Genomic DNA, 140663 nt, shown 5'->3' with positions numbered 1-140663 from the left:
CGTATATTTAACTATTTATCTAATTTTCAACTCAAATGTTTTTCTAATCATCCTTTTGGGTTTTCAATTTGAGTCTTTCTTTTTTATTTTTTATATTTTTCATATATTTTTTTTACTTCATTTATAATTGAAATATCGCATACACCAATCTTTCAAACATGATAATATAGCAGGAGTTTATTGCTCCATTACAAGCATACCTTAGCTCAATATATAATCAACCAATTTAAGCATTCATATTTAATCAAAATAGACTTTTAAAAGTTGTAATGTAGGCTATGGTAAGGGATCATGAAAAAAAAAGGATAAAATAGGCTCAAAACATATGTTTAAAAGGTTCAAAACTAAAGAATCATTCCTTACCATGTGATGCAACTTGGCACTTTGCCCCATTTCACATCATTTCACTACTTTTTTTTTCTTTTTTCATTCATCTTATTCTTCACAAAAGAATTCTCATTACTTTGTCTTTAATCATTTGTGTAGACATTATATTTTATTCGAAAATATTTTTTTAGAATTAGGCTTTAACCGTAATTGAGAGATTTTTTATATTTAATTCTAGAATCAATTGGCATTAAAAATAATGTGAAGAGATTATCATAATTTAATTCCTTAATCAATTCTCATTAAAATAGAAATCAAACAAAATCATAGATTTAAGGGGAATTGATTGAGCATGAATTCCTATATAAATCTGTAAGAGGTTTTAGGTTCTGTGTTTGATTTGTTTAGATTTTCTAGAATTGGGATTCAGTGTTTTTGAGTTTGAATTTTTATAGGGTTTTGCATTCTAGGGATTTTTGGGTTTAGCTTTCTAGATAATTTATTGGGTCTCTAAAAATTGTCTATCAACTTTTGAAATTTATTCGTTAATTTTTAGAAATCAGTTAGAGAGAAGATAAAAGAATAAACATTTTAGAAAGAGAGGCATACTCACACACTTCTAAAGAAAAGCCTGAAATTTGAGGCATCTAAATTTGTGTATTTTACCATGACTCGATCGCAAGTATTATATTTCTATTTTTCACTTTATTTTTTGTTTTGACTTTATTTTTTTTTATTTTATTTATGTTGTTTTGTTTATTTTTATTTACTCTTATTATTTCTTATTTTAAATTAAAAAACATACATTACTTATTATTGTGATTTTTTTCTTTGTGAGTTTTATTTTACTTATTTACAAAAAAATAAAAAAAAATTTTTTTTTTCAAATAAACTCATGAATCTTACTAAACTATTGAAAAATTTTCATGGATTTAAAATTTTATTGAATCCACCAAACTATTGAAAATTTTCATTAAATCAGTTTTCAAAAAAAATAAAAAAAATATTTTCATCCTCTAAATGATTGGAAGATTGCTTTCTAAATTAAGTCTTACCAAACTATTATGAATTGGGAGACTTAATGAGATTTTTAAAATTTTTGCAAATCTTTTTATAATAAAATCTCATTAAACTATTAAGAGATTTCCCTCAAAGTAAGTCTTACCAAATTATTGAGAGACTTTATTAATTTTTTTGAATAAAAATACATTAATAAATCTGACGATGAAGCCTTTTCAAAGTGAAACATTAATCTCCATAAATACTCTTGAAGTGAGAGAATTATCTTAAATTGCTATCAAACTATTGGGATAATTTTAAGATATATTTTTAATATTAAATTATCTGATAAATCACAAATATGATCAAGGCTTGGATAATCTAAAATTCAACTGGTACCATCCTTTTGATAGGCGCTGTAAGGGTGCAATAACTTTTCTCACGAGTAACTGTATTCTTAAACTTAAACTTTGATTTCGTAGATCAGAATCTACTATTTAAAGATATCTAAATCAATCTCGAGACTATTTTTTAAATAGGACAGATTCAATCAGGTGATCAATCACACTTAAACAAAAAAGATTGATGGTGATTCTTTTTCATCCGTCTCTAGCAGTAGGTCCACGGATCTATACGTTATGATAATTTGTGACATTCATTTTTTTCTCTTTTTGTTTGTTTGTAAAAACGGTTCTTTTTTTTTTACTCTTTATCTTTGAGATCTTTTGTAATCTTTTATCTTTTTCCTTTTTTAACTAGGTCTTTTTCAAAATTTACCCTTTAATATATAGGATGATTTTTTTTGTTGAGGTTCTTTAGAAAAAAAAATTGTAATAGGCACAAGGGGTAGCAATGGATGGTTTTATGAATGGTAAAAAAAAGATAATCATTTTTCATCTTAAATGTGAATGCTTTTTTTTAAGACTATTTATTGAACAAAGATAAACTTATAGATTATTATAAAAGATTGCATGCTTTTAAAACATATCTATATCATAATTGCTAGTAGATTGTTTCTTTTGTTTAAATAGTCTTTACATATCAATATGAATGAGTTTTCAAAATTAAATCCTAGAATTATTGTTATCATTATTTAAACATTCATCATTTGTAATTTGACAATGAAAAAAAAGATACAGAAAATAACAAAACATAGAATAGTGGTTTGGATGAAAGGAAAAATGTAATGAAATGCATCATACTTGCCCTTTATTAAAATGACAAAAAATAAAATTTTATTACATAAAAGAAATCCTAACATTACTCTAAAAGAAATTCTAAAATGATAAACAACTTCTAACTAGCCTTAATATCCTTGCCCTTATCAAAATTATGCCTTCGTGTGATCAAGGGAAGAGTTTTTATTAACATATGACCCTTTAATTCATCGAAGCTTACTAAGCCTTTTCAAATCAAACTTTACACCTTGTGCTTGAAAGCGGAACAAGTTTCTATAAAATGACTCACGTTTTTATTATGATAATCGCATGTGACATTAGTATCATACCATTTAAGATAGGATGACTTCAATGGTTCTAAAATAACTAGAGACACCAAATCATTTTTGACCAATTATGGGAATAACTTAGTATAAATCATGGGAATAAGATCAATACGAGCTTTTTTTTAGTTATTTTGAGATTTTTTCAAACTACTCTCTTGCTCATTAAGCCTTGAAGCTAAAGTAGCGATATGAGTAAACTCATATACAGGTATTTGAAAGGTTAATTGATTGGTTAATACGTAAATTGATTATGGAATAGGTTGGTAAGGGGCTCATATAATACCATTAATTATGAGGTAGTAAGCAGGATGAACAAGTGGTGGATATGAAATATAGCTTTTCAATTATTGCCTATCAAAATTCACAACTTAGGCTTCAGTTTCTTTCTTTTTAAATAACCCTCATTTCTTAGTGGTTTTTTTTTTCGAAGCTTGTCATTCTTAATAGCATTTTTAATCATTTCTCTTGAGATCACTATATCAGTGAAGTTCTTCATTGCATTTCCCACAATCTTCTCATAGTAGGTGCTTTCAAGGTACTAATGAATAATATAATACTATTTTTTTAGAGGTGGTTAAACTTGGGTAGTTACGTCTCTTCACCTTTGGGTATATTTCTTGAATGATTCGGTGACCTTCTTTTTTATGCTCTGTAAAGTGAGGTAGTCTAAAGCTAAGTCAATGATGTGTCGATGTTAGGGGATGAACACCTTTGTTAATTCCTTTCATGAAGTAATGTGAGTTCTATCTAATTAGACATACTGTATAATAGAAAAACTAGTAAAGTTATTTTTGATAAATGGGATCAACTACATCCTGTGATGGATGATCTTATGGGTTGGCATCTTCTTCTATGGCTTTTTTTTTGTTCAACTTGTTTAGGGCTTTTAAAATTTTACTCAACTCTCTATTAAGTTGTTCTTATGCCTTATCTATTTTTTTTCAAATGATTTACATTTTTTTGTTCTATTTGCCTAGCTCGAACTCTAGTGTTGTATTGATGGTAGATCATTTAAACAGGATTTTTAGATGATTAAGCTATTTTTAAACCTTATGTACCATAATTAACATACTTATATTACTAAATATGTATGCGAAGAAGCTTAACCTAACTTTTTTAAAAATCCTATATGCATGAATGAATGAATACATTGAATACTTGACATAACAAACTATGATTCATAAACATATGAATGTATGCACAATAATGTATGAATACATATATTGATGTTTACCATATTATGATACGTGGATGAATACATATATTGATGTTTATCATATTATGATACGTGGATGAATACATATGTTAGTCATGTTGGATTAGAATACAACATACAACATACAATAACTTAACAATAAATAAGGATCAAATAAAATTTGTCATGAAGTTGATATAAATGAAACTCAAAAGGTTCACTCATATATCCTAACTAGGGTTACATTTTAATTATGGGTAACTAGGGCTCTAACCTAATGTTGGCTTTTTATGTTTTATTATATGTGGTTTGGGTTAAATCTAAAGGTTTTTAAAGGGTTTTCACATCAGTGTTCATTATTAATTAGTAAGACACTCAAATCTTCATTTATCAAAGGCTAACTTTTTGAATCAGGCTTATAATTCCTTCTCAAATAGGTTTAGACTCATAAGGCCTCATTTTGGGGTGAAGCATTTATTTGGGCCTTAGCATTAGTTCAAATTTAGCCTAAATTTTTTTTCTTCTACATATTCGTTGAATATGAAACCTAAATGTTTTTTTGATTACTTCTATCTTTTTTCATAATAGTCAATTTCACTATATTTTCTCTACATAGGCTAAATATTGGTAAGAAACCTCAAGGGTTTTTAGATTCTAGTGCTAGCACCACTATCTATCACCACTCGGAGGTTGTTAACCATAGTGTAAAAGCTTATTTCGATACTCTTTAATCTTTTCATCCTCTTATGTGTCGATCACCACACTATCTTACCTTTTTAAAACTTAAGCTGTCAACCATACCATCGTTTGCTTGCACTGTTTAGCTTATAAGCACCTCTGCCTTCCACCTTAAATCACTTTTTTTTCTTTTGTTTGGTGGTTTTTCTTCGTTTTATTAACCAACCAAGATTAGAAAATCCATCGCCTAGACCTTTTTTTTGCTATCGCCAATCGTTGCTACCTTTTGGCCATCGGTGTTTGTCAAACAAAAAAAAAGTCTAAAGAAAACCTATCTTAATGAGTTGTTTGTGAGCCTTCTGTGTATGAATTTTTTTTTTCTTACTTGATTGCTTTTTGTTCTTAATTATTGATTGAAGCTTTTTGGCCTTGTGCTTCTGGGTCCTAGAGTTGCTTTGTCTTGTAGGACTGTGTAAAGTTATTAATTTTTTATTTTCTGTTGTGTTGTAACAAAGACAGTGGTGAGGTTTTAAAAGGCTTCGATTGCTCAAATGGCTTATTGGCCTCCTCTTTATGTCTTTGCTTTGGGTGTTATTGGTCAATGGTAGTTCGTGTGATGGTTTCTAAAAAGTGTTGCTTGTGTGTATGGTATCTATGTATGTGTTTGTGGTGGTAAAATAAAGGTTTGGTTTAGGTAGTAGATGGCAGTGGGTTGTTTTGGTGATAATGCAATGACTTGGAAATAAGGATGGTGATGGAACTTTGGTGGTGATGGCAACGACAGAAGAAATCAACTTAAGTCCTCTTATTTTCTGGTGATTGCTATGTGTTTCTCTATTATTTTCTCAATAATTTTGCCCTCTAATCATCGTTTGTCTCTGCCCTTTTCACTCATTCAACTACAAGTCCATTTATAAGAAAATTTAACAAGAGTCCCAATCTAATTAGGATTGGATTTGTTTCAACCAAATCTAAAATTATCTCTAAAGTAAATCTCAAATTATTTTGATGAGGATAATCATCAATATCACCTAAGGATAGCCTTACCCAGATTTTAAACTTCAAGTTTCTTAGATTATTTTCTTCTTTTTTTTGTTTTTGGTTTTTTTAGAAATAATAAGATAATATGAAAATTTAACCAAAGATAAAAAATAGAAAGGATAAACAAGATGAGAAAATAAAAATTAAATAAAAATGAATAAAATAAAATAAAATAGGATAACTAAAATAAAAATATTCATGCAATACCAATAAAAGTAAAAAACAAAATTCATGAATTTGGCTCGAATCAAGTTCAAGTCCAACTGGTTCAAGCTTTGGACTAAATGAGGTGTCTATAAAAGTAAAAATTAAGTTTAATAAAAAATAAAAAATTTTTATTTTTAATTTATATATATGTCAATTAATTTATACAATATATATAAATAAATAATTTATATATATTTGAATTCGGGTTGGGTTGGATTTAAGCTTTAAATATTTTGTCCAAGATCCAACTCGAAATTTAAATGGATTTAAGAATTATGTCCAAACTCTTTTAATGAATTTTAAATTTTTGTCCGAACCCTATCAAAATTTAGATGTTTTTCGGTTTTGGATAGATAACCTAGTTCTTGACCAAATTTAGTTGTAGTATATGTAATATTGATTAATGAAACTAAGACGAAGGCTTAAAAGGGATAATAAAGCAAAGAAAAATCCCTTGAGCTAATATAATGACTGGGATAATCCAAGGGAATAGATAAAGGAAGATGGAAGTTATTGAGTTATAAACATTAATTGCATTCACATACCTAAATAATCCGTCTCCTTTTGGAGGCCCTGAATGATTGAATACATTGCCATATCACATAAAAGTTGCAACTTTTGGCAGTGAGGCTTACCCACCATGAAATTCTTTTTTTTAGGGGAGAAATGTTTTTTTTTTATTTTTTATAGAAGATTAGTTTTTTTAAATCCCCAAACTACCAATTACCCTATTGATTAGAACTTGAAAATCCTAATAATTTGGCTAAAACCACCAAATATTAGGGTCTTTGGTATGAAAAAACCAATTACCTTCTATTGTTCTACAGAAAATATATATATATGTTTTTATATGTAAAAAAAAAAAAAGAAATAAGAAGGGTTGTTTCATTTGTGAATGCATCTATATATATATATATATATGTATGTATAATGATTAAGACTATATGCAAAAAAATTTAAGATTCCCCAAAGATCAATAATAGAGGAGGATCTAAATTAAATGAACCTCTCTTTCAGGAAAAAGGTGGGTTCCATTCTACAAGTACTAGGGTTGTTAGCATAATAGCTAGATCACAGTTAAAACTTTGTCGCAGATGGAATTCAACGTAAAGCCACCTATCCAACAGCTCAGCAGCAATTGCCAACAATCAACAATAAACCAAATTCAGGAATGTTAAAGAACCAAATAAGTTAATGATTACCAAAGTGCTTTCATAATTCATATCACTACTGTTCAAAAATAGGATATTCAAACAGTCTCAAGTCTCAACACATAAGTACAAATAAGTATTATGTGTTTTACTTGGCAGTTGTTTTTCCTAGTTAATATATAGTATCAATGTGGATAATCATCTGTTGACAATATTGTTGTAAATTGTAATCTAAATTCATAATTTAGAAGTTTAAATGGTTCGAAGATTAACAAGCTTAATGAAGTCTGAAAAGTCGTTTAAACCTAATTTTTTTCATTTAAGTTTGACAGAAGTCTAAAGTAATATCTTTTTGGATCAAATAGCCATTGTCCTTAAAATCCAACAATGGTTGAAACTTGAAAGTTCAAATATCAATATATCCAACTCTGAAGTATAGAGTTTTGTAATCATTTATAACTATATCAAATAATATTGTCTATCTATGGATTTGAGGCAGTGCTTGTAAAGCTTGGTTAGGGGCGAAGGTATGGCAGAAATGAGTGTGAAATCATGTGATAAAGAAAAGCATGGGAAGGGAAAAGCAAAAGGAAAGCATTGGGAAAGGGGTTGAATCCAATGATGGGGGTCCATGCATGTGTAGTTAATCAGAAAAAGGCATGCATAAAATTAAGGACCCAAAAGCATAAACAAAACGCTGCAACTGCAAAATTTCTATCATAATATATAGGCATGCAAATGCATTCTTTTTGAGGGTCACCACACACATGCAAATCTCTCAAAAAAAAAACAGAAACTCGCTCTTGCAGCTGATAACCCTATCTTCTTTCTTATTTCTTTCTCCCAAAATCTTCTTTCTCTTTCTCATTGGGAACATCCCTGCTAGCAATCTCTTCTCCATGGAATTCCCACCTGTTCCATCCGTTTTCTACCACAAAAACAAAATGACTTTAATATATATATATATAGATATATATATATATATATAGGACAAAGCATTATTTAATTTATATGATTATATCAATATTCATGCGCTACTCAATAACTTCACGCCAATGGTAGGTTCCTATAGGTAGTCGATCCATTGCTAATCTTCTTGAAAAAGCCTAAACTTTGTCTGGAGGCCCATAGTGACTTATTTTATTGATCCAGCAATTTTTTAATCTTTGAAGGAAACATTTGGTTTTTAAATTTAAAATTATCTAAATTATTCGATTTAGCTTCTGAGGCGCATGAAAGATGCATGTATTTCTTACTTAAAAGGTTGAATTGAATTCTTTTTTACCAAATAAAGAAAAGTTCAACTTGAATTAATAGTTACTTATGTAGTTGATAGTTGATTCGAAATCAAAAGAGGAAGAAAATGGTTGAGATGTGAAAGGAAAAAGAAGGAAAAGGTTATATTAGCATGGCTATCTCCTTTTTTTTTTTTTTGTGTGTGTGTGTAGATAATCATAGTACATAGTAAGTTGAGTTTAGGTGCAGAAGAGTGGGGTCAAAAGATGCCAAAAAAGATTTACGTAAAGTTTTATAAGTTCATGAAAATATTTACTAAAAATAATTAAATTAAAATTAAAATTAAAATTAAAAATTAAAATTAATAAACTAAAAGATTTTATTACATAAATTAAATATGTAAAGTTTAAAAAAATTTTAATAAATTTTGATATATATTTTTAGATAGACATCTTTAGTAAAAATGTTAATAGGATTTTTATCATTTAATAAGTTTTGGTCAAATTTAAATTATAAGCAATAATTTTAATAATTTTTATATTAAAATTTATTAGTTAATTAATTTGAATTTCTTATTTAAAATTTTATTAGATTATTTTTAAAATAAAACTTTATAACTTTTATTTTAAAATTTTCATTATAAATTTCATATAAGTTTTATTCAAAGACGTGAGGTTGTCGACCCCATTGGGCTTCTCCCCCACCAATGCACCCTCGTGCTAGTCGTCCCAATACACCCATCAAACCATGCGTGCTGATGGAGGCCCCCCTCCCCCAAAACCCCAGTTTTCCCTTCCCAATGTGTTCATGAAAATTAGGCTCATCCTCTTCCCACCCGTGAGAGACATAAGACAGACACATGCCTAATTCCTTTTCTTTTGTTTCTCCGCAAATGGGGGGACAATGAATTATAACCTTCTACACCTTATAATAAGAGTTTGTGATTGAAAAAGTTCACTCCTAAAGCCAATGCCAAATTCAACAACTAAAGCACATGCCCTAAATTGTTCACATGTACCACATTCTTTACATTTTTCTTTCTTTGTGATAAAGCTTTGTCCAATGGGGCAACTATCCTAGTGTAAATCCTAGGCTTTAAATCAAATGATTTTAATTGGATCTTAGATTGACGTAACATTAATATATATTTTAAAAAATTTATATTTGATATATTATCAGTATATATATCGTCAGTGAATTATATAATGATATATTATAAAAAATTAATTTTAAAATTTTAAATTCTAAAAAGAAAATACACTTAATCCTATAAACATATTTAAAATTAATTTTTTTTATAAAATATCATTTTATGTTTTACTAATAATATATAATTTCAATATATTGATAATACATCAAATATAAATCTTACTTTAATTTCTTGTTTATTTCTTATTAGGGAGGATAATTAGAAAGACACCAATATTGAAATCCCACGCACAGTTTTTTTGTTTGGTGCTAAAAGGTTCACAAAACCTTAATCAAGAACAAGAATGTAGGACCGTAGTTCAACTTGGTGGTGGGGGATGGTTGTTAAAGAGGCTTACCGAACAATGTGGTAGGGTTTTTAGACGCCAGACGCGTGAACCAGTATAAGCAAGATCTAGTCAAAAGTATGCCCTTTATGCAATGGTATTGATGACGCTTTGCTAGATCTATTTATAAGACCTAAAAAGGAAGATTAGGTCGGTTTAGAAAAAACATAACAATTTTCTCAAGGAAAATATCAAGAACTTCAATATTTTATTAAGACATGAATAAGATAAAAAAAAAATTTTTTTACTGTAAACAAGATAAATTTGTTAGTATATAATAAGAGTTGGCATTTGATATAGTATTAATCTAATTTTTTAATTCCACAAGCAAAATTAAAAAGTTAAAATATGTTTTTTTAACTATTTTTTTTTTAAAAAATTATTTGATACACTAATAGTAAAATTTTTTAATTTCATAAATGAAATTAAAATGATAACACATGTCTTATTTTTTAATTAATTTTTTTATTTTTAAATATATTTTAAAGAACATATATCACTATCATAATCTTAGAATTAAGAAATTTTACTATTAGTATATTTAATAATTTTTTTTAAATATATTCTACAAAATATATCTATCAGCCTTAATAACTTGTGAAATCTAAAAACACGAATGAAATAATTTATCTAATGATGATCCAAATATATAATCCCGAATTTTTAAACTTTATTAATCTATTAGAAAAGTCACATGCACCCCATATGTATTTCAAGTAAGATTAGGAATAACCTCTTTAGGCTCTAGTTACCTCTACTTGGTCTCTTATTGGCATCCAACAAATGCACGTGCAACCTGCAAACAATCAGCCCACCAATCAAGGAACGGATCCTTCTTTCATTGGGCCTTTTCAATTTTTGTTTGGACTGAGGATTAATTGTTCGACCCAATTTTCAGGATTCCCAGACAAATGCATGTTTTTGCGGTGTACATTAAATTGGAATAGTTCAACCTTTGTCTGTGGCTCCATCTTAACAGGAAAAATTATATATATATATGTTTAATTCTTAATCTATCCTTAATTTCTAAATTTTTATCTATTTAAATCATCTGACGAGGATATTATACATTTGAATCCTATCAAATCCGCAATCTTTTAGTACAATAAAAAAATTATATCTTAATTATACACTAATAAATTAATCTATCACATAGATTGATTCTTGTCATCTTAGGAACCCTATTGCTTGGACCGAACCTCACTATATTTACATGCATCGTTATGTGGACAGTTAAACCACCATTAGCCGTTGGACACGTGATTCGAATAATTGACTCGATACATTGATCTCAATCTCGAGCCATTGTCATGCCTAAGATAAGGTTTAATCAAAACTAGAAAAATAATTACAGATGACAGAAGAAGATGTGATGAGACTGATAAACTTCAATAGCACCAATGAGGATTTTGTATGTATAGAAAATAATAGGTTTGAAGTTTTGTGCTTGTGGGGGCTTGGCTTAATTATGATTGATTTATCAAGTCCAAAGCTTGCCATGTGAAAGAACATTCTTTTCTTTTAAGATAGTGTCACTCCACCCCTAACAAAAACCCCTGCCCAGCTATTTCCTTACTCCCACAACTTGCATTTGTCATGATTCATCTTTCTCTTTGTTTCTCCAAAAAGGAGGACCAATTTCCAAATGACAGCTAAGGCTTGCAATATTGAACAATCTCATTCCCTTTGGATTTTATTGAGATTATACGGGAACACGTTTGATGGGAGTTGGGGACATGTTGAGCTTATGGTTTTGACAGAAGGAAATTTAATGATAAATTTTCTGAGCATGTGTCACCGCAGGTATGCCCGTGAGCAAACAAATTGCAGTGAGGCACAAGTCAGAGTGGTTTCTTACCTCTAATTGTTCGGTTGGGAGAGAGGGAGTCCACTGCCTAATTATTCCTGTCTTTTTAAGAGGATATACTTATGTTATTTTTTCTAGTCAGATGGTTTGTCAATTGAAAACAAGCTTCCTACTTTAAGAAACCTAAAGAAGGGAAAGGGAAATCAATGCCTTGAAAATCAAGGGGGAGGATGTCCCACGATAATAAGATTTGAGATTGTGTTGTAGGGTAAGGTCTTCGTCTCAGACAGGATTTTAGGGTGTCTGTCTCCTTGGGTTTATGCACAGGCTTTTGTTTAAGAAGTGAAACCCAATTTTACTAAGGCTTCATTAGAGAGGAAAGGTCCAAGGATTTCAAGGAAGGCTTTGGTCCAACTCCAACTTATAAACGTATCTCTCTATGTACCAACTTTTAACCCATTTTTAAGACCAAACCATTAGCCAGCCACTCCTTCAAGTTCTGCCATTTTAACTTCCAGTGTTGTATATGTCGTAACGTCTAGATCCGGGGATCTATCGCTAGACATTGACTTTCAGGGAGTCGCCACCAATCTTTTTTATCTAGGTGCGATTGGCCACCTAAAGAATCTGTCATTTCAGGGAACACCTAAGCTTAAGGGTCCCTAAAAGAATAGGTTCAGGTCTACTAACCAGAACAGGGTTCGGGATTCGGTTACGTGTGAGGAAGGTTATAGCACCCTCACAACGCCCATCAAAAGATGGTACCAGCTTGAATTTGTGTTATCCAAAAGCCTTAAAATTTTACCAAGTAGTTAGTTGTTGAAAATTATTCTCAATTGACTCTAATACTTTTAGCAGAAAATTGAGAAAATTCCCTCACCTCAAGAGTATGCAAGAAAAACTACTGTTTCACTTGCAGAGGCTCCGTCGTCGGATTATTTAAAGAAAAAAAAATCAAAATTAACCAATTAATTACTTATCGAAAATTATTCTCAATTGACTCTAATACTTTTAGCAGAAAATTGAGAAAATTCCCTCACCTCAGGAGTATGCAAGAAAAACTACTGTTTTTACTTGTAGAGGCTCCGTCGTCGGATTAATTAAAGAATAAAGAAAAAAAAATCAAGATCAAAATCAAAGTCAAATAAAAAAAAATTCAAAAAAAAACAAAAAAAACAAAAAAAAAAAAAAAAAAAACCTGGAGCGGCTCGGATCGCGGCTCGGCTTGGTGCGGCTCGGCTCGGCTCGGAGGGGCTGAAACGCGCGGGTCAGAAAGCGGGTCGACGCTTCGGGTCGGGTCGGGTTCGGCAAAACGCGCGGATCCTCTTATTAACTTAAAGCCAAAACGACGTCGTTTTGGGAGGGTATAAAAGGCACCTTCCTCCGTTTTTCAGCAGACCGTTCCTCCCCTCTCTCTCTCTTCTTCCCTTCTTCTCTGCCTTCTCTCTAGAATTTGAAGAACGCCGGTGCCGGATTCTGGAAAATTCGCCGGAATCTGGGAATTTCGTCGGAAATTGGCCGGATGGTCGCCGGTTTCTGGGATTCTCCGCCAGAAATTGGGTCTGTCGCCGGAAACTTCAAAGTTCGCCGGAATTGTCGCCGGAAAATTCAAAAGTCGCCGGAATTTTCGCCGGAATCTGGAAATTTCCCAAAAATTTCCAGAAAATTTTTTCGCCAAATTTTTCTAAAAAATTTTTCTCACTGCCAGAACACTCCTAAACTTTTTCTAACTTCCTATACGCCTCCTTTTCTCTCAAATCAGTAGCTTTGCTTACTGTTTTTCTGTGTGTTCTTGAACTGTTCCATGAGGTGCTTTATATAGGGATTGATCAGGAGTTTCTGATCAATCCCAATTCCTCCTTGGACGGGAATTCAGTCTTTGAATCCAATTGGACTCTCTTGATTGAATTCCCATTCCCGGTAGGATTCTTCAGCTTCAATCTTAGCCCTCCAAAATCAAAAATAAAAAAAATACTAGATAATAATCAGATAAATCAAAAGATATTTAAAAAAATATATATATATCTGATAATCAGGAAAAATCAGAACAGATAATTAAAAATAATAATAATAATAATAATAATAATAATAATAATAAAATAAGATGAACCCAAGTATATATTACAAAAAAAAATAATAATAATAATAATAATAAATATATAACTATATACATATAAATCTAATCTAATAAAAAACTAAATAAATATATACATAATAATAATAATAATAAAATACATAAAATACAAAAGAAGAAAAAGAAAAAAATATATAGGATTGAATTGGGCCTTACCCGTTTGGGCCAGGCCCAATTGATCTGGGCCCGGACCCAATTGGGTGTCTACAGCTGCCCCTCTTTGGACATTTTCTGTGAAACAGAAATTGTGCAAAGACGTAGACACCCAATCAAAATTCAACTCAACATTTTTATTTTTTGATTTTTTTTTTTTTTTGAAATTTTCGTTTTTTTTTGTTTTTTGTTTTTGTTTTTTTTTTTGTTTTTTTGTTTTTGTTTTTTTTGTTTTTTGTTTTTGTTTTTTTTTTGTTTTTTTTGTTTTGTTTTGTTTTGTTTTTTTTTTTTTTTTTTTTTTTTTTTTTTTTTTGCCGAAGCTCCTCTAAACAGAGACTCAACGACTTTTGAAAGTAAATTGCTCCTCTAAACAGAGGCAACGGACTTTGGAAAGTAAATTGCTCCTCTCAACAGAGGCACCACGACTTTGAAAAAGTAAATTGCTCCTCTCAACAGAGGCACCACGACTTTGAAAAGTAAATTGCTCCTCTCAACAGAGGCACCACGACTTTGAAAAGTAAATTGCTCCTCTAAACAGAGGCACCACGACTTTGGAAAAATAAATTGCTCCTCTAAACAGAGGCACCACGACTTTGAAAAATAAATTGCTCCTCTAAACAGAGGCACCACGACTTTGGAAAAATAAATTGCTCCTCTCAACAGAGGTACCACGACTTTGGAAAAGTAAATTGCTCCTCTAAACAGAGGCAACGAATTTTGAAAAATAAATTGCTCCTCTAAACAGAGGCACCACGACTTTTGAAAAGTAAATTGCTCCTCTAAACAGAGGCAACGGAACTTTGAAAAATAAATTGCTCCTCTAAACAGAGGCAACGAAACTTTGAAAAGTAAATTGCTCCTCTAAACAGAGGCACCACGACTTTTGAAAAGTAAATTGCTCCTCTAAACAGAGGCAACGAACTTGGAAAAGTAAATACTCCTAGACAATCATGTCCGAAGGAGTTGAAAGTTGTGTTTGAAGGGATTTCAGGAGATTATGCCCAAAGGTCTTATAAATCAACCCTGATACCAAGAGACATCCTATTTCGAGGATTAGGAACTTACCTGACAAGTTTCTTCTCAAACTTGCAAAGTCTTTTCATATCTGTCTTTTTCATGTGGGATGTTGGAACACCCTTGCTTCTTGAATTTGTACACTATACTTTCCTGAAAGTAGTGTATGATATGCAATGTGCATGATTTTCAATGCATGCTATGCAAATGTTGGCCAATTAATTCCTGTTCAATGTATGGTACTCAAGTTTCTCAAGCTCTTTTTTTTCTTGGGTGTCAAGCCCTTTGATTCCTCAAGGATCCAATTGCACTGCTCTTCTAAGATCGAACCAGTGTAGCTCTTAATTGTCTCTTCCACTCAGATTCTTCCTTGTTCTGTTTTTCAATACTTTGTGTAGACACCCAATCAGGTCCGGGCCCGAATCAATTGGGCCTGACCCGGATCAATTGGGCCTGGCCCAAATGGGTAAGGCCCAATTCAATCATGTATTATTATTATTTTTTTTTTTTTCCTTTTTTTTTTTTTTCTCTTTTCTTTTGTATTTTTATATTTATTATTATTAATATATGTATATCTGTATTTATTTATTTAGATTAGATTTATATGTATATTATTTATGTAGTTATATATTTATTATTATTATTATTATTATTATTATTTTTGTAAGATATTTTTGGGTTTATCTTATTTTATTATTATTTTTTAAATTATCTGTTCTGATTTTTTTCTGATTATCAGATATTTTTTTTTTTTTTTTTATAATATCTTTTTATTTATCTGTTCTAATTATCTATTATTTTTTTTATATTTATTTGATTTTTTTGGAAGGTTGAGATTGAAGCTGAAGAATCCTACTGGGAGTGGGGATTCAATCTAAAGAGTCCAATTGGATTCAAAGACTGAATCCCCGTCCAAGGAGGAGTTGGGATTGATCAGAAACTCCTGATCAATCCCTATATAAAGCACCTCCTGGAACAGTTCAAGAACACAGAAAAAAAACAGTGAGCAAAGCTACTGAATTTGAGAGAAAAAAAGTGTTTAAAAGAGTTTTCGAAGGCTAAAGAAGGTCGAGAAGTGTTAGGATAGCTGTAGGGATCTGAAAAAAATTTTTTTAGAAATTTTTTTGCGAAAATTTTTTCTGGAAATTTCTGGGAAATTTCCAGATTCCGGCGAAAATTCCGGCGACATTTGAATTTTCCGGCACAAATTCCGGCGAAACTTGAAGATTCCGGTGACCAACCCAGTTTCCGTCGAGATTCCCAGAAACCGGCGAAGATTCCGGCCATATTCCGGCAAAAATTCCAGATTCCGGCGACATTTCCAGAATCCGGCACCGGTGTTCTTCGGTTTTCTAGAGAGAAGGGAGAGAAAAGGGAAGGAAGAGAGAGAGAGGGGAGGAGCGTTCTGCCGAAAAACAGAGGAGAGTGCCTTAAATACCCTCCAAAAACGACGTCGTTTTGGCCTTAAGTAACCAGAGGATCCGCGCGTTTTGCCGTGACCCGACCCGACCCGAGCGTCGACCCGCCTCTGACCCGCGCGTGCCAGCCTCCCTCCGAGCCAAGCCGAGCCGAGCCGAGCTTCCAAGCCGCTCCTCCGAGCCGTTTTTTTCTTCCTTGAGCCGAGCCGAGCCGAGCCGATAGCCGAGCCGCTCCAGGTTTTTTTTTTTTTTTTTTTTTTTTTTTTTTCTTCGAATTTTTTTTTTTTTTTTTTTTTTGAATTTTTTTTTATTTGACTTTGATTTTGATCTTGATTTTTTTTTTCTTTTTTCTTTAATTAATCCGACGACGGAGCCTCTACAAGTAAAAACAGTAGTTTTTCTTGCATACTCCTGAGGTGAGGGAATTTTCTCAATTTTCTGCTAAAAGTATTAGAGTCAATTGAGAATAATTTCCGATAATTAATTACTTGGCTGATTTTGATTTTTTTTTCTTTAATTAATCCGACGACGGAGCCTCTGCAAGTGAAACAGTAGTTTTTCTTGCATACTCCTGAGGTGAGGGAATTTTCTCAATTTTCTGCTAAAAGTATTAGAGTCAATTGAGAATAATTTTCGATAATTAATTAATTGGTTGATCTTGATTTTTCTTTAAATAATCCGACGACGGAGCCTCTGCAAGTGAAACAGTAGTTTTTCTTGCATACTCTTGAGGTGAGGGAATTTTCTCAATTTTCTGCTAAAAGTATTAGAGTCAATTGAGAATAATTTTCAACAACTAACTACTTGGTAAAATTTTAAGGCTTTTGGATAACACAAATTCAAGCTGGTACCATCTTTTGATGGGCGTTGTGAGGGTGCTATAACCTTCCTCACACGTAACCGAACTCCCGAACTCTGTTCTGGTTAAGCAGACCCGAACCTATTCTTTTAGGGACCCTTAAGCTTAGGTGTTCCCTAAAAGGGCAGATTCCTTAGGTGGCCAATCACACCTGGATAAAAAAAAGATTGGTGGCGACTCCCTAAAGTCAATGTCTGGCGATAGATCCCCGGATCTAGACGTTATGACAGCTTGGCGACTCCACTGGGGACCCTGAGAGTCAGGCCAGCAAATAATTTGTGTTATCCAAAAGCCTAATAAAATTGAACCTTTTTGTATATATGTATTATTATTCATTCATGTCTGTTAATTATGTCATTCATATGCATGTGCATAACATGAGCTCTACACCCGAGCTCCGTCCCTTTAGGAGGGAGTAAAGTACCTATTGCTTTCGTGAGGTCTAATGCCTCCGCAGTGGCTAGCGAAATACTCCCACTCAAATTGAACCTTTTCCGCTTGTAGCCTGTAATGGGTGAGGATTAGGGTGCCTTACTAGTCTGTGATGGACAAGGATGTAAGGAACAATTTGAGGACCTTTAGACTTTGACCCTAAAACCGCATATAGTGAACTTTAAGAGTGCCTAACCCATAGATAGAGCCATCACCCTTCCTGTTAGAATTGACCAAAAGCATAGGATTCATCCTTTTTACTTTGTGTGATGTTTAAATTTATTTAGTTATTTATTCTTTTTCTGGGTATACTAACCTTTTTTTTTTTTTTTTTTCTTTTGCATTGGTTCATGTGCACATCATAAAGTTGCATAAAGAACATTTGCCTGAAAAACGGTCTTCAACAAATTTTTTTCATGGACACCAATGAACGCCTAGTTTGTTCTTCATCAGTATTAGCACCCTGTGGGACACCTAATGAGGTAAGGGCCTTGTCAGAAAAGACCCAACTGAAGATGGGAGATTGCTTGCCAATTGGGTATGAGTCTACTCTGTCTCAAGAAACATCTATCCTCCTCAAACAGAATAATTTAGAAGATTTGGTTGACATCTGGAAGAAGATGAGTCCGTCAAGACAAGAGCAGTTTTGTCAGAAACATGGGCATATAGCACACCTTCTAGCAGTGGCTGTTGATGACCAACTAATTAGAGCTGCAACACAATTCTGGGATCCTACATACAGGTGTTTCATCTTTAATGAAGTTGATATGACTCCCACCATAGAAGAATATTCGGTCTTGTTGGGTTTGTATCTCAAGACTCCTGACAAGATATATGTCAAAAAGCATAAGTCAGGATTTCGTAAAAGTCTGGCTCAACTCATGGGGATAAACAAGGAAGTTGTGGATTCTCATACAAAGAAGAAACAGGAACAGGTCTGCCTACCTTGGAAGTTCTTTCATGAGTTTCTGATGCAACATGCCAATGAAGAACGGGGGTTGGACATATTTGCCTTGGCTATATACGGACTGGTAATCTTTCCAAAGGTTTTGGGACATATTGAGATAGAGGTAGTTGATTTCTTCGAGAGTGTGATCAATGGCTGTAATCCCTCAACGGTGATATTAGCAGAGACTATCAGATCCTTGAGTTATTGTCGTCGGAATGGAGGGCGCTTCATAGGATGCATACAGTTATTGTATGTGTGGATGAAAAGCCATTTCGAACATGGAAATGGTGCTTTCTCGAAGATTTATATCCGTAATCGCTTTCCGATCAAAGAGTTCTGTGAAAGTGGGTGGTCAAAGCAGAAGTCTAAACAAGAATGGATAACTTTCTTGCAAAAGTTGGAAGGTGCCAGAGTGAGATGGTTAGTCCCATGGATGAATCGAGAGCCTATGTTATACCAATGTGAAGATAGTACAGTGGTTCCACTTCTGGGTTTATGGGGAGTGACGAATTATGCACCGCTCTTAGTGAGGAGACAATTAGGGGGAGAACAGTTTATTCCTATGACTTATGGGCTTCATCAGTTAGATTTCTCTTATAGTGAGCCTAAAGCATTTCAGAGGATGAATGGGATGATCAAAGCATGGAAAAATCCCCAAAGAGTGAGTCCTGGACCATTCACTGAAAAAGTCACTCCAGGTTACTTGGTTTGGAGAACAAAGAGAAGACAGGAAATGGTATTCACTTATGAAGTCTCTCAACCACCGACAGAAGAAAAGCTTGAAGAGATACCATCAGAGTTAGAGCTGGCAACAAAAGAGTTTGAATTTGAAAAGATCAAGTTAAAGAAAGAGATTCAAGAACTTCAAGAAGAAAAAGCCCAGTGGAAAGGTAGAGCTGAAAATTATGAAGTTAAAGTTCATAAGATTGCTAGAGAACGTGATGCAGCTACTGAAGATCTAGCAAGGTTACACCAGGAGCATAAGAGGCTATGTGTGAGAGAAAGGGCCAAAGGGATAACCATTGTCGAGCTGACTGAGGAAAACACAAGACTGAAGCAAGAGTATGCCGAATTAGAAGAAGAAAGTACTGAAGCACAGGCAGAAATTAACATGCTAAACAGTTATTTGAGCGGGCTAAGTCAAAGGTTGGATGAACAAGGAGACCACATTGCTGCATTGGTTAAAGAACATAGAGAATTATCATACCAAGTCTGGTGTGGTAAAAGAGAGAACCTAGGGAGGCAGAAATACATTGAGCACTTAACAACCCAGATCCATAAAGGGGTATGTAAGGCAAAAGAGATGGTGGAAGAGGCAGAAGCATTAAGACAAGTGGTGGCCCCAGTAGGAGAACATGGACAGCGTCTGTTGAACTTCATAGAAGAAGCCAAAGCCCAATATGAACAGATCAAACAATTTTATGGCTATAATTCTAGAGGGATAAACTCAATGTAGATCAAAGTTTTTTGGAATAAATGAAATTTTTTTAGTTGAATACCGTTTTAAGGCAAATGTTCTCTGCATACATGCATTTTTCATTCATTACATTCTCATTCATTACACTTTAACCATGTGATAATCATGCAAAGTTACTAATTCTGAGGTATGGTACTCAAGGTTCCAAGGATAGCTCCATCTAGCGAAAACCCTGCCCATCGTTTCAACACAAGATCCAGAGCAAGGCAAATGGAGCAGGAAAATTCTCATAGATTCGAAAAGCTAGAAAAAGCTCAGGAGAAGATTGAAAGTGAGCTAAGCAAGATTCTGGAGGCTCTAAATAACATGAACAAAGGAAAAGGAGTTGAAGGAAGTACAAGCCAGCAAGAAGTGGCTGACCCTTTGTACCCTCCAGGTTTTGGCCCGCCTCAAGCTCCGTCTGCCCAAGAGGTCCCACCACAACATTTCGCATATCCAACATATCCTGGAATGCCATCAACTTTCAACCCAGGGCAGTATAACAGTTATATAAATCCTGTCTTCACTGAAAAGGCAGTAGAACCAATTCCTGATCTAGATGATTTAAAAGAGAAGGAGAAAGAAAAGATGAGAGTGGAAGCTGAGGAGAGTTCCAAGATTAGCATGCTAGAGCAAAGGCTAAGGGCCGTGGAAGGATTTAGCTTCTATGGGTCAGTTGATGCTGCGGGGCTCTGCCTAGTTCCTGATGTGGTTATCCCCCATAAGTTCAAGGTACCAAAATTTGAAAAATATGATGGTACAAAGTGCCCCAAAACCCATATCACCATGTATTGCAGGAAGATGGCAGCTCATGCACAGGATGAGAAACTCTTGATGCATGTTTTTCAAGACAGTCTTACTGGTTCTGCGGCCAGATGGTATGTTCAACTGGACAGGACTCGCATTCGCTCTTGGAGCGATATGGCGCATGACTTTATCAGTCAATACCGACATATCATCGATTTGGCTCCAGATCGTTTGTCTTTACAGAATCTGGAGAAAAAGACAAACGAATCTTTTAAAGAGTATGCCCAGAGGTGGAGAGATATTGCTTCTCAGGTACAGCCTCCTCTGACCGAGAAAGAAACTACAGTGCTATTTGTTAGCACTTTAAAACCTCCCTATTATGAAAAGATGATAGGGAATGCAACAAAGAATTTTGCCGATATGGTAATTTCAGGAGAAATCATTGAAAGTGCCATCAAGAATGGCAAGCTAGAAGGGAATGAAGCATCTAGCAAAAGAATCCCAAAGAAAAAAGAAACTGAAGCTCAGGCTGTGAGCTTTGATAGACAGCAACTTAGGGGTTATTCGCCCTACCCCCCACCAGAATATCTGCCCTATCACCCCACTGTAAATAACACTTCTTTTCACCCATACCAACCATCATACCCCCAAACCTATCAAACCTCTCATAGACCCCAAAACACCATGTACAGTTCTAACATTCAACCCACCCCAAAACCACAAATTCGCCCAACTAACCCTGCTGGTGGCTCGCGGGAGCAACGAACCACTCGCGAAAGACCTATTTTTGACCCTATTCCCATGACCTATACGGAATTATACAAGGAGCTCTACAACAATCATTTGATTGCTCCAAGTAAATTGGAACCCCTCAAGCCACCTTACCCTAAGTGGTATGATCCCACTGCCCACTGTGACTACCATTATGGGATTGCTGGTCACTCCACCGAAAATTGCACTACCCTGAAATATAAAGTGCAACGATTGATTAAGGATGGAATGATTTGCTTTGATACTGGAGGGATGACTGCACCAAATGTTAGTGGCAATCCTTTGCCAAATCATAATGTGAATGCTATAGGTAAAGAGCATGAGCGCCATGTGAAGAAAGAAGTGGTAGATATTAAGACACCTCTCGATCAGTTGTTTGATGTCTTACGAAAAGCAGACATGATGCAACTGGTAAGTCCACACAGCTATCATGGAGCATATATAGCTGGTACTAGTTGTAAGTATCATAGTGGGGCAAGAGGCCACTCCATTGAGACCTGTAAACAATTTCACCGAGAGGTGCAAAAACTCCTGAATTCACATCAGATAGAGGTCTACGAAGAAAAAGGAAGCTTGAAAAATGCTGAGGTGTGCATGAACGATAGGCCTGAAAAGCTGTTTCCCAAACCAGTGACAATTCGGTGTGGAAACAAACCAAAATCAGTCATAGACAAGCTCCTCCCTAGGCCGGTAACTTTTAAAGTCCCAACTCCTTTCCCATACAAAGATGATAAAGCTGTACCCTGGAGATATGGATGTGACGCTGTAGTGCAGGGGCAAAAAGAAGAGGTCTCCAAAGCCGATGCTTCTAACATTACTGGTGTAGGAGGCATTACTCGAAGTGGGAGATGTTACACCCCAGAAATGCTAGAGAAGGCTAGAAGAGAGAAGGCTAAAGAAGGAGAAAGACGAAATAATCCAGAGATAGAGCCTGAAGAAGATCAGCCAAAGCCAGTATCAGAAAGGGAGGTTTGTGAATTCCTGAAGCTGGTAAAACATAGTGAATATTCAGTTGTGGAACAGTTGAATAAAATGCCAGCTCGAATCTCATTGTTATCACTGTTGCTGAATTCAGAGCCACATCGAAATGCCTTGCTGAAAGTGTTGAATCAGGCATACGTGGCACATAACGTGTCTGTCGAATATGTGAATCACTTGGCTGGAAACTTAGTCATGCCAAATCACATTTCATTCAGTGATGATGAGATTTCTTTGGAGGGAAAGAGAAATGCTAAGGCCTTGCATATCACAGTAAAGTGCCAGAGCCATATCATAGCTAAAGTCCTTATCGATAATGGTTCTGCCATCAATGTCATGCCTATGTCAACTTTGGCAAGGCTACCCATCGATTATTCTCATATGCGAGATAGTCAGATGATTGTGAGAGCCTTTGATGGAACCAGAAAAGAAGTCCTGGGGGATATTGAGATGCCCTTACAAATTGGGCCGTGCACCTTCAATATAACATTTCAAGTGATGGATATCTCTCCATCCTACAGCTGTCTGTTAGGAAGGCCATGGATTCACATGGCAGGAGCTGTACCCTCTACTTTGCATCAAAAGATCAAATTCAATGTGAAAGGTCAATTAGTAGTGGTAGTTGGGGAGGAAGACATGCTAGTGACCCAACCATTGAACACTCCATATGTAGAGGCTACCGAAGAAGCATTGGAGTGCTCCTATCGATCTTTTGAATTGGTCAATACTGTAGGTGAAGGATTTCAAAGTCAGCCTTTTTCAAAGATAGTGGTGAGCCAAGTCATCAACAAAGGCTGGTGTCCAGGACTTGGGCTAGGCAAAAATTTGCAGGGAATTAAAGAACCTCCGACAATAGCAGACAATAGCGACAGGACAGGCTTAGGATATGAGATGGCAGAGTGGGAAGTCAAAAGAAGGCCATCAAGAAAGACAGCAAGACTGATGTTTATCCCACACTTGTACGAAACCTTCAGACCTGGAGGATTTATGAACCCAGGTGCAAAGAAAAGTGTGGAAGAGGACTTTGCCCAGTTAGCCATTAATGCTGTTGAAGATGAAGTGGAGTTCAATAAAGAAGAATGGGTTCGCCTTTGTCCACAAGACTATGAGCTGAACAATTGGAGTGCCATTGAAATGCCTCTGACTTTTGATTTTGATTCAATGTAATTGTAACATCTCAATAGCTTTTGCCCAAGGCTATGGGGTGATCCTTTCTGTTTGGGCCATTCATCATTTATTATTTTTAATAAAAAATAGGGAGGATGCATTTACATTTATTTCTTCTCATGCCTTCATTATTTTCACCTTTCAAACACATCTTGCCAACATATCCCATTTCATTCAATTTCAGGTCTTTAAATGAACAAGAAGATAATCATGATAACCATCAAGAGGTTAACTTTGAGAATTCAATTAATACTGATGAACTTGACAATGAAGAGAATTTTGAAGAATATGTTATGTCTCCGGACCTAATGAGGATCATTGAACAAGAGAATAAGCCAATTGAGCCTTATCAGGAGGTAGTGGACTTAGTGAATCTGGGAGATGAAGAAAATAAGAAAGAGGTTAGAATGGGCACTTCACTTCCATCTGGAGATAGGCGACGGTTGGCAGACCTACTTCAAGAATTTATAGATATATTCGCTTGGTCTTACCAGGATATGCCAGGACTGAGCACAGAGATAGTGGAGCACAGATTGCCCCTAAAGTCAGAATGTAAGCCCGTTCAGCAGAAACTGAGACGGATGAAGCCCGAAATGCTGCTAAAGATTAAAGAGGAGGTGAAGAAACAATTTGATGCAGGTTTTCTGCAAGTGGCCAAGTATCCAGAATGGGTAGCCAATATAGTCCCAGTTCCTAAGAAAGATGGAAAAGTACGAATGTGTGTAGACTATCGGGATTTGAATAAGGCTAGCCCAAAGGATAACTTTCCTTTACCTCATATCGACACACTGGTAGATAACACAGCTAAGCATTCGATTTTCTCCTTTATGGATGGTTTCTCGGGGTATAATCAGATAAAAATGGCTGCAGATGATATGGAAAAGACTACTTTTGTGACCATGTGGGGAACTTTCTGCTACAAAGTCATGCCTTTTGGGTTAAAGAATGCTGGGGCAACATATCAAAGGGCTATGGTAACACTCTTTCATGACATGATGCATAAAGAGATTGAGGTGTATGTAGACGATATGATTGCAAAGTCTTGTGAGGGTGAAGATCATGTTACTAGCCTCAGAAAGTTATTTGAGAGGTTAAGGAAATTTCAGCTCAAATTAAACCCAGCCAAGTGCACCTTTGGGGTAAAGTCAGGGAAGTTGCTAGGCTTTGTGGTCAGTGAAAGAGGAATTGAAGTTGATCCCGATAAGATACAGGCCATCCAAAATTTGTCACCTCCCAGCACGCCAAGAGAAGTTCGAGGTTTTCTGGGGAGATTGAACTACATCTCTCGGTTTATCTCTCAGCTTACTTACAAATGTGATCCCATATTTAAGCTTCTCCGTAAGAATAATCCTGGGAAATGGAACGAAGAATGTCAAGAGGCATTTGATAAAATTAAGCAGTATTTATCGAACCCTCCAATATTGGTGCCACCTGTTCCAGGAAGACCTTTAATTCTGTACCTAACTGTAAATGAAAATTCAATGGGATGTGTGCTGGGGCAGCAAGATGAAGCTAGCCGAAAGGAGAGAGCTACTTACTATCTGAGTAAAAAGTTCACGGAATATGAATCCAAGTATTCTTCATTGGAGAAAATGTGTTGTGCATTAGCGTGGACTGCCAAAAGACTCAGACAGTATATGCTTTATCACACTACGTGGCTCATAGCAAAATTGGATCCAATTAAGTATATCTTCGAGAAGCCTTCTTTGTCAGGAAGAATCGCTAGATGGCAAGTAATGCTCTCAGAATATGACATTATATATGTGAGCCAAAAAGCAATAAAAGGAGGCGCTATAGCAGAATTTCTTGCAGATCGTGCTACTGAAGAGTATGAGCCGATGAAGCTGGAATTCCCTGACGAAGACTTAATGACTATTTCCCGACTGGAGGAAAGGGAGCATATGGAAAGATGTTGGAGAATGTACTTTGATGGAGCTGCTAACGCCTTGGGGCATGGAATTGGGGCAATTTTGATTTCTCCAGAAGAACAATACTATCCTGTAACAGCGAGGTTAAATTTTAATTGCACAAATAACATCGCTGAGTATGAGGCATGTGTCATGGGCCTGCAAGCTGCTATAGAAAGAAGAGTGAAAATACTGAAAGTATTTGGAGACTCAGCTCTAGTCATATACCAGTTGAAAGGAGAATGGGAGACGAGAGATTCAAAACTCGTTCCGTATCATAAGTATATTCTAGAGCTGACAAAACAATTTGAAGATGTCCAGTTCGATCACTTACCCCGGGAAGAGAATGTGATTGCTGATGCATTGGCTACTCTGGCCGCGATGATTCGAATTAATCATAATACGGACATTCAGCCCATCAAGTTAGATGTTAAGGATATACCAGCGTATTGTTCTAATGTAGAGGGGGAAAGAGATGGAAAACCCTGGTATTATGACATCTTACAGTATGTCAAGGATCAGCAGTATCCAGTTCATGCAACAGAAAATGATAAAAGGGTCATCCGAAGATTGGCTATGAGCTTTTTCCTGGATGGGGATGTCCTGTACAAAAGAAGTAAAGATAAAGTATTATTGAGGTGTGTAGATGAGACTGAAGCGAAGAAAATCATTAAAGAGGTGCATGAGGGAATATGTGGGGCACATGCTAGTGGACATATGATGGCAAGACAGATCATGAGAGCGGGATATTACTGGTTGACGATGGAGAATGATTGCATCGACTATGCTCGTAAATGTCATAAATGCCAGATATATGCTGATAAGATCCTTGCTCCACCATCTGCTTTACATGTTATGGCACCATCATGGCCATTTTCAATGTGGGGCATGGATGTCATTGGTCCAATCACTCCAAAAGCTTCTAACCGGCACAGATTCATTTTTGTGATGATAGATTACTTCACAAAGTGGGTGGAAGCAGCATCATATGCAAATGTGACACGCTCCGTGGTTTGCAAGTTCATAAAGAAAGAGATCATTTGTAGATATGGACTTCCAGAGAGAATTATTTCAGACAATGCCAAGAATCTAAATAGTAAGATGATGCAAGAAATATGTGCTCAATACAAGATCAAGCATCATAACTCGGCACCTTATCGTCCGAAAATGAATGGAGCAGTTGAGGCAGCCAATAAGAACATAAAGAGGATTCTGGAGAAGATGACCGAGACTTACAAAGATTGGCATGAGAAGTTGCCATTTGCCTTGCTTGCATATCGAACGTCAGTTCGCACCTCTACTGGGGCAACCCCATTTTCTTTGGTTTATGGGATGGAAGCTGTACTACCAGTGGAAGTAGAGATCCCCTCTTTGAGAGTCTTAAAAGAAGTTGAGTTGGAAGAGGCTGAATGGATTCGAGAACGTTATGAGCAGTTAAATTTCATAGAAGAAAAGAGATTGACTGCACTGTGCCATGGTCAGTTATACCAAAGAAGAATGATGAGGGCTCATGATAAGAAGACTCGGCCTCGTTGCTTTCGAGAAGGAGAGTTGGTTTTGAAAAGAATTCTCCCAATCCAGCACGATAGTAGAGGAAAATGGACTCCGAATTGGGAAGGGCCGTATGTGGTGAAACGGGCTTTTTCGGGTGGAGCATTGATACTGACTGAGATGGATGGAAACGATGTACCCCATCCTGTAAATTCTGATGCTGTGAAGAAATACTATGCTTGAAAAAAATACAAAAAAATAAAAAAATAAAAAAAATGAAAAAATGGAAAAAATGAAAAATGATGAAAAATGAAAAAAAATGGAAAAAATGGAAAAAAAGAAAAAGTGAATGAAAAAGGAGGACTCAAGGCGAAAACCCAAAAAGGGCGGTTTGAGTCATAGGGGGTTGTCTAAGTTGAAAACCTGAAAAGGCAGCTTAGATAAGGAGGATACGGCATCGAATTTAAAAGTCTGCTGATATAGGGGCTAGCAAGTTCGGAAGAGTTCCAAGTTGTTAAATACATCAGAGGGTTGAGTTTTCATAAAAGACTTTGAGATGTGTTATCATGATTATCTGATTGTTCATTTTGGGCTTTGTCCCCATACCTATCATTGTAATTCTTTCTTGACCAAAGTTTGCCAACATTTTGCTAATAAGAGACATTCTATTCCATTCTTTGTGTCTTTTCTCTTATGACTGTTTCTCAACATTCAGAATCTTTTCTTCTTAATACCCCACCATTGAAGAAATGTGCAAATGCATTCTTACTTTTTGAATTTGAAATAATGATTGATGAATGAATAACCACAGGAAAGATTTTTACATTACATTGAATGAGTCAAGAGTGAGAAAGGCAGAATCGACATGTTCAGTTCCTAATTAGGAAATTGAATCTAGGAAGAGATTTCTTACAAGAAGAATGTGAGTGGAAGAGACAATTGAGAGCTACACTGGTTCGATCTTAGAAGAGCAGTGCAATTGGATCCTTGAGGAATCAAAGGGCTTGACACCCAAGAAAAAAAGAGCTTGAGAAACTTGAGTACCATACATTGAACAGGAATTAATTGACCAACATTTGCATAGCATGCATTGAAATTTATATGCATTTGCATAGCATACACTACTTTCAAGAAAGTATAGTGTACAAATTCAAGAAGCAGGGGTGTTCCAACATCCCACATGAAAAAGACAGATATGAAAAGACTTTGCAAGTTTGAGAAGAAACTTGTCAGGTAAGTTCCTAATCCTCGAAATAGGATGTCTCTTGGTATCAGGGTTGATTTATAAGACCTTTGGGCATAATCTCCTGAAATCCCTTCAAACACAACTTTCAACTCCTTCGGACATGATTGTCTAGGAGTATTTATTTTCCAAAGTCGTGGTGCCTCTGTTTAGAGGAGCAATTTACTTTTCAAAGTTCGTTGCCTCTGTTTAGAGGAGCAATTTACTTTCCAAAGTCGTGGTGCCTCTGTTTAGAGGAGCAATTTACTTTTCAAAGTTCGTTGCCTCTGTTTAGAGGAGCAATTTATTTTTCAAAGTTCCGTTGCCTCTGTTTAGAGGAGCAATTTACTTTTCAAAAGTCGTGGTGCCTCTGTTTAGAGGAGCAATTTATTTTTCAAAGTTTCGTTGCCTCTGTTTAGAGGAGCAATTTACTTTTCAAAAGTCGTGGTGCCTCTGTTTAGAGGAGCAATTTATTTTTCAAAGTTCCGTTGCCTCTGTTTAGAGGAGCAATTTATTTTTCCAAAGTCGTGTTGCCTCTGTTTAGAGGAGCAATTTACTTTCCAAAGTCCGTTGCCTCTGTTTAGAGGAGCAATTTACTTTCAAAAGTCGTTGAGTCTCTGTTTATAGGAGCTTCGGCCAAAAAAAAAAACAAAAAAAAAACAAAAAAAAACAAAAAAAACAAAAAAACAAAAACAAAAAAATCAAAAAAAAAATCAAAAAAAATAAAAACAAAAAAAAAACAAAAAAAAATCAAAAATAAAAATGTTGAGTTGAGTCTTGATTGGGTGTCTACGTCTTTGCGCAATTTCTGTTTCACAGAAAATGTGCAAAGAGGGGCAGCTGTAGACACCCAATCAGGTCCGGGCCCGAATCAATTGGGCCTGACCCGGATCAATTGGGCCTGGCCCAAATGGGTAAGGCCCAATTCAATCATGTATTATTATTATTATTTTTTTTTTCCTTTTTTTTTTTTTTCTCTTTTCTTTTGTATTTTTATATTTATTATTATTAATATATGTATATCTGTATTTATTTATTTAGATTAGATTTATATGTATATTATTTATGTAGTTATATATTTATTATTATTATTATTATTATTATTATTTTTGTAAGATATTTTTGGGTTTATCTTATTTTATTATTATTTTTTAAATTATCTGTTCTGATTTTTTTCTGATTATCAGATATTTTTTTTTTTTTTTTTTATAATATCTTTTTATTTATCTGTTCTAATTATCTATTATTTTTTTTATATTTATTTGATTTTTTTGGAAGGTTGAGATTGAAGCTGAAGAATCCTACTGGGAGTGGGGATTCAATCTAAAGAGTCCAATTGGATTCAAAGACTGAATCCCCGTCCAAGGAGGAGTTGGGATTGATCAGAAACTCCTGATCAATCCCTATATAAAGCACCTCCTGGAACAGTTCAAGAACACAGAAAAAAAACAGTGAGCAAAGCTACTGAATTTGAGAGAAAAAAAGTGTTTAAAAGAGTTTTCGAAGGCTAAAGAAGGTCGAGAAGTGTTAGGATAGCTGTAGGGATCTGAAAAAAATTTTTTTAGAAATTTTTTTGCGAAAATTTTTTCTGGAAATTTCTGGGAAATTTCCAGATTCCGGCGAAAATTCCGGCGACATTTGAATTTTCCGGCACAAATTCCGGCGAAACTTGAAGATTCCGGTGACCAACCCAGTTTCCGTCGAGATTCCCAGAAACCGGCGAAGATTCCGGCCATATTCCGGCAAAAATTCCAGATTCCGGCGACATTTCCAGAATCCGGCACCGGTGTTCTTCGGTTTTCTAGAGAGAAGGGAGAGAAAAGGGAAGGAAGAGAGAGAGAGGGGAGGAGCGTTCTGCCGAAAAACAGAGGAGAGTGCCTTAAATACCCTCCAAAAACGACGTCGTTTTGGCCTTAAGTAACCAGAGGATCCGCGCGTTTTGCCGTGACCCGACCCGACCCGAGCGTCGACCCGCCTCTGACCCGCGCGTGCCAGCCTCCCTCCGAGCCAAGCCGAGCCGAGCCGAGCTTCCAAGCCGCTCCTCCGAGCCGTTTTTTTCTTCCTTGAGCCGAGCCGAGCCGAGCCGATAGCCGAGCCGCTCCAGGTTTTTTTTTTTTTTTTTTTTTTTTTTCTTCGAATTTTTTTTTTTTTTTTTTTTTTTTGAATTTTTTTTTATTTGACTTTGATTTTGATCTTGATTTTTTTTTTCTTTTTTCTTTAATTAATCCGACGACGGAGCCTCTACAAGTAAAAACAGTAGTTTTTCTTGCATACTCCTGAGGTGAGGGAATTTTCTCAATTTTCTGCTAAAAGTATTAGAGTCAATTGAGAATAATTTCCGATAATTAATTACTTGGCTGATTTTGATTTTTTTTTCTTTAATTAATCCGACGACGGAGCCTCTGCAAGTGAAACAGTAGTTTTTCTTGCATACTCCTGAGGTGAGGGAATTTTCTCAATTTTCTGCTAAAAGTATTAGAGTCAATTGAGAATAATTTTCGATAATTAATTAATTGGTTGATCTTGATTTTTCTTTAAATAATCCGACGACGGAGCCTCTGCAAGTGAAACAGTAGTTTTTCTTGCATACTCTTGAGGTGAGGGAATTTTCTCAATTTTCTGCTAAAAGTATTAGAGTCAATTGAGAATAATTTTCAACAACTAACTACTTGGTAAAATTTTAAGGCTTTTGGATAACACAAATTCAAGCTGGTACCATCTTTTGATGGGCGTTGTGAGGGTGCTATAACCTTCCTCACACGTAACCGAACTCCCGAACTCTGTTCTGGTTAAGCAGACCCGAACCTATTCTTTTAGGGACCCTTAAGCTTAGGTGTTCCCTAAAAGGGCAGATTCCTTAGGTGGCCAATCACACCTGGATAAAAAAAAGATTGGTGGCGACTCCCTAAAGTCAATGTCTGGCGATAGATCCCCGGATCTAGACGTTATGACACTTTGGAATAAGTTTCATCAATCGATCATCACTTGACCATCATTCAATGAATTTCTCAGCAATAGCAAATTTTCAAAACAAGTTTCATCCACCATCATTGGGTCATTACTCTGTCTCAGCATTAACCATTCAAAAACAAACTCTGTCCACTGATTGTCTTCATCATTCAATCATAACTTGCAAGTCATATCGATCAATTCATCACTTTTCCAGATTTGCCCCATCATCTCTTTTAGGTTTCTACCATTTCTTCATCATCTTAGATTTCTTTTCAAATGAATGTAAGATTCTTTTAAGTACATGTTCATTCATTCATTATCATTTCAAATTTTGACAAATACAATGCAATCAAGCATTTTCTCAATTCATTCTAAGGGTGTAACAATAAGAGGACAGAAAGTGAATTATGGTAAAGATAATCAATGGAGATCTATTTTGGTAGAAAATAAATGGGAAAGGAAATAAATTGGATGTCATTGAGGTAAATGGTATGTCCAAATGATGAATATTTAGACAATTTTCAACATTAATCTAGGATTCTTTTTCAAAAGCTCATTCATTTACTGTTGAAGTCATCTTGGGCTTGGCGAACTCTGCCCCAGTCTTTAAGGGATCTTCAGATGTCTTTGATCTTTCATTCATGTGAGCCATTTGACCTGAATCTTTTTTTTTTTTTTTTTTTGGGTACCAAAATCACCCTTTCAGGTTTTCAATTCGGATCTCTTTTTTCATTTTTTCATTTTTTCATTTTTTCATTTTCTCATTTTTTCTTCTTTCTTTCTTTTTTTTTTTTTCATCATCTTTTTTTTTTCATTCTTCACCTATTATTGACATCCTTCATACATCAAACTTTTAAGGTAATGTAGCATGATTCCATTGCTTCATCATGAGCATGCCTTCGCTCAACATATGATCATTCAAGTTGGATATTCACACTTGATCCAAATGGACTTTCCAAGGTTGTAATGTAGGCTAAGGTGAAGGGTCATAAAAAAAATGGATATAATAGGCTCAAAACATGTATTAAAAAGGTTCAAGACCGAAGGATCATTTGATGCAGCTTGGCATTTTGCCCCACATCGTTTCACTATTTTTTCTTTCCTCACACAAAAGATTCTCATTACTTTGCCCCAAGTCATGTGTGGCATTTATTTTTTTCTTTTGCTTTTCTTTCTCTTTTCATCTTTGAGACCTTTTGTGGTTTTTTTTTTTTTTTTTTTTTTTTTTCAAAAATTACCCTCCAGTGTAGAGGGTGATCCTTGGTTGGGGTTCTTAAAAAAAAAATGATAAGCTCAAGGGGGTAACAATAAATGGTTTTTCAAATGGTAAAAGAAAAGATGGCCATTTTTCATCTCAATTGTGAATACCTTTCTTGAACATCATCTATTGAACAGAGCTCATGAACTTGTATAAAATATTGCACACCTTCAAGATATATCTCTTTCATCTCTGGTGATGGCTTACCCTCTTTATTTTCGCTCAAATCATCTCCTCTGTGAATGAGTTCTCAAAATTAAATTCCAGAATTATTGTTATCATTGTCTAAATATTCATCATCTGAAATTTAAGAATGGGAGTGTGAAGTTATGGAAGGTAACAAGGCATGGAATAATGGTAAAGTGAAAGAGAAAAATGTAATGAAATGCATTGACTTGCCTTTATTAAAATGATAACAAGTGAAGTCATATTAAAAAAAAATCTAACATTTTTGAAAAGAAATCCCAAAATGACAGAAGAAACCTTCAACCAGCCTTATCTCCATTGACATCTTGCCCCTTAATTCATTGTGAATCTCCGGATCCTTTCTGTTCTTGACTTTCGCTCAGTACACTAACATTAGGTGCTGTTGCTTTTCCTTGATCAAAACTTACCATTCCATCATTGATCAACCGTTGCACCTTATACTTTAAAGCAGTGCAATTTTCAGTAGAATGGCCAGTAATTCCATAATGATAGTCACAACAGGCTGTAGGATCATACCACTTTGGATAGGGTGGTTTAAGTGGTTCCACATGGCTGGGGGCAATCAAATGGCTATTATAAAGCTCTCGATATAACTCTGTATAAGTCATAGGGATTGGGTCAAATACAGGTTTTTCTCGAGTAGTCCGTTGTTCTCGCGAGCCACTGGCTGGGTTAGTAGGGCGGATTTGGGTTCTTACAGGAGCTTGAATGTTAAGGCGATAAGTGGATGAATAAGATGGTTGGGGAGCTAGCTGGTATGGGTGGGATGAGGCATTATTCACAGCGGGATAGTATGGAGAGTAACCTTGAGATGGATAGGGTTGATAACCCCCGAATTGTTGTCTATCAGAGCTCACAGCTTGAGCTTCAGCTTCTTTCTTTTCTGATGTCTTCTTGGTTTCTCCTCCTCTCAACTTGCCATTTTTTATGGCACTTTCAATAATTTCTCCAGAGATTACCATGTCAGCAAAATTCTTTGTTGCATTCCCTATCATCTTTTCATAATAGGGAGGTTTTAAAGTGCTAACAAACAGCACTGTAGTCTCTTTCTCTGTCAGTGGAGGTTGTACCTGTGAAGCTATATCTCTCCATCTTTGGGCGTACTCTTTAAAAGACTCGTTTGACTTTTTCTCCAGATTCTGCAAAGACAAACGATCAGGAGCCAAATCGATAATGTGTCGATATTGACTGATGAAGTCATGTGCCATATCACTCCAAGAGCGAATACGAGTCCTATCCAACTGAACATACCATCTGGCGGCAGAGCCAGTAAGACTGTCCTGAAAAACATGCATCAAGAGTTTTTCATCATGTGCATGAGCTGCCATCTTTTTGCAATACATGGTGATGTGGGTTTTGGGACACTTTATACCGTCATATTTTTCAAACTTCGGTACTTTGAACTTATAGGGGATAACCACATCAGGGGATAACCACATCAGGGACTAGGCAGAGCCCAGCAGCATCTACTGACCCATAACAGCTAAATCCTTCCACAGCCCTTAGCCTCTGCTCTAGCATGCTAATCTTGGAACTTTCTTCAGCCTCTACTCTCATCTTTTCCTTCTCCTTCTCTTTTAAATCATCTAGATCAGGAATTGGTTCTGCTGCCTTTTCAGTGAAGACAGGATTTATATAGCTGTTATACTGTCCTGGGTTGAAAGCTGATGGCATTCCAGGATAGGCGAAATGTTGTGGCGGGACCTCTTGGGCAGACTGGGCTTGAGGTGGGCCAAAACCTGGAGGGTACAATGGGTCAGCCACTTCTTGCTGGCTTGTACTTCCTTCAACTCCTTTTCCTTTATTCATATTATTGAGAGCCTCCAGAATTTTGCTAAGTTCATTTTCAATCTTCTCCTGAGCTTTTTCTATCTTTTCAAATCTCTGAGAATTTTCCTGCTCCATTTGCCTTGCTTTGGATCTTGTGTTAAATCGATGGGCAAGATTTTCGCTAGATGGAGCTATCCTGGAGCCTTGAGTACCATACTCATGATTAGAAATGTTATGCTGTGCCTTATGTATGATGCTTTGATACACAAATGAAATGTACATTTTTTTGAATGAAATCTAGCATGAAATGAATGCAAATGATTGTGTTGAAACATGATACAGATACATACAATCAGACAAACAACATAGTTAGTTTCATGAATGAAATGAAAGTAATGCTGATGCATAACATTACAAAAAATAATACACAAAGTTAAGCAATCAAAATGATTAGATAAACACCTTTTTTGTGTCCTAATTTCAGGGTATATCTATAATTGGGTAGAAAGGACTCTATCCTAGGGTTAGGCACTCTTAAGGTTCACTACATGTGGTTTTAAAGTCAGAGTCTAAAGGTCCTCAAATTGTTCCTTACATCCTTGTCCATCACAGACTAGTAAGGCACCCTAATCCTCACCCATTACAGGCTACAAGCGGAAAATGTTCAATTTGAGTGGGAGTATTTCGCTAGCCACTGCGGAGGTATTAGACCTCACGAAAGCAATAGGTACTTTACTCCCTCCTAGAGGGACGGAGCTCGGGTATAGAGCTCATGTTATGCACATGCATATGAATGACATAATCAACAAAGTGAATAAACATGAATGAATAATAACACATATATACAAAAAGGGTTCAATTTTATTAGGCTTTTGGATAACACAAATTATTTGCTGGCCTGACTCTCAAATTCCCCAGTGGAGTCGCCAAGCTGTCGTAACGTCTAGATCCGGAAATCTATCGCTAGACATTGACTTTCAGGGAGTCGCCACCAATCTTTTTTATCTAGGTGCGATTGGCCACCTAAAGAATCTGTCCTTTCAGGGAACACCTAAGCTTAAGGGTCCCTAAAAGAATAGGTTCAGGTCTACTAACCAGAACAGGGTTCGGGATTCGGTTACGTGTGAGGAAGGTTATAGCACCCTCACAACGCCCATCAAAAGATGGTACCAGCTTGAATTTGTGTTATCCAAAAGCCTTAAAATTTTACCAAGTAGTTAGTTGTTGAAAATTATTCTCAATTGACTCTAATACTTTTAGCAGAAAATTGAGAAAATTCCCTCACCTCAAGAGTATGCAAGAAAAACTACTGTTTCACTTGCAGAGGCTCCGTCGTCGGATTATTTAAAGAAAAAAAAATCAAAATTAACCAATTAATTACTTATCGAAAATTATTCTCAATTGACTCTAATACTTTTAGCAGAAAATTGAGAAAATTCCCTCACCTCAGGAGTATGCAAGAAAAACAACTGTTTTTACTTGTAGAGGCTCCGTCGTCGGATTAATTAAAGAATAAAGAAAAAAAAAATCAAGATCAAAATCAAAGTCAAATAAAAAAAAATTCAAAAAAAAACAAAAAAAAAAATTCAAAAAATTCAAAAAAAAAAAAAAAAAAATCTGGAGCGGCTCGGATCGCGGCTCGGCTTGGTGCGGCTCGGCTCGGCTCGGCTCGGCTCGGAGGGGCTGAAACGCGCGGGTCAGAAAGCGGGTCGACGCTTCGGGTCGGGTCGGGTTCGGCAAAACGCGCGGATCCTCTTATTAACTTAAAGCCAAAACGACGTCGTTTTGGGAGGGTATAAAAGGCACCTTCCTCCGTTTTTCAGCAGACCGTTCCTCCCCTCTCTCTCTCTTCTTCCCTTCTTCTCTGCCTTCTCTCTAGAATTTGAAGAACGCCGGTGCCGGATTCTGGAAAATTCGTCGGAATCTGGGAATTTCGCCGGAAATTGGCCGGATGGTCGCCGGTTTCTGGGATTCTCCGCCGGAAATTGGGTCTGTCGCCGGAAACTTCAAAGTTCGCCGGAATTGTCGCCGGAAAATTCAAAAGTCGCCGGAATTTTCGCCGGAATCTGGAAATTTCCCAAAAATTTCCAGAAAATTTTTTCGCCAAATTTTTCTAAAAAATTTTTCTCACTGCCAGAACACTCCTAAACTTTTTCTAACTTCCTATACGCCTCCTTTTCTCTCAAATCAGTAGCTTTGCTTACTGTTTTTCTGTGTGTTCTTGAACTGTTCCATGAGGTGCTTTATATAGGGATTGATCAGGAGTTTCTGATCAATCCCAATTCCTCCTTGGACGGGAATTCAGTCTTTGAATCCAATTGGACTCTCTTGATTGAATTCTCATTCCCGGTAGGATTCTTCAGCTTCAATCTTAGCCCTCCAAAATCAAAAATAAAAAAAATACTAGATAATAATCAGATAAATCAAAAGATATTTAAAAATATATATATATATATCTGATAATCAGGAAAAATCAGAACAGATAATTAAAAATAATAATAATAATAATAATAATAATAATAATAATAAAATAAGATGAACCCAAGTATATATTACAAAAAAAAAAATAATAATAATAATAATAAATATATAACTATATACATATAAATCTAATCTAATAAAAAACTAAATAAATATATACATAATAATAATAATAATAAAATACATAAAATACAAAAGAAGAAAAAGAAAAAAAAAATACAGGATTAAATTGGGCCTTACCCGTTTGGGCCAGGCCCAATTGATCTGGGCTCGGACCCAATTGGGTGTCTACAGTATAAAAAACATTGTAAAAGTAAAACCCTCGTACTACAAGTTCTATTGCCTCCAAATTTTCACTTGTTCATTTACATCCTCCAAAATAATAATAAAAAAAATGTTTTACTCTAGGCTATTAATTTTGAACTATAAGTGAAAATTTCATTTTTCTTTCATTTGTCAGGAGATTTATTGTAATTTCATCAGTTGTTTCTGGTTATAAGCCTATCATCTTTTGGGAAAGGTGTGATTCAAATCCAAATTTAACACAAATCAATTAGCCGACAAAGTTTAAAGGTTAGAAACTGTAATTGATCTGATACAAACTTTAGGTATTAGAGGTTATCCTACTTTTAGCATACAAATGCAATAGCATAGTCAAGAATGCGACAGATGTGTGCCTGTCAAGTATGCGCACATTGGTTTGTTTAGTTTCTTCTGGCAAAATCATTTTGAAAGTAAACTTCGGCAACTTTTTGTCATTTCTCATTATGGCGATGCCAACTAACCCTCTTCTTAGCTTCTTCTTAGGATCATCTGGATGACATTGATTAGGATGATATTGAAAATAATTGTAAAGAGATTAAATATTATAATCATGAAATTAAAATCAGTATTAAAAATATGTATTGTGATGCAAATTTAATGGTGACGGTGAGATTAAATATGATAATTGTTGAGAATAATTTTGAGTCTAGAAAGTAAATTGGTCTTTTGTCTCGTTAGAGGTTATCAACAAATAATCAAGTGTATTTTTAATTTTTAGGTCGACTTGATATGTATAATAACACGTTAATTTGGTTATATTATTATTTTACTTCACAAATCTCTTACTTTCCATTTAAAAATAAATTTATTTAGATATTGTCAATCAAATTTAATTTTTTTTATATTCTTAGTTTTTTCACTCTTTTCGATTTTTTTCATTCTAATTTTTTATTTGAATGTCAAAATATAAGTATATGAAACATCTCCTATCTTTACTTTTATCATTTTCCCTTTCTTTTTTGTTATGTGATTTCAGAGTTTTGACCTTCTGTTCGAAACTTTATCAAAATTAGTCTAACACCCCTACAAAAACAGTCGAATGTCATAATTCAAAAATATATTTTATTTCAATTTTACGTAAGATTATGTTCAATGAACCTTCAAGTGGAGGAACAGTGCACTTGAAACCCTCAACTACATCACTTGAGTGCTATCCAAATGCATCCCATGATGCAATTGGATTAAAAGAATCCGGTGCTATGTAATCCAAAATGAGCCTTTAATCTCCTGACAACTGACATTTTGTTTTGTTATTTTATACCATTGGCAATTGCTGAATGTTTCTGTCTGCGCAATTGAGCCCGTGATCACTAACCGGACTTTATTTATTTCACTTAGCTAGTAATTTTTGACTTAATTATATAGGATTGTTTATCTGTAGCCTCAACCTTTGTTGAAAATTAGCTCAAGGCGGCACAAAATCGTCTAACTTTGCGGCAAATTAGTATCTGCTAAAGTAAACCACCTTTTTACTTTTTAATTCCCATAAATTCAAACCAATTTGATTTTTTTTTCCCTCTAGCTTCCTAGCTTCCATTGGTTTTCCTGTTTTCTTTGCCTTTTTTAAGGCAAAATAATCGCAGGAAAAAGTTATGAATTTTCTAACAGCTTTTTGGATTTTGAGAGTAGAGTATCTCTGGGCTTATGGCACACTTGAAAAGAAAATAAATAAATATTTAGGCAGGCGATAATAAAATATTGATCAATAAAATAAACAGAAAGCAAAACCAAGTAAAATCCCTATGTAGATTAGATACTAATATGTAGTATCTATCACTTACAAATTTGTGTGTAAACTAATATGAACATTCCCTAAATAATTTTTTTTTTTTTTATAAACTTCTTAAAGTGGGTCATTAAGCCTGACTAACAAGCCGCCGAAGATGGCCTTGATTGCAGGGTTGATGTCCCAACTTTAGATGACAATGGGGCGGCAGTGGTGGTGGCGGCTGTCATTTTGGTGGGACCCTTGTCATGGGCAGTGTTGGTGACACACTCGCATCGAGGGCACATTATAAGGGTTGATGCTGGTAGACGCTCACAGCTATGAGGCGAAATCACGGTTGGTGGCCCTACTTTCATGGCCCTAAGCTCCTCCACCTCCCTCTGAAGCCTCCGGTTCTGTTCAGTCAATGATCCAAAACATCTCTTCAGGTACGCACACTCCATCTCTGTCTGCTTCAACTTGCTCCTATATATTTAGTTTGTGATCATTAACATATTGCTACTAATATCAGCAAGATCAGGAAAGGCTTGTTTATAACATTTTCCCTTTTTTTTATCTTTCCCTTTTTGAAGTGATTGGTTGATTTCAAAGGATTACTCAAAGAAATATCATGCTGACAGATATATATATATATATATATATATATATATATGATAACAATGACGTGCAAGGTCTTTGCACTTTCATGGTGCCGTGACCAACCAAGCTAGCTGCTTAAAAACTTAAGAACACATATTGCATTTAAGTATCGAACTCATAAAGCTCTTAAACAAGTAAAAACATTTTGTGATTATCTTTTCATTCATTTGCCCATTTTTTCCTTTAACTGGTGAATGTAGAGTAGTAATAAATTCAAACTTGGATTTTTATTCATATCTATTATATAAGAACATTTATTATCTTATTAAATGCTAACCATTACATACAGCCAAATAATCGATAAACTCAAAAACAATAATTTTTATTAAAGTCATAATTCTGCGATCTGTTCTCAGTTCCTCATGCATTGATAAAAGAAAAAAAACATGATTAGAATAACAAATTAGCTTGGAGGTGGGGGTGTTTTCTTTTCCCTTTTATTGAATTTCATCCAATAATTTAATGTATATGCACGTATGTAATAATTCATTAATGCATGGCTAAGTCCAAAAAATGATGGTTCAAAGCAGCACTTTATTAGAGGGGGAGATGATGATCTGAATAGCACACGAGGCCAGAAACAGACATGCAATGTTCTGCTCGATATCTGCTATCATTGTTAAATGTTGATATTTTCAGACAAACCATTATTATTTTGATCCCACAAAGCTCTTCCGCTCATGCAATCAAACACCATCATTAATTCTTCATAAATCCTTTCAGCTACTTGTCGGCCATGTGTTGTTTTTTCTATTACCTGTTACAGGTTTTGTTTATGGATCGTGATTGTTTTTGTCTATGAAATATTAAGAAAAGGATACTGAAAAGTGTTCTATATCTCTCTAACCCTTTAGTGCTCTTTCTAAATTATTATATATTCATCTAAGTTTCATGCTAAGTTCTGTAATGATAAAATTCTTTTGAGGAAAATAATGAACTTTCAGTTGTGTTCCTTGTGTTCTTAAGGTTGTTTGAAGGCTCTGAACAACAGATTGAGGGTGTCTCAGGATTCCATGGCACTATGCTGTGGAATTCAATTTTTTTGGGCTAATAGCATCGTGAGATGCACTTGGATAGCATTCTTTGATATAATTATTTACTGAAATTTATGACAACCGACTACTTAATGTAATATAAAAATAAATAAATTTTATATATTTTCATCATTAATTTTAATTTTAATCTCACCAACTATCAATTATTTCATCCATCCAAATGAATTAAAGTGCAATGTTCTAAGTTCTAACTTGCTCTTAATAACTCTAAAATATAGACTTATTACTTAGGAATGATGTGATATATCAACGTCCAAAACAACCGTTTAGTCAGGGAAATGACAAGAGAACCCCTTAAAAATGAAACTAGTTATGATAGCTTCATAAAATATGATTATATCCCTAAGAACTAAAACTTTGAAAAAAAAAAATCTATTGTTTCGCTTTCCACTTTACATTATTAGTGTACGAAAAATATACGGGAAGAATCTGATTCAGATTATATACTTCGTGATATTCTGTCAACATTTTGATGATATCCACCCTAAGCTACTTTTTAATCCCACCCACCAACAGAAAAATAAGGACCCAGAAAAAAAAAAAAAAAGAATTCATTTAAATGAAGTAATATATATTTATTCGTATTTTTATGTATGTGTATGGTATGGGTTAGAGCAAGTGGTACCTGGCCCTACGGTTCTGAAACCAAACTTCAACCTGTCTTGGCCTAAGCTTCAGCTGCAAAGCCAATGTTTCTTTCTGCTTCTGCAAACACAAAACTCCAAAAGGCATTAAATAAAGAGATGATCTGATGAATTTATTAGATATTTTATGTGAAAAAAGAAATGTTGGTGTTTGGTGTTAGTTAATTAATAAGCAAATGGGTACTAGTTTGTCAATTACATACAGGGTTTAGGGTATGATTTTGTCTGAAACTTTCTTCAAGAAGACGAGACTGTTCTTTTGTAAGACGAAGTTTTTTGCGAGGAGGGGCTCCATTGCAGCTTTCTTCTTCATCTTCCATGCTTGCTGTGATCCATTCATCTTCTGCTCCTCCTGATGGTACTTGGTTTATGTCCAAATCTCTCACTGTAGAAGCCCCTTGATCACCTTTAGTGTAATATTTTCATCCACCAAAAAAAAAAAAAAAGAAAAGGAAATATATCAAATTTAAAGAAAAATCAATCAATATATAAACTTGAGGACGATCATATTAAAAGAAAAAACAAAGACCCAATCTTTTTGAACCATGCATGGAATCCGGGCATAGAAGATCAAAAGCTGAAACTTCATAAAACATGGGATTTTAAAAAGAGAAAAAAAAAGGCTTGATATATATCTTATCAATATTAAGAAGCAATAAGCAAAAAAAGGGTGGGAAAAGAAAGTGAAGGGAAAGAGAAGAAAAGTGATGTTTCCTTGTGCTTACCAGAAGAAGGAATAGAAGATGAAGAAGAGAAGCGAGGAACAGATATTGTCAACTCCAAGCTGGTGGGTAAAACCGCCATGAAAGTTGCAGAAGAAGAAAGAAGAGGAAGATAGCGATAGATTTTATGAAGAGAAAAAGGTAAAGTTTTTAAAAAGATGCATAAAAAATGGAAACAAAAGGACACAAATGAGAGACACAGAAGAAAATGAAATGAAAGGAAGGAGAAAAAACGGGAGGGGTTCTGATATAAAGGTCAAAGTAATAAATAGATATAACAAATAAATAAATACATTTTAATAAGGAAAAAAAAGAAGCAAAATAAGAATTGAAGATGTTGAGAGAGAAGTGCTAAATAGCTAGGGTTTTTGACTGTGGTCATCAAGTCAAAGGGTGTGACCCATCTGATCTGAGACACGTATCAGAGATTGAAAAATCTTCGTGGTGTAGGAGAATAACCGGCAGGTTTTCTGTTTATAAATGGTGAGTCTGATTGTCGGTTGAAAGGTCAGTTGATTAAATGATTGGGAGCTTGGGTTTGGGGGGTACCTTTGGTTTGGGGCAGGGCAGGGCAGGGCGGGCACAGGACCCCCTTCTCCCATTCATACATACACCTGCTGTACTAATAGCCGCGTGTCATTTTTTTTTTTTTTCTTCTTTAATGCTGAGTGCTGACATGTGTTCGAGCTGTTTGAAGTTGTGCATCAAGACTTTAATGTATTTATGCTCTTTGCAAATCTTATCATAGAATTTTGTACTCACCTCATCCCCATTGCATTTTCATGGCGTTTGGGGCATCTGGGTCATTCACTTTTCTGACTTTTTGATAGAGAAATTGGTGATTGGTTGGGTTGAGTTGGGTTGGGATACCGAAGAATTTAATGCTGTTTTACCAATCGACGGGTACAGTGGAATTGCAACACCCTATTTCAACATCAATGCAAAGGAAAAGTCTCATAATTTAGAGACGTGGAGCAGGGACATTTATGGAGGAAGAATGCTATTCCTGTCTGCATCCATTTTTGCTTTTGTTTTTGGGATCTGACGACCATGTTTAATAGTACAATTATTATTCATTTCTCTCAAGACTTTCAATTTGTTTGATAAGTATGATACATATTAATTATTATTCAAAAAGTCCACATAAACATGTTAATATGCTAGTATTATTGGTTTTAAAAAAATATGCAAGAAGATTTCTTTTTAAGATTTTTTTTTTATAAAAAGTATTATAATCTGAAATAAAAAAATTATAAATATTAAAAATTAAATTTCAAACTTATCATATATTATCTCTAAAAATAATTATATAAATCTTTTGAATTAAATCAAAGTATGTTATTGGTGTGAAGGATGCTGTCTTAATCATTTCAATTAAGACAAGTAAATAGATTTTTTAGTGATCAACTAAAATTAATCTTATGATTTGACTTACTAATAAAGATTAAAAGAAAATTTGGTCTACAAAGAAATGAGGATCAACCTTGGTGAGGCCAAATTTGACCCGAATATCCCACCGCCAATAAAAAATCGGGATTAAGTCAATTGCAGACTCGAGGGGTTGGTTTTAGGTAGCAACAAAAATCTGATCAGCAACTTGGATTTGAAGTTGGGACCTTGACTCAGACTTCCCAAGTTTTGTATCCTTATTGCTAGTAGTTTCCTTCAGTTTTCACCCAACTCATTATTATTAGTTTTAATCCCACACCCTGAAAAACAAGCCTTGTTTAAATGAAGGCTCTAAAAAAGACGAAACCTTAGACTTATAACCTACACTTTCTTTTTTTCTTATACAATAAATTCATCCAATAAATGTCACATAACTTGTCTTAAAATCTTAATGTTTTTCATTTTCAATTTATAGATTCCAATACAAGGTAAAGTGGTAAGAATATGGGTCGGAGAAATTTTGTCTTAATTAGCCATACATTTAATCATTTGTAGGAACATTCATTTCTGATTAAACTACTTTATTCATGTTGACTTTTTTATCATTTCAATTCTTGAGATGTAAAATGTAGTTCTTTCTTACGTTACATTATGTTTGGATTGAGGAAAGGAAAAGGAAAGGAAAATAAAATAAAAGAAAGTAATGAAAACAAAAAAATCATTCATTTGTTTGGATAAATTTTTATTTTTAATAAAAGAAAAAAAGTGAAAAGCCTAATAATCTTTGATTTTTTTTTAATATCTCAATTTGAGAGAAAAGTTAAAGAAAAAAAAGTTAAAAAAAATTATTTTTATGAAACGACTATTATATCCATATTTTTATTATGACATTAGATTTAATTATATAATTAACATATTCTACAAAAATAATTTTTTTAAAGTATTTTATATAATATCACAATTTATAAATATTTTATGATTTTTTAAGTCTTAACAACAAAACAAGCTAAATTATTGTCAAAATAAATTAAAAAGCTGAATTAAACATAAAATTAAGAGTAAATCACTAACTAAGTAATATATTTTACCATATTAAACATGTTCAATTTTGTTCAAAAAAGATTTATTTATACAAATTAGGTAGTATAAAGATATATTTGTATAGTATAAGTTACTTTATAAAGAAAAGTTATAATTGAAAAAAAAATTATAATGAATTATTTTTTTTCTTTTTCACTATTTATTCAAACAATGATTATTAAAATTCCTTTCATTTCATTTCTTTTATTAATTTTAACTATCTAAATAAAGGATACATATACTCTTTCCTTACCTTTAAAAAACTTTCTTTTCCTTTTATTTCCTTTCCTTTATTAATATCTATTCTAATATAGAGTTAGGGTTTATCAAAATCTTTCTTCTTTGATAGGGATTTTTTAGGGTAGTTGTATCAATGCCATGTCATTGTTTACATGGCCCTAATTTATGTTAGAATATTTTACTGTTAGCATTTTGAATTTCTGATTTACACAATCATGTTCTAATTATTTTTCTTTATTATCTAATTAGACTTGTTCAATGGTGGGGTTACCTACTTAAATCTAAAGATTCATTCAAGTTTTGAGAGGGTTTAGATAAAAAATTAAAATTTATTAAATTGATTTGGATATAATTTTTATGCCCATTAAATTTCAGGTTACACTTTAAATAAAATATTTAAAGTTCGAACTCAACTCAATCCAAATTCACCTATATATAATTTTTTATTTTTATATGAGAAATTATTTGATACACTAACAATTGAATTTTTAACTTTACAAGTGAGGTTTAGATGATAACACATGTCCCACTTTTAGTTTAAATTAATATTTTTAAACATATAAGGGACATGAGTTACCATTTTAATCTTACTTATAGAGTTAAAAAACTTTACTGTAAGTGTATTTGATAATTTCTCTTTATATATATATATTATATATATAAATTAATTCACATATATATATATAAATTAAGAATAAACATTATATATTTTATTAAACTTAATTTTTATTTTTAATTTATATATATATGAATTAATTACAATCACATTAAACTCAATTTAATCATTTTTTTATTTTTTTTAATTTTTTATTATATAAATTAAGTTGAATGAGTAGGTTGTATTTTTTTTTTTAATTTGAGCTCGATTTGAAAAAATTTTGAGATTCCAAATTTTAAACTAAATTTGAACTAGCATATAAGTTATTAATATCAAGCATGTGCCTAACTCGAAAGCCAACTTGATCCGACCATGACCACTTCTAATCCTCCCTTCCTCTTTCTCTCTCATATTTAAAAAAAACCCAAAATTATTATTTTTTTTGCCAAAAACTATTTTCAAAAAGAGAGAACTAACTACTACTCATTTGGAGCTTTTTTTTTTTTTTTTTTTTTTCTAAAATGAAGTTACCATTTTAGCACACACAAATTTTTTAGGAAGTGTGGGTTAGTATTTAGTACTTAAATCCATAAAAAAAAATAAAGATTTCAGTACTGAAAAAATCAAATCATGCTAAGAAACTCTATGAAGAAGGAAAAATGGAGGTGGACTCTTCAATGGTTTTTACTGACAAATTTGGACGGTAATAGAAAGAATGAAATGCCTATAGCCATTCACCTGATCTCACCAAAAAAGTTTTTAAGATCTCTCCTCTAACAAATTTAGGTTTTGATTGTAGATGCGGTTTTCATAACAGGTTTTATGATCTATTGCTAAAAGTAAATCATTCAATAAATTTAAACTCGTACTAAATAATTAATAAATCTAAGAATGGATTAACAAAACCAACTTAATTTTGGAATATTTTAAATCTTATAAAATTTCAGATCTAAATTTGGAGTTACAATCTAGTCTTGATCCTATAAAAAGGATAAAAAGCTAGATAACTAATTAAATCTGTTCATCCAAAATCTTGCCGTTTTACCTTTCACCTAAGCAACAAAATGCATATGGTAAGATGTTTGAATGTAGAAATATAGTCAACTGTGGTATTTTGAGAACAAGCAAAAATCAGTTGGAATAAAAAGATAAAAGACTAATTTTCATTTTGAAGAGTAATCCTCGAGGTAAAAAAGATTAATTTTCCGTTTTAGTTCATCGATCTTGATTTTAAGAAAGCAATTAAAGAAAGCTTAGTTACCTTTTTTCATCAAAAACAATTTGTAGTCCTAAAGATTCATATGAATTGGATTATTGCTATGATCAAAACGGGGGAACTACTTTCATTTTTGGGTAAAATGTTGGTAGTTTTAGAATATGATATGTCTCACATCAGATAAAAAAATTTAATTATTGATGAATAAAATTAATTTTTATATTAATTTTATTTATATTTTAAATAATTATCATATAATAAATAGTTATAACTATTTAAATAAAAATTTATGCTTATTCATTTAATATTAGTTTTATAAAAAAAATAATTACTCAAATTACTTAAATATTAATTTTATAATGAAGTGACCAAAATAAAAAAATCATTCAAAATTAAATGACAATCATTACCTTTTAAAATTTTCCTTCTTATTTTTTACTATTGTTTTCTTAAAAACTTGTTATAAAATATAAAATAATACACCAACTAACAAAAGATAAAAAAATAATAAAGTCACAAATTAAAAGTATCCATGAGTTGAACTTAAACTTGTAAAGTCAAGTCAAACTCCCAATCATTTACACAACATTTTTATTTATAAAATATTTAAAAATAATTTTGAAATAAAATAAAATATTTATTTATAATATAATATTTTAAAAAATGTCAATCTATGCCTAATAATCAACTTTCTGGACTAGAATCTTGAAACTCAATATATATCAATATTAAAGAAATTTAAATGATTTCCTTATGACAAATCTCATTTCATCATTCATCAAAGACGAACATGAAACATTCAAGATGGAAACGCAAGTTGTAATCACTGAAATGTTATCTTAATTAATTAGGAACAACAAGTTAAGCTTTATAAATAATGTATGTAACCATTCAAATTTATAAAAAAAAAAAAGTCTTAAAAAATAATTTCTGAAAGAAATCATTTGGTTTGGGCACACGGTTCATGCAAGGTATCATTTAGTATCTTTCTTCGTATTTCTGTTTTTTAATAAAATGTTATAAATAAATTCATTAATTTATATATTTATATAATATTTTCTTTATTCTAAATATAATATAAAATATAAAAATTATTATAAATTTAAGTTAAAATATCAAATATAAAAATATATTTTATTATTTTATTAAATTTATATAATTTTTATTAAAATTTTAAAAAATATATTTTTATAAAATATCGTACCATAACATATCATCTTACCGATAAAATGGCATTAACGGGCGGACGCAACTTTCCAAGGGGTGGATGGCCGGATGGGAGATGGGAGATGGGAGATGGGAGATGGGATTATATGGCAAAAGCTTGGGTGTTGGGTGGGGCTGACGTTGATGATGATTAGGTTAGAGACAACACGCATGGAACACGGAAACCCTTGTGGATCCCCGCTTTTTGATGATTGGGGAGGGAGCCATATGTGGGCCCCCACTTGTCTGCTTGTCCTCAGCTCCGGTGATCCCTCATTGGTTCTTCTTCATTATCCCCATGTTTTGTGATCTCAGTGGAACACATGTGGGACCCTCCCTTCATCACAGTACCTCAAATAATCCTTTTTTTTTTAATTTCATTTTTTTCTTCTACTGCAAAATATGCAAATCACACGTGTGCAAGGATTTTGTCATTACCGTAAAAAAACAGTCTGTGTTTTACTAATAATGCTTAGATTAAGCATAATTGTTCTACGCAAAGCTCATGAATTAAGGTTTATTGTTTGTCTACCAAATCCCAGATATCGTGTATTATAAGAATTAAAGATAGATATTGTTGAATTTTTTGTTATTTTATACATCATTTTCGGTAAATTATTAAATTTCATGAGTAAAATTGAAATATATATATTTTTTAGCATATCAATTTTTTATTTTTGTTTGTAAAGTTTAAAATATAATTGATAGTAATGTATTAGATAATAATTATTATTGCTAATGAAACTTTAACTTAATAGCAAAAAAAAAATCATAAAACTCTAAAGTCCTAGATTTAAAATTTATTGTGTGAAATTAATTATTTAATTATATTATAATTTATTAATTAATTATTCAATAATTATAATTTAATTATGATTTAATAATTAATTATTTAATTTATATATAAATATCATACTTAATTAATTATAAATGTAACTACAAAATGATAATAATCGTCATTTCAATGAATAATTGACATATACTTATTTCAACTGGAGAAAACAAAAAAGAAAAAACAGTGTGAATAGATGTTTCAATGTTTGGTAGATGTCAATTCAAAAACAATGAAACAAAAGCTAAATAAAATACTGCACAACGTTTAAAGATTTATCGCCTTCTGCAAGATGGATATTGTTTGATTGGAAGCTAGAAAAAGTAATGAATAAAATTAAGAACAATAGAAAAGTCAAAGAAAGAAATCCTTCTTTCTCCTTTTTTAATTAACAGTTCTAAACACAGAGTAAAAATTTTCAATTTCCTTGGCCCGGAAGGAACAAAAATGAGCAGAATATATAATATAAAATAAAATAAAATAAAAATCACACTTGTACATAGTGAAGAGATTAAAAAAAACCTACACAATTTGACCAGGTCATCTTAATTTTCCCATTTCCTACTCTACTTTTTCCCTTTAAACAAGCATGACTAAAGTATTAGTCCCTCTGATAAAAAAATATTTGTTATATATTAATTTTTATTAATTTTTTAAAAAAATTTAAAATTTTTTTATAAAATTAAAATTTTATGATTTTTATTATCAAAAGGTAAAAAAAAAAAAAAAAAAAAACATAAAAGATAATTTTAAAATATAACAAAATACGAGTTTTAAATGTTAAGAAAAAATATGATATAATTTTGGGATATTTCAAAAAAGAAAGATGAAAAAGAAAATGGGACAGAGGAAGTAGTATTTTTTTTCTCTTCTTTTAACATTCTCTAGCACTATGCTGTTCAACACCAGAAACAAAGCAAGCTCTCCCACATAGCACAAAACAACTAAAATTTTGCTAGGATGGCAAATTGACAATCGAATGCAAAACTACCTTGCAATCTACTTGAATACTTGAAAGCAAAAGAATTGATCCAATGAAACAGCCCTGCAATTTTGAAGAATTCCTGGATGCAACTTTCACTAGAAACTGGCTAGATGCAGTAATTAACATGCCCCGCTACTCTGAACTCGTAAAATAGTAATTCATCCTTTTTCTTTAGTTAACCGCAGCCCCTGTTCAATATTAAATTATGATACGACTTGACCATGCCCTAGCTCAATCACCCAGAAGACAGAGTGGTTGTCACAAGCTAAGTTCTGCTTTGAGTGCTGGAAACTGCTCCAAGTCATGAGAATCACTCAAGATTTAAAAACCAAAATTAACAGTGGAACTCATTCTGAGAGGTCAATTAATGCGGTACGTTATAGCTTATAGCCTACCATTGGGACTTGGAAACAAAGACATGGCATTGTCAGTAGTTGTGAACCAGATCTACAGCACTATAGGTGTTTGTGTGACATAATTATTTCTGTGGATTAACGTCTCATGTTATATGTGTTTTCTTTATGACATTCAGTGTTTGTGCGAAATAATTATTTAAACATCCACTCCTAGCAGAAAAATCCCTGCACATGCAATGTTACAATTGTTTAGAGAAAACTAGTATCTCAATCAGGAATGTGGACACACATATTCCCAGTGATGGATAACTATTAACAAGGAAAACTATATGCTATGGGACGACATGCCTGAGTCAAAAGAAATTTTAAAAGAAAGCATTTAAGTAACAAGGGCAAGAGGGATAACATTTACCAATGCAGCAACATTTGCCTGTTGCAAAATATTCCCATCCATTTCCAGTCTGGCAATAGGAAATTCAGGAAGGTTCCTGAATGTTTTTTGCCAAGCAAAAATAACCAGGTCCTCGTAGAAGAAGATCCACACTAGCTAAGAGGAAGCAATCTGATGATTTCTCAAGCAGTAGATGCTACTAATATATAATTATAGACTTTCTTTCCCCACGACCAACTCGCCATCTAAGTTGGTGTAACTAAGGTATTCCAGATCTCTCAGCATTCATAACAACCATCATAGATGCATCTGGAACATCAACACCAATCTCAATTACTGAGCGGAAAGCAAAAAATCTGTTTCTCCAGACCTAAACCTTCTCAATGCTTCTTCCTTTTCATCACCCTTCATTCTTCCATGTAAAAAGCCAGAGTTATAAGCCCAAAACTGATTTGATATGGTCTCAAGATCTGCAGAAGCAGCCCGAAGCTGAGGTAATTGCTCGACTGGATATACAAGATACACTGTTCCTCCTGCTTCTAAATCCTCTAGCATCATCTGTAACAAAAGAAAAAAGTTCAAATCAGTTTATTGGATTCTGCAACCATTGAACAAGATAGGCAAACTCAAATTCATGCACAACATAACAATCAGCATTTTGTTGAAGGAATGTTAATATATAGTTCTTTTTCTTGCCCCTCTCCTTTTGTTGCTCTGAGAACTATAAATAAATAATTTAATAATTACACACAACTTATTAAACCTGAGATTAATTGAAGGCAACTCAATGTAAAGCACTCCTCAATAATCGTGCTTTAAGCAACCAGAAAACTGAATGTAGTACATTACCTCATTTTCTACCTAAAGCATTCTATATCCGCTCTGTTTCAAAGACTACAGCACTTCTCAAACCTTGCCTGCTAAAACACTGAAAGAGGAGGAGGAAATTTTAAAAAAATATGCGAGAAAAGTTCAGTATCACTATCCTAATTTGATGTATGAGATGCTAAAATAAGCCATAAAAAGGCGAAGAGGCATATATAAAATTTCTATAATGGAATAAATGGAACTTGCAAAGTTTTCACAAGTGCACCTAAGGACCTGGTTAGCATGCTTGGTTGGGTAAGTAAAACAGCTATTAAATAAGTTAGAGCAAAAAAAGGGGCCTCAGAAAGATAAAGGCAAGCACCTTGACATTGGCAGAAAATAGCATAAGAGAAGAACCAATTTATGGCAATGAAATGTGCTACAAGTTTGTGTGTGTGTGTGTGTGTGTGTGCAGAGAAACAAAATTTCTAATTTGGTCCATCAGAAACAAATGGTTGTTAACAGGTTGAAAATTAAGGAAAACATGGTATTGATGACCTCAAGAAAGTTTAAAATATACCCAAATTTGCACTGATTTACAGAACTTCTGAGAAAAGAAATGAAAGGAAATGCAGATACAGTAGATAGAAAGACAAGGAAAAAAACTTTCTGCTACACCAAGGCATTGTACGGGGAGGAAAAAATAACTTAAAGGGAAACCGGGCAAGCGAGGAAGCTTAGAAAATTCAAATACATCATAATCAGTAGAAACCAACTAATGTACCCTACAAAACAGCCAATTGAGTATTATAATGATCTCATTTTCCTTTATTGTCCAACAAGAATAACAGATTTTGATAATCTTCTAGGGCCTCATTGGCATCCCTTTTGCAGCTGCTAGGGAGATCATTTCAATGAACCATAAAACAATTGTTTATGGTCAACTTCAAACCACTCCATTATGTCATAGCTTCTAAGTTCAAAATATAATCTCACATTGCAACCAGATCTATAAATACAATTCACACAGTGAATAAAGAAGACTTAATAGTCCAATATTTCTCTGTTCTTCACTGACCAGTCTCACTAAAGCTTCAAATACCATCCTATATTTATGATCGCTAGGATCACTACACTTGGAAGCAGTTAAGATTATCATGTTAAGAAAATATGGTCGAATTTGAATCACATAATTCACTTTCAAAGCAAAAGAATTCAGAATTAGAACTCAGCAGTTACCTTTCAACATATGAGTTTAACCAGACAATCTACAACTAAACAAATGGATTTGCTTGGCAGTGTTTCCCCTAGTCATTTATCCTATTTGGCTTTTCACCTGTACTTATATTTTACTTTAAATAGCCTCTCAAATTTATCATACACAAAGACATGTATTACCTTGCATCATTCTTCCCATTCCAATTCAATCCTAGAACTCTACTCTGACTACTTCATAGCAGAATTAAAACAACAATAATCTAAATAGAATAAAAGGTTGCTTTAATCATTCATTTAAAACAAATGCGAATGGTGGTACTGTAAAGACAAATAAAATTACTAAACATAAATTTGATTCATACGATGCCACATGAATGCACTATTGAGACAGTCTGTGCCCTGTGAAACAAACTTACTGCGCCAAAAGAACATGCCTAGCTCATCAAAGCATATATAATCCTGCAAAACACAATTTGAGTTAGAATCCAGAGAATCGAATCCACTGCTGCAAACCGTACAAAAAGAAAACAAAAACAATGAGAGTTAGAACAATGAGATTTAGAAGACGGGTTTCTTTCAAATAAAAAAACACCTTTTGTTTTCTAATACAAGTTCTCGGTCTCCCTCTTCAAAATTCTGGATGGAATTTGAAGTTGTGAGAATTGAACTAACGGACTTTATGCAAGAGAGGCCAAACTTGGCAGTTTGTTAGCATGCAGTTTCTTGACAACCAAACATGGAAATGTAAAGATAAAATATGGATGGAGATTATGCAGTTACGACGCACCTGGGTTTTAGGCAACAAGATTTCTTTTGCATGATGCGTATGTCAATGCCTTGAGTGGCTAAGAGTAAAAGCTAGAGAAGATATAGAACTCTCCAAGGAAATTTGCCGAGGCAAGGGGAAAAAACAATCTCAAGCAATTTGGCAAAAGCACATGGGCATTAACGACGGCATGAAACTTGAGAATTTAGAAACTCAAACAAAGTTTCCGTTCAGTGTCTGAATCTCATTTTTATGTTCGGTTACTTGGCTGTTGGAGATGTTCAGTAACTTCTATTCGTTTTGGCTGTCGCCATTCCTGTCTTGCTCTGCGTATTAATTGAAATTAAGATATTTACACCACGTGAGCATCACGTGATCAATTGCCCTCATTTGCTCAATAAATAGACCTAATATTTTGATGTAGTGTTTCATTCAGCCGATGTGCGATTGCCAAGACCAGGAGAATCTGCAGAAATTAGGTTAGGTCTTCAATCATCAAAATTTTCTACATTTTTGTAAAAAGGGAGAAAGGGCAGTGGCAAATAGGGGAGAGCAGGATTTTCAATCAGTGGCTCTTAAAATACCTGTGGGTTCTCTACAGGCTGCCCTGCCTTTCCATCAGCCCTGTACATCAAACTGATGTGGCTTCTACCAAGACTGTAAATGAAAACCCAGAAAAGAAAGCTGTAAAGAAGGAAGAAATGTTGAGAGAATAAGGAAAAGAGAATTTCAGAATTTCTTGAAATATTTCTTGTGATTTTCCATCCATTTCAAACCTCTTTTAACATTTCAATTGAATCCTGTAACTGCCTCTGAACAAAAATTAATAGAAATAGCAGAATATCAGATTATAACAAAAATAACAGAAATAAAAAGTCAACTCTTTTGACTACAACACTCCCACTCATAACAATACCTTTTCCTTAAGCAATCTTTGGCCTCAAGGATTGAATGAAGGAAACCGCTTTTGTAAATCAAATAAAATCTCCCAAGTAGCATCTCCAGGAAGAGAATTGCTCCAACACCAAAACTTCTGTGATAGCACAGCCTTTTCTCTTAATCATCTTTCTATCCAGAACAGCTACTGGTTCTTTGGCTAAGACACCTTCCTCATCTGCCAAAGGCAAATGTACTTATGTTGTCAAACGGTCAATGTGCTTCTTTAATTGCGAGATATGAAAAACACGATGAATCTTAGCCTCACTAGGCAACTGCAGTTTATAAGCTACAGCTCCAATCTTCTCCAGCACTTTGTAAGGACCGAAACAACAAGCAGTTAACTTAGGATAAGATCGATGAGCAACTGACTTCTGCTGATAAGGTTGAAATTTACCATAGACCCAATCATTAATCTCCAGCTGTCTATCTGACTCGTGCTTATCAGCTGCTTGTTTCATCCTGTTCTGAGCCCTATTCAAATGAAACTTCAAGAGTCGAACAGTGGCTTCTCTAGCTTGCAAGCTCCTATCAACTACTTCCACTTTTGAATCACCATGGAGGTGTGGCCTAGGCATAGGAGCAGGCTGCCAATAGACAATTTCATAAAGAGTGTGCTGGGTCGAGGAATGGAAACTTGTATTATACCACCATTTAGCCAAAGGAATCCATTTGGCCCACTATTTAGGTGTCTCCCCTGACATACACCTTAAATAGGTTTCCAAACATCGGTTAACAACCTCAGTTTGGCCGTTGGTTTGAGGGTGGTATGCAGTAGAAAATTTTAATTCAACACCAAGCAACTTGAATAGCTCCTTCCAAAACAGGCTAGTAAAAACCTTGTCTCTGTCTGATAGAATTGAGTCTGGTGCCCCATGAAGTTTGTACACAGTGTCCAAATATGCTTGGGCTATTGTGATGGCAGTAAAAGGATGAGAAAGCAATATGAAATGAGCATACTTATTGAGGCGATCAACAACCACCAAAATTACTTCTTTACCAGCAGACTTTGGAAAACCTTCAATAAAGTCCTGGACACAGCAGACCAAATCTTGTCAGGAATGGGTGGGTAGTGGTTGCAATAGTCCGGGATAAGCACGATTGTCATATTTGTTTAATTGACATATAGAGCATTCCCATACAAACTACATGACAGCTCATTTCATACCTTTCCAATAGACAACACTAGCCAACCTCCTTATTGTAGATTCCATCCCCGAATGTCCTCCTACAGCAGACCCCTGGAAATACTGCAGTAAATTTCTCCTTAGTTCTGCATCAACCCCCAACATTAACTTGCCTTTCCTTTCTAATTGTCCTGCCTGCCAGGAATACTTTGGAAATTGAGTAGGATCACTCTTAATCTTATGAAGCAAATGGATAAGAGCTGGATCTTTCAGCCAGGATTCTCGAATCCTTGTTACCAACTCAGTGTTGACAGCAGAAATAACACATAAGCTGGTTGCATGAGCTCTGGATAAGGCATCAACAACACTATTGGATGATCCTTTCTTGAAAACCAATTCGTAGTCAAATTCTATCATCTTCAACACCCAAAGTTGTTGAGCTAGAGTGTGTGTTTTCTGATCAAGTAAGGACTCCACTTTTTAACAGCTGCCAAGATGGCCAACATCTCCCTTTCATACACAGACAGTAAGAGTTGTTTAGTGGATAGAGCCTTACTAAAGTAAGATATTGGCCTACCCTTCTGGCTTAAAATGGCACTAATGCCACCACTGGAAACATCAGATTCAACAACAAAGGTGGGGTTGAAATCTAGTAAAGCCAATACAGGGGCTGATGTTATGGCTTGCTTCAACTTCTTAAAAGCCATGGTGGCTGCTTTTGTCCAATAGAAGGCATTCTTCTTCAAGAGATCAGTAAGAGGTTTTGTAATATTACCATAGCTTTGTATAAACCGACAGTAATAGCCAGACAACCCCAAAAATCCCCTCAACTCCTTTATAATTGTAGGTACTGACCACTAGAGCACACAATTAATCTTCTTACTGTCTATTTTCACACCCTCACTACTGATGACATGCGCTAGATATTCGATCTTAGAGGCCCCAAAGTCAAATTTAGACAGTTTGACATACAACTGCTGTGATAACAAGACTTCAAACACTTGTTGCAAATGGTTTAAGTGATCAGCCTAAGTTGATGAATAGATCAAAACATCATCAAAGAATACCAAAACAAATTTCCTAAGGAAAGGCTGAAAAATAATGTTCATTAAACTTTGAAAGGTGGAAGGGGCATTTGTTAACCCAAAGGGCATCACTAGGAACTTATAATGTCCATGGTGTGTCCTAAATGCTGTCTTGTGGATGTCTGCAGGGTCCATTCTGATTTGGTGATATCCAGCTTCGAAAACCAGCAAGCACTCGCTAATTTGTCCAACAACTCCTCTACCAAGAGAATAGGTAACTGCCTCTTAGCGTCATCTTGTTGAGTTGTCTATAATCAACACAAAGACACTAAGATTCGTCTTTCTTTTTAACGAGCACAATCGGTGATGCAAACGGGCTATTACTGTCCCTTATAATGCCAGCCTTCATCTCAGCAACCTTCTTTCTATCTCATTTTTCTGGTCCATAAGGTACCTGTAGGGTCTGATCTTAACTGCTTAAGATTCATCTAGAAGGGGTATCTTATGATCCTAGGGTCTAGAAGGTGGTAACTCAAAACTTTTGAGTGTTGGCTCAATAGATATTTCAAGTCATGGTGGATAGTAGACCCCTTCATTTTTTGTGGGGCACCTGTCTGACTAGATTCCACCCCAATGCTAGTGATCAACATCAACCCACCAACCTTGTGGGACATTGTAAGTTTAGCCATCTGCTTCTTACTTGGTAAATGTACTTGAGTTGCCCCCAGCCCTTGAATAGTCACCCACATGTTGTTCACAGCAAGCTGCATAGTTAGCTTGCCAAAATCCCACATGATGGGACCTACGATTACAACCATTGTACCCCTAATACTGCATCGCATCCTCTTAGAGGTAGGACCAAAAAGTCAGTGTGTTGCACCAAGCTGTGCGTCTCCCACCTCAAGCCTCTACAAAGATCCTTAGCTACGAGTTGTGAGCCATTTGCAATTGTGACAGCTATTCCTCCAGCTGAAGTACTGCACCCCAACTTCTTTTGCACTGCCTGACTTAAAAAATTATACATGCTGCCTGAGTCTACTAGCATAATCACAAAAAATTATACGTGCTGCCTGAGTCTACCAGCATAATCACTGCTTAGTTTTTAACCTTTCCCTGTATCCACATGGTCTGGTGTTTTTCTGCTCCCACTAAGGCATGCAAGGAAATAACATGCCTAATCTGGTCCTCTTCCTCCTCAACAGTCCTAGGTTCATCCAAAGTCTCAATACAGTCATAGAATTCTTCTACCTCATTAGAGTAGCTTTCACCATCCTCAGTCAACATTTGCTACTATTGTGATTGTGCGCACTTGTGTCCGGTCACATATTTGATTCCACTCCACATACAAAGGCCTTTCTTTCTTCTCTCATCCCTTTCTTCCTTGGTTGGTATTCGGGAATTGTTGGTTTTAATTAGTGTAGTTTCAGGTTTATTGGTTGTCAGCTTGTAAGTATTGAGAGGGTTCACATTTTTAATAGGTTGGTTGTATGCGAAGACTGGAGGTTTAGGGTTTGGCAAAAGGGGTGGTAATGTGGATTTAGTCAAGGCAGAGGTTGTATTTGTCACTGGAAGAGCTATAAGTTGGTTTTTGTAAGGTAAGAATGGTTTCTTTGGAACATAATGGATAAGGGATTCCATCTGCCTTGCTAACCCATAAGCTTGGTTAAGGAATTTTGGGCAGAACATTCAGATAGGTTTAGAAATCTCTAGTTTTAGATTAATAAAGAAAATACTAAGGGCGTTTTCATCAGTGATGGCAACAAATTCAACAGGCCTTCAAACTCCTCATAATAAGCGTCCACCGTATAAGTTTGCTTCAAAACTACTAACTCAAGCATTGGATCAAAGTACTCATTTTCAGTAAATCTAGATATCCTTTCCTTAATGTAATGAGTCCAACTTACCTCCTGGAGTGTTCCTTGGCTCCTCATGAACCGTTGATGCCATTGCAGTGCCCTACCCTCCAAATGCATCATCACAACTCATAGCTTCTCCTGTTAGTTGGTTTGGTCTGCCTCAAAAAACTGCTCCATTTTCAGCAACCAACCCCTAAAATCCTCCCCACAGAATATAAGGCACTCAAGCTTGGGATATTTAGTGGGTAGTCTCTGAGTTGGTGTCTTCTGCCTTGCTTCGACTCCTTTCGATTCTTTAGCAACCTTAGCTCTAGTTTTCTTCCTCATCTCAGAGGAAGCAGTAGCTATGGAGTCTTCGATATCAATCCCCTTTGCTGAACCCTCCATCCTGTCCATAACTTATGTAAACAATTGACGCATCTCTAATCCCAACGTTTGTAACTCCGTCTGGAACTCATTTCTGAGTTCATTTTTTCATGTTTCTCCAGCAGCCAGCAATTTGCCATCGACCTTCTCAAGTTCCTTTTGGAGCTGTACCATCTCTTTCTATAATCTTGTTGTCGTGCCGTCTGCCATTGCTAGGATTTAAAGCTTTGATACCAATTATGTGGCTTCTACCAAGACTATAAATGAAAACCCAGAAAACAAAGCTGTAAAGAAGGAAGAAATGTTGAGAGAATAAGGAAAAGAGAATTTCAGAATTTCTTGAAAATTTTCTTGTGATTTTCCAATCACTTCCAACCTCTTTTAATGTTTCAATTGAATATTGTAACTGCCTCTATAACAGAAACTAACAGAATAACATACTATAATAAAAATAACAAAAATAAAAATGTCAACTCTTTTGACTACAACACTCCCAAACATAACACAAACCTTTTTCCAATGGCATTATAGCACGGGTTTTGTGGTCTTTTTCTGGTGGGCTTTGGTCATCAGAATGGGATCTTTAGTTTTTTTTACCAATTTCCCTTCTTTCCCGTGCCCATCAGATTCTTTTCACCACATTCCCGCCTCCAAAGTGTAATACCTATTACTCCAAAATTTCTGTTCATTCTCCTTTTTTCCTTTTTTCAAATTTATGAACAAAAATTGGGTTTCAATTGGTTATAAGTAAAAATGGTTTTGGCAAATTTTAAGGGCTTTTCTTATTTTGCTTGAAAAATATATATCATAAATCGGTTCATCCTAGATCTTGAAATTAATTTTATTGAGAATTCCTTCTCAAAAGTTTTTGCGGTGTGGCTGGGGCTGCTGGTGCTTGCTTTCCAGTTCAATTATTAATTCCTGGTCTAATTTATCAAGCCTTTAGATTAAGTAAATGGGTGCAGATAAAAATCAATTTAACTGTTGAATAGTTGATTAATTTGAATTGGTTCAATAATAGTAGTATAAGATCAGCACAAGAAGACATGGCTTAGCACTGCTTGTCACTACAAAGCACAAAAACCAAAATAAGTATTGGAGGGATTTTGATTATGAACCTTTTTGCTCTCCTCCAAAGTGGGCCTTCTCCAGAACCCAATCCTTAATAACAGCCTGAGAATTCAATCTTGATCAGGCGTCACAAGATGCCCAGCACCTAAAACCACGACATTGGTCAAGCTTCCCCATTTTTGCACATAACCAGCAAGCTCTCCATTTACTTTCCAAACTTTTCTTTCTGCCATCAACAACTTCTCAATTCATTTCTTTGTCTTCACCCGTGCCTCTGTTGACACCACACCATCCCTCAAATCATATAACCCGTGATAGAACAACACCTTGCTCTTCTTCACCAAGAATTCCACCTTGTACTTGACGCTCTTCATCACATCTTCATGCAATGCAGCCGTTACAACATCACTGCACTCGTCGATTAAAATTGACTCGTTCACTCCTGATGCTTTCTTTACCTCAGCTTTGTTTAGGAATTCGTTTGGTATACTTGTCGGGTAAGGCTCTTTCAGTGAGAAGTCATACAAAATGGCCAAACCTGTCATGTTTTGCAACAGATCCAAGGCCTTGGTTCTAGCATTTGTTGCCTCATTCCAATTCCCTATTTTAACCAACTCAACCGCCTCCCGTTGTGCTTCCTCTAGTTCTCCCTTTTGCTTCTCGTTGACTAAACCGGAATAATAAGCATTGTCGGCATGAGTAGCAACCTGGGTGAGGGGGTCTGTTAACCCATCACCTATAGCAACACCTTTCAAGTTCACTCTTTGTGACACTGGCAATTGGGGATTTTTATGCAAAATGTAGTACCCAATTGCAGGAACATACTTTCCTGCATAACTCTCACCAGTAATATAAATAGGACGGTACTTAAACAATGGGTTTAATGAGGTAAAACTTGCAATCGCAGAAAAAAGACGCTTGGCAACAGAATCTTGGTCTCTGGGAATTTCCTGTGGCGTTGATGCAATACTAAACCCCGTTCCAATAGGATTATCAAGAAAAAGAAGACCAAATAAGCGGTTCCAAGGACCAGGATTGCGCTCATGAGACAAGTGGCTTGCGTTTTGCTTGTGAGAAGAAACGGCACGCCATGGTCCAAGCTCAAAGAAGTTGCCGATCATGGAGGAGCAACCGGGGCCACCTTGGAGCCAAATGAGAAGCGAGGTTTTGGAGAGAGGGGAAGTGGGGCCTTGAGCTTCATAGAAGGCGTAGAAAATAGCAGAATCAGTAGCAAGATTGACTTGGAGGTAGCCTGATTTGGTTGGGGGGGGGGGGGGGGGGGGACTTCTTTGGGAAAGAAAGGAGCTGAAGTACTGTGACAAAACAAGGAGTGGAGGCAAAGAAGCGTGAGGAGGAAGAAGCAAGCGTTTGTTGTTGACTTCCTTCCCAAATTTATCAAGTGTTCTGTAAAATTATAGTGATTGGCTTGTGATGTTCTAGTACATATAAGAGCTAGTTGATCAAGAATGTGGCAGCCGGAAGAATCTTTAGCTTCTTCATACAGACAAACACGTACTCCCCTGGTACTGATACAAAAGAGACTTAAGAGCCTGTACTGGCGGACGCTTCAGAATCAAGCATTCAAATCTTTTTTATTCAATTAGAGCTATGTTTAATCTATTTATTTATTTTCTTTACATAAGATATTTCTAAACTGCATAACATCGTGTCATTTTTAATGAATTATTTTGACATCATAGAATTGATTAAAAGAACCGTTTAGAAATTTAATTTGATATTTCCTCCATGTTGAATAGAATTAATTGCATAGTTTAAACTACTTGTCAAAAGAAAGGAGAACAACGGGAGCAAGTTCATCCATCCGGGTGACGACACGTTCATGCCCAAGGCCTATCCAACGAGTCGGCTATTAATCTTCATCTGAATGGCCTGTAAGATAAGATTCCCAAATCATGAAATGAAGCATAAATTGACATTAAATAAATTATCCACCAATTTATTACTTTATTTAAAAAAATAATAAATAAATGTTTTAGAATTGTTAACTAATAATATTATGGTTACGTTCGTAATTTGCTTATTAAATTAATAAATTATAAAATATTATATTTAATTATTTATTAAATATAATAAATAAATATAAATAAATAAAATTTATTATATACACAAATTATTAAGTTTTACAAATAAATTAAATATAAATTAATTTTATTATATTTGTGATATTTTATTTAATTAATGAATTGTAAAGTATTATCTTTTATTATTTTTTAAATTTAATAAATAAATATAAATAAAACATATTCATAAATTATTGGTTAAGCATTTTATTTGTTCAAACACTCTTAAAATATTTATCAATGTTTAATGGACATTCATTACTTTAAACAAATCCGACAACTTATTTCAATTTTATTTTTTTTATTTTAATGATTTTCTCTCCCCAAATAATACATTAATTATATTTTTCCTTAAATATCATCATTAAAGACTAATTAATATTTTTCATTTTCAAAAATATCCTCAACAATTATAAAATTTTTTACCCTTATCCTGTCTTGTACATACAAAATCATGTGAAGTTTTTATAATTAAAACTTCATGAAATATTAATAGGTGTTTTAACGATATTGATTAAGATTATATTTAGTGAAAAATGTAATTAATGTATTATTTGTTCTTAAATTTAATAAAAATAATATTGTAAAAAATTTTCTTTAAATAGTATTTTAACTACCCTTAATCACTGTCTATAAGCGTTGTTAACCGAACCTTAACTAAAAATAATATAACAAATTGATATTTTTACTTATAAAAATTAAATATAATATATATTTTTTAATTTTGAGATAAATATGTTGATCCAATCTACTTACAATGTAAAATACTAGTAATACTTACAAGCATAGTATATTAATATTAAATACTTTGAATCTGTGTCATAATAATGTTTTGAGTCGATTTTTAAGTTATTTTTTAATTTAATTATTTTTAATTTATAGTTTATTATTAATTAAAAATTTAAAGATTTTATTATTTTAAAATTTTGAATTGAACTATTCAATCTCAAAATTTAAAAGATTTAAGTATTTAACCATAAGATTTAAAGTTTAGTTTAGCATTACTATTTAAAGTAATTTTATATTTAAAAATTATTTTTGATTTAAACTCAATATTAAACAAAAAAATAGTTTTTCAATTTAAAAATTCGATTTTACAACACAACAAAAAAAAAAACTACTCAAGAAGTATTTTTATTATAAAAAATATTTTTAAAATAAAAAATTACTATATTATCTTATATTTATAATATTTTATTATTTTATACATTTTTTTAAAATATTTTAATTATTCATTATAATTTTTGACAATAATACGAAATTCAATTTTTTTTTTTTTTAGGCAATGCTATCCGGCCCTAGGAAGTGAAACTCAAACGGTAGGACGCAGAGACTAAATTCAAAGCAGGACGACAGAAGCGTCCCTTTACTAACGCAACACCCACAACTCGGGTGCCGATTATTTTCACCTTTTATTTAAGCACGCCACATGTTCGATAAAATGTGTCAACAATAAAAGAGTTCCCTCTTAGAATTACTCAAAATTTTCAGAAGCAATCATGATGCCCTGCAATCTTTTTGACCGCTTCAAGGAAATTCTGAAGATTCAAAAGTTCCGAAGAAAAGCAGTTTTAGCTATTCTTTTCATCCTCGTATAGAGTTAGTGGCTAGCCATGCATATCCCCTCTAAATTTGTAAAGATTTTGGTTAAAGTCTTAGAAATATGTTTTCATTACTTTGTCTGATAGTTTTGATGTTTGGGTACGAGTGCTTGTTATGCTTGCATCCTTCTTGTGAAAGGGAGAGAGACCCAACTGCACGAGTTACCAAAGCAATTGAGAGGCATAAAATGCTTGTTTAGTATTAATGTGGTATGTAAACTATGATCAGTACAACCTATATATGGCCTTTTCTTTCTCTCTCTCCCTGTAAAAATCTGTGCATGGAACTTGTGCTCTAAAATCTTCTTTACTTTTTATTTTTTCATTTATTAATTTCATTATTAAGCTATATCCCTATCTGATCACTGTTGTCAATTTTTACCTGAGGCCTTGCAATACATAGGAAGAAACTATAAGAGTTTGTCATGTTTTCATATGATTTGTGGGATAACATTAAATCGAGACAATCGATAGGTTTCTTATGAGATTAACAAAAGATGAGTGTCACGGACTAAGCTTTCTCTCAACAAGCAATAGATCGTGCGACATTTGAATGGGCGCTCTCAACTAAGTCAGCCTTCAATAGATCGATATCTGAACAAATAACTATAAGCCATGGTTAGTCACAAGCATTCACAATAAGGCACAACATATCGAGATCAATCTCAAGCACACACACAAGAAGGCATATTTGCATCGAGAAAAAGAAAAACACATCGAGGTAACAATCGGGACATTCAATCGGGGTGAGTTTTATTATAAACGGGAATCATACATCGGGACCTCCCACCATCACCAGGGCTAGGGGGCAGCCCTTGGTGGGTGGCCTAAGCTCGCATCGCAACCAGTGAGACAGCCCAACACTACGCTACTGGCTCATCCCCCCTAAAAAGCCTTAGAGATTTTAGAGCTATGCTATCAGTAACCATTACAATATTTGAAATGGAGACACTTTTTCCTAGCACAAGGGATCTACCCGGCCATGGCCCTATACATGGGTGGCTCATGGCAACCTAAGTCTCGGTCATGACCCTATACAAGGTTGGCTCATGACATCCTCCTTCCACCTATTCTATCGATGTCCTCGTCGACTTACTGGCTTGAAATTATTCAATCTTCCTTTGAAATCTCTGGAGGTCGTGCTCTCTCTCCCAACTGGTTTCTTCTAGTCCTAATCCCTCCCACTTCACTAAGTATTTTCGAACTAGTCTTCGAGATATCTTGGTTTTCCTATCAGTTAAGATCTCTTTGACTCGACGCTCTGAGGGTGGCTTCATGGTGATGGCGGCTCTGGTTGGCTCTCTTCGGTTAACATTTGTAGGATCTGCATGGAAAGGTTTCAGGTTGCTCATATGAAATACTGGGTGTACCTTCATCCACTTTGGTGGGTCAATTTTGCAAGAAGCATTCCTCACCTTGGAAAGGACCCTTACTGGACCTTCATATTTGCGTACCAATCTATGATCTCTCTTTTTCAGGAACCTGGTTTGTTCAGGAACTAGTTGGACAAGAATCAAATCACCAACTTGAAATTGTTGAGCTCTACGACCTTTGTCTGCCCATTTTTTCATCCGCTTTGATGCTTTCTTCAGGTAGGCTTACGCAATCTCTGTGTTTGGTTTCCACTCTTTGTTGAGATTGAAGGCTCTCGGATTCTTTCCTCCATATTGTTCCAAAGAAGTGTGGGGTAGCCTTGGTAATTATCCGGTAACCACCTCAAATGGGCTCTTGTTGGTGGAAGAGCTTTTGTTGGAATTAAAGCAGAGTTGAGCCACGTTCAATAATGAAGGCCAGTCTTTCTGATTGGCATGAACAAAATGCCTCAAGTATTCCTCTAATAATCCGTTCAACCGTTCCGTTTGACCATCGGTTTGAGGGTGATAGCTTGAGGAGATGTTGAGTTGAGACCTCAATATCTTGAAAAGTTCTCTCCAGAAGGACCCCGTGAATCTCGGATCTCGATCGCTGATAATGTTTTGAGGGAGGCCCTAGTATTTGACCACATGTTTGAACAATAGTCGGGCTGTATCTTCTACAGTGCAATACTTGTGAGCGGGAATAAATGTGGCATACTTAGAGAACCGATCAATTACCACCAAAATAGCTCCAAGGTCACCAACCTTGAGTAGGCTCAAAATGAAATCGAGGAAGATGCTTTCCCATGGTCTGGTGGGTACTGGTAGTGGTTCAAGCATGCCTGCAGGTTTGCTCCTTTCAATCTTGTCTTGTTGGCAAATGAGGCAAGTCTTCGTATAGTCCATCATATCTTGTCGCATGTGAGGCCAATAGTATCCCTGTTTCAATAACGTCAAAGTACGTTGCCAACCCGGGTGTCCCGCCCATGGTGTGTCATGACATTTTTTCATTAGCATCTGTCTCAGACCTTCTGCTCTTGGCACCAACACTCGAGGCCCCTTGGTTCATAGGACCCCATTTTCTTGCCAGAAGTACTTGGACTTCCCTTCTTCCACTAGCTTCAGGATGGCACAAGCTTGCGAGTCCTTCCCTAAGTGAGCTTCAATCAACTTGTGAATGTCTGTAGTGGCTCTACTAGCCGCCATTGGGATAATTTTTCTAAGAGTCGCTAGATCTATTCGTCTGCTCAATGCATCGGCCACTTGATTGGTCTTTCCAGCGGTGTGTTCAAAATAAAAGTCGAATTCCGCTAAAAATTTCTGCCACCTAGCTTGTTTTACCGTAAGCCTTGGTTGGGTGAGAAAATGGCTAATGGCTGTATTGTCTGTCTTCACGACAAAGTGTGAACCCAACAAGTAATGTCGCCAAGCCCTCAAGCAGTGAACCACCACCAGGAGTTCTTTTTCCTGGGCCGTATATTTCCTTTCAGCTTCACTTAGTTTCCTACTTTCAAATGTTACCGGGTGATGTTGTTGCAAAAGTACTCCTCTAATAGCAAAATCGGATGCATTTGTTTGAACTTCGAAGGGCTTTTCAATATCGGAGAGAGCTAAGATGGGATCCTTCATAATAGCATCCTTCAATCCCTCGAAGGCCTCTTGGCACTCACTCGTCCAACACCATTTACGCTCCTTCTTCAATAGTTTCGTGAGGGCCATGGTCTTACGAGAGTACCCTTCTACAAACCTTCTATAGTAGTTGACTAGTCCCAAAAATGAACGGAGTTCACTAACGTTCTTCGGTGTTATCCACTCCTTGATGACCCTAACTTTTTTCATGTCCATTCGGATATGGTCACGTTCGACAATGTGACCGAGAAAATGGATTTGGGTCTGAGTAAATGCACACTTCTCTCTTTTTACGTATAACTGGTGGTCATGTAATCTTTGAAGTACCTGGCGCAGGTGCTCTTGATGCTCTTCCAAGGTGGAGCTATATACCACTATATCGTCTAAATAGATGACTACAAATTTATCTAGGTAGTCATGGAACACTTGATTCATCAATATACAAAATGTGGCAGGAACATTGGTCAGTCCAAAAGGCATAACAAGAAATTCAAATGCACTATACCGTGTCACACAAGTAGTCTTTGGCTCATCTTTCTCAACGATTCTGACCTGATGGTAGCCAGATCTCAGGTTCAATTTATATAAGTACTTGACCCGGCTCAATTGATCAAACAAGTCTGCTATAAGGGGAATGGGATATTTGTTTCTTACGGTGACTTTGTTCAGGGCCCTGTAGTCAACACATAATCGTAAACTTCCATCGTGCTTTTTCTGAAATAGCACTGGCGCTCTGAAAGAAGCTTTTGATGGTCTGATGAACCCGATTTGTAGCAGCTCATCTAACTATTTTCTTAGTTCGGCCAACTCTAGCAGGGCCATGCGGTAGGGCGCTCTAGCAGGGGGTTTCGCTCCTGGGAGGAGCTCAATTTCATGGTCCACTGCTCGTCGATGGGGTAGAACTTTAGGCAACATCTTTGGCATCACCTCTTCGAATTCTTTCAACATTTTTCTCACACCATCAGGTATTGGTTCTACTTTCAACCCTTCTTTGTAAATCGGCACTGCCACAAATGAGGGTTCCTCTTTCTTTACCCCTTTCTTAAACTGCAAAGCCGAAATCATTTTCTTACCACTCTTTGGTAAGATGTTAGCTGGCACCACACATGGGTGTTCCCCTAAGAACAACAAGCAGTTAGCGACGGGGATAGGGATGACCTGAGCCAACATCATGAAGTCCAATCTAAGGATAACATCAAAGTCATCCATGGAGAAAACTGTAAAGTTTACCTTCCCTTCCCATGGCCCCAATCAGATTATCACACTTTTAGAGCTTTCACTGATCGTAAAGGCTGGTGAATTGACCGCCTTCATTCGTCCACAGTCTTTACTAATCTGAAGACCACACCTTTTTGCTTCTTCTGGTGTGATGAAAGTGTCAGTTGCACTCGTATCCACCATGGCCTTGGTGGCTTTCTCATTGATCGTCAAGTTCACGTACATCAAGCCTCTACTCTGCTCTTTCTTTATAGTGTTCAATTGGGTGCGGAAGGCATTGAGGAACCTTATTGAACCTATCCTGGCTGACTCCTCTTCAGCTTCTTCAACGCTCTCTGGTGCTTTTACGGACTCTTGAGATGAGGTTTTTAAGGCATTAAGGGTTCCTCTGTGCGGGCATTCAGCCACCCGATGCGGCCTCTTACAAAGAAAGTAAGCTAGCAGTTGCCTAAGCTTGAAAATCCCTGCGTTGCTTGTCTTGGGCTGGGTGTTATCTCGACCAAGAGACCTCCTGTCTGATCCCCCACTAAAGGGTCGGTCCAACCTAGTCATCTTTCCTCCACTCCAAAAGTTAAAGCTACTGCCAGTTGATGAAAGATTTTTTCGTTTTAAGGAGCCATCATTGTAATCGTGAAGACGTTCTGCTGCAGCCATGGTCGTGGCCACATTTTACACTTTTTGCCTTTGTAGTTCTGTCCTCGCCTAAGGCTTGAGGCCCTCAAGAAAATAGAACATCTTGTCCTTTTCGAACATGTTTCGAATATCCAACATCAGGGTAGAAAAGCTCCTTACGAACTCTCGTACTGTTCCGATTTGCATCAACTCTCGAAGTCTCCTTCGAGCCACATACTCCACATTTTTAAGGAAAAACTGGTTTTTTAATTCTCGCTTCAGATCCGTCCAAGTCTTAACCAGGCACTCGTCATCGACAAACTTGGAGCGCCACCACAGCTTAGCATCTCTTACGAGGTACATCGACGCCATTGTCACCTTGTCTTCTTCTGAATTTATGTGTACAGCTCGAAAGTATTGCTCCATGTCAAACAAGAAATTTTCAAGTTCCTTAGCATCCCTTGCCCCTTCATAGTATCGAGGCTCCGGCATTTTGGGCCTTTTTTCCCTTTCCATCGAGCTCAAACCCGATCTGGCCACAGCCATTTGTAGGATGTTCACCTATGCTCTGAGCTCCTCAAACTCCTTTTGAAGAATGTTCAAGGCATCTCTAGCCTCTTCGCTCACATTGTGGAGAGTATCGGATAACTCCCACTGGGTTGTCTCAATCTCCCTCACTCGGTTTTTCGTCACCATATGAGTTTTCATTGCGGCCACCGCGGCCTTAAGTTTTTCAATTCTCTGTTGATGATCCGGTCCACCACTTGTGGCCATCTCATCCATTTTTCTAGCACTTCTCAACCGTGCTTTGATACCACGTGTCACGGACTAAGCTTTCTCTCAGCAAGCAATAGACCGTGCGGCACTTGAATAGGCGCTCCCAATCAAGTCAGCCTTCAATAGATCGATATATGAACAAATAACCATAAGCCATGGTTAGTCACAAGAATTCACAATAAGGCACAATATATCGAGATCAATCTCAAGCACACACACAAGAAGGCACATTCGCATCGAGAAAAAGAAAAATACATCGAGGCAACAATCGGGACATTCAATCGGGATAAATTTTATTATAAACAGAAATCATACATCGAGACCTCCCACCATCACAAAGGCCAGGGGGTAGCCCTTGGTGGGTGGCCTAAGCTCGCATCGCAACCGGTGAGACAGCCCAACACTACGCTGTCGGCTCACTTCCCCTAAAGAGCCTTAGAGATTTTAGAGCTATGCTACCAGTAACCATTACAATATTTGAAATGGGTACACTTTTCCTAGCACAAGGGATCTACCCGGCCATGGCCCTATACATGGGTGGCTCATGGCAACCTAAGTCTCGTTCATGGCCCTATACAAGATTGGCTCATGACAATGAGCGTGAGATCAACTTAGCAAATGGAGAGGCAGACCCAGAATTTGTTGAGTGGAAATAGGAGTTGTTGAGCAGGTATTGTGCAGTAGCAGCATTAGAATTACTATGTCATACAATTAGGCCTATCATGCGGTAAGTTATTCAATGCAATCTATGTATGTTTGTTTATGTGCAAGCACTCTTTCAGTAATCTACTTATGATTTCGTTCGTGGTATGGAAGATAAGGTTTTGTTTTCCGGTGTTACATGAAAGTTGAAACAATAATTAAACGTTACCATTAGAATTGGGTTAATATGTAAAATAACCCTTGTATTATTCATTTTCTATCAGTTTGATACATAAAAAAATAAAATTCTCATTTTGATATTTCAACTTCTATTTTATTAAATTTTTCGATATCTTGTATTGTTATTGTCAATTAAGTGATTAACATGATATGATTACCTAATAAAATTATATTGTATGTCATAAATATTTAATTATTGTTATGTCAATTATTGTAATATTAATAAAAAATTTAAAAAAATAAAAAGAATTTGATTAAAAATCAATAAAAAATAAAAAAAATGACATAAAAAATAAATAATATAATGATGAGTGAACATTTATGACATATGTTATGATTTTATTAAATATTAATACCAAATAAGTAACTTGATTAACTATGTTAATTTGGAGTATCAAGTATTTGATAAATTAAAAATTTAGATACCAAATTGAGAAAAATATTTCATTAATATCCAACCGGCAAAAAATGTATGGTACAGTCAGAGGGAAATCTAGAGGGGGCAGGCACGGGCCATGGCCCCCCTCAAAAGAAAATTTGATAGCTTTAAAATTACTGTTTTGGCTCTGTTATTTTCATTTTTGGTCCCTCTTCCAATTTAATTTACTAATGGCTTAGTACTTGGCCCCCCAATATCATGATGCTAGCTAGCTTCACCCGAGTACAGGGGGTCAATTTTATATTTAACCCATTCGAATTCAATGGTAAAAATGGTCAAAAGATGAGTTCTAGAAAAGGTGCTGGATTAGAAATCTATCCATATGTTGATAGTAAAAGACAGCATTATGAGTTGGGTTGATTGGAGTAACGTCTTTCTTTATAGATACACATGATACTTGTCATCTTCTTCTACACCTTTTAAATTTCAGCATATCAACCTCTCTTATCCATAAGAGGAGTTAATCAACTTCAAGGCACTACGCACTTTTTCTTGGGATAGTAATTACTTGGTCAATTGTCAATTTCTCGGAATGAAGGAACTGGGCCATGATAACAAGGAAAATGATTCATAAAAATGATATTGATTTTTCATCTCATCCAAGTAGTGCCTATTAAATGGGAGGAAACACCACATTGACGCAAATAGGTTTACCATACTGATTACAGATTGCAACCAAGCGGTTTCAGTTTATATTTTCCCTTTCAGCTGGCCTAATGTTTATTTACTCAAAACCCTTTGCCTCGTTTTTGAGGCATGTTGATTTCTTTTCTCAGTCCCTTTCGTTCAGATAGGTATTAAGTTGCCTTTACATACATTTTTGAAAGGATAGAGATCATTGAGCTCATTGCTGTTGATAGGCCTTTTTTGGGTGCTGAGATATATAAGGCCTGCAGATTAAATCCACTCGAGTTTTCCCTTCCCCTTCTTCTTTTCAAATTGCTCTAATGCTTCCTAAGCTTTTCTGTTTATAACTTGAATTTCCTATACAAGTTTGCTTGTTTCTTTATACAATGCATTACATAAAGAAAACTTTCAATCCTTTTGACTTAATATAAATTGGAAGATTTTTTATGCTAAATTTGAGCTTCTCTTGCTCCATTCTCTCTGTTGTTATCTTGTTGCAGCAATACATGCCCGTCTCATTTCTCATGGTCAACTTGATGGAAGTGGCTAGAACATAGAAGGGGGAAAATTCGAGAAAAAGAAAATTCACTGGTAGATGAGTGGAAACGTATTAGTATCATACATGTGAAATGGACTCGTGGTGATACTTGTATCAATGTGAAGAACAGAAACTATACTGTTTGGGACACCAACTGATTTTGTCCCAACTGATTTTCTGTTTTAACATAAGAACTTGTTCTTACACCTTACTTGAGTGCCATTGCAGTTAATATTGGCTCCTTGGTCTATGGTTTGGTCTTTGTTTAGGCTTTAGAGGCCATAATTTGCACTATTGGGCCATTAATTTCTATTTCAGAAACCTATTTTCTCACCTTGTCTGCCATTTGCTGCAGCTATAAACGATTATTAAGAAAGAATATAAAGGTTTTCTTGCCTCATTCAAGAAGCTGGAAACATGTTAAATGATTCACACTGACAACTTTGAGAGAGAATCATGTTCGCTAGCTACTTCTTCACCGTGCAGTTAGAGAATGTGGTTAGATCAAGGTTGGAGAGAGTAACTATCAGTGTTAGATGGCAGTATCTTGTAAGAGACCGGAGGCATTTGTGCCATCGATGCCCAGTATTCAGATATATGAATGACATCACTTACTTACTAGCTCAAAATTCATGAGTGAGCCCTTTAAATGCATCCATATCTTAAGGTAGAATTGCATGTTTCATGTTTGTAGATATGGTCTTGGTTTCATATATACAACAAAAAATGCCAAAATGTGCCCGTAATTGAATTGCTTGATTCACGAGAAAGTGTAGCTGAATCCAAGTGAACTATAGAATATTGGGAGATGAAAATAATTTGTTAAACGTACTCAATGGCAAACAGGTAAGTAACTTCGTATGAAGAACCATAAATAACAGCTACAAGCTACATCAGTAGGGTCACCACATATTAGTTCATTAAAGAGCCATCCATAGAAGAGCTCTAGTAAGTTTCCACCATTTTTATGGCCAATGAAGACAGGTTTAAGAACCTTCAAAGGAAAGTTGAGGACCTAGAAAAAGAAAACAGAGCACCAGCATATTATCTTTGCCGAACGCTGATGACCAAGCACATTAAGCTATCACTTTCTGTATTTCATTGTTCACCTGGAAAGAGAGTTAGAGAAGAAGAAGAGGCTAAAAGACCCCTTTGAAGTGAAACATTGGCAAAGAGCCATTGAATACACAGTCAGGGAACGCATACCTCACAAGGTTTTCGAATGACACCCACACACCTTGAAGCACTGATGCTATCACTTTTCAACAGGCGACGGGGGGTGTGCGTAGGTTTTCCAGAGACTTTCTGAATCCCTGACACGCTCTGGTTTGCATATTCCAATTCCCCAGATTCTCGCAATTTTGTAGGGCTTTGAAGTGTTCCACGAGAAGCAGAAGCCACCGTACGTTTTTTTGATCGATCAATGTGATCGGTATCCTCATTGCAGACTCGCTCCCTAAGAAACAAATGATCATAGTCAATATTATAAAAGCGACACATTCAAATCAGAGAAACTGCAAATACGATGTTCCAGCAATTCACCTAGGCAAAGATGTATATTTCCTTTGGAGGAGAATGCCTCTTTCATTTTTGCTGTCTTCCTCAAGACAGGCAAATTGTTGCCTAAACTGATCAACTCCACTGGGTTGACATAAAACACTTTAATTAACATTCAACAGCATTTAGAATAAAAGAGGGGGCAGAAACAGTAAGCTAAAATGCAAATTTCATGTAGTGTAACATATAGATTGTAGATGATAATCCTATTCGAACTTAGATAAATGGTCAGGAGATTGAGATGTTAAATGCAAAGTTGAGGTTTTATTATAATCCTCTTTTGTGCGCAAGGTTTTCTCAACACTAAAGATGCTACCTAAAACATAAGCAGTTTTTGAAACATTAATGCTTGCTAAAACACAAGCAGTTTTTGAAACATTTCTTCTGTAATGCGACATGCTTAAAAGTGAAATGAACAACCACTATTGTAATCTGCATAATAATTTATGAAGACTGAACAAACAATGCCATCTCACAAGTTGGAGGTGGATATGCTAGAGTAAGTGTTCCTTTGCGGGGGAGAAGAGAACAATATAGGGATTTAATAGGTAGTCATGACAAATATTAAAGTAATAAGCATGTATAGAACGGTACTTCAAACAATGAAAATTCAAAGTAGTGTTAATCATCACATCATTTCGTAATGGATGACAGTTTGCTCAAGATGACCATCTTTCAGCACAGACACTCTGTAAGTTTGTGCTAATCATCACATCATTTCGTAATGGATGACAGTTTGCTCAAGATGACCATCTTTCAGCACAGACACTCTGTAAGTTTGTGCTCTCGTTTGAAGAATAAAAGACTTGTAGCATCAAAGTCAGTTCTGCATCTAAACAAAATAATGCAAATAAAGAAAGAGAATAATTAATCACTCTATAGTTTCAACAGCTGAGACCTGGATCCTCACTGTCAGTCATGACACTCAAAGAGGGTTTGATCTTTATGTTTTATGTTCTATATAACTGTTCTAAACCATATATAACTGTTCTGAACCATCATTAGAAAAAATAATTTGATGCCTGACCTTGGATACATGAAGCTAATCTGATCATTGCCTTGAAGGTACTCCTGAAGCATCTGTGGATGGTACTCTAAAATCTATTTGCATTTTAAATTAAGATGTGCCACAAGTAAACAATAAGTGAAAGAGGGCTTAAAATGGAGAACAATATTACTAAGGATAGAACTAATCTCTATGGAAATAATACCTCTCTGTAAATTAGCTCCCTGACATCATCTTCTGCTAATTTCCTTCTTTCAAATTCAAATTCAAATTTTGAAATGGGTTTCATGGATGGTTCATTGTTCACATTTGCCAATCCATGGAAATATGGATCAGCTAATGCCTGCATAAAGAACAATCATAAAAGTTAGGAAATAAAGTAGACTATGAAGATAAGGGATCCAAATCTTAAACTATCAGAACCCCTAGAGTTTACCTCTTCAGCAGATGGACGATCATTAGGATCAAATGCAATTAGACGCTCAAGCAAATTGACGGCCAATGGATCAGTATTCGGAAATTTTTTTGATAAAGGAATTGGTTTCTTTTTTCTCATGCTATTCAAATAATTTCTAGCTTTTTCATTCCGGATCTGCAGATATTATCAAGAATCATGACGGTTAGAAGAAAAGATCTTCGCCATGTTTAGGATAAAGCTAGGAATTAACTTTAAAAGGTTCCCAACAAGCGCTGACGAAGATTTTCTCTAATCAAAAGGAGATAGCAGACCCTTGCAATTGTTTCAGCAGAGGGTGTGCCAAGCAAATCTGTCACAAGATCCAATTGATCCACCACATTCTTCCCAGGAAACAATGGTTTTCCCGTGAGCAACTCAGCAAATATACATCCCACACTCCAAATATCAACAGCAGGGGTGTACTGCAGAAAACATAGGTTTCAAAAATCAATTAATAAAGTTCTAAGTGGAGTTTTGCTCAAGTTTTTTCAGCCAAATATAATATAAAGTAAAATTCTAGCAGTAGTGTATGTGTATGTGAGAGAGAGAGAAAGAAAGAAGAACAAAATAAAAACAGAGGATTAGAATTCAAAATTATGGTGAATCAACAAACATCCACATTCTTCAACCGACGAAGATTAGATATGCAAGAAAGCTTCTTTTCACTCAAGCATCAGCTATTCTACACCTCAAGCAACAAAGCCACCATGACACAATCACAAAACTAATGAACTCAAATATATTGTTGCATATAACATGTGGAAAAACACTTATTTACAGCTGGTTGTAATCTTGTAGACTATATATTTACATTTGTATATCTAGAATTAAGTATTTGTGTCCCTAGAATTAAGGACAGAAGATTAGGATAGACAATCCCTCAATTATAGGATTAGTTTTAGGAAGATTTAGTTTCCTATTTTATCCACTAGTTAGTTGTATATAAACTTAAGGTGCTTGTATAATTCTTAATAAGCAGTTTTTAAATATACATTCAGTTTTACTGTTAGTTTTCCACACAATTTTATTTTTTAGTTTTTTCACATGATATCAAAGCTTCAAACTCTTCTTGGGAAAAATTTTTTTCAGCCCTCATTGTTGAATTCTATTTTAGGCCTTTATAACCAAATCTTATTAAATCATTCCATCTTATTTTTTCCTTCTTTGGCCTTTATTGCGTAGAATCATCTGTGGTTAAATCTTTACTATCAAGATCCGTTTCAGTCTTGAGAAAGATAACCATGCCAAAGATAGATAGCAGAATCTACCATTACTACCCAATTTGAAGAAGTGACAACTGGTAAAACCACCAGAGTATTATAGAAGTCTGGGAAACAAAAAGAATTGGACAAAGAAGAGATTGAGAAACTAAGAAGCCTACTGGAGTATGTTCTTTGGGTTAAGTCTCTAGTTCAAGTAAAGCTTCTAATTTTCATGGATTAAATGTCTTAGTTAAGCTTATTATAAATTCATGGGTCATTGACTTAGGAGCTACAGACCATATGACATATTCCTCACAGAAGTTTAGTACATATACACCCTGTGTCCTAGTAATAAGAAAATTGTTGTTGTAGATGATTCACTTACTACAGTGGCAGGATTAGAAGATATTCAAATTAATCCCTCATTTATTCTTAAAAATGTTCTTCATGTTCCTGGATTGTTTATTAATATGAAATCTATACCAAAAACTTACCAAAAACATGAACTGTAAAGTGACTTTTTATCTCTCTTATTGTGAATTTCAAGATCAAAGTTCAAGGAAGAGGATTGGACTTGCTAAGGACAAAGATGAACTATACTATTTTGAGACATCAAACAATACAAGTAATATCAAGAATAATTTACGTTTATCACTTCTTTCTGAAAAATCTCCCAATAAAGAAAAAATTTAGCTTTATCATTTTCGTCTTGGACATCCTTCTTTTGGGACTTTGAAAAACATGTTTCCTTCTTTGTTCAAAAGATTAAATGCCGAAAATTTTCATTGTGATGTTTGTGAACTTACAAAGCGTAGACGTGCGTCTTTTCTAGTTAGCAATAAAAGAAGTTCTACTCCTTTTTACTTGATTCATAGTAAAATATGGGGTCCCTCTATAATTCTTAATATTTCTAGTGTAAGGTAATTTGCTTCTTTCATAAATGATTTTACTAAGGTCTCTTGGATATTTTTACTTAAAATCCAAATTAGATGTGAATAGTATGTTTTTAAGTTTCCAAAACATGATCCAAAATTAATTTGGAGTGAAAATCATGAGATTTAGCTCTAATAATGCAAGAGACTATTTCAAATAGAGTTTATCTACCTATTTTCAAAAGAAAGGAATTATTCATGAGTCATTTTGTATTAATACTCCACAGTAAAATGGAGTAGCAGATAGGAAAAACAAACATTTACTAGCCACAATCCGAGTTTTACTTTTTCAAGCAAACATACCCAAATCCTTTTGGGAGGAAGCTGTTCTTACTTCCACACACATTATAAATAGGTTACCTTCAAAAGTTTTGTGATTTAAAACTCCTACGGAACTACATTCACAATTCTATCCCAACCTTAATGCCACAAACAACCTCACATCTAAGATATTTTGTTGTACATCATTTGTTCACGTTCACAATCATAATAGGGGGAAGTTGGATCCTAGAGCAATTAAGTGCATTTTTGTGGGGTATTCATCAACTCAGAAAGGAGATAAGTGCCACCATCCTCCAACTAAAAAATTCTATGTGTCTGCAGATGTCACTTTTGAAGAAACTAAACTATTTTTTACTCAACCTTATCTTTATGGGGAGATTTCATTCATGGAAGATAAAGGATAAAGACTTATTTTTGCTTGACTTGTCCTCTTCATCAACATTTTCACCAATTAATTCTTTTGAGTCTAAACTTGTTTCTTCTGAGTCCTAATCAAACAATGAATTTGAGTCTAAACCCATTCCAAACACAAAAGATGTGACAAAGGATATTATTGTTCTTGATTCTATAAAGGAATTAGAGGTGAACTTAAGAAAGAAAGTTCCATATCCTGAACCAGTGCAAGTCCAAAACCTGATCCTAACTCTACAAATAAGGTAACTACAATCTTTGACTCTGTTTCTCAAAATGAGTATGAATCTCCTAAAACTATAACTAGTGATTATGATTTGTCTATTGCCATTAAGAAAAGAACCAAAGAATGTACTAAGTATCCACTATACCCAATCTTTAATTTTGTGTCATTTAAAAAATTCTCACTATCCCACAAAAATTTCCTTGTGAGCCTAAATACTATTTTTATTCCAACCACATTATTCGAGACATTATCCAGTGAGAAATGAAGGTAAGCCATGAAAATAAAAATAGAGGCCTTAGAGAAAAATAAGACATGGGAATAGGTATAGTTTCCTAAAAGAAAAAATCAAGTTGGGTGTAAATGGGTTTTCACTGTAAAATATAAGATGGATGATACTGTTGAAAAGTATAAACTCAGGTTGGTGGCTAAGGGCTACACTCAAACTTATGGAGTGGATTATTAGGAAACTTTTGCTCCAATTGCCAAGATGAATACAATTAGGATTTTGTTATTATTGGCTGCAAATTACAACTGAAAGCTTCAACAATTTGATATAAAGAATGCATTTCTACATGATGATTTAGAAGAAGAAATATATATGAAAGTTCCACCACGATTTGGAGGTCATCTAGAAGCAAACAAAGTATGCAAGCTGAAAAAGGCTTTATATGGCCTTAAACGGTCTCCTAAGGCTTGGTTTGGGAGATTTGCCAAAGTGATGCTAGTAATGGGATATAAGCAGAGTCAAGGAGATCGCACATTGTTTATCAAGCACTCTAATTTAGGGAGAGTCACAATTCTATTAGTATATGTCAATGATATAATTATAACAAAAAAAAAATAAAAAAGAGAAATAATCTCTAAAGCAGTGTTTGGCTAAAGCATTTGAGATGAAAGAACTAGGGAGGTTGAAGTAGCTCACTCACGGCATGGTATTTTCATCTCACAATAGAAATATGTGATGGATCTTTTGAAGAAAACTAGGAAGCTTGAATGTAAACCTGCAAATACCCCATAGATCCTAGTCATAAACTTAGAGAAGCTAATAAAGATGCCGTTGTAGATAGAGAGATATATTGGAGATTAGTTGAAAGACTCATTTATTTCTCACATATTAGACCTGATATAGCATATGCTATAAGTGTGATAAGTCAATTTATGCATAGTCCTAAAAAAGACACCTACAGGCTGTCTATTGTGTATTGCACTATTTGAAAGCCAATCTTGGGAGAAGTATCTCATTCAAAAGAAATTTGGGGTTGGTTCTAGAGGCATATACAAATGCAGATTATGCAGGTTCAGTAACTGATAGAAGATCCACCTAGAGTTGGCATCAAGTTTGGGGCGACCCGACTTTATGTGTTATCAAACCCAAACCCGACCCTACCCCGAAATTAATAAAATACTATTTTTTAAATATAAATATTTAAAAATATCATTATATAAATATATATATAATTAATTAATTAATTAATTAAAAAAAATTTTGTATATAATATTGGGTCGGGTTTGCCTAAAACCCGAATCCGACTCGACCCGACCCCGATTATTTCATAATCTTACCCGACCCAACCCAACCCGAAACCCGAATTTCGAAAAAAAAAAAAAAACGACCCCATAGGGTCGAGTTGAGTCGGAATCCATCGGTGTTGGGTTAAATTGCCGACCATAGATCTATCTCAGGCTACTGCACTTTCCTAGGTTGTAATCTTGCGACTTGGAAGAGTAAAAACCAAAATGTGATGTCAAGATCAAGTGCTAAAGCAGAGTTCAGAGCAATGGCGCAAGGAATTTGTGAACTACTATGGTTAAAAATTATCCTAGAAGACTTGAAGATCAAGTGGGATGGACCAATGAGACTTTACTGTGATACCAAGTCTACAATAAGCATTGCGCACAATCCTCTACAATACGACAGAACAAAATACATTGAAGTAAACCAGCATTTCATAAAGGAGAAACTAAACAGTAGGTTGATTTGTACACTATATGTATTAACCAAGAGTCAACTTGCAAATGTGTTGACTAAAGATCTCAGCAGTGCAACATTTCAAAAAATTATTTCTAAGCTAGGAATGGAAAACACCTATTCACTAGCTTGAGGGAGAGTGTGGGAAATCACTTATTTACAGCTGATTGTAATCATGTAATCTATCTATTTATATTTGTATATCTAAAATTAAGTATTTGTATCCCTAGAATTAAGGACAGAAAATTAGGATAGACAATCCCTCAATTATAGAATCAATTTTAAAAAGATTTAATTTTCTAATTTACCCACTCATTAGTTATATATAAACTTAAAATGCTTGTATAATTCTTAATAAGCAGTTTTTCAATACATTCAGTTTTTACTCTTAGTTTTTTACATAGTTTTATTTCTTAGTTTTTCCTCAACATAAAATCCCTAAAGAAAACTAAAAGAAGGAAGTTAAAAATAAACCATACAGCTGACAAACAATTCTAACAACGTATTATAGTAAATCAATTGCAGTAAAAAAAAAACTGCAGCATTTACCTTGGAGAAAAATGAACCACAAAGTTCAGGAGCACGATACCATCGAGTTGCCACATAATCCTTGAAAAGTAAATGATGATAAGATGCAAAGAATAGCTAACATGGTATAAACAATGGCAACGAATAGAAGAGAAGTGGTAAGGCAAGAAGGAAACACTTACAGTCCAAAAAATAGCACAAGGAACATCAGTAAATGATACCCGAGCAAGTCCAAAATCACAGAGCTTCAGTTTACAGTCAGCATTAGCAAGTATATTTCTTGGCTTTAAATCTCTATGGAAAACATGTGCTGAAAAATTGAAAGGAAAAGGTAAAAAAGGTGTCATTTATTATCACAAATTGGAGAAAACTCTACAGCAATTGATAGGTAAAAAAAGCAACCTGTGTGGATGTATTTTAGACCCCGAAGAAGCTGGTACAAGAAAAATTGATGATGTTCAGGAGTTAGATCATCATTTAGCTTTATAACATGGTGAAGATCAGATTCCATCAACTCAAAAACAACATATATATCTTTAAATTCTCTTCTACATGGAGGAAGCATTATGTGTTTTATTTGAACTATATCTGGGTGTCGCAGCAGCCGTAGGAGTTTGATCTCTCTAAGAATGCGTGTGGCATCAGAGGTGTGCTCGAAGATATTGGTCATCTTCTTAATAGCTACCCTCTCTCCAGTGTGAGTATCTATTGCAGATGCAACTACCCCATAACTTCCTCTGCCAACTACGTCCTTTATTTCATATTGACTTGCTTCGCCATATTCAGTGAAAAAGTCTTTGTCAAACATTTTCTGATTAAATTAAAATAACCATTAGATTCCATCTAAAAGAAAACCAATATGAAAAACTTATACTATATGTATGCTCACAGTGTACATGAAGTAATAGAATTAAAGTATATGAAACCACCTAACATAGAGTAAGATCTCAACCTTCTAAGCATTAGTCATCCAGGGTTGCATTTGGAAACCTAAGGATTTGAACTTGAAATATAGTATAAGTTGTGTGGGAATACTCATGAATATATGAGCTTTATGATTATACTCAAATCCATGGGTTTGGTTAGACTTGGAATATGATACCTAAGAAATCTGTAATACAGATATGGAAAAGTGAATTTCAAATAAATCCCATTAAACTCTTGCAAATGAATTGGTATATCGGATTTTTACAGTTATAACTATATGTAGTGATTAATCCAAATTCACTATCCTAAAAACCTGTTTCCAAACAAAGAACTAAAATTGTAACATTAATTTTCTTTAAAGATATGTTTTTAGGCAGATCTCTGCCCCTAACTTGTGAATTAGATGCAAATTTTAGTATATTAAGCAAGAAAAGGACAAAAACATACACATCGAAACTATATTTTTTCCATCTATTTCTATAAGAATAAGAGCTATGTTTGGTGAATTATAACACAATCCCCAAGAAAGCATCTGAGAAAAGAAACTCCATGCAGACAAATTACTAGTTGCTATTAAAAGTCAAGAGAAGGAATTCAACCCAATACGCCTGTAGGCAAAACCTTTGTTTTTCAAGTCATTTTAATCATAAACTCATCAAACAAACATTCAACATCCATCAAACAGAAAAAAAAGAAACTCATTGAAAAGAAAAAAAGAAAAATGATTAAGCAAAAAAAAAAGAAAAATTACCCTTTTTTTTTTGTCGGCAAGCGGCGCCAAGCCAGAAGCTTGAGGATTGATGAAAGGAACTTCAAATAAACGCGGAGTCGAGATATTAACTGCTCAAATAGCACCTCCTCCAACACCTAATACGTACTGCTCAAATAGCACCTCCAACACCTAATACGTAGAAATACAGCAGCACGTAAGCGTTTTTATACGTATGTACATGAATGTATCCGGAATCTAACGAATGCCGACAAAACAACTTGAACATGTCAAAAATGTTAGGCACCCATCAATTACTATTTATATTAAAACATATCCAAAAGTGGATCATATATGGTAACTGAGTCAAAAAAAAAAAAAAGAGATATTATCTTAAAGGGTTTTTTGGGTTTGCTCGAAATCCGAACCTTATCTTATACCCACATTTGCAGAGCCATAAAGAGAGATAGAGGATAGGGGGTGGGTCAGGTGATGATGTCGTTTCAGTATTCAGCCATGATAGGAACAGAATTGCTATTAATTATTAATTTTATAAGAAATCAGAAGGATAAAGCAAGGCGATTTGGGTTTTTCCTAGGGCGCTGCGAATCGCGGACTTTGTTCGGCCGATGGCGGTGAGTTGAGGAAGGGGAAGTTTCCCTTGCTCCCTCGCTCCCCATTGCCCATTTGCCGTGTAATTAATGGGGAATGGTAATGAACGAGGACGTGCCACGTAAGCGCCATATTTTGTGCGCTCAATGTTTATCGCCTGCCAACGTTGAAAAGTGCGGAGTGGAATCTATTCTGTCGTCTGGTGTTGCGTAACATCACATCATTCCTCAACGTTTTGATTTCCTATGAAATAGTAATAGTAGATTAAATTAAGAAAAAAATACTAGTATACTTTTGTTTATTTTTAATATATTAATGCTTATGCTAACACAAAATAATATAAAAAATTTAATTCATACATAAAATATTAAAATTTTATAAAAGCTTTTATTGCAAATTATATATTATTATTATTATTATGTTAGGAGCATTGTAAATTTTTATTAATTATTTGTTTAATTTCATTTTTTTTATTTTATTGCAAATTATATATATATTTTTAACAAGGTAAAAAAGAAAAGGATCGGAAAATAGAAATATAAAAATTATAATTTTCAACCAAATGGTTTTGATTTGAATTTCATTTTTTGTTTTTTTATATTTTTATTTATTATATATTTTGAATATTTTATTTATTATAAATAATTTTAAATAAAAATATTTATGTTTTATTTTTTTTAAATCAATGACGAAGTATTCTTCAATTAAGAATTATCCCCGCTTGGAAGTAATTTTGAATTGTATTTATTATTATTATTATTATTATTATTATTATTGATTCATTGAATTATTATTTATTGATATTTTATATTATCTCAAATTTTGACATGTATTATTTATTTGAATAAAACATTTATAGCAATAAATAAAAGCAATCCTTAATCTTGCATTTTGCATTTTTAACACACTATTAAAAAAATTGCAAGGGTAATTTTGAAATAAAGCAATTCTAGAAGCTTTTAAGCGTCTTTTCAAGCTCTTCTCATCTTTCCTCAATTGTTATATGAAGTCAATAGTGGCTTTTCTCAACCACCCTCTCAAACTATAAAGGCTTTTCTTGACAAAGAATTAACCTTTATGAATATGTCAAAATTTGAGTTTTTTCTCATAAGTCTCTTTTGGATTTTGTTTTGAGTTAATCTCATGTTTTTTATTTTTTATTATTTTTTTAATATAAATTTTTTTATTATTAAGTTATAAATATTTTATTTTCATTGTTCGTTTTTTGTTCTTTTGATATTTTTTTGAAATGAATTTTGATTATTGATTGATAAAGTTAAGGGTTTAATTGTTTTGATTGGGGATTTTTTTAATTTTTTTTATTTGGGTTTTGATTTGTTTTGTAAAGTTTGGGTTTTTTTGTTCAAAGTTGAGGTTTTGATTGTGAGAAATCCCTCAATAGGATTTGAGGATGCTTCTGGACAATGCTATTGATTCGCTAATAAACTGCGCCTTTTCACAATGTGATAAATTCGTTCTAATGTTTTAAATATAATATGCTTTCTATTTGTCTTAATTTGATGTTTTAAAACTTTAATGCATGCATCCGTATTTTTCTTCTTAAGTGCATCCGTTTACATATTAACATTTGTAAATGGCTCAATCTCTTTATCAACAATATTAATCTACAGCAAGCTTAATTTGTGTGTACAAAATGGCCTTATTCTCTCGCATAATAGTTTAACTGGATCAGTGCCTGATTTTCTATCTCTGTTGTCATCATCAACCGTCCTGTAAGTGAATCAAAATTGCTAAACTTTTAGTAATTAAGAAAATATCAAATCCCATTTCCTATGCCTCTGTGATTGGTAAAAATTTCCCAAGCTGAATTCCAGCTAAGTTGCCTGAAAGATCAAAGCAGGGTTTGTTATCACTAAGATTCGATTCTCGTAATTAGAAACAACATTAATCTGACTTATAATAATGCAATATCTATAATAACTCAAGGTCTCATTGTCAAGTAAATTAGGATATACCAAGGGATCAACAATCCAAGAAAAGGATATGCAAAAGAAAAGAATTCACTATTTATAATGTTCAAATATGCAATATTTTTGGTAAGTTAATTACATTACAAACTTAATATAATCGAAAGGTCTGATTATTTGATATTTAAATTTTCTTTAATTTCTTGAGTTGATTGCATTTATAATTTCTTAATTCTATCTAATTATTGATCCTTTTACATATTTTGATTTGCTTGAGTACAACTTATTTTTTCATTTTTACTATCATTGTGAAATTAGAAGTGGTGGAGAATCAACATGTATTAAACTCCCTTATCTTTAAATTCCTTTTGTATTGTTCTACAGACCATAAGTTACATGATTGAGTGTGTTGTTGGTCAACGTTCTTTCTGGAATTGTATTTCAGGTGATGTTTTGATGACAATTTTTTAATCATAAATGCAAAAGCCTTTGTTTTGATGCCTTTGTTATCACCTTACAAACGCAGTTTTACAGCCTTATGTATATATGATGTTGCAACCTAAATGTCTAGAAAGTGAAAAAATCGTAGCAATCAAGAATGTTTTACAGGGCAAGAGATATAAACCCCTGAGTTGCAAACAATGCGCCTACTTGATCATCCCAATGTTTGTGTCACTCATGCACTGCTTCTTTTCAACAACCGATAAGGATGAGCTCTATCTTAATTTGGTGTTTGAATATGTTCCTGAGACAGTATATCATGTAGCAAAGCATTATAATAGAGCAAATCAGCTAATGCCTCTGATATATGTCAAAATCTATACTACCAGGTAACAGTTCCAAGCCATCGACATATTTTACTTTAACCATATGTAATAGTTACAACATGATTTATACTTAGGACCAACGCATACAAAAAGTGGAGAAGAATATGTTTATGGGAATTTCACGAAATATAATATACTTCAATGGCAATACTATCATCATGAATGCACTTGTACATGGATTATCATAGTTACGTTGATTTCTGTCACCTATCCAATTGATTTTCCCATTTCATTAAGTTAACAATTTTTTTTATTATCTATTTTAAAATGCCGTTGCAAAAAAGGCATTTTAAGTAATTATTAATTTCTCATAATCCAATAAGCAATAGCAAAATAGCATATTTCTTTGATTTCTAAGTATGAAAAAAGCGGAAGGATGATATTTGCTCTTTTTCTTTTTGGTTTCCACTAACTTTTCAAACTTTATGTCTCTTTAAATTTTAGCATGTAAATTTTAGGATTATCTATATATTAAAATATTTTGGCCGGTGAAATCAATGTACTTACTAAGTCTTTTAGTTGATACAATATATTATTGAGAAAGAAAACTACTTTAGAGTCGTCAATTTTAGACATCAAACAGAAATTATTGGATTCTCTGTTATTTTTAAATTAAAAAAATAAAAATAAAAATATCACCAACTCATCCGTTTTCGTTACATAATTAGATTTAATGCTAAACATACAAGAATTATATGTTAATAAAGCTTTTGTAAGTATCTCATATGTGATATGTTTTTGAAAGCAAATACTTAAATATATTTATGCTTGTTTTTATTTATCAAGATATATACAAACACTAACACTATTATATATTAACACATTATTTCATAATTATGTTGATTTTTATTTGTGAGTTTAATAATAACCATACCGCAGCGTAGCATAGGTATAATCCTAGTTTATATATATATATAAAACTAGAGGTGGATTCAAATGTTTTGGTAAGGTCTTTGTAAACATCCCTAAAGATTAAAAAAATTAAAAAATTTTAAAAAAAATTAATGAGATTGATAAATCCATCCACAATTATATACATATTGTACGTAAACATCCCCAAAAAAATTCTGAATCCATCGTGAAATAAAACTCAATAATTATAAACATCCGCAAAATACCAAATGACAGTAGAATTTATTATAAGATTTTGGAAGGGTGGTGGGAATGAATTCCCGTCCGCTAAGATGTGATTTTGACATAGGACCCATATTTCCATGGTGTGACGGTGCTTCCAAATGAAGCTTCAAAGTGGGATCTGTCTAAGTTTGTTGAGGATAATAAAAATGGATAACAGCAAAAGTCTGTGTATTTATCCGCAGATTTCATCAATAATCCCAGAAAAATGAGCTGAATGCGTGCATGCTTTAGAGATAACACTAATGCAGGGAAAGCAAAGCAAAAGTTTTGTATGTCGTAAAACTGTACAGCAAAACGAGGAATCCTTTATTCTGTTACAGATACCAAAGACACTTAGAATGCGAAAATATTGCATGGAAAGTATCTGTGAGTGTCTGGTGTGGGATGATTTTATCACCATGTTAATTAAATCACTGTGGTGATCTTGAAAATGATACACATCGCTACCTAATATCACAGGAGTTTTAACTTAAGAATGAGAATATAATTAATCATATCAATGCTTTGAAAAAACTGTAGATACACTCAGGTAAACCAAAAACAAGCATACAGCTATGAAACAGAAAATAAATAAAGGCTCACCTTGAGGCTACAAAACATTTAACCAGCTAGACAGTGTCAATTCCCTCCCACTAGAAAGGCTGATAGGATGTCAACTACATAATTACTTGATCTTGACCTTCTCAGGAAGGAACCACTGATAGTTTGTGTTCAATGAGTGAGTGAACCCCAATTAATATTTCTTTTCAAGCTATTCTGAATTTGTTGACAAAATATTGGAATTTTCTGATTCTTTTAGCTTGCATTTGCTCACATTTCTCCGAACATAAACCTTTATCCTTTTCTTTGGGAGTTCCCTTCCATGCGGCCCTAGATCATTCATCGAATCTTGCACTTTGACCGATAGGGATACAGCTGCCTCCTCACCACAAAAATTAGCTTCATTGGTCTTTATTTCATATTCTAGAAGCTTTTCTGGTTTCTGAAATTGCTGTTCATGCTTCTCCTCAAGTTCTTCTAAATGTTCGGAAACATCAAAGGAAGTTTTTACTTTTGGCTGAGAATTTTGTATCTCTCTCCTTGTATAAAACTTAGCAGGCTTCTGCTCATTTTGATTAAACCTCTCAAATGTAGTCACTTGAAGATCTGCAGGCCTTTGAGGACTAAAAGGCTTAAGCTGCTGTAAAAGGATCTGCCCCGACTCCCTCGTTTCAAGAGATGCTGATATTGAGTCTGTGTGCAACTTATGTGCCTTCTGGTAAATATTTGTCCCTGATTGTGGCGGCAGTTGTGCGGGCAGAGCACAAACAATAATTGAATTCCTTTCTCTGTGGTGAAGCTTCCTTTGCTGCTGCCTCATATGCTCTAAAGCTACCTTCTTTTCCTCTTCTAATAGATGCATAGAACACTCCCGAAGTGAAGTCTTTCCATCTCCGTCACAAGGGAATACCAGCATCTTGGCTCTGATGCCAATTTTCTGGTCCTGTGGGTGGCCTTGTTCAATAATCATCTCACCTTGTCGAAGTTGCTCTTGTTCTCCAACAGATTTCATTACTCCACTTCCATTCTTTGGTTGCTGTTGCCTCTCCTCAACATATTTCTTCTCTTCTTCCATCATAGGCCGTGTATCATCCTTTAATACCTTTTCAGTTCAATAAAGCATTAAGTGTCAATAAGCTGTTTGTAAAATCCTGTTGAAACTTCAATCACAAATAAATTAACCAACACAAAAATAAGTGAGCTAGTGCAGCTATATATCCCTGTTTACAACCACAAAGTAATTAAAATCAGGGAAAAGTATCTTCTCAAAAACAAGGGAAAAGTAAGTTCACAGACGCAATGCCCAATTTATATGAAAAAAAAGTACCAGTTTGTCTTAGGTTGCAATATGTGACATGAGTAATCACTGGAATACTATAAACAGGTGTAATATAAGATGAACCACCTTTATCTGTTGTTTAGTCTTCTGTGGTTGCTTTCTCTTTTCTCCTCTTTGTTCTTGAGCCAACTCAGCTAGCTTCCCTTTTGCTACATCGACTTCTTCAACCAATTCAATTTGTCCACTGAAGTTTTGACTTTGTTCTTGTACCTTTTTAATTAATTCTTGTCTGCCTTCCTTTTGTTCTTCAAATCTCTCTATTCTCTGCTCACATGCTTTCTTTTGATTATTCACTTCAACACTCTGTCTTTCAACATCACATCGATCCTCATATTCCTCAGCTTGATCACCGTTTACCCCACTCCAGCCATCAATAGCCTCAACTTCTCTCCCCTTGCCTTGGACCAAGGTTTGATCTTCCTTCTCATTTCTATTTGAAATGTTCAACCTATGACTCATCTCTTCTTTCTCGCCCCCCAAATCAACATCATCTACATGGAGCATATACCGTTCATTATCGACGCATACGATCTCTCCATTCCTACAAAGCTTCTTCAAATGATGACTCAAAAAACTAGCATGCCCCCATGGTAAACCCTCATACTCGTTCTCTAAAAACCTTGATATTGCCTCCTCACTTGACCCACATTCCTCATTTAGTTTCAAAATTGCTTGCTGTATCATCTAAATAAGTAACAAAACAAGAAAAAAAAAGTGAGAATATAAATAAGCAACGACAACATAAAAATGACAACGCTCAGTTCCTATCATTACTGAGCTAAAATCATGAATTTAATTTTTCTTTAAAAAAGAAACAAGAGCATTGCACAAGTTCCTTGCCAAATGCCATGTCATTGTCTGCATCTTTTGGCTTCCCAATTCAATAATCTTCTATTTAAGTCTATAGAAAAGACATTAATGGATGCTGGCATTTGCAGCAGAATACGATAAAATCATCATTAAAAATTCAATAAAATTAAAATATAATAACAAAATTCAACATTAACCTACAGGATAGTGGCAAGGCCTTCGTCCCCAAGACAAATAACAAAAAGAAAAAGGCAAATATCAAATTAAAAAAAAAAAGAAAAGAAAAGGTGATTCATGGTTACCGAAGAGTAAGGAGGGTGAATGGGAGTGTGAAAAGTAGGAAAGAATTGCAGCAAGCGAAGGTGGACGAGGTCAGGGTTTATGGGCATTGAGGGGTTTGAAGCAGCAAGCTTTGAGAGAATTGCGTCCTTAAGCCTGCTCCTTATTTCCACTTCGTTACTACGACTAATACGCATTTGCTCAGCTGCTGGGTTTTGGGTTTATCTCTGATTTTTAGTTTGCCAAACTTTGGCTGGACTCTTCCCACAAAAACCAGGCGTTCGCTACCGTCGTCACCTTTTATATAGGAAACCAACCCAATTTAATATCTCTGATTAGGTTAATCAATCTTCATTATTAATTTATAGGGATTAGGATTTAGGTTTTTTTTTTTTAATATTCTAAATTATATAAAACTAAAAAGAATAATTAAAAAATTTAATCTTATAGCTGGATTTGTTATATTTCTTATTTCTCATTTCCTTTTTTGGTTTTTAATTTTTAGAAATAAGTTTCTATACTTGTTTTGTTTTCTTATTACCCTATATATTGACGTTTGATATTTTTATTTTATTTGATGTATTATTCGTATAAATTTTTTTAATTTTACAAATGAAATTAAAACATTGATATATGTCTTAGTTTTAATTAATTTTTTATTTTTAAATATATATGTATTATCTTATTGACTTTATTTATAGAATTTAATTTTGGTCATAAAATTTTAAATTTTCAATGATTTCATTTTTTCTTTTTCTATCCTGTATTTCTAATTTATATTTCTTTCCATTTTTTCTTATTTATCTTATTATGATATTTATTGGATATATTTGGTATATAAAATTATGATAAGATAAGATAAGATGATATTATAAATAAAATTAAATTAAATTATTTTATTTTATTTTATGTTTAATATTTGTAAAAATTAAGATAAAATAATTTATTTATTGGTTAAAATTATTTTATTTAAAATTTATACAATTTAAATTATTAATGTAATTTTTAAAGATATAACTGAATATATAAATTCAATCTCATGAATTAAAAATAATTTTTTTCACTTTAAGAGGATTTAATCATTTTATACCAAAACAATGATTAATCCTTTTTATAATCTTATTTTTTTATATACAAATCAAATATAATATAAAATAATTATCATTTTATCCTATCAATGATCTTATATATCAAACATAACCATCAATCCTCAAATTAATTTAAATTTCATTGATCCTTCGATGTTAGTTTGGATTCCATTATACATTCAATGTTTGCATGCACGATGATCTTCCATTATTCCAATACTATGTTCAAATCTAGCAATATATGGCGAGCCTTCAACTAGTACTATAATATATATATATATATGTACTTTGAGAGGATAAATTGATAAATGCATGACCAAGAATTTTCCAAAATATCTTTTGTAATTAACATGTTATAAGCTTCTCGAGGAAATTCAGTAATGAAACAGTGCTATGCAGCTATGCTATAGGAGAAAGAAAAAGAAAAATACAGAAGGTTCAATCAAGCAAAAGATGATCGCAACTTGCAAAAAGTTCAATAAAAAACCAGGAGCATCATATATCTTTTGCACAAACATTTTATTACAGCGAAACAACCATCTAAATTTAGAAGTTCTAACTGCCATATCCATTTACAGAGAGAAAAGATCGATCAAGAGAGTCCGGATATAATCACTACCAAGAAAAAAAAAACATGGAGAGAAACCTACAAAAACACACCATAGCATTCACCATTTTGTTGATTTACATTTTGCGGCTTTGCCTTTGTCACTAATGTGAGGCCTGAAGGTCTTCATAACTTCTTCATATGTCGGCCTTTTGTAGTCGACTGCCTGCAACCGATTTGTTAGACATCTCATCTTAGTAAGCCTTTTCAAAGGGTACTCATTTATAAAAGTTATAATAGTAATTCTAATGCCGCTACTGCACAATACCTGCTCAACAACTTCTTGAGGGGTTGCCCATTTCCACTCAGCAAATTCAGGGTCTGCCTCTCCATTTGCTAAGTTGATCTCACTCTCATCTTTTGTTAATCTCATAAGAAACCTGTCGGTTGTCCCAATCTATTGTTATCCCACAAATCATATGAAAACATCACAAACTCTTATAGTTTCTTCCTATGTATTTCATGGCCCCAGGTAAAAAATGACTACGGTGATCAGATGGGATATAGCTTAATAATGAAATTAAATAAATGAAAAAATAAAAAGTAGAGATTTTAGAGCACAGGTTTCATGCACAGATTTTTACAGGGAGAGGAAGTAAGAAAAGGCCATATATTTGTAGATTGTACTGACCATTGTTTAAATACCACATTAATACTAAACAAGCATTTTATGCCTCTCAAGTATCAATTGCTTTGGTAACTCATGCAGTTGGTCTCTGCCTTTCACAATAAGGATGCAAGCATAACAAGCATTCACACCCAAACATCAAAACTATCAGCAAAGTAATGAAAATATACTTAAAAGAATTTAACCAAAATGTTTACAAATTTAGAGGGGATATGCATGGCTAGCCACTAACTCTATATGAGGATGAAAAGAATAGCTAAAACAGCTTTTCTTACCTGATAATGATCAAACTAGTCCTTGTAATCACATATAAAATCCAATAAAAGAGAATTTTATCATGAAATAGTTTGAGTTTACTTTTAGAGTTTCTTTCAACTTTTAACTATCAAATGAAGCGACTTATATACCCCTGAAGGAAAGTAATTAGAGTATGACTCTTGGCTCACTCTCTGTCTACCAGTGTTTCTGAATTTACTAGAAAGAAAAAAGAACAAAAGGTACTTGTATCATATCTCAGTCTAATCCAATTACCACAGACAGACATACACACACAAAAAGAAAACATATCCATGAGCTTCTCTTGCAGGAACAAATTCAAAACATTCTACATCCATATATTTTATATATCTACCAACTACCACATCTCAACACATGGTGACCTTCCATAATTCCCGTCAGTTAAAGTCCAGCAGAATGCTGCCTCAGATAGGATATTGAGACAGGAGAATGCTGAAAAGAACACTGTTTCTTTATGTTGCTAAAGATAGCATGTGAGCTAGTTTAAGAAATGCTCAACCACTGTCAGATAGCCCATGCAAGTGTCCACATGATTCATCATAGAGTTTCAGTTTTCCAGGTGTATACTCTCGCAAAAAGGTTTTCCCAAACTAGAAAATGCAACAGTTGCTTTCCTCCTAACACCCAATATAATAAAGAAGAATACATAAATTCACAGAAACAAGGATGATAAGTATGCACGGCACATTAAAAACTAAAACAACAATTTCAAACCAACATGACTTTCTTCCAATAGATGAGCCCACCTAGATTTGAGTGTCTGTGGTTGGATAAAAGAGAGAGGAATGAGAAGAAAGGAGAAACAAACCATTTCTGTGCCTGCCCATGCCATTCACCTCCCCAGAGTCTATTTACTTTGGCCTTAACAGCAGGAGGAAAATCATTCGTCAACCAATTAGGAACCTGCGAAACCAAAATCTTAATTAAATGTACAGCAGCAATTGGGGAAGAAAGAAGTTAGAGACAGAGAATTGAGGAAATTGTATTTAACTAAACTTTTGCTTAGAAGTTAAAGAATATAGCTTGAATGCTTTATACTTTTAGAAGGAATTGTTGTTTCCAGTACCTTTTTTAAAGTGATTCTATAATTTGAAATAACCATATGTGTTCGATTTCTCTTATCTTTGGAGACAATACATGAAGAGAGAAAATGTTGATCTGTTCTCTTTTTCTCTATCTTTTGCCCAAATTTCTTTGCTTTTTGACACATCAAGACTTTAAATATACCATTCATGCTATTGCTAAATAAACAGTGACTTTGGTGTTAATAATTCTACACTTAGATCCATGTTATTTACATTCAATACTCAAATCTCTGAAGTTGTAGAAAAAACTGTAGCATAACAAGACTATCTTTTTTAACAAACCTCAGCAATAATTTCAGCAGACACTACGCCAGTTTCTTCTCGCAATTCTCTTATAGCTGCATATCTTGGCTCCTCACCATCTTCAATACCCCCCTGAGTTTGTAAAATCCCAAAATTATAATCAATTAAGCTAGCCCTGACATATGTGCCATCTTCAGAGATGAGGCCATCACAGGTGAATGCAAAATAAAGATTTTGATTGTCTAAAAGAGAAAGAAATATGCAGTAAGATAAGAAGACGTTGATTCTGCTAACATCAAAGACTCAAAGACTCAAAGACACTCAAATATGAAAAAAAAAAGAAAAAATACAACTGACCGGCAATTCATTTCTTTTAATTAGCCATGTGTTGATGTGCTCACTCACATAAAACTATAAATACACTTTGGTAAAACACGTAAAAGCATACAGTTATGAAACAGAAAATGTACAAAAGGGCTTCAGTTAGGAGGCAATGAAGCTATAGCCGGCAATACAGAGATAATTTTCAGCCGTTGGGGTCTAGGAAGACTAATATTACGCATATGAATTGTGTAATTACTCAGAATAGCAGCAGAAAAAAAGAAAGAAAAAAGAAAAGAAAAGTGCTCCAGTTTTAACTAATAATTGAAGTTCCATCAAGTAATGAGGCTTACAAAATAGAGAAAATCAAACAGGATAGTACCTGAGGCATCTGCCAGGCTCCTGGAACATTCAATCTGGAAGCTACAAAAATCTGTAAGGAGAAAAACGAAGCGTATTCAGCTTTCTCTACCCATATATTTCGCAATAACAGACCTCAAACAACCATTAAAAACAAAAATTTTCATTAAAAAAAATGCAAATTCTAACTTGACTTAGTTGAAGCTCAGGCTCCGAAGTCCAAAGCCTAGAAGCTTTTTTTTTTTTTTTTTTTCATATTCTAAACATTTTCTAAACAAACCAACAATGGGTTTAATACCAAAATCATTCTCACTTCTTTTTTCATATTCTAAACATTTTAATCAACAAACAGTAAATAAAAAAAAACTCTAAATTATTCATCTCAAAAAAGAAAAAATCTAGACACATACATCCGAAGTTGACTTAACTAGAATTTTGGTAACTGGATTTCAAGTACTGTTTTTATTACTATTTTAATTTTTCTGTGTTCTTTTCAGGCCATTTGTCAGCTGAATCTCCTCTGCTATCTCAGATGAAAAAACTCAAACAAACAAAAGAAAAAACAGAACCCAAGAAGAAGTCAAGAAGGGTACCTGATTATCAGAGTTGATAAGACAGACACCAACATTGGGGCGGTAACCAGGGGGCAGTCCGTCCATTCTTAATTATTACTACTCTTTCAATTTTTTTCAGAGCAAAAAAAAAAAAAAAAGAGAGTAAATGCTGTATTCAGTTTCAGGAATTCAGGGCAGATCAGAAGAAGAAGAACAAGAAAATGAAGTAAACAAATGGGTTTTCTTTTTTGGGGTTGGGGGGTTTTATGGGAATGAGTGACGCTGACCTTGAGCAAATGGTGAAAATGGGGGATCGTTTTATAGATAGGTAAAGTCCAAGGTTTGCTGACTCTTATCCTGCGCACTCTGCCCCTCTGTTCAGGTTGCTTTTTCCGCTTTTTATCATTATGTTAGATTCTGCTGGCTAGCTTATCCTGTCATTCTCCAGTTCAACTCATCATAAACCTCACTAATATCATTGAGACACGTGTTCCAATGAAAATAACGTTTTGTACCTTGCCTCAATGACATTAATTGTGACCTAAAATCATTCCTAAGAACGAAAAATTGACCGACTTGGGTTTCAAAACTTTCCTTAACTCTCTGTATTTGGTATTCAAATTTCATCGTAATTAAAATTGATTTGTGTACATGTAAGTGTATAATTTCATTGTATTAAATTTGTATATAAATGAAAAAGTTAATAATTTAAATTATTTAATAACAACAGTTTATAATTTTTATTTTATTTTCATAATTATTGACGTCAAATTTCGACTTTGAAAGTAAAATCTTCAAATCATTAAAAAGAGAGAAAAATGATTAAAGAAAAAAATAAAAATATATTTATATTTATATTCTTATATTCACATCAAAGATCAATACAAAAGAGATTAAAAAATATATAAAAAAATTAATATAATATGAATGGAATAAATATATTTAATTTTTTTTATTTATAAACAGAATATAAAAAGTTTCTGACGGCATAATAATAGCGTAAATTGAAGATCTCAAATTGATTTACATATTAAATCAAATAAAAAATTTAAAATATCTTTAATTATTTGTTAACGATCTTTTACTTTTGAACCTAAAACTACTATTAACAATAACAATTTAACATAATCAAATAGTTAAGGAAACTATAACTCGTCTTATTCTAAATTCTAATGAAGCATGAAAAATGGGATTTAGGGGAAAAGGGGAGGGGCTCAAGAGAAGCAAATGAGAACGAGCACATAGAATAAGAAGGGAAGGAGAGAGAGAGAGAGGTGATGCAGTGAAAAAGAGCGCACTGAAATGCGGTAAATGACAAAAAAGATGTGGGCGTTGACTTTAAGGGCAGAGAGAAAATCTTTCCCACTCATCATAGCACCGTAAAAGCATCTTTTCTTTCTCTTTTCTTTTTTCTTTTGATGCACATCTATCATCATCCACTCCTGAGGCGAAAACAAAATCCTTTTATTATGATTTGACATAACAGGTATCCCCCTTACTCGCCTCTGTAGAGCGTCTCCCTCACGCTCTATTGCTAATTTTCCAATCCTTGGCTCTAATCAAATTTCAAAAATATATAAAGTTACATGTCTAAAGATAAGTAAGTGATGAATTTAATAATAAAAATTATTTAATATAACATTAGAAGCCTAAAGAAATAATTCAGAATCAGTGTGATTGATGCTTTTATTTTTTTTTATTTTTAGAAAGTGAAAAATAAAAAATAAAAATGAACTATAAATCAAAATTCAATTGGATGAGTGAAGGAGGTGGGCTTGTGGATGATACCTAGGAGTAATGATGGCTTTCATTATGCCAAAGAAAATTTTGACTTCTATAATTCAATTACTTTTGACATTTAGCCATACAAAAGTATAGAATAAAACGGAAAATTTAAGTGTTAAAAGTCCGGTGGCATAAATTTCTTTACGAAATTTTGGATTCTTACCTACTAGTAACCACTTTAATTACCTTAGAACTTTGATCATTATCTTTCAATATGGGTTGAATTGAATATTACTTAAAGTCAAAAGTGGCAATCCAGTATTATAAAATAATGGATTAAATATTTATTTGATCCTCGACTTATGTCATTTTTAACAATTTAGTATCTAAAAAATTAAAATTTACAATGAATACTTAAGTTCACTTCGGGTAAAACACTTTTATCTTTTTGACTACCAACATTTGAAAAAAATTTACACATGAAGAGGATTCATTTTTTTACATAGAATGTTAAAATCAAATGAAAACTTACATACTAGAAACAGATGGTTATTAATGGAAATGAAAATATACTTATTTTATCTTATGCTGGTCTCCAACTTTTCTGCACAAAATGCCTAGAAATGCAAAATTTCCAAGTTCCTATCACATGCTATGGGTTACAAATTAGGCAGGAATTGCGTATGAACCAGTCAGCTCATTACATCCATCTAAATCACAACTCCATATCGCATTGTAATGAACCAAACTGCAATAAGAATCTATTATGGTATAATTCCCTTCTCCTTCATAAAATACACAGCAATAGCAACTAGTACCATGAATACAATCAACCAGCTAATTCCACCTGTAAAATTAAAGGAAAAAAAAAAAAAAAAGGTAAAGAGCTTTTACGTACAAAATCATTTTCCAAAGTCTAGAACATAAAATAACGAAATCAGCTAAGCTGTTGTGGCATTGGCAAACTTGGAGTTGAAATATTCTTTGATTGTTATTTACATGTATTGTATTATGGTTGTTTTCCTGCAATGTCTAAGACATACATGTATCATATTACATTTTCCATAAACGACCAAAGTGCAAATCCATTCTATATCAAGCACGATTTATTTATTATCTAAACAAAAAGGATAACTAGTTATACAATAAAAATAACAGGCATGTGTATGACAGTCCAAGGTAGGTCAGGGGCCTTTTTTTTTGGTCGAAAAAATGGGTATGCAGGTAGGCTTGCTCCACATACCTGCCCTCACCCATGTCACGGCCACTTTAACCCCACCAAGCCAAGCGTACACAGTGTGGCTTGAACCCCAAACCTGACAACCAGGGGACATAAGTGCACTCACCACTTAACCAAATGTTCAGTGGTTAGATCAGGGACATACTAGCAATAGCTGACTTAATTCTTGATCATGTCAGAGCTTGAACTAATATTTCATTTCCAGTCATATAAACTTTGTCATCCATGGGTCTCTAATGATGTTTCAAACTGGAGGACTAAACAGCACAAAATCTCAGGGGACTCACCATAATCCATTTGATGGTTGTAGGCTTGTAGCATGTCCCCTTGAGTTAACAAACTCAAACTTATATTGGGATGTTCATATGATATGGATTTGTCTAAGATAGGTCCCCAAAGAGGGCAAATAAGTTTTTAGCAAGTGTTAGCATGTGACGGCAATGAGGCAACCATTCCAATCCAAGGTACATATGCACCTTTTGAGTTAGCAAAACAAGAAAATCCAGAAAAGGCACATACCACTTTTCTTCGTGTCCTTGACTAGTGTCACCCTAGCACTTGAGTCCAGTGATGCAGAGATCAAAGCCCTGTATCCAAAACTGCATTCTTCAATATTATTCTAATTATAAGAGGTACTGTAGCATAAACAGTTTGCAGAGAAAAAGATATTATGAAAATACATTGTTGTACAACCTTGAATCATGGGAGAATGTCAATGCTGTAACCAAACCAAGGTGAGCTTTTTTTACCGTCATTTGAACCCGCATATTGTAAGAATTTATGATAAAAAGGTCTCCTCCAACCGTTCCACTGCATGTCAACCAGGTAAAGAAAAACTATTCATTTTCTGAATTCCAAAAGCATATAGAGTTTCAAGACTTGAATGGATATATTTATTGACAAAAGGGATCTAGCAAATGTCAGCAGCTGAAACTCCATCTAATAAGCCAAGAAGCCATAACCAATCTACATTATAAAATATAAAAATTGGAAGGGGGAGGCAGAATCATCTGATACAGTCAGCACCAGAGAGTTCTTAGAAGGAATTGAATTTATTTTAGCCTAAATTTATTGAGAATTCAGATAATCATATAATATGATCAGCACCAGAGAGGTCTTTCAAGGAATGCTCACAATGGGTCCTAATCACACCTGTACTGAAGTTTTTAAGTATTTTCAAGTGAAGGTAACGTGTTGAAGCCAACAAAGTAATAATTCTTACACTGCAAGGAACTTCCCATCAGCCGAGACATTGAAAGCAGAGATAGCTTCTCGGACTACTCGTTTTGATCGCATTCTCTTCCATGTGCTTGTGTTCCATGTTAAAATACTTCCACCATGGTCTGTCAAGATGAAGTTATGATGGTAAATTTACAAGCCAAAATGAGGATTTTCCTTTTACTGCATAGAAAAGCAGAGCCCAATGCTAATATTTACCTGTGACTACAGCAATATACAGAACTGGATTCCTATCATTAATTTGAGAAAATCTGCAGAAGGCAAAAATCTCATCCTGGAGTGTACATAAACCAAATAAATCAGTTCAAACCCAACACATAGAAGAATGATCAACTTGAATCACCTGAAAAACTTGACTATTCCTTTATTATCTCATATCTGCCAGACATGTGGCAAAAAGACTGGTTAATTCACTAAATTATTTGGATGGTTCATATTTAATTAAACACTGTTATTTATTTATTTTTTACAACATCACAGAGATCCTTCCCAAAGAAAGAGATAGAGAGGTATGCACATAGAGCTAATAATCTGGACAACTCTCCTCAATGTTATAACTTGAAAGGCTAGCACTAACAGCACCAAAGTTGTAATAACTAGAGAAAGTTTCACTTGTTAAAAGGTTTTGATTCGCTCACTCACATTTCCCTTTGCCAAAGAAGCTACAACTTTTGATGATGTTACATCCCAAATCCTACAAAGGCCACTTCCCAATGAGATGAGAAATTTTCCATCACAGCTGCAATACAAACAGTAAAGATGTCAGCAAAAAAATGATTACTAAGGAGATGAAGTTTCCTCCCCTTCGACAGCCCCTCCTTTGAAAGTATAAGCAGGGAAAAAAGGAGATGCAGGTTCAGAAATATATATTTTTGTGAGTCCCACTAGCACAGACCTAAAATCCAAGTCCTTAATGGATGAATGAGCTTGGGCTTCATTGAGAATTATTTCCATGCTAGGCCATTTGAAAACCCTTAAACTGCCATCCTGTACTGCAACAAAACCAGAGCATCATGAATAATGCATTAGGCCCAAAATGGTGAAATTCAATAAATGAGACATAACATACAGAAACGGAAAGTTGGCTCTTCAATCAAAAAGTGGGCTCCAAAAGAAGGTCCTATAACTTGCTATCATCTGCCTTCAATAATGGCCAACTTTAAAGTTTGAAAGCCCCCATGCAGAAAATATTACTTCAACAATGGCACCAAAAAAAAGGACGCGTAGAATCTATAGTACTAAAGGGTACAGAACAAAGGTCATAAATTGTTATACATTTCGGTGCCTTTTAACGTCTTTGTTTTTTCTTTTATTTTTTCTCCCTCTCTATGTCAAGATAGAATTATATTGATATTCCATCATCATATATCTTCGAAATCCAAGTCAAACCTCAAAGACAACCTCGCTGCATAAAGTGATTCATCATGTGATAAAACAACCAGCATATGCCCCTTAAGTTTACAGGAAAATGTACAGCTAGACTGAAGCATCATTTTCAGATAATTTGAGCATAAAGCAAGAACCACAGTTCCCCCCCCCCCCCCCCTTGTGTGAGTGATGAACCATGCAACAGACTAATTATAACAAATAGAAAAACGAAAGAGATAGTCTACCTCGCCACCAACAGCCAGTTCGGAACCCTCACTGTTAAATGTCAATGCTAATTGCTGTCCAACATCTTTTAATTGGGTCAGAACTTTCTCAGACACCTTGACACTCAGTTTGTGGACTTCATTGCCCTCAAGTTCTTCCCACTCAAACAATCTGAAGAAGAATAAGAATGATATATGATATTCCTAAACTACTAGAAATGACAAAGCTCACTGTGCAACATAATACTAATGTGGATGTATATTAGAAGAGAGTCGATCAAAAAGGAGCACACCAAACAGAATCAGAGCCAAGGTTTTGCTGAAGAAATTTCACAGGATATCCCAATCTGATCATTAAAACATGATCCTTGGTGCACTTGTGGTTACATCTTTAAATATTATATTTCAAACTTAACAGCTGCATAAACCCTTGATTATATGCTAGCATAACTTCAGGCATACCTTTATAATACGGTCCCACTTTTATGCTATTGCTCTTCCCTTTCAGTGTCTAGAGTACATGCTAAAGCCAAAGCAATAATATTACCTCCGAGGCAGGTCAAATATTAATGCATACCCTTATAGGGTATGGGTACACATAGAACAGAGCATACTGGCTAGTTTAGGTTCCCTCCATTTTCATATATAATACAATTAAAAAAGATTGGAGATTAATGGAAGTCTAAAATCAATTCCGAGATGAAAGATAGAATATCTCCAGGGCTCTGAAAGAGAAACCCAGTTCATCCTGATTACCAACACTGTAGAAATATGCTATGGTTCCCGCTGCATGTATCTGGGAAAACTCAAGAGCAGTTGGCTTACATGTAGCCATATAAAACCAGCATGTTGTGAGTTGATGGGAGCGTATGGCTTGCACACGTACAGATGATGGCTCCAATGAATGTTTATCTTTGAGATTAATGTGGGTTAACTTCTTGGACAATTAAGATTATTATCATTTATTTCCACTCATTTATTATTTATCAGGTAAGGATTATCATACCTGGTGAAGCAACTTTGCCATCTGTAAAGAGATTGTCACAAGCAGAGAAAAGAAAGTAAAGTTACGTGAGTATCCACTACCTAATAACAAATAAATGGAACTAAACAATAATAATCCTAATGGTCCCACAAGGTAACATACAGTAATCTCGAGGATAACCATTTAGTAGAGCCCTCATCTGCATTTGTTGAAGTCTTGCTCCACCATCAAGTGATGCACTCCCACTATCTCACATAAAAACTGCTAGTTAATTTAGCTCCTTTCTGAATTATTGCTCGCACTCTCCCTCTAGTCCTCTTAAATGAACAAGTGATTCCATTCCCTCTCAGAATTGTCATCATTTTCACAGTTGATAATTATATGTCAAATAACCAACCACCAGAGTTTTAAATATAATAACATTAGAAAGTCATAGAAAAAGAGTTAAGGAGTTGCTCATTCTTTATATAATATAATGGTAAAAAATATAATGAAGAAACTGATTTGAAACTACTTTTTAGGGCAAATTGTAAGGATCAAAATGTATCAGGCATTTCCTTCTGTTGATTAGAGCAAGAAAATTCTCATTCTCTTCTTCCAAACTCCACATTTTCAACAAAAAAAAAAAAAAAAAAAAGCTTGTAGCATCAATGGCCTTGAGATGATATAGAAAAAAAAATCAAGGAAGAATAGCATTTCTTTTCAATAGACAGAATCATTGGTTAAACACGCAAAAGAAAAAACCTGCAACTTTGTTGCAATGCACAGATAATGCCATCTCCACGCGGATGAACAGTCATTCGATAAGGCAAATCAGAACCAGTTCGAAGCATAACCACCTTAATAGAAAACACATTAAAAACAATTAAAAACAAATAAATTACCATAGTGTATTCCATTAAAAAAAAATAGAAGAGCTTGTCTACAGTAATTACAATAATTTAAGGAAATTCCTTAATTTAAAACCGCTGACCTAAAGGATCTAGATTTCATAATTTTAGACTCGTCAACGTAAGATCTAACATAATTTGAAATTGAAATTCTTTAAATCTACTTACGGGTTGATGAGAGAGAGAATTAGAGGCAAAATCGACGTGGGAGACGACGACTGCATTGGGGATACCGCTACGGCCTTCACCGCCACCGCCAGCTAGAACGACATAGTTTAGAGAGGTACTAATCTCGTCATCTTTGGATTGAGTTGGATCTTTGTCTTCTTTATTATCCTCTTCAATTTTTTCTTGTGAGGTGAGCTTGGATCTGACGTGGTTGTAAGGAACCCAACCGGCTCCGTAAAACGGCACGCCGTATTGTCGGAGATCGGAGGAGATGGTTGCCATGATTCTGAAGTTTGTGCCCGAGCTTAAGCAGTAAGGAGGCTTTAGGCTTATTTATCAATAGTTCGTAATTTTTTACCTCAAAAAATCTCAAATCTGCATTACAAAATAGAATTTTGAACAAAGAATAAAATTACGTAAATAAATTATTAAATAAAAAATAAAGATATATAAACGGACAAAATAATAATTTACGTAATTTGATAATTTTTATATTAATTTTTTTATTAAATATGTATATTTTAATTTTATTAATTAATATATTATTAATTTTAATTTTTTTAATATATTTTTTATGTTTTTAGTCTAAAATTAAGTAAAGGGAAGGTCGTGTATGGTACAATTAAACACACATTTGACATTTCCACTTTTGTAGTTCTGCATTTGCTGTCCTTAGGCCAAACATGGTGTTCTTTATAACCGCCTTCTCATCACTCACCATCCAAATTCTCTCATGCCTGAAATTCATGCTTTTCACATTTCTAATTTTTTTTTTTTGGCCAAACACCACTTCTAATTATTACTTTCATTCTATAATAATCGGTTTTTTTTTTCCGCCGAAAGAAGCCACAACTCAAATCAATTAAAGGTATCTTTCTTTTTATTTTAGGTAAAATCCCATAATTTCCATTATCTGTTTTCCTTCCTTTTTTTTTTTTTTCGCTGTTGCTTATGCCATGGAGTTTTAATTATGAAAATTTGCACTTTATCTTCAAAAAAGTTGATTTTTTTGTTAATTTTGTTACAGATTTTGGATGCCATAGCTCATAGGATTAAAATTTTGTCCTCCTTATCATTAAATCTCGTCCATAAATTTTTTTTTTGTAATTCTTTTATAAATCCCAAGTTTGTTTTTTTTTCGAATTCTACAAAAATTTCAGAGTTTCGAATTTAATTTCATGATTTCATTTTTTAGGTACATACTTATATCTCAACCCTCTTTGATAAACACCGGTAGGTCAAATCTGGGTTGTTTGATTCCTTTTGATTATTGTTGTTAGAAATTCATTCAAAGTTAATTTCTTTTCTTTGATTATTTAAAAGAAAAAAAAAAGGAAAGAAACTTTAATTATCCAAAAAATTCCCTCTTTTTTTTTCTATTTAAAAGCCTTTAAGTTGTTATTTTGTGATCTTAATGATGCCTGATCTTCATTTTTTATACTTTTGGCAATTTGTATATTGATGATTTTGTGTTTTTTGAAGTTATTAAATGGAGGATGACCAAGGAGAAGAGCGTTCTAGGGATCGGATTAGTGAGTTGCCAGATGAAATTCTATTTACAATTCTTTCCTTTTTGACCCTTAAGGAGGTAGCAAGCATATGTTTTCTTTCCAAGAGGTTGAAAAGTTTGTGGCCAAACATTGTTACTTTGAATTTTGATGCTTCAGATGCATTATGCGAGCTTCAGAGGAATGGCAGTTTGAGGAAAAAGAAGAGGTCTTGGTACATAGGCTGGGTGAACCACATCCTGGAGTTGTACAAAGGTTCTACTTTAAATGAATTTAGAGTTTGTTTCGACTTGGATTGGACTTGTAGGCATGATATTGATAGTTGGTTTCATTTTGCAATATCGAAGAGAGTTCGAAATCTTGAGTTGGACTTTGAAGAAGTGGCAGAGAAAACTTGGCCACCAGGTTTAAGATCCTATTCGTTAACTAAAGGTTGTTACGACTACATTAGAACTCCTCATGGTTTATCCTGCATTGGGTTGTTGACTTCTTTATGTTTGAGATTTGTAAAAGTAAGTGGTGAGGTTCTCGAGCACTTCCTTTCTCATAGTCCTCTTCTTGAAAAGTTAGTTGTGGAGTGGTCAAAAAATTTAGTGTCTCTTAAAGTTGCTAAAGTTGCTAGTTCATCACCTTTGCGGTTGAGATACTTGGAAATACGGTCTTGCCTTGCGTTGAAAAATCTTGAGATTTCTACACCCAATTTATGGTCCTTTAGGTATTATGGACAAAAGGTGGCATTACACATTGAAAATGCTCCCCTCCTGGCCAATGTGCTTATAGGTGGGAACTTAGATGATCAACCAGGTTTTGCCTTTTGCCCTCTCTCGAGCTATCTTTGTCAGCTACATACCCTAACATTGGAGATGAATGCTGTAAGTTTTTGCTATCTTTTTTTATGTTCTTGGATTTCAATTTTATTTTGCTATTGGATTTCTCATTATAAATTTCTTTTGCAGTACAATATGACATTTCCAAATTTCCCTCAATTGGCAAATCTTAGGCACTTAGTAGTAAGTGTGTATGGTGGATATGATGACAATCTTCTTGTCTTGACTTCTTTGATTGATGCATCTCCTTCCTTGAACAAACTCTCATTGGAGGTAATGTTGTCCGTGTTCGTCTTGATTAAGAATGTTGCCCTTTTCTTCATATACATTATTGACAATATGGATGGCTGAATTTTTCATCAGCCTTTGCACACAAAGCACAGTCTCATATAAGAAGCTGGCCCATGTTAATTTACTATCACATCATTTGTTCCTTTATCTGCCCTTTGACCATTTGGTTTTCATTTTCCATTAAATCTGGTGAAAATTCTGGATCTCATATTTTTCTCTTGTAGTTTTATCACTTATCTTTTAAATTTTTGTCACTACTTCTTACCCCTCTTTTTCCTTTATCGTTGTCTTATTATGTCGTCTTTAAAATTTTGCAGTTAAAAATTTGGAGATCTTCTACATACAATCATGCAAATAGTTCTTGTAATGTTACTGGAAAACCCATCCCAAGTCTTAAAGTGGTGGAGGTGGTAGGCTTTAGAGGTTTTAAAATTGATGTAGACTTTGTTACATATGTTCTTGAGCATGGAAAAATGATTGAGAAGATTACTATTAATTGTTGCCATCCAAGTTGGATTGGGCAAATATGGGAGTGTGAATCAATCAAAGAAAGAGATAAGGCAAGAAAGCATGCTCTACAACTCAAGGTAAAAGCACCTCCAACAACTGAATTTGTAGTCATATGAAGTTTAATGATATTTGTCATTTCATGGCCTTTGCAAGTACACAAATCAGTGATACAGGCGGGGGAGCAGAGGAAGATAGTCAACAAGGAGAATGGAAAATCAGAATGGCTTGATTTTTAATATTAAGAAATACTTTGATATTCTCACTGTACAAAGGTCAAAAGATAGCTCTGTGTCTTGCTTTATTTTTTCATACTACATGATTGGATGATTGACCTTTTATTGTTGCTGAAAGCATAGTAACAGCCTCCCCTACTGTCAAGAACAAGCAGTCTGGTCTCATGAAATCACCAGCTTCATCTGATTTTTGCAATTTTTCCATCACCTCACCCAGAGGATTCACCAACACAAGCTGTGATGTCAAAGTGTAGAATTTTGAATATAGAAGACATGCATGCAACTTAAGCACTAGTGATTAAATTGTTTTTGCAGATTGGAAACTTACCTCAGCGCCTTTCTTTTCGATTGCCCTCTTCAGTTCGTTAAAGAGTGCTATGCCACTCGTGTCTATGGCGCTTACAGCTGAGAAAAAATGGATAGAAAGCATCTTCGTTATGGAGCTTGTTGAAAACAAGCCATCATGAGCAGCAGCATTGCTAAAATCCCATGGTTGAGATAGACTTACCCGACATCTCTAGAATCACAAATCTAAGGCTAGACGGCTTCTTGAGATCTTCCTGTGCTTCATATTCTTCAATCCATCTCAACATCCTTTGCACCATAGGCCCAATAATGGAGAAAGATATAACAGAATAAATAATCGAAGAGAGGTAAGACATGATCTACTTGTTAAACGTCCCATCCAACTTAAGATATTTGTGTAGATGAGATAGAAGCTTATTACATGACAAACTTAAAATTTGGAATGAGTAACATGCAGGAAACATGCAAGAACATGACAGAACGCTCTAATACATTGTTAAGTATCTACTATATAACCGCTTGACAATAGAGATAACATCACTTTAACAATACTAACAAAGTCTGCAAAGTGATAACCAACCTCTCATTCAGATATGTCGAATTGGCAAAGTTGATTGGGGCTTCGACGCTTAGAATAAGGAAACCAGGGATCTTCATGGATTCCTTGTAATGGTGAAGATCGCGGTAAATATCTGTTCCAGGTATGTTCCCCAGCATCACTGTTTTTGGCCTGGTAATTTGCAGGAGGATCTTGAAAATAGATATGCCAACCTGGCCATAAATACTCTCAGAACTTTAGCTTAATCACAACTAAAGAAATTGATTCAGGCTTGACTGGAATTGCATGTTTTCTGAAGGTGAGAGAAGAGAACTTACTGCAATGGCAAGACCATGTTGGACAGAGATAAAAATAACACCAAAGAATGCACACAACGTCACAATGAAATCAAATTTGTCAATTTTCCAAATTTGATAGGCTGCTGGGATGTCTATAAGGCCAACAACTGCTGACACAATGATAGCACCCAACACAACATTTGGTGTGTACTGGAATAAAGGCATGAGGAAAAGAAGGGTGACCATAACCGTAATTGACATCACTATGTTAGACACTGCAGTTTTTGCTCCTGCATTGTGATTAACAGCTGATCGAGAAAAGGCACCTGATATCAAAAAATTACGTAGTTAATAGCCGCTTAGAAGGAAACTTATTGTTAGATTAATTGCCTTCTGGAGTAGATGTCTACCTGTTGTGACATAGCAGGAAGTGGAGGAGCCAACCATGTTCATCAGCCCAATCGCCATCATCTCCTTGTTACCATCCACTTTGTAATCCTTAAGAGCAGCAAAAGTCCTTCCTACTGCAATCCCTTCCTGTTTGATACCGGTTGAATTAAAGCGATGGCCAAATAGATTTGTGTTCTTCCCGAAATAGTTGCAATGAAATTTTCTTTCCTTTTAGGAATAATATCAGGCATTCTAGTGTCTTGTTTTATGCAAAAAAAAAAAAAAAAATGCATACCATTTTGATTAGAGGGTTTGGAACCATTGTTAATCTGTTTTCATTACATTAACTGATATTGTTTGATACAAAGATAGCATCGGAAATTATAAGAACTCCTCCATTTTCACCTTCATTTGTTTTTACATTTTAATGAGGTCTCTAGTTAATTACTGGAAAGATTCAGATAAAAAAGGATTTAAAAAACTTACAGTGAGGGAAATAATTCCAGTAACAAGGCCAGTTTTTATTGACAGCCCGAGGTGGCTTCCATGAAATTGCAGCATATTCCATGAAGGAGGATTTAATCCTTCTTGCAATTTGCCAATCTAATAAGTAGACACACCAATAAACTGTAAGAAAAGAAGGGGAGCAATATGTAGGAGTTACTGAGGGAACCAGGAAACTTACTATACCGATGCCGTGATGCTGAGCTTTGAATGCAAAAACCAGAAGGGTAGAGATGATCACAGAAACAAGAGGAGCTCCAGCTGAGACCCAAAACAGCTTTGGTCTTCTCATGCTCTGCATGGCACGCACCCCAAAATTTGACAGTCAATGCATATTCAAAATGTCAGACAGAATTCTATTGGCCTTTCATGAGGGACCAATCACCTGATGTGGCCTCCTAATTAAGTCAAATCTGCATGCTATCAAGGATTGATTCCTATGATTGCATAATTATCATATATCAAGCCTGGGTCTCAAATTAAGAAACCAAAGCTCTTTTGAGTAAAAGTCACCTACTTAATCTTGTTGCAGACCAGAAAATGGAAAATGAACCAAATTCATACGGACTAAGGCAAAGGACTATATAAAAGCTATATTTAATATTCGCTTCTAGGATTGGCAGGGTGTCACATAAAAGAAATAAAAAAAAATATAAAAAGTAATATAATCATTTAGAAAAAAACTATGGCCACCCAGAGCATGGTAATACATGACAAGTGTTATCCATGCAGACCCAGAAAGAGTCAAATCATCAACTTTAACCTTTCTGATTGGTGAAGTGTAGCTCGGGGGCCAGATGTGAGATAACAGTGAATTTAGATGATTGAAACGGTCAACAACAAACACTAAGCAATTAATGTGTGTAGTGGGTGTCTTAAGTCAGTGACAGGTTCGATCCTTAGGCGGTTAAGAGCGTCCTTTCGAGAGATAAAACACCAGATTCCAATTGGGACTAGAAGACAAAGAGATTAATAATATGACGTACAACATGTCTTGCCACTAGCAGAAACACGAGGAAACAGAAGCCCATCAGTATTGTTTGCCATGACCACTGCGCAGAAGCAAAAAAACACCATAAATTTACGACAAGAACAAATATAATTCACAAAAGAATTCTGCGCACGAATCATGAATGAATCTTGAAAATTGAAATAAGTTTGGCTGCTAACTGCTAAGAGAAAAGAAATATGATATTTTACCAATTAATGAAACAAACATTATGGCAAGCAGCAGCTGCCTGCAGGCAGTTTCCATTAAAGTTACATTTACATGAGAAGACTGGTGCAGGCTGCAGAGTAAAATCAGTACCTCCTTTATATTGTGGAAAACAGAGCTCAAAACAGGTACCAAACCCATCTGTTTAGTAAAATGAGTGATTCCAAGAAGGCTTTTCAGCTGCTGCAAAGAAACTATGATAGCAGCCCCTGCCATGAACCCGATAAGTGTTGCCTTTGAGAGAAAATCAATGATGAATCCAAGCCTGTTCACGTTAACACCAGAAATCATCCGAAAGGTTAATTAAAGAAATAAAAAAGATGCATATTTAGAATGAAAAGACAAGTTCACCTTAAAAATCCCAAAGAAGCTTGGAAAAAACCAGCAAAGAAAGTTGTAGTAAAGGCTAGTTGCAGAAACAAGACAGGATCATTGATAGGGGATACTTCTTGTCTGAGCATAGATCCAAGTATAAGTGAAGCTATGGAAACAGGTCCTACTGCAAGGTCCCTGGAGCTGCCAAGTACAGCATATACAAGAGGAGGCACAAAGCTGGAATCTAGACCAACAAGGAATAAACAAACTTTACCAAATGAAAATTCAATCAAATAGTAATCTTAATGTTGCTAACAAGCTTCAATGAAAGAGCAGAATTACTCACAAAGACCAACAATTGGCGGTAGACCAGCAAGCTTAGCATAACTGATACCCTGATGTAAGAAATTGAGACGTCAAATAAATGGACAAACATTAATGGACTAGTAGATAAAGAGGACACGAGAAGCAAGATTCTTTTGGAGTAACCTGTGGGATAGCTAAGCTGGCAATGGTAAGTCCTGAAACAATATCCGATTTGAAGAGTTTGAGACTATAATTAGGACCCCATTGGAGAATAGGAAAAATGTATTGAGCTGCAAGAATCCATTTCTTCCTCGTTGGTTGTCCTTTGAATTGGCGCAAAGGATCATCAGGGAAGAAAGTTTCTTTGAGCCTGGTTTTAAGCTTCTGAATGGTGCTCTTATGGGGTGGTGGGACAACTCTGTGAACCTCCATGGTTATTTCCAGGCAGGTTGAAGGTTGCTGCTGCTGCATGTTGCTAGTATTAGGCTCCATGGTAGTATAACAAAAATTGTATTGGTGTAGCTTGTTTTGCTGGAGCAATGCTCTAATTTATGCTTGTCTCTACCCATCAAAGCAACTTCACCAGTGATCGCTAACAAACAAACTAGTACTTATCTAGTAGAGAACAACAATGCCTGATCAACAGAAACAGAGGTGAACCTTATTAGTACGTCATTGTTGTTGAATGGTTGGCCCACTTACTTTTTTATTTTCTGCTCCTTGTGCAAAAATATGCACATGAATCTACATGCAGTAAGTTGTGGCAGAGAGAGAGTGCAATCTCTCTCCTTCAAATTAAAAGTAAAACATATTTTCATGGATAAATTACGTATAGAACCATGTGTAGTATGAAGGTGTTTGCAAATATTTATTTTCAAGCTGCAGTCTCATTTGTAAAAACAAAGAAAAAGGTTAAAGCAGATTTTGTAAAAAAAAAAAAGAAAACTAACATATATATGATGGAAATAAGGAGAGATGCAAATAGTAATGCCTTAATTTGCAGTATAACTTTTTTTTACCCTAATATATATATATATATATATTGTAATGTTTAATATGACAATAGATATGGAACAATAAATTCATGGGTGAAGTATGAGAATTTGGTTGACACTTTAATCGCATGGAACATAAAATTTTTAGGTGAAGTTCGTAAAATTTTCAACTAAAAATGATTAAATAAAAATTAAAATTAAAAATAAAAATCTACATATTAAAATGTTTTATTACATAAATTGAGTGTGTAAATTTTAATATATATTTTTAATAAAAATATGAACAAAATTTTTACTGTTGTATAAATATCAATCAAATTTAAATTATAAACAATATTTTTTATAATTTTTTTATATATTATTGATTTTCATATTGAACTCTATCAATTTATCGATTTTAAATTTTTTATTATATCATTTTTTAAAAAAAATTTTACAAACTTCACTTAAAAATTTAATATAAAATTTCTCCTTAATCATATCAAGTAAATTAAGCAAATAGTTCGAGCAGAAATGATGAGGCAACTAACATTTTTCAGCTGACGACTCAATTTGAGCTAATTAGTTACACAAAGAGGCGTGCCAATATCTTTTTCAAAAAAACAAAGTATATATCAAACAAATCTTAGTATTTATAAATTGGAAAACATGAAAGATTACTGGAAAAAAAGAAAAAGGAAAAACCTTTTAGAGAGTGCTTATTCAAAATTGTGCAAAGGCTGACTAATCAAAACAGGTCCTATACAATAGAAAGAGCTCTTTCTATTGTATTTTGGCAACATATACTATATGAATTTTAATTGAAAATCTAGATAAAAAGCTAACATAATAAACAGCTACGTGAAACTCTCTTATTCAATAGACATAGGATAGACTTTGTTCACAAACGCCATTCCATTCATAAATCATTACCATCTAACCCTACATAAATGCCACTAATGAATGTAATAAAAATATTGTGACTAACAGGTCCCAAAGTACTTTTATCTTTTTCAAAACCCTAATAATAGCCATTATTTTTGGTCTAATTTATATAATTACAAGTAGGTGCATGTTTGTCATTTTTAATTAGGTAAATCATTTCTATTGTTATGTATATGACACCTGATTTACATGTGTCAGTTGACATTAAAAAAATATTATATGAATTTTTTTAATTTTTTATCTCTTATATTATTTTTTTTTTGTTTTATAAAATTTTAAAGCTATATTCCTTTTCTATTTTGATTCCCTCATGAAAATTTAATCAACATTCCCTAAAATAAAAATGGGGTAATTTCTCCCTTTCCTTTATAGTTGAAATTTATGAATGATGGAGTATTTATAGAGAAAGAGATGGGTACGAGAAAGGTTAGTCATCATTTGACAAGGAAAAAGGAATGTTTTGACGTAAAGACATAAAGTAATAAAGTCAAATAAAGAAGAAAAAGAGAAAGAAAAAGGAGATGGAATTATAATTTTTTGATGTTCTTATCTTCTTTACACGCTTAAAGGCATCAAACTTTTTTTTATTCGTCCACCGCCCTTTAATCTTGTAAAGCAATGGCTGAATTTTGATTTGAAATCCGTTGCTTTTTGTTGTTTTGTGTATGATTGAGGCCAGGAAATTTGATCAGCCCAATATGGCAAACTTGGTTCCAACTCACAAGGTTACAGTTTCTCACGTGAAGAAAGCTAGTTGCTGCTAGCTACTGGTTAGAACGAGTGAATCGTAATAGGAAATTTAAAGATTTTTTTTTTTTTATTTTTGAACTAAATGAAGCAGTCCCATTTAAATTTAGAATCTTTACTCATATCTCGCGCCATCATGTTATTAAAGGAAATTCTTTAAAATTATATTTAAAACATTGAAAATTTGAGGAGAATGTGATTCAATCCTCATCCCCAAATTCTCAAAGGACTTTCCGTCTGGCATGGCATCTAACGTTGCATAAATCATAATCAATCAAGTTGACAGAAATTTTGATGATGTTGTAAACTACTACTATCAAGGAGATACCCAGGTAGAGTTCAACTTTAGGTTCGCTTCTTTCTGCAGCGTTTGGCATTCAAGGAAAGGAAAGACGAAGCAATTGGTTTTAATAAAATTGAAAATAATGATAAAAATGATTTGATTTCAATAAAATTGAAATGAGATATTAAAATTAATTATTATTGTGATAAAATTAAAATTAATAATGAGATATATGTTTGGATATGCATATAACGGATGAGATGAGGTAAAAGTATAGACAAAAAAAAAAAAGACTTAGACATTGACTAAAAGTCATATGTAATGAAAAATTTAAATTATTTAATAATTATAAAATTAATAAATAATTGATCAATATTAAATTTCTGTAAATTAAATAATAATTTTGTTAATAAATAATTAAAATTTATTTATTAGTTTGTTATATAATAATAAATTTTATTTATTAACTTATTATATAATAAAATTTATTTTATATAAAGTTAATAAAATTACTATAATTTTTAAATAAAAATCAAAATAAATATAAAGTATTGAAGTTGTTAACTTGAAAGAGAGAATCGAAAAAAAAAAAAAAAGCAATTACGTTGAGTGAGACAAAAAAATTTATCTCCAGTGAAAATTTGACATAAATCGTATGCATCATTACATTGTTTTAATTATAAATTATGACTGGCACAATTTCTATAACATCTGCACTTCAACGTTTTGATCTAATTCACCCCAAAGTTATGCGGTAATCTACATCCCTAAATCAAATCAAATAAAGGTCTTCATCAGTCAAAGAGGAAAAAAAAAAAAAACGTTTTTGATAGGCCTCATCTTCCGAGTACAGTTGGTAAAAACGAGGACAAACAAAAGGATTTCCATTTAACTAAAAAGGTTTAAAAAAGGGTTTTGTGTTAAGCTTGATCTTTAAAAATAGTAAATTACGTGAGCGGCAGGATTCGAACCTGCGCGGGCAGAGCCCACATGATTTCTAGTCATGCCCGATAACCACTCCGGCACGCCCACTTGGAGATGGCATTTTCTCAGCAAGTGAAACTGGTAATGATAATGGGTTAGAACCAGCCGAGAAGGCAATAGAATTCAGGCAATCGGTTGAAAAAGCGCAGTATTGATGCTCAATCCAAGGTGAATACTTGAAAGATGAAACAGGACCAGAACGCCTTAAAGAGATCCTTGGTATCTTAAAATGGACCCACACTACATTACTCATCATGAACAAAAGAAGCACTACAGCGACTTTCCATTCGGGACATCAAGATTTCCTATCAAAAAAAGCCCTCAAAGATTGCCTTATGAAATGCCCTATTTGTTGGACAAGGAAAGATAACTCGTCCTTGAAAACTACCAGTACCATACTTAGGTTTCATTAGGATTAATCAATACTGGTATCAAACTGTTGATTTTATCATTAAGGTGTTTGATACTATAAATACATGTTTGTCATCCATGCGAATGAGATGAGACAGTGATGTGTTCTATTTGAACATACAGCCACTTTCAGCAAACTTCTGGCTTGAATTGCTTGCAACCCCATAAACCTGACTGGTTACTTTGCTGCATGATTTATGGTTCTCACTGTTTTCTTTTCAAAGAAATGATATGGGTCCTGGATATAACTTTCACCCTGAAGGACTATTCTTGAAAGAGAATTTTGTAAAGCAAAAGTTAACGTGACAAAAAGTAGGTGCCATCCCCATTTTTATCTTTCTTGATAACGCTATAACAGGGTACTGCAAAAAATTCTTGTGATGATCCTGAAGGAAATGCATGAGCAGTTTTATTTTTCTTGGAAACATTTTGAACCACAGAGGCAATAACCCATCTGCAAATTGGATGGCGAAGGCAAAGCTGGTGCTCGTGATGGAATATTGACACGAACATGTAGCCCTAGCCAATGTCAAGTTGTCAACCATACTTGAAAAAGTATAAAAAGAAACGACTAATGGGAGAGATCAAGTTCAACATGGCTTTGCTTGAGTTGCAACAGGTCGGTGCCATGATACATGGTCTGGAATTTTCTCTTTAATTATATCAAAGATAACTGCGTTGATAATGCCACTCTGGTTATGGTGAATCTTTCAGTGCCTGTCCACTTCATTTATATAGTCTACGTGCATTGGATTTTTTTGGAGGTAATTAGAGAAAAAGGAAAAATCAAAATGCACTTATAAAACAGGTCAAGTGCCCATAAACCTGGGACAACGAGGAATTCTATTTTTTTTTTTATAATAAAAAATCAGAAGAAAAATATTTTTTTGCCACAGCATAATGAATATAGCAGCCCTGATGATGTGATAGAGTTATGGGATGTACCTCTAATTCATGATTTAGATGCTCATCTTTAGTGTCTCCTTACTTTCTCTTATCTTATATGTGTCTGTATCTATATATATATATATATTATAATAAATTATAGTCTTGGATTGAAGCATCACAAAAATTGGTATAAAAATATTTTTAATGGAAGTGATAGACAAATTGTTCCAGAATCCACATGGGAAGGCATTGACCAAGAGAACCAAAAGACATGTGGCAATGTTTAGATTTTGAAGCCTTTGAAGTTTATGGTGCATAGATATGCTATCTTTAGCTTGTATCATATCTGGAAAAGCAAACACCTGTTTATCTATTTTTTATGGCAACTCAAATTAAAATTTCTAATAAAATTTTCTATCTAAAGAAGTTTATCAATTTAAGTTAACTAATTGTTGAGTATTCATATATATATTTATTGTTAAAAAAAAACCCACAATCTAAGAATAGAAAAACAAATTGCAAATATTAAGATTTAAATTTTAAATTTATTAAATATTATTATTTCTTAACGATATTCATATTCATATAGTATATAAATCAATAAAATTAATTCTCGAATTCAGTATTTATATATTTTTACTTTTAGAGTTCTTTGGGTGGACCTGATTATGGGCTTTGATATCAAAGCCTAATAAAACTTAAAAGGTTGGTTTTCAAGTGGACCTAAAAAAAAAAAACCCTTGAGTCCACTCTTCTAACTGTAAAGTTGGGCTTTATAGTTCTTTAAAATGGGTTATGAGATTGGGCTAGACCCAACTGCTCCGGATCCGATATGTAAAAAATACGACTGATCCGTTCACCTCGTTTTCTTAAACCCTAAAACCCAGAAAAAACTCCCTACAACCCTAACGCCTAGAAGGTTCTATCATCCTCCAGATCTTTAACCCCCAGGCCAATAAACCATCCATCATCATTTTGTTTCTCCTTTAATAATACAATCAATCCTATCCTCATTTCTCTTGCATCAGAGGAAAACCCTAAGATTTTAGGAGTACGCTCAAATTAACCCTCAAATGGCTAAGCGGTTGATTCCAACCCTTAACAGAGTTCTTGTTGAGAAAATCCTTCCTCCTTCCAAAACCAACGCTGGCATTCTCCTCCCTGAGAAATCCACCAAGGTAATTTTTTTTCTCTCTTTTTGCCATTTTTTGTAATTAAATGGTTCTGATTGATTCGATTTAAAAAAAAAAAAAAACAGTTTAATTCAGGGATAGTGGTGGCCGTTGGCCCAGGAGCAATAGACAAGCAAGGGAAAACGATCCCAATTCCTTTTAAAGAAGGTGACACTGTCCTTTTGCCTGAGTTTGGTGGTACCCAAGTCAGGCTTGGCGAGAAAGAGTATGTTCATTACGTTTTGCTTTGTTTTTATTTTTATTTTATTTTTTACTTGGTTTGATAAGTTAAACTGTTTCTTTTTTGGGTTTCTTGGTGGATTTTGTTTTTTCTTTGCAGGTTTCACTTGTATAGAGATGAGGACATTTTGGGCACTCTCCATGAGTGATTGTTTCCAAACCCCAAATGACTGACGGTTAAGGTTGTGTTTGGGTGTTTTAATTAAGTTGGATGGAATTGATTAATCATTGGAACTGGAATTATTATGCAATTGAAATTTGCTAATGGAACTGATAAGGACTTTGTTGTCATCTGCTTTCTTTCTTTCGGATGTTTACTTGATTTTGATGTTGAGAAAGGAACCGATTTAACTATTAAACATTATTATTATCATTCTTTTTGTGTAAATTTTTCTGCGCTGGGGAAGGGGTGGGTGTGAAATTGCCCTCAATTTCATTCCAGCAGATAATTGGATGGAATTGGGGGTGATTTGTGCCACAATCCTGCCCATTCTAATTGCTCTTATGACTATAATTCTTCAAATGAACGGTGCAATGGCAAAGATACAAATGCCTACACATTTCAAATCAAACTGATTATAGTTTGCCAAAAAAAAAGGATTAGAATCTAAATTCCTTGGTTTTGTTTGGTTATGGAGATTTTTCAGATCAAGTTTCATTCAGGATTATATCAAATGAGTGAAGTTTCTTGGTTTTTTTATTTGTAGTCCTTGTTGAGGATTGGATGATAATTATTATTTCTATTTATTCTTATCATCTTGTACACAAAATAATATGAATGATATGTTCAGACTAGACTTAGAGCAACAAACACTGAAATCCGAATCTCAAAACCATATTTTTAAGTTAATAGATTATAAAAGGGCGTTGATTCCTTTCAGTTTAGCTGTCGCCATGGGAGTTGGGTGCTCCACCTCCACTCAATTATAATCACTAAACATATGGTATACAAAATGAATTAAAATTTGGACATGATTTCATTGTCGCATGATTGCCTAAGAGTGCCAATTGGAGGACACCACATGAAATTATCAGTAAGAACAGCTTTTGGCAAGATGCAAGTGTGGCCTATGACTCTTGAAAAGATGAGTACTCAATAAACATGTGATTCTTCAATCTTTTTGTTCATATATCATGTACGAAAGAAAATTGTAACTAGATACTTTACGTATAACCTGCGAATACAATTTGCATCACAACGACTGGAAGATGTCTCAAAGGCAGTGTAGAGCAAGAGGAAGTAGCTGGACAACACATCAAATCAGAATACTGTTAGACCCAACTCAATTCCGTCGCAAAGACGCCCCCAGTCCAGGGCACGCAATCGCTACGGCGGGCCTATTCTCTCTCGTCAGCGCACGTGGCCCCACCCCTACATTTTCCACGGCAATATGGAGAGCCAAGAGAATGACTAATCTACAAGCAAGCGCGACCTCCTTCACAAATTGTTTTGGCTTTTGCCTCTTTCATTATCTTATCTACAAAAATGATTCAGTTACAATCTTTTTTTTTTTTTTTTTTATAAAAGAATTACAATTTGGACAGATAACAGAGATGTAAATATTGCAATTTAAATTCATAAAATTATAAGTATAATTATAATTAAATATTATATTTATATATACCAAATCATTAAATAATTAAATCAATCAATTAATAAATTAAAATATAAATAAATAAATTCAATATAAAATCAAGACCTTTTCATTTTCATTAAATCAAGGCTTTATTGATATTAAAATTTGAATTATAAATGTGATAGATTTACATTTTAAAAATATTATATGAAATAAAATTATGAAACATTAAATTTTTATTTTTTTAAAAAATTATTATTATACTGGAATTCAAATATTGGACACGCGAACTAAATATCATTGAGTTTATAGATAAATATGAATAGAGAGAAAGTATAAAGTCCAATTGTCCATGTAAGGAAACAACAATATCAAAATTATTTTATACCAAATTTACCTTAACATCTTGTAATAATACTAAATTTCCTCTTATAGTAATATAAATTAGAAATTTTTGGGTGCATGAATCTTGTGAATCACTACATTCACCAAAAGGGCCAACTTAATTCAAAATGTCAAAGATGATGCTTCCAAGTAAGGACAATGAACACGAAATTAAGGAAAAAAATTTAAGTGTGAAATTAGAAAAGATGCATGCATGTGATTCTAAGTTTGAACAAAAAAAAAAAAAAAACTTACTTTTCCCACCATCCAAACACACCTTGTATTCGACATCTGTCTTTCCTCTTGTCTCCTAGTTCTTCCTCCCAAACAGCACGTGCACGTGCTATCTTCTTTCTCTGCCTCTGTTTCAATCGCTGCAATAAAAAAAAAAGAAAAGTTTCTTCTCTCTCTTATTTTCTCGCCTCTTCTCTCTCCCCCCGCACAGGAGAGAAAAGAGAAAAAAAATCCAAAGCTTTCATCTTCTCCCATGACGTAGCCAGAAAAAAACTAAAAATAAAATTTTAAAAAAACCCAAAGGAACAAATTTTTTTTTTATTTTTCAAATGCTCGCGAAAAATAGGATTCCTAGTAGCGGCCACAGCACCCCATCACCGCCGGCATCACCACTACGGTCACCGAGGTACCGCCACGGAAGGAAGTCGGGTCGGTTCAGCCCGTTCCAACCGGGGCGGACCATAGCCCATCGTCTCGCTTGGTTACTTCTATCGGTTCTTCTTCGTAGACAAGGGATTTTCCTCTTTGCTCCTCTCATTTACATCTCTGGGATGCTTCTTTACATGGGCACCGTTTCGTTTGATGTGGTTCCCGTTGTTAAACACCGACCCGCAGCCGGCTCCGTTTACCGGAGTCCCCAGGTTTATGAGAAACTTAAAATTGATATGAATGGCGATAATTCCTCTGCTGATGCGGTGAGTCACTGGTTTTTGATTTGTTCCTTTTTAGTCAATTTGATAAATTCTTCGATTTCATGATTGCGGGTTGGATTTGCTTGTTGAACCATTCCAAAATTTTAGTTTTTTTTTTTTAATTTTTTTTTCTGGGTTTGGATCTTGGTAGAATTTTGAGGAACTTGGACAATGTAATTAGTTGTATTTTTCCTGATGCTTTTACGTTATGTTATTCATTTGAGTTATACTTAAGTGTTTTCGAATAATTCTACAAATTCTTGAAAGTTTAGAAATAAAGTAAGGATTTTGATTTGTATCTCAATTTGTAGAAAACAGAAAAATTGAATGCTGAATCAAGGAATCATTTTTAGCATTATTCTTTTTCTTCTTTTTTTTTTTTTTTAAATTTTAACTGTTGTTTTCTGAGGATGTGGACGCTTGTGTCTTGTCGTACATGCTTCATTTTCAGCTGTAAGAATCTTTCCTTATCATATCTGGATCTGAAAAATATGGCAAGATACATTGCCTAGCCAGTTGTTTTATTCTTTGTTAGATATTGTGATGAAGATAATTATACTGTGTTCCATTTCTAGTGCAAGTGAATTGAAATCAGAAGCTTCCTTTGAATGATTAAATCTTAAGGCAGTGCAATACCGGTGATTTATTGATGATTTGCTCCTTTACAACTAACTTGATAATTTGATTGTAGTCTTTTATAGAATAGGAATAAGACTAACTCGATTACTTTAGTACCTGCATCCTAGGATGGTAAACAGTTGCCATGGTATAATTTCATAATAGGGTTAGATGATTAGGTGTCTAGCAGCAATGCAATTTTTTTTTTTTGTCTTTTCCAGCTTCTCTCATTGTAATTCTTAAGAGCTAGATGAATTATAATGCAATCTGATTATATAATGTTAATTTTTTTTTTCATGTCATTTGTATGGGTATTCTTTACTACAATAGTTGGGTGGTTAATGTTTTGTACATTTTAAATTGATTGTTGAGATTTACAACTAATGCTGATTTATTATTTGTGATTATATCTGCCCTAAACCAATTGAATTTGTTGTAGATTTGGACTATTTGGAAAAATTCCTATAAAAAAGGGGAGTGGAGGCCTTGTGTAAACAAGTCTTTTGAAGGTATGGTTTATTCTATTCGTTTTATTTTAAGAGGTCATGATAATGTTTCTGTAGCTTCGTTGATATTAATTAGGTTCTTTTATTTTGCTGACAACTAGTTGAGTAGCAATAAATATATTATTAGTAATATCTATATTAATGTGTCTCATTGTTGGCATTACTTTTGGTGAATGAGAACAAATTTGCTTCTTTTTTATTTTTTATGTACTCTATTTGTTATTGATGGTAACTGTTGCCAGAATCAATATTTGACTATAAAAAATTGGATGAGTAGTAATTTTCTAAGTGAATGGCTTTGGCATGTAAGATGGTATATATTAAATGCTACAAAGAAATTGGAGTTGGACACTTGAAAGATTTAGAATTACATCTGAAGGGAGTTAAAATCCTTTGCAGGAGCAGGAAGAGCTTCCTGGCCCTCCCTTATTTGTACAAATTATAAATTTTCAAGCCATGTATAATTCTAGTATAGATGTAGGAATCATTGTTTTAAAAGGTCAGAGAAATCATTATGACTAGGTTTTCAGGCTGGTAAGTCATTCATTGATCTTGGGGGTGTCAGGATTGACAATTGGGTTCTAATGTTAATGACAGTTTAAATAGTATGTCTTTTATTGTCATGTCTACAATTTGACGAAGTTTTGTAATAACATTTGCCATTGTGTCAAGGAGATTGTATAGCATTAGAAGATAACTTTCTTTCTGTTAAAGGTGTGTGAAAAGCTATCCCATACCAACACTGTATCATGTTTGGTTGATATGATTTCTTTTGCCTGAACTGTGGAGTCTGAGTAACAGCATTTGAGAGTGCTATTTTGAGGAAGAGAGAGAGAGAGAGAGAGAGAGTGGGGGGGGGGGGGAGGGACGGAGAGTAAACGTGTCTGTCCAACTGTGTGAGAGAGCAATTCATTAAAATTTTTGCAAGAATCCTAGTATGTGTGAGGACCTCAGGAGCCTTAGCAACATGTTGGTGTAAATGTCACATATTTAGAGTTTTATGTGCCATTTCTGGTGCATCGCCCATTTGAAGTATATGCATGTTCTCTTTGTTTATGGGTACATGCATGCTTCATGTTTATATGTATTAGTATGGTTTTTGGTTGTTGACTATCTTCGTTAGTTTAAATTTGGCTGTTCTTTTAACTACTATAGGCTTACCTGAATCAAATGGTTACATATATGTTGAGGCAAATGGAGGCTTAAATCAGCAGAGGACATCGGTTGGTTTTATTCCTCATTAGTTTCTATTAAGTATTTATTTTTTTACCTTCGTTTTATAAAAGCTTGCCTATTTTATGATCGTGTTAATTTATATTTTCTCTGCATGGTTGTTTTGGATACTTTATAGATATGCAATGCAGTTGCTGTGGCAGGCTATCTTAATGCAACACTTCTAATCCCTAATTTCCATTACCATAGCATATGGCGAGATCCCAGGTTTGTGATCATCTATTTTCAGTTTTTATGTTGGTTGTGAACCATCAAGGAGAAGTGGTAAAACTCTTGCTAATCAGTTCTCTGACAAACTATTATTTATTGAGAAGCTTAACCTGATAAATATCCTATGATCTGATCTTGTTATGGAGAGGCATTACAGGTGCTTCTAATTTGTGTGCTGATATCTTGATTTTCTACTGTATAAATTTTCTCTATTGGTAGTGTTAGGCTGTGAAACCTTGTTGATTAAAATATTACTGAAATTAGCTCTATGCTTGCACGATCCTTTTAGGTTGAGGTGTGAAATTGAATTAAATCTGAGGACTGTACTCTGTTTGATATGCAAAATGTTAATCCTAAATGCTGATTGTGCTTTCTCCTTCAAGAATAGGAGAATTGTATTTAAAGCCAGATTGCCATTATTATCTTTTCATTTCAAGTAAATTACTTTTTAAGTTTTGTTTGCTAGAAACTAAGAGGAAAAATTTTATTGAGAAAGTGTTAAATGAGAAAAAATGAAATGAAAAATATTTTTAAACTTTAAACAATTTTCTCAAATGCCTAAAAATCGTTAAAATGCTATTCTTGAAATTTTCCTTGAACCAAACATAGCTTTGATCTTCAATTTTCTTGTTCATGTACCTCATTTGTTAGTTTTACACATAATTTCTTTCTTTTATGCATTACTCCTTGTAAAAGTTATCTCATATCATGTTGTACCAACCATTTTGTTATCACATTGACTGAATTCTGCATATGTTTTTTACTTTTCCAGCAAATTCAAAGACATCTATGATGAAGATTATTTCATCAGTGCCTTGAAGAATGATGTACGAGTTGTTAATAAGATTCCTGAGTACATAATGGAACGATTTGACCACAATTTAACCAATGTTTACAACTTCAGAATTAAAGCATGGTCATCCATTCAGTATTATAAGGATGTAGTCCTACCCAAGCTCCTTGAAGAAAAGTGAGTTTGAACATTGATTGTTGCATAATTGTTTTTTTTAAGTTTAGTTTGTTTACTTGAGTGACATATGGTGATTCTAAACATTATTGCTTATAGCAACACTGTATGATAAAAAATACATCTCTTCTTTTAATGCATGCAGTGTAGATTGACTGACATATTTGCCTCACTGTTAAGTCTTCTAGTTGTGCTTATCTGTGAATAAAGTACACTGTTTATTGTTGTCTTAATTTAAGGTACTTGCTTTCTGATTGAATGACTCAGGATTATAAGGATTTCTCCTTTTGCAAACCGCTTATCATTTGAGGCTCCCCCAACTGTCCAAAGACTCAGATGCTTGGCAAATTATGAAGCTTTACGGTTTTCAAGTCCAATACTGAGTCTTGGAGAAACTTTGGTTGCAAGAATGAAAGAGCGCAGTGCAAACAGTGGTGGCAAGTATGTTTCTGTACATCTTCGCTTTGAGGAGGTTAGTATTACTTTAACTGAAAATGTATTATGATAACCCTTTTAACATAAAAGGGTACTGCTGTGACTATTACTAGCGGTAATTTTCCCTGGTAGACACTAATGTCAACTCCATTTTGTAAGAAGTGTATGATATACTCTTTCACGTGCAGGATATGGTTGCTTTCTCTTGTTGTGTATTTGATGGTGGGGAGCAAGAAAAAGAAGACATGAAAAAAGCGAGGGAAAGAGGATGGAAAGGAAAATTTACAAAACCTGGTCGAGTTATACGCCCTGGAGCAATCAGGATTAACGGGAAATGCCCACTTACTCCTTTAGAGGTATTGTTGGTAGCAATTTTGTTGTTTACTAGAGTTGCTTTCAATTGAAAATTAAACTGTAGCAATCTCCCCCAGATGATAAGTATTCATACTCATCCAATAAGAAAACAAATATAATTTTATTATTGTTAGATTGAGATGGCACTTGGTAGAATAGGATAGGTAAAGAACAGCTTTAAGAATGGGTTTATAAGTTTTCTTGATTAGTTTATTTATTATTTAAGGTCTTTTTTGGTGATGGTAGTCAGAGAGGCTCTCAAAATATTTTAGTTCTTCATGAAATTTTTCTGTTCATGCTCTAAAGTGTTGATATATGGCATCAAAATAAAACTAGAATTTTCAAACTACTTGGCAATTATGTTTATAGCATGTGTAACCTGACAAAAAGCATTCATTATGGCATAATTATGGAACTACTTTTTTCTGGTTCAGTGATTATTTGTTCTTTTCTTCCTTTACCTGGTCACAATATACTCTATGCTTTGTTGTCCAGTGCAAGCATTGAGTATTAGTATTATGCTGAACTGATGTAATTGTAAAATTAGTGAGGCTGTGGCTTTGGCAGAATTATTTATAGCTTGCACATTTAGGACTGATTTTGCTTAATAGTTTCTTTATGTGCTAAAGATCTGGAAGTGGGTGAATTTGCTCCTCTAGATCAAATTCTGATACATACCTGAAATATTGGATTTAGTTCCTGTTCAATTATTTGTACAAATTTAGTCAAAAGAGTGGGGAATCAAGTTGTCCAAATATAGAAAAGTGACTAAATCCAACATTTTTGTATGATACAAGGACTGATCTCAGAATTTGACCAGTCCTTTACGAATTCTGGTGCTGCTTGAAGTAATGGAATCTTAGGAAAGTTGACTTATTGTTGCTCTTGTATAGAATTTACTTGGCTATTTGACAGTATCATTCGTTTGTTGCTTGGCCTTCATCAAAACTTGGCGTATTACATATTAAAAAATTTCACGACAAAGGATGAGCATTGCAACTGTGTGATGACTATGGTGTTCTTGTGTGTGACCCTGAGATAGTTCATATCTATGTGCAGACACAGTTATCAACACTCATATCAATGATAATTCATTTAGTATTTTCTTCTTCCTATCAGGTTGGATTGATGCTTAGAGGTATGGGATTTGATAACAATACATATATTTTTTTGGCATCTGGAAAAATATACAATGCTGAGAAAACAATGGCTCCATTATTGGAAATGTTTCCCAACTTGCAAACGAAAGAGATGCTGTCTTCTGAGGAAGAACTGGCTCCATATAAGGTTGGAAGCACATGCGAGATTTCAGCACTCCTTTTTTTTTTTAAATTTTTTTCAAGTCCTTCTATAATGCCTTTGAGATTTGATCTTTCGCCATCTCTTTGACTTGGATTACTGTATTCAGAACTTTTCTTCCAGGATGGCTGCCATAGACTATACAGTTTGCCTTCATAGTGAGGTATTTGTGACAACTCAAGGTGGAAATTTCCCTCATTTTCTGATGGGCCACAGGAGATACTTGTATGGAGGGCACTCCAAGACAATTCGACCAGACAAGCGAAAGTTGGCATTGCTATTTGATAATCCTAATATTGGGTATGCATTTATCTTATTTCTAAAATCTACTTATTCTTTAAGTTGCCTGTTTTTTCTTAAAGGATGGTCCAAAATGATTGATTTAGCAGGAAAAAAAGAGGACCAAAATGATTGAAAATATGCAATTTCTATTAGGATTCAGGCCTAAACAGGGATTGGTTTCTATCTTTGGTTTAGTGGCTGTAATAGGGTAGAAAAAAAATATTGTTGGCAATACTATTGAGCATAATGTTTGAAAGTTTTGGAAGGCAATTTAAGCATTAGCAGTTAGATGATGAAATACGTCTTGAAACAACTATGTTATACACTTTCAGATCTTATATAAATCAGTTTTCTTCTTTGGCAAAGTAGGAGGTTAATGGGGTAGTTTGCAATTTGATGTGGACATGTCCTTAGGGGGAATCTAGGGGGAGTTGCTATGTTTTATAATGAAAAACATCATCATGTGATGTTTTACAATGCTACTTATTTGTGATAATTGGAAATAACTACCAGAATCAATATACCTTCCTTTGTATTCCAGGTGGAAAAGTTTTAAGCGTCAAATGCTGAATATGCGGTCACACAGTGACTCGAAGGGAATTGAACTGAAAAAGCCAAATGATTCAATATATACCTTCCCATGCCCTGATTGCATGTGTCGTACAAACAAATCAGAAGACTCAAGATCATCGTCGGCTACGTGATCTGCTTGGAGAGGGATTTTGATAGGTGTTCCTTGTACCTGTATTTTAGCAAGCACATCTTGCAGCTAATCCCCTTTTTCGTGTTTAATTTTTTTATTTTTTTAATCCTCTTCATGCGGCAAGGGGGCATAAAATTCAATTTTGGGAGCATTGAGGCTTTATTTCACCAGGATTGAGTTGATGGGGGGAGTTGCATTTTTTTGTATATGATTCCAGACACCACAATATCGACAATTTTGCTATTGGAGGGATTACCCCAGCATTAACTGGAGATTGTTTCACAATTGCTGTAGCAGCTGCTGAATCTAACAAGCTGTGGATATAACACATCGTATTCTTTCACACCCTGATTTTGTGATTTTTTGTAAATTAGTTACAGCTTGAATTGTAAGACTCTAAAGACAGGAAGAAATTTGGTGTACTTTTGTCAGAAATCAGGGTATTGAGTTTCGTGTACAATTTTTGTTCACCGTCTTAACTTTTTCCGATTTCAAGAATTTCTTTGTTAGAAATTCTTGCTGGGCTTATGTTCAATCATTCTAGTCAACGTACAAGGTACAATAGGTACAGAGACATTATGTCATATCTGTATTTGACTGAAGCCTCTTTCATGCAGGAATTTTAGAGAACGTTGATGCATTGGCATTTATGCATCATTTCTTTTTCACAGTAACAAAACTTTGGGACGTTACAGCTCTAGAGTTACAAATTCTGGATGGCAGTTGGAGTTAATATTTTTGGCTTTTTTGGAGGGGGTTTGCTTGAACTTATCTGCAAATGAATGACGAGATCTACATTATAATTCAATTATTTTGATCTTTTTCCGTTTTTTTTTTCTTTTTTTTTCCATCCTAAAGGGAGAACTTTCATTGCCAACAGGCAACAATAGAACTACTCAAGAAGCTTGTTACAGGTGCCAACACCGACAGCTGCGGCAAGATGCCATGCAGCATGAAGGAAAGGAGTCCTAGGAAACACATCATCTGCAATGAAGAGAACACCTCCCAAGAATGATGACATCTTATGCACATGATGAACCATCCTTAGTTCTGGATCTTTTAATGCTCTTTTTGCAAATGCTACCTGGAATGGATCAACGACAACAAAAAGGTTTCAATATAAGAACAGCTTGAGCCTAGATGGTAACTTGATCAATTATACTGATAATCTGGAGCAATGATTGGCAATCAGAGATATAGACAAACAAAAAGATCAAACTTGTTGTGCATGGAACTATTATCCACATGAATTTGGTTATACACTGGGCATTGCTTCCACTAAAAACCACAATGCTAAAATTAAAATTTGGATAATTAAACCTTTTTGCTTAACTTAATTCCTTCAGAGAGGTGAATAAAACTATAACAGGATAAAGATTCTCAAAGACATGTAGCTCTTTTGACCCCATCAAATAAATAGCTACAAGTTATAATGGGAAAAAAAAAAGGAACCCCAGGTTGTTTTTAATTTAATAAACTTACAAGAACATAACCAGCTAGTTTACCTCCATCATTCCAGTGTGAACAGCTGAAACCATCAGAGGCTGGACAGGTAGCAGTAAAGCAGAAGCTGCCATCAGTAACTTTGGGTTCTCATTTCTAAGAGCTCTTGATAGACACTGCAAAAAGGATTTTCAGAGTTAGAAATTTGAATCTGATTTAGCAATTTAAAAAAATCGAATGTAGAAGTAAATTTTCACCAGGCAGCATTGTGTTCTCAATCAAGTCTACTGATGCAGCATACTAACAATGCTTTATCATTCATTTTTATGCTTAACATTGACAAAGTCAGTAAAAACAAACAAGTAACTAATCAGAAGGATCTTATTCAGGTTACAGGATACCAACAGAAACTGTGTGAGGATTATTTTCAAGTTCATTGTATTTCCAAAATTAAATGCATATTGATAATTTTTCCCGAGTCTTATTCCTAAAAAATTATTGATCAGTTTGAACTTACCACAGTAGCTGTGGCTATCATTGTGTAGTCAGCCCACCTTAAGTACTTCCTCAGCCTTCCTCTCGAAGAATGGTACAAAGTAGAGGTAACACCTACTCCAATTAATGAATTAGCATACAGCTTAGAATTCAAATTTTTCCTGCATCCAAGTAAACAAAGTATTAATAAAAAATGGTAATATGATATTGATATCTTATTTATGAAGCAAATTAAAGAGAATATTACCTTGGGGCCTGGATCCCAAGAGCAATAAAAGGAAGTGATGTTAAGACATTGGCAACTGTCTCTAGAAGATTCTGGTCCCCTAATAAAAGTTTTAAAAGATAAGCATAGGCAAAGAATCTTATACAACAGAACGGAGAGCCGAGACACACACATAAACACAGAGAGAGAGAGAGAGAGAGAGAGAGAGAGAGAGAGAGAGAGAGAGAGAGAGACCACAAGAAATAAATACCGTTATTACCATACCTTGCATACAACATCGTACAGGCCTTAAACAAGCTGGTCTCTGCTGCCATACTCTGAAAAACATTAGGCAGTATGTTATTGTGGGTTACAGGCAGTAATAGCATATTTGTGAGACTGTACTCAAATACATTGATAGACAGGATTTAAACAGTTCAACACTCTATATACTTTGAGCAACCAATATTTTGACATAAACAAATTTTGATAGACAAGTTGTCCCTTTAACTTACTGCATCAATAGTGGTTGATTTGCTGTAATAAATGATTTATCATGAGAGGATTGGAAGTCGCCTTGTTGGTTAATCTCCTCCAATGCAAATGGTGAATGAGGAGCCACTTGCACCCCATGTACACCCTCTAAGGCTTTTCTAGGTTTCAGTGCCGTCTGGGAACTCATAATCCTCAAAGGAATGAGCAAAATGGTTTTACCTGCCAGCAAGAACTTGCTGGCAACAGTTGGAAGAAGTGTGCAAGGAGCTTCTATGCTTAATCTGTGTATAATGAAAAAGCGGCAATGTTAGAATTAAGCAGCAATATATGTTGAAATCACATTCAACAAATCAAGTATAGTATAAGGCTTCTACCAAACACTATTTTGAAGAATTAACAATGTCCTGTGAATTATTGGGACATATAGTTGGATAGAGAATAGTCCATTGAACATAAGGGAAGATTAATTAAACAAGTATTCTCTAAACCAAAAAAAGAAGATATTCTATCCCAACTCCAAATACAATAGCCGCCCTTATGAGGGGAAAAAACACAGCACCTATTCATGTATGGCCTTCATTCAGAAACAAAAGCAAATATTTTATCAATAACTTCAAGCTGTGCACCTAAATGAAAGCAGCATTTAAAAATTCCAACCAAAACACCAAGTAACACGACAAATGAAATACAGGATTGCATATTTTGTACTGACTTTCATGGATCAGAAAACTACTCCTATAATATATTTCTCTAATCAATTTAAGAATGATTTAGCTGGTGAAAGAAGCTATCATGGACCACCGAAATGTGCTATTCAGGAACTTCCAGCACCATATGCATCAATTATTGCATTAATTCAAATATGAGCATCTCACGGATTGTGCTCTATCTACCTAGAAAAATTTAGAGATCAAAATATAACCGTTTCTGGTCACAAGTGCTAAGTTTTATGTTATATGCATACAAAAATGAAAGAGGAGCTTATAAATACTAATTAAGCCAATACTGGAATTAGCGGTCCCATGAAAGCAAACCCAAATCTTAAAACCAAACCAATCATACGAGATCTTTAATTTCCCTGGTATTTCCAAGCATCAACATTAAAAAAAAAGAAACAAAGTCAAAATTGGTTCCCAAAATATAAGCAAAAGCAGCAACTCCACATCAAAAATGGAAATTAAGTGAACATTTTGGAGAATAAAACAACAACTCCCAACAGATATATATTTTATGCATTATTTGAGAAAGAAAGAAAGTGAGATAATATATAGATATAAATACATGTATATACCTGGAAAAATGTGGCCAGCAGAGAAGAGAAGTGAAGGGAGGAATAGGATTTATACTAGTATATATTTAAAGAAGGAAGGAAGGAGGAGGAATTTAGAAATAGAGCGGGTAAAGGAGTAGGGAGATGTTTTAAGACGAGAAGAAAAAAAACAGGATCAATAAGTGGAAGATGCGCACGACTCACGAATCTTCTTCATTTGACTGTTCACATATTCCCCTTTGAGTTTCCAAGTCAATGTACGCCACTAATACTTCCCTCCCCGTGTGCAACTCGTATATGATTTCAAGGGTTACGTCGGTTGGTCAGTACGAGAAGAATTTTCCCTTTTTCATTTTATGTTAACCCTACTAAAATTGATTAAAAGTCAAGAAAAGGTTCGATATTGTCAAATAAAAATAATACCAAATGGTCAATATTTAAATTGAATTTTTAATTTTTTTTAATTTTTGATAAACATTTTCTTTTCTTTTTAGTTAAGGTTGAATAAGTTCTTCAATCCCCAATTAATTTGAGAATAAAAAAAATAAATTGTACTCATAAATTTTAAATTTATTAAATATTATTTTTTAAAATAATTACATAAATTAACTAAATTAAAATTAAATTTAAAATTTAAAATAATTTATACTACTCAAAGGGATTGAATCAACCTACCATGCCATTGGTAAAAAAAGGGTTTTTTTTTTTTATTAACTAAGGATACGTATCAACTAAAATAAAATTAGTAAAAAAAGTTGTCATTTATGAGAAGGATAAAATATATATTGGAATGACATTGTGATTTTGTTTTATGATTAAATGGGCTGGGAAAAGAAAGGTTAAGGTCAAACTCTGAACCCATCTTGGCCCGTTAAAAGGAGGCCGTTAATACCCCATGAGCCTAACTTTTTAAGCTGCATTGTGCCTAATTTCCTTAGCCTTTGTTTCATTGATCCATCTTAAGTTAACTAGTCTTCTTAGCCAATGGGGGGAATATCTTTATTTTTGAGATATTTATATCTGATTTTATATAATATTTATAATATTTAAATTCATTTAAATATTCATTTAAGTTTAATATTATTATCTAAATTTGAATCTATTTAAATAAGTATTATCTATTTAAATATATGAATCCATCAAAATATTCGTTTATTTAAATTTTTTGTCAAAATATAAAATAAACAAAAATTTAAGTTCACTCTTAATTAATAATAAATAAAAATTATTTTTTAAAGTCCCAAATCTTCTACTAGTATAAAATTTTATATTATATATATAAACAAACAATCGATTTGGATATGGATTTGGATAATTATTATTATTTATTAAAACTTAAACGAATTCTGATATTAAATATTTAGGGGATACTATCTATATTTGCTTTGAATCCATCACAGATAATAAATATTTTATCTTAATTCGTTAATTATCTATTTATAATTACCCGAATCAAATAATGACAAATATCTATTTATTTATTATTCATGATCATCCTAAGTCTTTTTGAAGCAATTGCATGTGAAACAAAACTAAATACGCAAGATAAAAGTTTATATTTAATATATTGTATAAATTTTATATATTATTTGTGAGTAAAATAATATTATTTTATTAATGAGATGACTCAAATCATATTATTTTATTAATAAATAAAATTTCAAAAAAATATTAATTTTTTATATATCTATTTTAAAAATTGATATTTATTTATTAATAAAATAGTACCGTCTAATTTATTAATATTATATAAAATTTATGTACTAGAATACATCAAATGTAAATTTTAATATGAATCTACCTAATTACATGACTAAAATTCTTAACTATGATAATTCCATCATTGTTCAGTGTATGCAATTAAAGAAAAAAAAAAAAGAAATCATGAATTGGGTGACATTCAAACAAGCTAACAAGTCAAACCATATATAGCTACTGAATTAAGAAGTGGAGGCACGAAAGCAGAAATGGTATTTCAGTCATCATATAAGAGAAAGAAAGCGTCAAGTTTTGTTTTTCCAATGCATTTTGTATAAAAATATAAATTCATCCAACTTCAATTTCGAATATTTTCCCACAGACAACGGCTATTAATACTGGACAGTCTCACAGCACCACCCTCTCCCAGCAACATTGAGCGAAATAATACCAAAAGAAAAAAAAAGGATTTGTAGCATTTATGAACACATAAACAAACAAGAACAAAAACTAGAAAACAGATGCCAAATAGCAAAGAAAATGCGAGCAGTGGGGGTTGGCGGTGTGAGAGTAAAAGGTGCAAAATCCAAAGAGATATATAAAAGAAGTTTCCAGGAATCAAGGGCTAAGATCATATGACCAGACCCATAAGATAAGGGGCAGCCAAAGTTAAAAGGTTTTTCTCTCATTTTTCTAAAATTCTCGTACTCAAAATAGAGCTAGCTTTAGCTTATTAGCTAACCAAGTTTCTACTGCTTTCAGAGATTCAGATCAGAATCAATTAGCTCAAAACCCACTTCTTTTCACACTAGCCTTTTATGGTCCTCATCTCTCTTTCAGATTCTAAAGCTCCATAGCAGTACTATTTTTCCAGTTGGGCTCCACCACAACTGAACTGATCAACAGTGCAATGACAATTTATAGAGGAGTCAAAACAAGAGGGGGCAGATATAGTGGGGCTAGAACTGCAGTTTTCTTCTTGTGGATCATCTTGATTTTTTCTCAGTTTGGTTTGCATTTTGTTGCTCATGAAGAAGCCAGTAGTACTTATCAGTCTTTCAGGTCTCCCCCAAGGAAAGCCCGGGTTTTTGACAACGCTTCCTTTCATGCTCCATCAAGCTCAGCTCAGTTTGCTGGAAATGAAGGTGATCCAAACACTGTATATGGAGATTATAAGAGGATAGTTCATACGGGTCCTAATCCTCTTCACAACTAAGGAGAGGAACCTGCTGGTTGTAGGTAGGATTTTTTTTCTTTGTACTGTTACTATGTAAGTTACTACATCTTTTTAATGCTAGATTAATTCAAGTAAGAAAGTCTGTAAGAACTTTTTTTCTATCACCAGCTTTTGTTTCCTTTTTGAATTATTATAACAGTGAATGAGAGAGCATTGGCTTTAGCCTTTTCATTAATGTTTAAATGAGGTTTATAGGTCAGTGTAGCTTTAGCAATGGCCAAGAGAATGAGAAAAGGAGGATAGGGAAAGGCTAGTGTTAATGCTCTTGTTTCTTTTGTTGTGCTTTCTTCTTCTGTTTTGCTCTGCTAATGCTAAGATTCAATTGTCTTTTGAATTAAATTGGTGCAGTTACTTTCAGTCTCCTACTTAGCTAATTTGTTCTGCTTCTTTTTCTCCCTTTCTGTCTTGGGATTGGAGAGCTTGAAATTTGCCAAACTCTCCCCAAAATTGAACTACTATTGCATACTCCAATACTCTATTCTATTAAATATAATGGGAAATTTTTGGATCATTTAGTCTTAGGAGTGCATATATATGAAAACTATGGGACAAACCCATTTTTTTCACTCTGATAACCAATTTTAATTCCCCAAAAAGGAAAAGATAAAAAGTTGAAATACTACTACAATTAGGGTTTTAGCCTAGGGTGTACAGTTTTGATAATCCAGACTGTAGCTGAGTTATGGATGATGGTCATCAATTAGCATATTCTCTAACATGATGAATGAAAGTGACAGGAGATGATCTGACGACTACTAGGTTATCCACGTAGCTCGTTTAGAGAAACTCAGGCTCTGGAGAAGTGGAAGCTGGCACTCCATAGCTAGGCTTTACTGGTTTGCTGGGGTGAGGTGTGAGGTACTGTTTTGATCGATTATTGTTCCTAGAAGTCCCAGCCATCTGGTTTTATTGACTTCAATGCTTCCATTTTTCTCATGGAGTATGCCTGTCTCGCTGGCCCAACATGCTTTCTCAAGACTTAGGGACACTGCACCCTTCCAACACTTACTAATTGGAATACAAATTATGTTAAAAATAAAAATAAAATAATTAATATTAAGTATTAAATATTATATTTGTTTCAATGTCACCTATGGACAAAGCAGAGTTCGCGCTCTTAAGGGAAGAGATCAGATATCCATATAAGGAAGTCATAGAAAGTTCCTCGGAATCAGTTTGGTCAACTAAACCCATAAAAAAAAAAAAAAACACTTTGAATAAATATAATAGTAGGTGGAGAGATAGAGAGAGATCTTTCTTCTCTAATTAAAGTATTAAGTTTTGATAAGTTCAAAAGATTCTGTGGAAGTATGAGAAGAAGCAGATATGAAGGCAAGCCATTAGTTTGTGCAAGGAAAAGTATAGTATTCCCCATGAAATGAATGTCTGCTTGGGAGCCATTATGGAGGAGGCCGGGCATTTAAAAGAGAATTAAAGTAGGGGCTTGATGAGAGTGCAACTACCTCATCTCTGTCCTTGTCAACTTCCATAAAACCCCTTGTTTATTGCTTCCACCCACCCCTTCGCTCTTCTTGCTAGGCTTGCATATTTTTTATTTTCTTAAAATATTGGCAACTATTTTTTTTTTTTATATATATAAAGAAAGCCGTATGTTAAAGATAAGAAAAAGATTACAAATGCTATAACTTAAATCTTAAATTTGCTAAATGTCATATCTTAAAATGGTTATATGAAACTTTTTTTTTTTTTTTACATTGTTATCATCATTATAGACACTTAATTTTATTCAAATTAATTGAAGTTTATTTGATTTTTAGATACTTAATTTTGTTTGAATCGATTGGCATTTATTTGATTTTTAGACTTGATCTTAACATTTTGATTTGGGCTAACTTAGGCATTTTAATTGGATTTATTTTATTAAGTTTGAATGGATTTTATTTTGAATTAATCATTTTGGATCATTTTTGCATAGGCTTCAACCTAATTCAATTTTATTATTGGATCAATTTTAAATTAAGATATGAAGGCTCAATTAAAAGGTCCAAAGTCTAATTATAGCCCAAATTCAATTTGAACTCACATTTGGATTTGAGCTAACTTAAGCATTTTTATTAAATTTATTTTATTGAGTTCGATTGGGTTTTGTTTCAAATTAATCATTTTAGATCATTTTGGCATGTGCTCATGCCTATTAGGTCAAATTTGAATTAAGATTTGAAGGCCCAATTAAAAGATTCAAAGTCTAATTGTGAGCCCAAATTCAATTCTGGATGCTCAATTTTATTTTATTTAAAAGACAATTACATTAATTAATTAAAAAATTACAACAAAAATAAAAAAAGATAGAAAATTGGTCTGCCATGGAACCACCTTTTTCATATTTACTTTTCTTTCCCTCAATTTATCCCTCTCATTTCCAACTCTAAATTTTTCACTTTTAATTTTAACTCATTGACTTCTAACACCAATTCGTATAACAGCCCAAAAAAATCCTAAAAACTCAACAATCCCATCCCCCAAAGCCCCTCACTTTCACCTTTTTTTAGATTTAGCATTACATAGCCTGAAAATGCAACAATTGCTATTGCAATCAGACTCCAACATAATTGAATGGCCATGTCTTTTTAAGAATGATTCTACAAGAATCGAAATTTTTACACGGTGCAATGAGATTCACACATAAATGGGTGATTTTTCCTAAGCAAAAAAAAAAAAATCCATCCATTCCCTAATAGCCAAACTACCACCATGACCCCATCAGTGCACTACCTCTACAAACCACTAGCCTAAAACACTTTAATCGAAATCAAACCTACACTAACTTCCATTAGCAAAAACAACTGTCTAATCCACTACAGCCTGGTCCCAACACCACATTACCATCATTAACCACCCACCCTGCTGCCAAAATCAAGATAAAAAAATACCACCCACATACTACCAATAGCCTGAACACTCAAACAACCCCAAACAAAAAAAAAATCCTTTTGTTTCTTTTTAAAAATTAAAACAAAAAAATATATAAAAACAACATGGCCTCATTTTTCACCACGAGCAATGAAGCAACAACCACACAAAAAAATCACACAAAAAAGAAAAAACCACATCCCCTATGAAAGAAGAAGCAACGTAAAAAAAGCTAATGCAAAAAAAAAAAATAAATAAAAGACTAACCTAATGTTTCAATTTAGGTGATTTAAAGAAATTTCAGGACTAGGTTTTTGTTGGAGTTTTAGGAAGGTGAAAAACATAATGAGAAACTAGGTTGTTTGGAACAACGGAGCTTGACATCTAAAGATATTTTGGTTAAAACTTTAAGGATAAATTTAGCTTTTTTAAGGTGTTTTTAGGAAAAACTAAGCTCAGAACTAGGGTTGAATTTTGAAAAGGAACTAGTAACCAGCAATGGTTAAATTCTGAAAAAATATCATTGTTGGGGAAGGGTGTTTGAGAGAAAGAAAAAGTTTTTCTTTTTAGAAAAAGAAAGGAAATGAATTAAAAAAAAAACTTGTCTTCTATAGAAAAAACCAAAATGCTATGTTTTAAAAAGAGAAGATTTGCGAGTGGACCTAGATCTAACCTGAGATCCGTGCATTCGACCCAATTTCTAGGTTTTCTTTAAGTAAAATTGGGCTAAATAAATTTGAATCACCTAGAACTGATTAGACCATTGAATCACTGGTAGATTGATTTGAACCACTTCAAATAGTGAAAACTGCCTTAAAGTTGCTAAATCAGTTGAACCACCATTTGGTTATTGACTAGCTTGTTTTGGATAATTTTTTTTTATTTTTTAGCTTTTGTTTTAAATCCCTAGAATAATTTTTTTTAGAAATATAAAGATAAGTGTAAATTTTTTTTAAAGAATTAGTAAATTTTAAAAAATGCATATATACATAAAAAAATATAAAAAAATAAAAATAAAAATCTTATTGAAAGTCTAAGTAGAGATTTCTTAAAATCTTTATGTGAGAATATTTTTCTAAAAATACTATTCAAAGTAATGGGGTATTTAAAAAAAATTCAATACAAGTGATTTTCGTTTACTTATTTCCCTAAAAAATATAAAATAATAATAAGATAAAAAATAATAAAAATGATAAAAAAGAAAAATAATCATTTTTAGTGATCAAATTATATATAATAAATAAATATTATTTGTAATAAATAATTTTTTTATTTATTCAAAAATTGAATAATGAAAGTATCCGGATTGAGCAAATGTTAAAAATAAAGATAACTAGATTGAGTTAAGGTCTAAAATAAAAATAATCGAACTAAGCTAAGGTTGAAAATGGAGATAACCAGACTGGACCAAAGATGAAAAATAAATGTGACCGGACTAAGTCAAAGTCGAAAATAAAAATGATCGGATTGAACTTAGGTTGAAAAATGAAAGTGATTGAACTAAACGAGAGCAAAAAAAATGAAGGTGATCGAACTAAGCCAGGGTAAAAAAATAAGTGATTGACTGAGCAAAGATAACAAATAAAGGTAACCAAACTGAACTAAGGTCAAAAATTACTAAAGTAAAAAAATGAAGGCAACCGAACTAAGCTAGGGTCAAAAAATAAAAGTGACTGGACTGAGCAAAGATCGAAAATAAAGGTAATTAAACTGAATTAAAGTCGAAAATGACTAGATTTGAGCCAAAATCAAAATGAAGATGATGACTTGGTCTAAGCCTATAACTCAAAGTGAAGATCACTAGACTAAACTAAGATAGAAAAATGATAGCTTGAGTCTAAGTCAAAATATGATATCAATCGTTCTTGAAAATAGTAACTGTAAATTTTAAAGATCATATCTGGAGGTTTTATAAATCATAATCAAAAGATTTATAAATCATAAAATACATTCCTGAAGATAGAGGGACATTTCTTGAAACTTATCAACTAAGAGTTAAGGTCTTATATTTTTTCAATCAAAGATTATCCTTTAAAAATTTTTCTCAACCAAAGATAGTACTAATTCAAAATTCATTTACTCAAAAAAAAAATTCCTAGTCTACTACTAATTCAAACTTCTTGTTTGCAATGAATGTCATAAATGCAATGCATGAGATGTAATAAATGCACCTATAATTGTGGTAAAAAAGGTTCTCAAAATTCTTTTTTCTTTTCATCTTCAAGATTAATTTATCTTAATAGCTTCTATTAACCCCTTTGTGAATCAAAATATCTTTTCACATAATCTGAACTTTTTTCAAAATGCCTCTTTCTTCCTTTGAAAGTTTTGTGGGTCAACATTTTCTCAAATTTATTTTATCACACTATTTTCATTCTGCCTTTGTCACTATAGATTTTTTTTTTTTGAAATAATGTAAAGATCTTTTATGTATTTTTTTAATATATTTCTCATTATTTCAATTTCATGAAAAATGCGATTCATTGCTTATTTTCTCATTATGAGAAAAAATGATTAAAAACAAAATGGTTTAAAAAATAAGGATATTCGACACAAGAACAAGTCTAGTGAAAGATAATAGATAGATAGATAATGTCAAAGTATATTACTAGAATAGGTGTTTGGATGGGATTTGAACATTAAAAATAATGACTATTAAGACAATTTTTTACTCCAATCCAAAATTCTTTCTTAAAAACTCATTTTGTTATCACTTTTGATTTTTTCAAACTTAAATTCCAAAATTTGCCCCTTAATCAATTGGACTCTTGAATACTCTTAAGACGTCTTTTCATATTCTAGCCAATACATCTTTTTTTACTTAAATCACCCTTTTGGGTTTTTGTTTTAAGACTTTTTTTTCCATTCTTTTCCCTCCTTTTCTTTTTTCATTTTTCATTCTTTTTCTTTTTCACTTTGTTAGCCTTGAAATTATCTTTATTTTGAAATGATAAAACATTAAGCTAAATAAGTTTGATCAAGATTTTGAAACAGATTTATTTAGTACATGTTTTAAGTTTTATATTTTGGTACTAAATAAATAATATGTTTTTTAAAGTGTAAACAAACCTTTCTTTGTTTTTATATTTCTCAAACCAAATCTATCTTTAAATATTGTTTATTTGAGATTAAATGAAAGTCCAATTGTTGTTTTTAAAGTGAATTTATTCATTTTGGGCTTAATACAATTTTAATAATATTGATTTTGAGAAATAGATTAACTTAAGAAAGTTGTTTTACAAGAACAAAGTTTTCCAACATTAAAATTATTTTATTTTTTTGTATTAATTCACAAAGTTTTAATATTTAAATTTTATATGGTTGGAAAGCTCTTTGAGTCTACTTTCTAATGCATTAAACAAAATTCAAATCCAAATTTTCTAAGAAAAAATTTTGAATTTTTATTAGACACTCTGCAGTTATCTAAAAACTGCACAATAGGTAATTTTAAAAATTCAATATAATTCGTACACATTGAATTAGGTGATGAACTTTATATGTATAGAAAGCCCTTTAAGTCTAGTTTCTAAATCTTCAAATGGTTTGTGATTTGGATTTGTATAACTCAAGTTATGATCAAATTAATGAGTAGAGTACAATACAAGAAACAATCACCCAACTTAGATAGGATTGATCCCATCAGGAAGAGATCGATTGCTTTTTTAACTAGAAAAGAATTTTCTATTGAAATAGCAAGAAAGGATCGATCACCCTATGTAGAAAATTGATCACCCTCTCAACCAATCGGTCCCTTACATAAAGGAATCGATCAGGTAGGCATTTTCAAAGGTAAAATTGGCTTCCAAAAGTGAACCAATCGATCCCTTAAGGGAAGGGATCAATTGGGTCTAGCCAATATCACTCAAATGGCTACTTTTTCATGCTTCCAACAGCTACTTTCTTCTCCCAAACACTTTCAACGGCCATTTCTTCAAATTTTCTATAAATTAAGCATTCCAATACACCAAAAAAGTTGATGCATTAAGAAAGCAAAAGCCAACAAGTCATATTTTTATTCTTTCAAATAATCAAGAGTTTTTAGATCTTTAAAGTCTATATCTTTGTATTCATTGTATCGAAATTATATTTGTTATTCATTTATCATTTTTTTATACTTAAACTTATAAAACACATAGCCTTAGAGAGTTTGTTCTATTGTTTGCAAAATTACCTTTGATGTACAAGGGTGAAAGAGAACAAGAAGTGTGAGAGCTTTGTAGTGAGATTGGATAAAATACTACAAAAGGTAGAGATTTCTATCTTAAGCCTTAAAAGAAAAAGATAGGTTGTATTTTTAATTCAAGAATAGTAGATTAAAGCTTTAGTGTAGATAACCAAAAAGAGAAGACATAGGTGTATTTTGGAGAAAGACTAAACCTCTATAAATTATTGTGTTTGATTTTTCTATCCCTATCTCTTTATAATTTATTGTTGTTTATATTTGATTTTAGGTTCATTAATTGTTATTGTTTATATTATATTTTTATCAAAAGTGCTTGTTGTTTTAATTTTCATTAAACTATATTGAAATCATTATTTGAAAAGAATTTAAAAAAATCTAATTCACCCTCATCTTGGATCACTATTTCACTTAAAAAGCTAACACGCTTTTTCATTCTATTTTTTTCATTTTTGTTTTGCTTTTTTTTTATTCCCATAGGCATTCCTACCAAATTTCATATAAATCCCTAAAATATAAGATCCCGTTATTTTCATGAAACCATAAGCTTGGCCCAATTCAATATATGATTATTCAATTTTAATATTTATATTTGATTGAAAATAGATTTTTAAAATTATAGGGTTATGAAAAAAAAAAAGATAAAGTAAGCTAAAACAATTATGTGTTTGTAAGGGTGTAAGATTGTTTCGGTTGTTCCGGAGTGGACGAAGGTTGATGGTAGATGTTTTTTGACAATCGTTTTTTGGCTCTAGTTGAGTGGGAGTCGGGGTTGTGATGGAGGTTGGTTTGTGTTGGAAATTGGGCGGTTGGAAGATTTTTTTGTTGTGGTTGAGAGGTGTGATGGGCTGGGTTTTTCATTGGGTTCTTCCACTTCTATAAAAAAATTTTTTGACCCCCCCCCCCCCCTTTGATTATTTTTGCTCAGTTTTTTAAAAGGAATTTGGGATGCTAAGAAGGTTTGGGATGATGGGAGAAATCGGGTACAAGCAATGCTGGTGGCAGCTGAAATTCAGCTGCAAAGATGGCTGTAGGGTGGTTCGGCAGAGGAGCTTTCGCAGGGTAGGTGCTAGGGTGGCTCCACCTTGGTGAGGGCTGGGTGTTGGAAGGGATGTGACTCTGTGCTGTCTCTTTTTTTTTTCTTTAATTAATTTTTAGTTACACTTACTAATTAATTCTAATTAAAGGAATATGGGCCTTAAATTTCGATTTTGGGCTTTCAAACCCAACTGGTTAGTGTAGACCTTGGGATTGAAGCCCAAATTAAATAGGATTGAACCCAAACAAATTTAAGACTTTAGGCTCTCA

At 33.9% G+C, this 140663-nt stretch overlaps 12 protein-coding genes, 1 long non-coding RNA gene, 1 other non-coding gene and 1 pseudogene across 34 annotated transcripts; 5 read left to right on the top strand and 10 right to left on the bottom strand.

Moving 5' to 3' along the window:
• Nucleotides 1-39058: 39058 nt before the first annotated feature.
• Nucleotides 39059-42397, bottom strand: LOC111283037 (homeobox-leucine zipper protein HOX3-like). The gene is made up of 4 exons (XM_022871416.2): nt 42160-42397; nt 41638-41840; nt 41416-41495; nt 39059-39561 (listed from the first exon to the last, which is right to left on the bottom strand). Exons 1-4 carry the CDS (start codon nt 42236-42238, stop codon nt 39237-39239), a joined length of 687 nt encoding a protein of 228 aa, XP_022727151.1. The 5' UTR covers nt 42239-42397; the 3' UTR covers nt 39059-39236.
• A 7165-nt stretch (nt 42398-49562) lies between these two features.
• Nucleotides 49563-55213, bottom strand: LOC111282805 (uncharacterized). 6 transcript variants are annotated; one of them, XM_089760645.1, is made up of 7 exons: nt 54157-55207; nt 53825-53897; nt 53262-53706; nt 52891-52933; nt 51299-51377; nt 50471-51007; nt 49563-49993 (listed from the first exon to the last, which is right to left on the bottom strand). In XM_089760645.1, the coding sequence occupies exon 1, from the start codon at nt 54752-54754 to the stop codon at nt 54374-54376; it is 381 nt and encodes a 126-aa protein (XP_089616771.1). In that variant the 5' UTR covers nt 54755-55207; the 3' UTR covers nt 49563-49993; nt 50471-51007; nt 51299-51377; nt 52891-52933; nt 53262-53706; nt 53825-53897; nt 54157-54373. The 6 variants fall into 6 exon arrangements, with proteins under 6 accessions (XP_089616771.1, XP_089616772.1, XP_089616770.1 ...); XM_089760644.1 differs by lacking the exon at nt 49563-49993 and adding an exon at nt 54017-54052 and having other exon boundaries at nt 50408-51007; nt 54157-55110; XM_089760646.1 differs by lacking the exons at nt 49563-49993; nt 51299-51377 and adding an exon at nt 50160-50283 and having other exon boundaries at nt 52837-52933; nt 54157-55213.
• Nucleotides 55214-59527: 4314 nt separating this feature from the next.
• On the bottom strand, nt 59528-61443 carry LOC149518688 (serine carboxypeptidase-like 50; annotated as a pseudogene).
• Nucleotides 61444-72157: 10714 nt separating this feature from the next.
• Nucleotides 72158-82257, bottom strand: LOC111282084 (mitogen-activated protein kinase 17-like). Of its 3 annotated transcripts, none has more exons than XM_022870013.2 (12): nt 82015-82257; nt 81629-81844; nt 80353-80761; nt 80133-80260; nt 79972-80031; nt 74673-74822; nt 74380-74535; nt 74149-74286; nt 73965-74038; nt 72923-73021; nt 72587-72836; nt 72158-72489 (listed from the first exon to the last, which is right to left on the bottom strand). In XM_022870013.2, the coding sequence occupies exons 3-12, from the start codon at nt 80756-80758 to the stop codon at nt 72457-72459; spliced, it is 1494 nt and encodes a 497-aa protein (XP_022725748.2). In that variant the 5' UTR covers nt 80759-80761; nt 81629-81844; nt 82015-82257; the 3' UTR covers nt 72158-72456. The 3 variants fall into 3 exon arrangements, with proteins under 3 accessions (XP_022725748.2, XP_022725747.2, XP_089616763.1); XM_022870012.2 differs by having other exon boundaries at nt 81629-81778; XM_089760637.1 differs by lacking the exon at nt 79972-80031 and having other exon boundaries at nt 81629-81778.
• A 2151-nt stretch (nt 82258-84408) lies between these two features.
• On the top strand, nt 84409-94321 carry LOC149518687 (shaggy-related protein kinase epsilon-like). Its single transcript, XM_089760639.1, has 2 exons — nt 84409-84956; nt 94185-94321. Exons 1-2 carry the CDS (start codon nt 84673-84675, stop codon nt 94198-94200), a joined length of 300 nt encoding a protein of 99 aa, XP_089616765.1. The 5' UTR covers nt 84409-84672; the 3' UTR covers nt 94201-94321.
• LOC111282083 (uncharacterized) lies at nt 86553-89405 on the bottom strand. The gene is made up of 3 exons (XM_022870011.2): nt 89082-89405; nt 88036-88653; nt 86553-87732 (listed from the first exon to the last, which is right to left on the bottom strand). The coding sequence occupies exons 1-3, from the start codon at nt 89253-89255 to the stop codon at nt 86842-86844; spliced, it is 1683 nt and encodes a 560-aa protein (XP_022725746.1). The 5' UTR covers nt 89256-89405; the 3' UTR covers nt 86553-86841.
• Nucleotides 90621-94539, bottom strand: LOC111282489 (nudix hydrolase 25-like). 2 transcript variants are annotated; one of them, XM_022870598.2, is made up of 6 exons: nt 94281-94539; nt 93710-93760; nt 93046-93138; nt 92487-92581; nt 91022-91133; nt 90621-90919 (listed from the first exon to the last, which is right to left on the bottom strand). In XM_022870598.2, exons 1-6 carry the CDS (start codon nt 94344-94346, stop codon nt 90815-90817), a joined length of 522 nt encoding a protein of 173 aa, XP_022726333.1. In that variant the 5' UTR covers nt 94347-94539; the 3' UTR covers nt 90621-90814. The 2 variants fall into 2 exon arrangements, with proteins under 2 accessions (XP_022726333.1, XP_089616764.1); XM_089760638.1 differs by lacking the exon at nt 94281-94539 and adding an exon at nt 94098-94117.
• A 1851-nt stretch (nt 94540-96390) lies between these two features.
• Nucleotides 96391-102362, bottom strand: LOC111281500 (SEC12-like protein 2). 2 transcript variants are annotated; one of them, XM_022869250.2, is made up of 10 exons: nt 102081-102362; nt 101767-101861; nt 100059-100209; nt 99341-99432; nt 99088-99184; nt 98644-98719; nt 98429-98549; nt 97900-98016; nt 97726-97793; nt 96391-96813 (listed from the first exon to the last, which is right to left on the bottom strand). In XM_022869250.2, the coding sequence occupies exons 1-10, from the start codon at nt 102360-102362 to the stop codon at nt 96731-96733; spliced, it is 1182 nt and encodes a 393-aa protein (XP_022724985.2). In that variant the 3' UTR covers nt 96391-96730. The 2 variants fall into 2 exon arrangements, with proteins under 2 accessions (XP_022724985.2, XP_089616761.1); XM_089760635.1 differs by having other exon boundaries at nt 96439-96813; nt 97726-97805.
• LOC111282153 (F-box/LRR-repeat protein At3g26922-like) lies at nt 102256-107223 on the top strand. Of its 10 annotated transcripts, XM_022870128.2 has the most exons (9): nt 102861-102948; nt 103276-103313; nt 103563-103612; nt 103748-104460; nt 104545-104688; nt 105024-105293; nt 105765-106102; nt 106347-106456; nt 106613-107223. In XM_022870128.2, the coding sequence occupies exons 3-7, from the start codon at nt 103570-103572 to the stop codon at nt 105816-105818; spliced, it is 1224 nt and encodes a 407-aa protein (XP_022725863.2). In that variant the 5' UTR covers nt 102861-102948; nt 103276-103313; nt 103563-103569; the 3' UTR covers nt 105819-106102; nt 106347-106456; nt 106613-107223. The 10 variants fall into 10 exon arrangements, with proteins under 10 accessions (XP_089616760.1, XP_089616759.1, XP_089616756.1 ...); XM_089760634.1 differs by lacking the exons at nt 102861-102948; nt 103276-103313 and adding an exon at nt 102256-102392; XM_022870127.2 differs by lacking the exon at nt 103276-103313 and having other exon boundaries at nt 102806-102948.
• On the bottom strand, nt 105425-109912 carry LOC111282151 (putative sulfate transporter 3.3). The gene is made up of 13 exons (XM_022870120.2): nt 109507-109912; nt 109364-109412; nt 109054-109261; nt 108796-108967; nt 108473-108538; nt 107668-107781; nt 107469-107585; nt 107003-107129; nt 106632-106918; nt 106336-106526; nt 105958-106043; nt 105778-105854; nt 105425-105684 (listed from the first exon to the last, which is right to left on the bottom strand). Exons 1-13 carry the CDS (start codon nt 109813-109815, stop codon nt 105523-105525), a joined length of 1965 nt encoding a protein of 654 aa, XP_022725855.2. The 5' UTR covers nt 109816-109912; the 3' UTR covers nt 105425-105522.
• A 3310-nt stretch (nt 109913-113222) lies between these two features.
• TRNAS-AGA (transfer RNA serine (anticodon AGA)) lies at nt 113223-113304 on the bottom strand. The gene has a single exon. It is a non-coding gene; the product is annotated as a tRNA-Ser (tRNA).
• Nucleotides 113305-115454: 2150 nt separating this feature from the next.
• Nucleotides 115455-116258, top strand: LOC111282728 (10 kDa chaperonin, mitochondrial-like). Its single transcript, XM_022870964.2, has 3 exons — nt 115455-115733; nt 115814-115953; nt 116068-116258. Exons 1-3 carry the CDS (start codon nt 115629-115631, stop codon nt 116114-116116), a joined length of 294 nt encoding a protein of 97 aa, XP_022726699.2. The 5' UTR covers nt 115455-115628; the 3' UTR covers nt 116117-116258.
• Nucleotides 116259-118286: 2028 nt separating this feature from the next.
• LOC111282376 (protein ESMERALDA 1-like) lies at nt 118287-126129 on the top strand. 3 transcript variants are annotated; one of them, XR_016342102.1, is made up of 10 exons: nt 118287-118857; nt 119912-119981; nt 121134-121201; nt 121330-121418; nt 122194-122391; nt 122656-122860; nt 123012-123179; nt 124297-124464; nt 124600-124776; nt 125300-126129. XR_016342102.1 is itself a non-coding variant. In XM_022870436.2 (10 exons), the coding sequence occupies exons 1-10, from the start codon at nt 118492-118494 to the stop codon at nt 125460-125462; spliced, it is 1686 nt and encodes a 561-aa protein (XP_022726171.2). In that variant the 5' UTR covers nt 118287-118491; the 3' UTR covers nt 125463-126129. The 3 variants fall into 3 exon arrangements, 2 of the variants coding, with proteins under 2 accessions (XP_022726171.2, XP_022726172.2); XM_022870436.2 differs by having other exon boundaries at nt 124586-124776; XM_022870437.2 differs by lacking the exon at nt 122194-122391 and having other exon boundaries at nt 124586-124776.
• Nucleotides 126130-126184: 55 nt separating this feature from the next.
• On the bottom strand, nt 126185-129530 carry LOC111282377 (uncharacterized). The gene is made up of 7 exons (XM_022870439.2): nt 129391-129530; nt 128120-128380; nt 127890-127942; nt 127647-127725; nt 127422-127560; nt 126967-127080; nt 126185-126545 (listed from the first exon to the last, which is right to left on the bottom strand). Exons 2-7 carry the CDS (start codon nt 128284-128286, stop codon nt 126354-126356), a joined length of 744 nt encoding a protein of 247 aa, XP_022726174.1. The 5' UTR covers nt 128287-128380; nt 129391-129530; the 3' UTR covers nt 126185-126353.
• A 1784-nt stretch (nt 129531-131314) lies between these two features.
• On the top strand, nt 131315-132475 carry LOC149518686 (uncharacterized). The gene is made up of 2 exons (XR_016342456.1): nt 131315-131743; nt 131830-132475. It is a non-coding gene; the product is annotated as an uncharacterized LOC149518686 (long non-coding RNA).
• Nucleotides 132476-140663: the final 8188 nt, after the last annotated feature.

Source organism: Durio zibethinus, chromosome 5 (genome assembly GCF_047325235.1).
Source record: "Durio zibethinus cultivar Kanyao isolate XHJ-2024 chromosome 5, ASM4732523v1, whole genome shotgun sequence".
In the NCBI taxonomy this organism is placed as follows: domain Eukaryota; kingdom Viridiplantae; phylum Streptophyta; class Magnoliopsida; order Malvales; family Malvaceae; genus Durio; species Durio zibethinus.
Note: the sequence above shows the minus strand (reverse complement) of the source record. Positions and strands in the feature narration are given on the sequence as shown.

Excerpts from the sequence above, each read along its gene's own strand:
- LOC111283037 (XM_022871416.2), bottom strand. The coding sequence starts at position 42,238 with ATGGCGGTTTTACCCACCAGCTTGGAGTTGACAATATCTGTTCCTCGC. Across the intron at positions 41,496-41,637 it reads AAAATCATACCCTAAACCCT|AAGCAGAAAGAAACATTGGC; the intron begins GTATGTAATTGA and ends TTGTGTTTGCAG. Across the intron at positions 39,562-41,415 it reads TTTCAGAACCGTAGGGCCAG|GAGCAAGTTGAAGCAGACAG; the intron begins GTACCACTTGCT and ends CTAAATATATAG.
- LOC111282805 (XM_089760641.1), bottom strand. The coding sequence starts at position 54,754 with ATGCCTAGGCCACACCTCCATGGTGATTCAAAAGTGGAAGTAGTTGAT. Across the intron at positions 54,355-54,444 it reads TTATAAACTGCAGTTGCCTA|ATGAGGAAGGTGTCTTAGCC; the intron begins GTGAGGCTAAGA and ends TGCCTTTGGCAG.
- LOC111282084 (XM_022870013.2), bottom strand. The coding sequence starts at position 80,758 with ATGTTTGACAAAGACTTTTTCACTGAATATGGCGAAGCAAGTCAATAT. Across the intron at positions 74,287-74,379 it reads ATCGTCCATCTGCTGAAGAG|GCATTAGCTGATCCATATTT; the intron begins GTAAACTCTAGG and ends TTCTTTATGCAG. Across the intron at positions 72,837-72,922 it reads AAATATACATCTTTGCCTAG|GGAGCGAGTCTGCAATGAGG; the intron begins GTGAATTGCTGG and ends TTTGTTTCTTAG.
- LOC149518687 (XM_089760639.1), top strand. The coding sequence starts at position 84,673 with ATGATGTTGCAACCTAAATGTCTAGAAAGTGAAAAAATCGTAGCAATC.
- LOC111282083 (XM_022870011.2), bottom strand. The coding sequence starts at position 89,255 with ATGCGTATTAGTCGTAGTAACGAAGTGGAAATAAGGAGCAGGCTTAAG. Across the intron at positions 88,654-89,081 it reads TTCACCCTCCTTACTCTTCG|ATGATACAGCAAGCAATTTT; the intron begins GTAACCATGAAT and ends TTACTTATTTAG. Across the intron at positions 87,733-88,035 it reads AGACTAAACAACAGATAAAG|GTATTAAAGGATGATACACG; the intron begins GTGGTTCATCTT and ends TGAACTGAAAAG.
- LOC111282489 (XM_022870598.2), bottom strand. The coding sequence starts at position 94,346 with ATGGACGGACTGCCCCCTGGTTACCGCCCCAATGTTGGTGTCTGTCTT. Across the intron at positions 92,582-93,045 it reads CTGCTGAAATTATTGCTGAG|GTTCCTAATTGGTTGACGAA; the intron begins GTTTGTTAAAAA and ends TTGGTTTCGCAG. Across the intron at positions 91,134-92,486 it reads CATGGGCAGGCACAGAAATG|GTTTCTTATGAGATTAACAA; the intron begins GTTTGTTTCTCC and ends GACAACCGACAG.
- LOC111281500 (XM_089760635.1), bottom strand. The coding sequence starts at position 102,362 with ATGGCAACCATCTCCTCCGATCTCCGACAATACGGCGTGCCGTTTTAC. Across the intron at positions 99,433-100,058 it reads AACTGGCTGTTGGTGGCGAG|GATGGCAGTTTAAGGGTTTT; the intron begins GTAGACTATCTC and ends GTTGCAGTACAG. Across the intron at positions 99,185-99,340 it reads ATTAAGGACTTGGATTTTAG|CTGTGATGGAAAATTTCTCA; the intron begins GTCTGTGCTAGT and ends TTTGTATTGCAG.
- LOC111282153 (XM_089760633.1), top strand. The coding sequence starts at position 103,570 with ATGGAGGATGACCAAGGAGAAGAGCGTTCTAGGGATCGGATTAGTGAG. Across the intron at positions 104,461-104,544 it reads TAACATTGGAGATGAATGCT|TACAATATGACATTTCCAAA; the intron begins GTAAGTTTTTGC and ends TTTCTTTTGCAG. Across the intron at positions 105,294-105,764 it reads AGCATGCTCTACAACTCAAG|ATTGGAAACTTACCTCAGCG; the intron begins GTAAAAGCACCT and ends TTGTTTTTGCAG.
- LOC111282151 (XM_022870120.2), bottom strand. The coding sequence starts at position 109,815 with ATGGAGCCTAATACTAGCAACATGCAGCAGCAGCAACCTTCAACCTGC. Across the intron at positions 109,262-109,363 it reads ACCGCCAATTGTTGGTCTTT|ATTCCAGCTTTGTGCCTCCT; the intron begins GTGAGTAATTCT and ends TTGTTGGTCTAG. Across the intron at positions 106,044-106,335 it reads TCGACATATCTGAATGAGAG|GATGTTGAGATGGATTGAAG; the intron begins GTTGGTTATCAC and ends TATGGTGCAAAG.
- LOC111282728 (XM_022870964.2), top strand. The coding sequence starts at position 115,629 with ATGGCTAAGCGGTTGATTCCAACCCTTAACAGAGTTCTTGTTGAGAAA. Across the intron at positions 115,734-115,813 it reads TCCCTGAGAAATCCACCAAG|TTTAATTCAGGGATAGTGGT; the intron begins GTAATTTTTTTT and ends AAAAAAAAACAG. Across the intron at positions 115,954-116,067 it reads GTCAGGCTTGGCGAGAAAGA|GTTTCACTTGTATAGAGATG; the intron begins GTATGTTCATTA and ends TTTTCTTTGCAG.
- LOC111282376 (XM_022870436.2), top strand. The coding sequence starts at position 118,492 with ATGCTCGCGAAAAATAGGATTCCTAGTAGCGGCCACAGCACCCCATCA. Across the intron at positions 121,419-122,193 it reads AGCATATGGCGAGATCCCAG|CAAATTCAAAGACATCTATG; the intron begins GTTTGTGATCAT and ends TTACTTTTCCAG. Across the intron at positions 124,465-124,585 it reads AAGAACTGGCTCCATATAAG|AACTTTTCTTCCAGGATGGC; the intron begins GTTGGAAGCACA and ends TACTGTATTCAG.
- LOC111282377 (XM_022870439.2), bottom strand. The coding sequence starts at position 128,286 with ATGAGTTCCCAGACGGCACTGAAACCTAGAAAAGCCTTAGAGGGTGTA. Across the intron at positions 127,943-128,119 it reads AATCAACCACTATTGATGCA|AGTATGGCAGCAGAGACCAG; the intron begins GTAAGTTAAAGG and ends AATGTTTTTCAG. Across the intron at positions 127,726-127,889 it reads TGTACGATGTTGTATGCAAG|GGGACCAGAATCTTCTAGAG; the intron begins GTATGGTAATAA and ends AACTTTTATTAG.